The following is a 144,179-nucleotide window of genomic DNA, read 5'->3' as shown; positions in this document are numbered from 1 at the left end:
CCTTCTATTGATAAATTATGGTATTGGATTGGCCAGGGTTATTTTTTTAAAGCGCGGCCGAAGGCCTCCAGTGCGGAAAGAAGTTTGACGCGATTAAATTATGAACACCCCGGTGTTGGACCGACCAGGGTTATTTTTTTGAAGCGCGGCCGAAGGCCGCCAGTGCTGAAAGAAGTTTGACGCGATTGAATTATGAACACCCCGGTGTTGGACCGACCAGGGTTATTTTTTTGAAGCGCGGCCGAAGGCCGCCAGTGCAGAAAGGAGTTTGACGCGATTGAATTATCAACACCCCGGTGTTGGACCGACCAGGGTTATTTTTTTGAAGCGCGAAGGCCGCCAGTGCAAATAAAAAATCTTTACAAAAAAAACCAATGTTAAAGAGAATATATAACTCTCTATAAACTTCAATTTTTATTAAGGATAATTATAATAACAGTGAAGATTTTGAAAATTTGATATATGAATACATATGGCGTAAAAATAGAGTAAATCAGCATCATGATCCATTTGTGAAATTATCAGATGCAATAAAACATACGCCATAAAACCTTTTTCTTTTATTAAAATGGAAAATTAAGTTCATAAAATTTTGTAGAGGGTGATTGGGTTTTTTATTTATTTTCATTGCTTTCATCCGTTTGGATATGGCAACACTTATTATCTGACAACATGGAACCCATTTGTTATTGTTCATATTATGAAAATTGTGTAAAAATTAAATGCTTATTTAAAGCAAATACTTAAATATTTAATATAAAATAAATATGTAGAAACATTGTAGTGAAGTGTTACTGTGTAATAAGTGCATAATATAAAAGAAAAGATAACCATAAATCGAGAAATTGTAAAATGAAATTTGTGAATATTTCAACTTAAAATGCAAATATCTCGGAAACTTATAGCAATAATTATATATATTCGAGATCTGGAGAATCTCCTCTATCCAACCATACCCCTCTTAACCCTGAAATCGTGGGATGCTAAACTAAAGTTTTCCCTTCATAACATAAATATTTAAATATTTAGAAGTCTTGAAGTGAAAATAAAAGTTAAAAATATAAGTGTAAAATTCATCATAAATGAAAGAAACACGCTCTTTAAATAGTTGAATTTTTAAATTTTAAATACAAATACATAATAAGCGACAATTAAATGTATGTATTTTCTTAATCTGGAAAACCTTCTCTGATACCCATTTTAATGCCGAATTCGGGGGATAGTATTCTAAATCGCAGCCCATATTTTGATATGGACCAATATTAATCAAAATATTTTACTTGTAGGCAGGTATATCTGCTGCCCCCGCACGTGCAGTGAGTGCTGTTAAAAGCATGAACATTCCTCAACAAATAAAGGATATAAAACTTCCCGATTTACCCCAAGCGATTAAAGATTTAAAATTCTGACCGACTCAAACTTCAGCAACCTTAATATTGGACTCATTTACTACCAGCAATGGGCCGACTTCTTCTATTAGTTCAACAACATTCCCTACGTTGTCAACTACAGATATCGATTATTATACATTTTTGCGTCAAAATACGTACGAACTAATTGATGACGAATATGATGTCAACATATCCACTCCATACATTTTTTCCTCAACTAGTTGCAATTCCGATTGCTATCAAAGAGAAGCCGGTATAAGTTTTTTTTCATTGGATACAAAAAATAATCATAATGACGTTAAAATTGAACCTAAAAATGGAATGGAAAATAATATGAAAGATGATGAACAGTTGATCAATATATCTGGCCAAGAAACCCCTAAGCGAAAGAAAAAACAAGTATCGCTTATTTGCAATAATCGCTAAGTAATTATTTTAGCGTGCATTTGAATAAACCACGTTTATTTAAAATATACAAACATGAATTTATAAAATATGGATAAACAACGCGTGGTAACCGCTTGAAATATTAAAATTCTTAATTTTACTCATTCAAAACAATACAATTTACTACAACCCAATTTACTTGTGTTTCAAATTGCTTTATAGAATTCATTAAGGAAGTATTCTGTCTAGAGCTTTTCAGGTAATTTTTGAAGTGTCGTAAAAACAGGCAATATTTTTAATATCCATTTTTCTATTACTTATTTATTAACATGACAAGAATACAAGAAAAATTCAAAAAACAAAAAAACATGTGGCACTCGGGTACTGCCGCGGTAAAACTATTGCATAGCCTTTTTAATCCACTTATGCAATTATAATCTATTTTTATGCAGTATTTTTTTTCTTTGATATTAATTTAAGGTTTTTCTTTGATATTAATTCAAGTTACACTTTTTGGGCGTGGTGACCGATTAGAAAACATTTTTTTCTTTAACTGAATAAATGAGAAGTTAATATTGTTTAAAATGTTTTTATTATCTTACAATACATGTAGGTTATTCAGGAATTTTTATCATTGAAACTATAGGTTTATGGTAACTGAAATAAGAAACATAAGTTTGAGACTTGATATCTTCTAAATATTTGGAAAATACCGTGTCAATGGTGGTCCCATATTTTATTCTGCATTCTTGTGGATCATTATTAATTTTTAAATTTAATTTTTCCGAAAAGTTGTCAACAGCTCTGATTTTTTATCAGCGAAGTTGATGTTGAAATCGCCAGCCATGATAAGTGGAAATTGATCAATTGATAATCCCATCGAAATACAAAATTTCAATTATATTGCTCAATTCAAACGATATACTGTTCCAAAAGGTGGGGTAGCTATTTACCAAAATAATAGTAATGTTACTAATATTATAACTCCGAATACTGAACAATTTATTTTTATTAAATTCCATATTCTTATTTGCTATTAAAAAAATTTCATCTTAAAGATTATTAATTTTGAATCGCCCTGTTCTGTATCTTCAATTAATTTGTTCAGTTTGAGATATGCGAAAATACGCCTAAAAGTATGCAAACATTTTGCGCATACTTTGTGATCGTGTTAGGTTTATTTTCATTACGGAATTTCTTGATTCGGTCGCCGCGCTCAAAGCCCGAAGATTGTATACTCTCGCAACTTGCAAGGATCAAAGCAGGAGAAATTACCATTTTTGACACAAAAACATACTATTATCGAGAGTTTCATGTATTTATTTTATTATATGAATTTCAATATATATCTTACACCTTGACCGATATTTTCGGTAAAAAGTCAACTATATTCACTGGTCCACATATTCAGTACCTAGGGGCTTGAACATTTTTGGTTCGATTTAGACAATTTTTGGACACACGCTTGATTTGCATAGTGGAAAGTGAAAGGATCAGATAGAATTTAAAATGGTGTTGTATGGGAAATAGGCGTGGTTGTAATCCGATTACGCCCGTTTTCGCACTATAATATAGAAATATGAGAAGAATGGAATGTCATACCATTCCAGAGATAAAATTTGATGTCTCTGCCGTGTTTAGAGCTTGATTTATCGCGCTTTTAGTAGTTCTAAGTATCTAAGAGTACCATTATATGGGAAGTGGGCGGGGTTGCCACCCAATTTCACACTGTCGATAGAGGTGCTAAAACTATTGCTTTTAGTGAATTTTGTTATCATAGCTTTAGCGGTTTAGAAGATATGCACATTAAACATATTAGAGTGCAGGATCACGCCCACTTTTTAAACAAATTTTAAACTGCAGATGCTCCTCCCTTATGTGTATACCAAATAACAGTTGTATCTTATTGTGGAGCTTAGTTATGGCAATTTATTTGGTTTTGATTAATGACGTTTTGTCGTGGGTCCGATTAGGCCCATCTGCAATACCAACCGCCTTACTGTACCAAGAAATATGTGTACCAAGTTTCATAAAGATATCTCAATTTTTACTCAATTTACAGCTTGCACAGACGGACGGACGAACAGACAGTTACTCGGATTTCAACTCGTCTCTTCATCCTGATCATTTATATATACAGTGGGAGCACAAATGAGTACATGTTTGTGATTCGTATATTAATTACTGAATAATGATAGAAGTAGCAAAGAAAATTTTCAAAGTTTTTTCCCTTTAGTTGATGTTTAATTCTAAACAAAATAATTAATAATAGAAAAAAAAAATGCAATTCTAAAAAAAAAAACTAAAACAACAAGTTTTCAGAAAATAGCTAATTTTTAGTATTAATCCATAACCCTTTATTACACACAACACTTTGTACACGGTTTGGTATACTTTCCACCAAATTCTGTATAATTTCATTTGGAATGCTATGCCATTACCGCTGTATTCGTTGCCAAAACAAAAAAATTTATTTCGAGATATTTACGTTTAAAATTGAAAATTTGTGTCGGCTTTAGTTACGCATCCCACGATTTCAGGGTTAAGAGGGGTATGGTTGGAAACTAATAGTTTTCGAGATATTTGCATTTTAAATTGAAAATTTTTATTTTACAATTTCACGATTTATGGTTTACTTTTCTTTTATATTATGCACTTATTTTTTTCTTTTATATTATGCACTGTATAACTTTTCTTTTATATTATGCACTATTTATATTATAACACTTAACACTTCACTTCAATGTTTCTACATATTTATTTTATATAATATTAAATATTTAAGTATTTGCTTTAAATAAGCATTTAATTTTTACACAATTTTCGTTATATGAACAATAACAAATGGGTTCCATGTTGACAGCTAACAAGTGTTGCCATATCTATTACATATATTGTAACGGATTTCTCGATTAATCGTCTAACTATAACTCACTCTTGAGCTCGATCACTGGATTGTTAAATTAAAGTCCCAATTTAATGCTATACACTTATCTTTATTTCCAATTCCAACAACTTAACCCTTATTGCTCGCTATTCGAACTTACAACTTATTGCTTATAGCTTAATTACTTTTTACACGGCAACACTCTAATTAGAACTGTGTCTGCTGCACAATCCAGCAAAAAATTACCTTTACTGGAGTCTGCCCCGTTGTTTCATGTACAGCCATCAGGAACAAGGATATTTGGGTATCCCAATCTTTCTGATACTTGTCCACAACTTTCCTCAAATGTTCTTCCAAAGTTCGATTGAATCGTTTTACCATGCCATCGACCTGCGGATGTAGTGCAGTTGTACGGGTTTTCCGGATACCCAGCTTCTGGCATATCCCCTGTATTAGAGCTGATTCAAAATTTCTTCCTTGGTCAGAATGTAATTCTATTAGAACACCATATCTTGATACCCAATTGTTGATGAATACATCCGCTACTGTTCCTGCCTCTTGGTTAGGAATTGCGTATACCTCTGGCCATTTGCTGAAATAGTCCATGACTACCAAAACATATCTGTTTCCTAATTGACTGATAGGAAATGGCCCAGCTACATCCATGGCTATTCGCTCAACCGCGCACCTGAATTGTACTGCTTCATCTGACCACGACTTTTGGACCGCGGCCCTTTAGCAGAAATGCACTCGCCACAATTGGCGATCCACTCCGTAACTGATTGACGACAACCAACCCAATAAAATCTTTGTTTTACTTTCTCCAAGGTTTTATTTAAATAGTTGAATTTTTAAATTTTAAATGCAAATACACCATAAGCGATGTATGTATTTTCTTAATCTGAAAAACCTTCTCTGATACCCATTTTAATGCCGAATTCGGGGGATAGTGTTGTAGTAATTTAATAACTGTTGTAATAATCAAATCTGATGCTATACCAAAGCATCAACTTGTGCTGAATACCGAGTTGCCAGATTATGTGTTTGCTTATGTTAACATCTGTTACATTTTCAATACTTCTTCTTAAGCTACATATAATTAATACTAACAAAAATTCAAATCATGCCAAGAGACTTTACAAAGCCGTTGTGCTTATGCTTATTTAGACATTTTATCAATATATCGGCAATATTATCATTTGTTGTTACATACTCTAATACAATATCATTTGACTCTACTTTTTCTCTTATAAAATGATATTTTATATCAATGTGTTTTGTGCGCTTATGATGCACAGGATTCTGCGCTATGTTTTGCGCACTTATGTTGTCGCCAAATATGGTCATCGGTTCTGGTTGTTCAGACCACCCAATCTTATGTAGAAGTCTTCTCAAGTATATAGCTTCTTTGGCAGCCATGGATAGTGCGATGTACTCTGCTTCTGTGCTGCTTAACGTGACAACGCTTTGGTTCGTTGGTGACCAAGAGAACGCACTTCCAGCCATAAAAAATGCGTAGCCGCTGTAGGATTTTCTGTCTTTCTCGTTGGCCCAATCAGCGTCAACAAAGCCTTTTACCGATTCACCAGACTTGCGGTATATGATACTCAGATTCAGAGTACCGGCAAGATACCTCAGAATTCGTTTCGCTGCATTCTCGTGTTCTTCGTGTGGATCTGTGTTTCTTTGCGACAATTTGCTCACAGCGTGCAAAATGTCTGGCCGACTCAGGACTGCTAAATACATAAGCGAACCAATTAGTGACTGAAATCCTTTCATATTTACCTGTACACAGCTTTCATTATTGCATCCCACTTGGTACCCAGGGTCTAACGGTGTGCTTACTAGACGACAGTTTTTCATACCATGCGTATCCAATAGCCCTTGTATGTACGTTTTCTGGCACATCTTGATAGATCCTCTCTCACCGTCTCGTTTTATTTCCATGCCAAGAAAATAGTTGATCGGACCGCCGTCGTGCATCTTGAAGTTTGCAGCAATCTTCTTCTTAATCTCGGTTATGTCATTTTCGATCGGGCACAAAATGGTTAAGTCATCTACGTAGACTGCTATGTAGCTGAGTTGCCGTTGTTCTTGCTTAACGTATAAGCAAGCCTCGTTCTTGCATCGCTTGAAACCCATATTCTTTAAGACGTCATCAAGTGTGTTGTTCCACACTCTTCCTGATTGTTTAAGCCCGTAGATGGCCTTTTGTAGTTTTAAAACCTTGTTCGGATGATGCTTGTCAACGAAATTCGGCGGCTGCTTCATGTAAACAATGTTCAGGTATGCGTTCGCAATGACGACTTGGTGCACATACAATTGTTTTTCAGCGGCGATTGCAAACAGCATACGAATCGTCTCATACCTGATAACAGGTGAGAACGTTTCCCAATAATTTACGCCAAACTGTTGCCCACAGCCTTGAGCAACCAATCGTGATTTGAAGCTTTCAATATCACCGTCTTTGCTTCTCTTGATTCGATATACCCATTTCGAGCCGATAGCCTTGTGCCCTGGAGGTAGTTCACTTAACGTCCATGTATCGTTTGCTTGAAGAGCGTCGAATTCATTTTGCATTGACTTTTGCCAATCATGCGCATGTTGGCCCTGCAATGCATCTGCAACGGATTTCGGTGTCTCAATGTCATCCATATAGTTCAGACTATTGAGCACCTGGTATTGTTTCTTCGGCCGGCCTGGTTGCCCTGTACGTACTAGTCTGGGCCTACCTGGTCCTCGGATGGGTGAGGTATCGTCCTGCTGGGGCTTCCTTGTACCATCACCGTCATCACTGCCTTCATTATCGCTTGCGCTCACAAACTCCTCCTCCTCTTTGCCAGAGTCACTGCGCAGGTCTTTCACAGCTTCTTTATGCTCAATCTGCTCGTTTTCTGGAGTATAAGTGCATGGCTCAAGGCGAATGATGTTTGTCATAAAGTCGTTATTTTGTTCACAAGGTTCGCAGTTTTTGATAGTTTTTGTGCAAAACTCACCTTCAACAAATTGAACGTCTCGCCTTTCAATTATGGATCGCCTATCTCTATGATATAAGCGATATGCTTTTGCTTCAGAGGAATAGCCAACGAAGATATATTCCTTGCCCTTTGCCTTGAACTTGCCTTTTGTGCATTTATCAAGAGCAAACGCGCGAGATCCAAACACTCGCATGTGATTAACTGACGGCTTGTGGCCTTTCCAAGCCTCAAATGGTGTTCCTCCCTGTAGTGCTTTTGTGGGGCATCTGTTCTGTTCTGTTCTACTCCTGTTCTGTTCTACTCCACAATGGTACGATTGGCGCGTTCTGCTACACCCTTCTGCTGCGAGTGTAGGGAACCGTCAACTGCCGTTTAATCCCGCATTTTTCCAAATATGATGTGTACTCCTTGTTAACATATTCCGTTCCATTGTCGCTTCGTAGCGACTTGATTTTTAGTTTGCATGAAGTAAACATAGATTTTACGAGAGTAATCATCAATAAATGTTACAAAGTATCTATTTCCAGCGATTGACTTCACATTCATTGGCCCACAGACATCTGTATGTACCAACTCGAGCACTGCCTTTGTAACTCGATGCGCCTTTTGTGGGAACGGCAACGAACGAGCACAGTTTTGCCTGATTACAGGTGTCACAATTAATTTTCTCGTGCATGTTTTCGATGTGCATTCCATGTACTAATTTCTTTTCGCTAAGCAACTCTAGATCTTGGAAATTTAGATGGCCAAATCTATTGTGCCAATTTACTGCAGGTGCCAAAGTGTTTAATATAAATACAGCATTTTTTTCTGAGTATACGTACAAATTGTTTTCTTGTGCTGCCCTTAACACTACTTTGCCGTATTTGTTTTTTACCGGCGCTTCCTTCCCATTAAAAATAGTGGAAATTTCGTATTTTGCTGCTGCGCTTACCGAGTAAAAATTCATACGCAGCTCCGGAACAAATAAAACATTTTGCAACATTAATTGAGTGTTTTTGTACTGTAATTTTACAATACCAACGCCTTGAGACTCAACAAATTTGTCTGCTGCCAACATGACTGGAGTCTTCTTCTTCTCGTCAATTGTTACGAACAAGTTGCGATCGCAACACATGTGACATGTTGCACCACTATCTACACACCAAATGCCTTCGCACCCTTTGTCAACACAGTTATGCAATGCACAAGTTGCTTGATGCCCTTTAGCACTGTCCGTCGTGCTCTTTTTCTTATTACGACATTCGCTAGCTCGGTGCCCTGGCTTTTCGCAGATAAAACATTTCCCCTTAAATTTCTGCTTTTCGCTTGTTCTTGCGTTCCTCTTGGTGTTGCCATTTTCTCCTTTGTCCCTGTTGTCTTTTGCTTGCGTGTGTGTGTACACCGCTTGTGACGTCGCGTTGCCTTCGCGTTCTTCTCTTTCGTGCTTGCGAGCGCCTTCTTCCATCACTTTTACTTTGACGACTTCAAATGTGGGCAACTCATCGCGAGTTTCTATTGTGACCACGAAGTTTTCCCATGTATCAGGCAAACTGCTCAACAACATTATAACCTTCTACTCTTCGTTGATTTTAATGTCCAGTTCTGCCAACCTCTCAATTGTCTCCACAAATGAATTTACATGTGCTCCTACATTTTCGTCTTGCTGCATGTTGAAACGCAACAGCCTCTGATATAATTGTACTTTCCGTACAGGCCCAATTTGTGTGTGTAGTCGCTTTAGTTTTTTTTTTTCCAAGCTGCTTCTGCCGTTGTTCACGCCTTCATGTGCATCAACTGAGTTGGTTTTACGTTTAACACCATGTACGCCAGTGCCTTTTGATTTAGCGTATCCCATTTTTCTGCTTCTAATGCATTTTCGTCTTTTCTCACATATTTTCCACACACAACTTTCCATAAGTCTGCCGTTACGAGAAGACTTTTCATGGCCATGTGCCATATTTCATAGTTGTCGTCATCAAGTTTTTCGATTTGAAGCGACATATTCATTTTTGCTTATTTTACCATGTTAATTCGCGCACAACATTAACTACAAGTAATATCAAACCGTGAGTTAAGTAAAACGAATAGTTAATTTTTTTTCTTTTTTTTTTAGACCGACACGTTCTCTACTGGGCCCATAACCTATTGTAGTAATTTAATAACTGTTGTAATAATCAAATCTAATGCTATAGCAAAGCATCGACTTATGCTGAATACCGAGTTGCCAGATTATGTGTTTGCTTATGTTAACATCTGTTACATTTTCAATAGATAGTATTCTAAATCGCAGCCCATATCTTGATATGGACCAATATTAATCAAAATATTTTACTTGTAGGCAGGTATATCTGCTGCCCCCGCACGTGCAGTGAGTGCTGTTAAAAGCATGAACATTCCTCAACAAATAAAGGATATAAAACTTCCCGATTTACCCCAAGCGATTAAAGATTTAAAATTCTGACCGACTCAAACTTCAGCAACCTTAATATTGGACTCATTTACTACCAGCAATGGGTCGACTTCTTCTATTAGTTCAACAACATTCCCTACGTTGTCAACTACAGATATCGATTATTATACATTTTTGCGTCAAAATACGTACGAACTAATTGATGACGAATATGATGTCAACATATCCACTCCATACATTTTTTCCTCAACTAGTTGCAATTCCGATTGCTATCAAAGAGAAGCCGGTATAAGTTTTTTTTCATTGGAGACAAAAAATAATCATAATGACGTTAAAATTGAACCTAAAAATGGAATGGAAAATAATATGAAAGATGATGAACAGTTGATCAATATATCTGGCCAAGAAACCCCTAAGCGAAAGAAAAAACAAGTATCGCTTATTTGCAATAATCGCTAAGTAATTATTTTAGCGTGCATTTGAATAAACCACGTTTATTTAAAATATACAAACATGAATTTATAAAATATGGATAAACAACGCGTGGTAACCGCTTGAAATATTAAAATTCTTAATTTTACTCATTCAAAACAATACAATTTACTACAACCCAATTTACTTGTGTTTCAAATTGCTTTATAGAATTCATTAAGGGAGTATTCTGTCTAGAGCTTTTCAGGTAATTTTTGAAGTGTCGTAAAAACAGGCAATATTTTTAATATCCATTTTTCTATTACTTATTTATTAACATGACAAGAATACAAGAAAAATTCAAAAAACAAAAAAACATGTGGCACTCGGGTACTGCCGCGGTAAAACTATTGCATAGCCTTTTTAATCCACTTATGCAATTATAATCTATTTTTATGCAGTATTTTTTTTCTTTGATATTAATTTAAGGTTTTTCTTTGATATTAATTCAAGTTACACTTTTTGGGCGTGGTGACCGATTAGAAAACATTTTTTTCTTTAACTGAATAAATGAGAAGTTAATATTGTTTAAAATGTTTTTATTATCTTACAATACATGTAGGTTATTCAGGAATTTTTATCATTGAAACTATAGGTTTATGGTAACTGAAATAAGAAACATAAGTTTGAGACTTGGTATCTTCTAAATATTTGGAAAATACCGTGTCAATGGTGGTCCCATATTTTATTCTGCATTCTTGTGGATCATTATTAATTTTTAAATTTAATTTTTCCGAAAAGTTGTCAACAGCTCTGATTTTTTATCAGCGAAGTTGATGTTGAAATCGCCAGCCATGATAAGTGGAAATTGATCAATTGATAATCCCATCGAAATACAAAATTTCAATTATATTGCTCAATTCAAACGATATATTGTTCCAAAAGGTGGGGTAGCTATTTACCAAAATAATAGTAATGTTACTAATATTATGACTCCGAATACTGAACAATTTATTTTTATTAAATTCCATATTCTTATTTGCTATTAAAAAAATTTTATCTTAAAGATTATTAATTTTGAATCGCCCTGTTCTGTATCTTCAATTAATTTGTTCAGTTTGAGATATGCGAAAATACGCCTAAAAGTATGCAAACATTTTGCGCATACTTTGTGATCGTGTTAGGTTTATTTTCATTACGGAATTTCTTGATTCGGTCGCCGCGCTCAAAGCCCGAAGATTGTGTACTCTCGCAACTTGCAAGGATCAAAGCAGGAGAAATTACCATTTTTGACACAAAAACATACTATTATCGAGAGTTTCATTTATTTATTTTATTATATGAATTTCAATATATATCTTACACCTTGACCGATATTTTCGGTAAAAAGTCAACTATATTCACTGGTCCACAGGTACTGACTAGGGGCTTGAACATTTTTGGTTCGATTTAGACAATTTTTGGACACACGCTTGATTTGCATAGTGGAAAGTGAAAGGATCAGATAGAATTTAAAATGGTGTTGTATGGGAAATAGGCGTGGTTGTAATCCGATTACGCCCGTTTTCGCACTATAATATAGAAATATGAGAAGAATGGAATGTCATACCATTCCAGAGATAAAATTTGATGTCTCTGCCGTGTTTAGAGCTTGATTTATCGCGCTTTTAGTAGTTCTAAGTATCTAAGAGTACCATTATATGGGAAGTGGGCGGGGTTGCCACCCAATTTCACACTGTCGATAGAGGTGCTAAAACCATTGCTTTTAGTGAATTTTGTTATCATAGCTTTAGCGGTTTAGAAGATATGCACATTAAACATATTAGAGTGCAGGATCACGCCCACTTTTTAAACAAATTTTAAACTGCAGATGCTCCTCCCTTATGTGTATACCAAATAACAGTCTTGTATCTTATTGTGGAGCTTAGTTATGGCAATTTATTTGGTTTTGATTAATGACGTTTTGTCGTGGGTCCGATTAGGCCCATCTGCAATACCAACCGCCTTACTGTACCAAGAAACATGTGTACCAAGTTTCATAAAGATATCTCAATTTTTACTCAATTTACAGCTTGCACAGACGGACGGACGAACAGACAGTTACTCGGATTTCAACTCGTCTCTTCATCCTGATCATTTATATATACAGTGGGAGCACAAATGAGTACATGTTTGTGATTCGTATATTAATTACTGAATAATGATAGAAGTAGCAAAGAAAATTTTCAAAGTTTTTTCCCTTTAGTTGATGTTTAATTCTAAACAAAATAATTAATAATAGAAAAAAAAAATGCAATTCTAAAAAAAAAAACTAAAACAACAAGTTTTCAGAAAATAGCTAATTTTTAGTATTAATCCATAACCCTTTATTAGACACAACACTTTATACACGGTTTGGTATACTTTCCACCAAATTCTGTATAATTTCATTTGGAATGCTATGCCATTACCGCTGTATTCGTTGCCAAAACAAAAAAATTTATTTCGAGATATTTACGTTTAAAATTGAAAATTTGTGTCGGCTTTAGTTACGCATCCCACGATTTCAGGGTTAAGAGGGGTATGGTTGGAAACTAATAGTTTTCGAGATATTTGCATTTTAAATTGAAAATTTTTATTTTACAATTTCACAATTTATGGTTTACTTTTCTTTTATATTATGCACTTATTTTTTTCTTTTATATTATGCACTGTATAACTTTTCTTTTATATTATGCACTATTTATATTATAACACTTAACACTTCACTTCAATGTTTCTACATATTTATTTTATATAATATTAAATATTTAAGTATTTGCTTTAAATAAGCATTTAATTTTTACACAATTTTCGTTATATGAACAATAACAAATGGGTTCCATGTTGACAGCTAACAAGTGTTGCCATATCTATTATATATATTGTAACGGATTTCTCGATTAATCGTCTAACTATAACTCACTCTTGAGCTCGATCACTGGATTGTTAAATTAAAGTCCCAATTTAATGCTATACACTTATCTTTATTTCCAATTCCAACAACTTAACCCTTATTGCTCGCTATTCGAACTTACAACTTATTGCTTATAGCTTAATTACTTTTTACACGGCAACACTCTAATTAGAACTGTGTCTGCTGCACAATCCAGCAGCCCTTATATAGTATAACAAAAGTTCGCTACTAAAACATTCTGGCACCTACGAATTCGCTGTCTAGTTGCTTCTGGCAGTTTATCGTCAATTATGATTTGTTCTGGTACTCGTGTTCGCCACACTGCCCTCTACCTTAGTCTGATCGTCCCGATTAGACATATTTGCGGTACCAAACGCTGCAAGCCGTTCCAGATGAACCAGCTTCATTTTATCCCTTGGTCTTCCAATGTCTGTATGCGATACACTACATCATTGAGTCGTTTAATAACCTGGTATGGTCCTTCCCAATTACACTGTAATTTGGGAGACAGCCCTTTCTTTCGTTGTGGATTATATAACAATACCCAATCGCCTTCAATAAAACCCTCAAAGTTTATTGCCTTGTCGTATTTTGGTTTCATCTTATCGCTCACAACTTTGGTGCGCTGTCTCACCATAGCATGTATATCCCTCATCTCGTCTTCTAGGATGCTATTGAATTCCTTAGTATTCCTTCCTTCGTTGGCGTTAATTCCAAATTTTAAATCAATCGGTTGTCGAAGATCATTACCAAAAAATTACCTTTACTGGAGCCTGCCCCGTTGTTTCATGTACAGCAGACCGATAAGCCATCAGGAACAAGGATATATGGGTATCCCAATCTTTCTGATACTTGTCCACAACTTTCCTCAAATGTTCTTCCAAAGTTCGATTGAATCGTTTTACCATGCCATCGACCTGCGGATGTAGTGCAGTTGTACGGGTTTTCCGGATACCCAGCTTCTGGCATATCCCCTGTATTAGAGCTGATTCAAAATTTCTTCCTTGGTCAGAATGTAATTCTATTAGAACACCATATCTTGATACCCAATTGTTGATGAATACATCCGCTACTGTTCCTGCCTCTTGGTTAGGAATTGCGTATACCTCTGGCCATTTGCTGAAATAGTCCATGACTACCAAAACATATCTGTTTCCTAATTGACTGATAGGAAATGGACCATGGATGTAGGCTATTCGCTCAAACGGCGCACCTGAATTGTACTGCTTCATCTGACCACGACTTTTGGACCGCGGCCCTTTAGCAGAAATGCACTCGCCACAATTGGCGATCCACTCCGTAACTGATTGACGACAACCAACCCAATAAAATCTTTGTTTTACTTTCTCCAAGGTTTTATTTAAATAGTTGAATTTTTAAATTTTAAATGCAATTACACCATAAGCGATGTATGTATTTTCTTAATCTGAAAAACCTTCTCTGATACCCATTTTAATGCCGAATTCGGGATAGTGTTGTAGTAATTTAATAACTGTTGAAATAATCAAATCTGATGCTATAGCAAAGCATCGACTTATGCTGAATACCGAGTTGCCAGATTATGTGTTTGCTTATGTTAACATCTGTTACATTTTCAATAGATAGTATTCTAAATCGCAGCCCATATCTTGATATGGACCAATATTAATCAAAATATTTTACTTGTAGGCAGGTATATCTGCTGCCCCCGCACGTGCAGTGAGTGCTGTTAAAAGCATGAACATTCCTCAACAAATAAAGGATATAAAACTTCCCGATTTACCCCAAGCGATTAAAGATTTAAAATTCTGACCGACTCAAACTTCAGCAACCTTAATATTGGACTCATTTACTACCAGCAATGGGTCGACTTCTTCTATTAGTTCAACAACATTCCCTACGTTGTCAACTACAGATATCGATTATTATACATTTTTGCGTCAAAATACGTACGAACTAATTGATGACGAATATGATGTCAACATATCCACTCCATACATTTTTTCCTCAACTAGTTGCAATTCCGATTGCTATCAAAGAGAAGCCGGTATAAGTTTTTTTTCATTGGAGACAAAAAATAATCATAATGACGTTAAAATTGAACCTAAAAATGGAATGGAAAATAATATGAAAGATGATGAACAGTTGATCAATATATCTGGCCAAGAAACCCCTAAGCGAAAGAAAAAACAAGTATCGCTTATTTGCAATAATCGCTAAGTAATTATTTTAGCGTGCATTTGAATAAACCACGTTTATTTAAAATATACAAACATGAATTTATAAAATATGGATAAACAACGCGTGGTAACCGCTTGAAATATTAAAATTCTTAATTTTACTCATTCAAAACAATACAATTTACTACAACCCAATTTACTTGTGTTTCAAATTGCTTTATAGAATTCATTAAGGGAGTATTCTGTCTAGAGCTTTTCAGGTAATTTTTGAAGTGTCGTAAAAACAGGCAATATTTTTAATATCCATTTTGCTATTACTTATTTATTAACATGACAAGAATACAAGAAAAATTCAAAAAACAAAAAAACATGTGGCACTCGGGTACTGCCGCGGTAAAACTATTGCATAGCCTTTTTAATCCACTTATGCAATTATAATCTATTTATCTATGCAGTATTTTTTTTCTTTGATATTAATTTAAGGTTTTTCTTTGATATTAATTCAAGTTACACTTTTTGGGCGTGGTGACCGATAAGAAAACATTTTTTTCTTTAACTGAATAAATGAGAAGTTAATATTGTTTAAAATGTTTTTGTTATCTTACAATACATGTAGGTTATTCAGGAATTTTTATCATTGAAACTATAGGTTTATGGTAACTGAAATAAGAAACATAAGTTTGAGACTTGATATCTTCTAAATATTTGGAAAATACCGTGTCAATGGTGGTCCCATATTTTATTCTGCATTCTTTTGGATCATTATTAATTTTTAAATTTAATTTTTCCGAAAAGTTGTCAACAGCTCTGATTTTTTATCAGCGAAGTTGATGTTGAAATCGCCAGCCATGATAAGTGGAAATTGATCAATTGATAATCCCATCGAAATACAAAATTTCAATTATATTGCTCAATTCAAACGATATACTGTTCCAAAAGGTGGGGTAGCTATTTACCAAAATAATAGTAATGTTACTAATATTATGACTCCGAATACTGAACAATTTATTTTTATTAAATTCCATATTCTTATTTGCTATTAAAAAAATTTTATCTTAAAGATTATTAATTTTGTATCGCCCTGTTCTGTATCTTCAATTAATTTGTTCAGTTTGAGATATGCGAAAATACGCCTAAAAGTATGCAAACATTTTGCGCATACTTTGTGATCGTGTTAGGTTTATTTTCATTACGGAATTTCTTGATTCGGTCGCCGCGCTCAAAGCCCGAAGATTGTGTACTCTCGCAACTTGCAAGGATCAAAGCAGGAGAAATTACCATTTTTGACACAAAAACATACTATTATCGAGAGTTTCATTTATTTATTTTATTATATGAATTTCAATATATATCTTACACCTTGACCGATATTTTCGGTAAAAAGTCAACTATATTCACTGGTCCACATATTCAGTACCTAGGGGCTTGAACATTTTTGGTTCGATTTAGACAATTTTTGGACACACGCTTGATTTGCATAGTGGAAAGTGAAAGGATCAGATAGAATTTAAAATGGTGTTGTATGGGAAATAGGCGTGGTTGTAATCCGATTACGCCCGTTTTCGCACTATAATATAGAAATATGAGAAGAATGGAATGTCATACCATTCCAGAGATAAAATTTGATGTCTCTGCCGTGTTTAGAGCTTGATTTATCGCGCTTTTAGTAGTTCTAAGTATCTAAGAGTACCATTATATGGGAAGTGGGCGGGGTTGCCACCCAATTTCACACTGTCGATAGAGGTGCTAAAACCATTGCTTTTAGTGAATTTTGTTATCATAGCTTTAGCGGTTTAGAAGATATGCACATTAAACATATTAGAGTGCAGGATCACGCCCACTTTTTAAACAAATTTTAAACTGCAGATGCTCCTCCCTTATGTGTATACCAAATAACAGTTGTATCTTATTGTGGAGCTTAGTTATGGCAATTTATTTGGTTTTGATTAATGACGTTTTGTCGTGGGTCCGATTAGGCCCATCTGCAATACCAACCGCCTTACTGTACCAAGAAATATGTGTACCAAGTTTTATAAAGATATCTCAATTTTTACTCAATTTACAGCTTGCACAGACGGACGGACGAACAGACAGCTCGGATTTCAACTCGTCTCTTCATCCTGATCATTTATATATACAGTGGGAGCACAAATGAGTACATGTTTGTGATTCGTATATTAATCACTGAATAATGATAGAAGTAGCAAAGAAAATTTTCAAAGTTTTTTCCCTTTAGTTGATGTTTAATTCTAAACAAAATAATTAATAATAGAAAAAAAAAATGCAATTCTAAAAAAAAAAACTAAAACAACAAGTTTTCAGAAAATAGCTAATTTTTAGTATTAATCCATAACCCTTTATTACACACAACACTTTGTACACGGTTTGGTATACTTTCCACCAAATTCTGTATAATTTCATTTGGAATGCTATGCCATTACCGCTGTATTCGTTGCCAAAACAAAAAAATTTATTTCGAGATATTTACGTTTAAAATTGAAAATTTGGGTCGGCTTTAGTTACGCATCCCACGATTTCAGGGTTAAGAGGGGTATGGTTGGAAACTTATAGTTTTCGAGATATTTGCATTTTAAATTGAAAATTTTTATTTTACAATTTTACGATTTATGGTTTACTTTTCTTTTATATTATGCACTTATTTTTTTCTTTTATATTATGCACTGTATAACTTTTCTTTTATATTATGCACTATTTATATTATAACACTTAACACTTCACTTCAATGTTTCTACATATTTATTTTATATAATATTAAATATTTAAGTATTTGCTTTAAATAAGCATTTAATTTTTACACAATTTTCGTTATATGAACAATAACAAATGGGTTCCATGTTGACAGCTAACAAGTGTTGCCATATCTATTATATATATTGTAACGGATTTCTCGATTAATCGTCTAACTATAACTCACTCTTGAGCTCGATCACTGGATTGTTAAATTAAAGTCCCAATTTAATGCTATACACTTATCTTTATTTCCAATTCCAACAACTTAACCCTTATTGCTCGCTATTCGAACTTACAACTTATTGCTTATAGCTTAATTACTTTTTACACGGCAACACTCTAATTAGAACTGTGTCTGCTGCACAATCCAGCAAAAAATTACCTTTACTGGAGTCTGCCCCGTTGTTTCATGTACAGCAGACCGATAAGCCATCAGGAACAAGGATATATGGGTATCCCAATCTTTCTGATACTTGTCCACAACTTTCCTCAAATGTTCTTCCAAAGTTCGATTGAATCGTTTTACCATGCCATCGACCTGCGGATGTAGTGCAGTTGTACGGGTTTTCCGGATACCCAGCTTCTGGCATATCCCCTGTATTAGAGCTGATTCAAAATTTCTTCCTTGGTCAGAATGTAATTCTATTAGAACACCATATCTTGATACCCAATTGTTGATGAATACATCCGCTACTGTTCCTGCCTCTTGGTTAGGAATTGCGTATACCTCTGGCCATTTGCTGAAATAGTCCATGACTACCAAAACATATCTGTTTCCTAATTGACTGATAGGAAATGGCCCAGCTACATCCATGGCTATTCGCTCAAACGGCGCACCTGAATTGTACTGCTTCATCTGACCACGACTTTTGGACCGCGGCCCTTTAGCAGAAATGCACTCGCCACAATTGGCGATCCACTCCGTAACTGATTGACGACAACCAACCCAATAAAATCTTTGTTTTACTTTCTCCAAGGTTTTATTTAAATAGTTGAATTTTTAAATTTTAAATGCAAATACACCATAAGCGATGTATGTATTTTCTTAATCTGAAAAACCTTCTCTGATACCCATTTTAATGCCGAATTCGGGGGATAGTGTTGTAGTAATTTAATAACTGTTGTAATAATCAAATCTGATGCTATACCAAAGCATCAACTTGTGCTGAATACCGAGTTGCCAGATTATGTGTTTGCTTATGTTAACATCTGTTACATTTTCAATACTTCTTCTTAAGCTACATATAATTAATACTAACAAAAATTCAAATCATGCCAAGAGACTTTACAAAGCCATTGTGCTTATGCTTATTTAGACATTTTATCAATATATCGGCAATATTATCATTTGTTGTTACATACTCTAATACAATATCATTTGACTCTACTTTTTCTCTTATAAAATGATATTTTATATCAATGTGTTTTGTGCGCTTATGATGCACAGGATTCTGCGCTATGTTTTGCGCACTTATGTTGTCGCCAAATATGGTCATCGGTTCTGGTTGTTCAGACCACCCAATCTTATGTAGAAGTCTTCTCAAGTATATAGCTTCTTTGGCAGCCATGGATAGTGCGATGTACTCTGCTTCTGTGCTGCTTAACGTGACAACGCTTTGGTTCGTTGGTGACCAAGAGAACGCACTTCCAGCCATAAAAAATGCGTAGCCGCTGTAGGATTTTCTGTCTTTCTCGTTGGCCCAATCAGCGTCAACAAAGCCTTTTACCGATTCACCAGACTTGCGGTATATGATACTCAGATTCAGAGTACCGGCAAGATACCTTAGAATTCGTTTCGCTGCATTCTCGTGTTCTTCGTGTGGATCTGTGTTTCTTTGCGACAATTTGCTCACAGCGTGCAAAATGTCTGGCCGACTCAGGACTGCTAAATACATAAGCGAACCAATTAGTGACTGAAATCCTTTCATATTTACCTGTACACAGCTTTCATTATTGCATCCCACTTGGTACCTAGGGTCTAACGGTGTGCTTACTAGACGACAGTTTTTCATACCATGCGTATCCAATAGCCCTTGTATGTACGTTTTCTGGCACATCTTGATAGATCCTCTCTCACCGTCTCGTTTTATTTCCATGCCAAGAAAATAGTTGATCGGACCGCCGTCGTGCATCTTGAAGTTTGCAGCAATCTTCTTCTTAATCTCGGTTATGTCATTTTCGATCGGGCACAAAATGATTAAGTCATCGACGTAGACTGCTATGTAGCTGAGTTGCCGTTGTTCTTGCTTAACGTATAAGCAAGCCTCGTTCTTGCATCGCTTGAAACCCATATTCTTTAAGACGTCATCAAGTGTGTTGTTCCACACTCTTCCTGATTGTTTAAGCCCGTAGATGGCCTTTTGTAGTTTTAAAACCTTGTTCGGATGATGCTTGTCAACGAAATTCGGCGGCTGCTTCATGTAAACAATGTTCAGGTATGCGTTCGTAATGACGACTTGGTGCACATACAATTGTTTTTCAGCGGCGATTGCAAACAGCATACAAATCGTCTCATACCTGATAACAGGTGAGAACGTTTCCCAATAATTTACGCCAAACTGTTGCCCACAGCCTTGAGCAACCAATCGTGATTTGAAGCTTTCAATATCACCGTCTTTGCTTCTCTTGATTCGATATACCCATTTCGAGCCGATAGCCTTGTGCCCTGGAGGTAGTTCACTTAACGTCCATGTATCGTTTGCTTGAAGAGCGTCGAATTCATTTTGCATTGACTTTTGCCAATCATGCGCATGTTGGCCCTGCAATGCATCTGCAACGGATTTCGGTGTCTCAATGTCATCCATATAGTTCAGACTATTGAGCACCTGGTATTGTTTCTTCGGCCGGCCTGGTTGCCCTGTACGTACTAGTCTGGGCCTACCTGGTCCTCGGATTGGTGAGGTATCGTCCTGCTGGGGCTTCCTTGTACCATCACCGTCATCACTGCCTTCATTATCGCTTGCGCTCACAAACTCCTCCTCCTCTTTGCCAGAGTCACTGCGCAGGTCTTTCACAGCTTCTTTATGCTCAATCTGCTCGTTTTCTGGAGTATAAGTGCATGGCTCAAGGCGAATGATGTTTGTCATAAAGTCGTTATTTTGTTCACAAGGTTCGCAGTTTTTGATAGTTTTTGTGCAAAACTCACCTTCAACAAATCGAACGTCTCGCCTTTCAATTATGGATCGCCTATCTCTATGATATAAGCGATATGCTTTTGCTTCAGAGGAATAGCCAACGAAGATATATTCCTTGCCCTTTGAATTGAACTTGCCTTTTGTGCATTTATCAAGAGCAAACGCGCGAGATCCAAACACTCGCATGTGATTAACTGACGGCTTGTGGCCTTTCCAAGCCTCAAATGGTGTTCCTCCCTGCAGTGCTTTTGTGGGGCATCTGTTCTGTTCTACTCCTGTTCTGTTCTACTCCTCTAGCTCTGCGTGATTTAACAGACACCTCGCCATTTCTACAATGGTACGATTGGCGCGTTCTGCTACACCCTTCTGCTGCGGGTGTAGGGAACCGTCAACTGCCGTTTAATCCCGCATTTTTCCAAATATGATGTGAACTCCTTGTTAACATATTCCGTTCCATTGTCGCTTCGTAGCGACTTGATTTTTAGTTTGCATGAAGTAAACATAGATTTTACGCGAGTAATCATCAATAAATGTTACAAAGTATCTATTTCCAGCGATTGACTTCACATTCATTGGCCCACAGACATCTGTATGTACCAACTCGGGCACTGCCTTTGTAACTCGATGCGCCTTTTGTGGGAACGGCAACGAGCACAGTTTTGCCTGATTACAGGTGTCACAATTAATTTTCTCGTGCATGTTTTCGATGTGCATTCCATGTACTAATTTCTTTTCGCTAAGCAACTCTAGATCTTGGAAATTTAGATGGCCAAATCTATTGTGCCAATTTACTGCAGGTGCCAAAGTGTTTAATATAAATACAGCATTTTTTTCTGAGTATACGTACAAATTGTTTTCTTGTGCTGCCCTTAATACTACTTTGCCGTATTTGTTTTTTACCGGCGCTTCCTTCCCATTAAAAATAGTGGAAATTTCGTATTTTGCTGCTGCGCTTACCGAGTAAAAATTCATACGCAGCTCCGGAACAAATAAAACATTTTGCAACATTAATTGAGTGTTTTTGTACTGTAATTTTACAATACCAACGCCTTGAGACTCAACAAATTTGTCTGCTGCCAACATGACTGGAGTCTTCTTCTTCTCGTCAATTGTTACGAACAAGTTGCGATCGCAACACATGTGACATGTTGCACCACTATCTACACACCAAATGCCTTCGCACCCTTTGTCAACACAGTTATGCAATGCACAAGTTGCTTGATGCCCTTTAGCACTGTCCGTCGTGCTCTTTTTCTTATTACGACATTCGCTAGCTCGGTGCCCTGGCTTTTCGCAGATAAAACATTTCCCCTTAAATTTCTGCTTTTCACTTGTTCTTGCGTTCCTCTTGGTGTTGCCATTTTCTCCTTTGTCCCTGTTGTCTTTTGCTTGCGTGTGTGTGTACACCGCTTGTGACGTCGCGTTGCCTTCGCGTTCTTCTCTTTCGTGCTTGCGAGCGCCTTCTTCCATCACTTTTACTTTGACGACTTCAAATGTGGGCAACTCATCGCGAGTTTCTATTGTGACCACGAAGTTTTCCCATGTATCAGGCAAACTGCTCAACAACATTATAACCTTCTACTCTTCGTTGATTTTAATGTCCAGTTCTCTCCAGCCAACCTCTCAATTGTCTCCACAAATGAATTTACATGTGCTCCTACATTTTCGTCTTGCTGCATGTTGAAACGCAACAGCCTCTGATATAATTGTACTTTCCGTACAGGCCCAATTTGTGTGTGTAGTCGCTTTAGTTTTTTTTTTTCCAAGCTGCTTCTGCCGTTGTTCACGCCTTCATGTGCATCAACTGAGTTGGTTTTACGTTTAACACCATGTACGCCAGTGCCTTTTGATTTAGCGTATCCCATTTTTCTGCTTCTAATGCATTTTCGTCTTTTCTCACATATTTTCCACACACAACTTTCCATAAGTCTGCCGTTACGAGAGGACTTTTCATGGCCATGTGCCATATTTCATAGTTGTCGTCATCAAGTTTTTCGATTTGAAGCGACATATTCATTTTTGCTTATTTTACCATGTTAATTCGCGCACAACATTAACTACAAGTAATATCAAACCGTGAGTTACAGTAAAACGAATAGTTAATTTTTTTTCTTTTTTTTTTAGACCGACACGTTCTCTACTGGGCCCATAACCTATTGTAGTAATTTAATAACTGTTGTAATAATCAAATCTATTGCTATAGCAAAGCATCGACTTATGCTGAATACCGAGTTGCCAGATTATGTGTTTGCTTATGTTAACATCTGTTACATTTTCAATAGATAGTATTCTAAATCGCAGCCCATATCTTGATATGGACCAATATTAATCAAAATATTTTACTTGTAGGCAGGTATATCTGCTGCCCCCGCACGTGCAGTGAGTGCTGTTAAAAGCATGAACATTCCTCAACAAATAAAGGATATAAAACTTCCCGATTTACCCCAAGCGATTAAAGATTTAAAATTCTGACCGACTCAAACTTTAGCAACCTTAATATTGGACTCATTTACTACCAGCAATGGGTCGACTTCTTCTATTAGTTCAACAACATTCCCTACGTTGTCAACTACAGATATCGATTATTATACATTTTTGCGTCAAAATACGTACGAACTAATTGATGACGAATATGATGTCAACATATCCACTCCATACATTTTTTCCTCAACTAGTTGCAATTCCGATTGCTATCAAAGAGAAGCCGGTATAAGTTTTTTTTCATTGGAGACAAAAAATAATCATAATGACGTTAAAATTGAACCTAAAAATGGAATGGAAAATAATATGAAAGATGATGAACAGTTGATCAATATATCTGGCCAAGAAACCCCTAAGCGAAAGAAAAAACAAGTATCGCTTATTTGCAATAATCGCTAAGTAATTATTTTAGCGTGCATTTGAATAAACCACGTTTATTTAAAATATACAAACATGAATTTATAAAATATGGATAAACAACGCGTGGTAACCGCTTGAAATATTAAAATTCTTAATTTTACTCATTCAAAACAATACAATTTACTACAACCCAATTTACTTGTGTTTCAAATTGCTTTATAGAATTCATTAAGGGAGTATTCTGTCTAGAGCTTTTCAGGTAATTTTTGAAGTGTCGTAAAAACAGGCAATATTTTTAATATCCATTTTTCTATTACTTATTTATTAACATGACAAGAATACAAGAAAAATTCAAAAAACAAAAAAACATGTGGCACTCGGGTACTGCCGCGGTAAAACTATTGCATAGCCTTTTTAATCCACTTATGCAATTATAATCTATTTTTATGCAGTATTTTTTTTCTTTGATATTAATTTAAGGTTTTTCTTTGATATTAATTCAAGTTACACTTTTTGGGCGTGGTGACCGATTAGAAAACATTTTTTTCTTTAACTGAATAAATGAGAAGTTAATATTGTTTAAAATGTTTTTATTATCTTACAATACATGTAGGTTATTCAGGAATTTTTATCATTGAAACTATAGGTTTATGGTAACTGAAATAAGAAACATAAGTTTGAGACTTGATATCTTCTAAATATTTGGAAAATACCGTGTCAATGGTGGTCCCATATTTTATTCTGCATTCTTGTGGATCATTATTAATTTTTAAATTTAATTTTTCCGAAAAGTTGTCAACGGCTCTGATTTTTTATCAGCGAAGTTGATGTTGAAATCGCCAGCCATGATAAGTGGAAATTGATCAATTGATAATCCCATCGAAATACAAAATTTCAATTATATTGCTCAATTCAAACGATATACTGTTCCAAAAGGTGGGGTAGCTATTTACCAAAATAATAGTAATGTTACTAATATTATAACTCCGAATACTGAACAATTTATTTTTATTAAATTCCATATTCTTATTTGCTATTAAAAAAATTTCATCTTAAAGATTATTAATTTTGAATCGCCCTGTTCTGTATCTTCAGTTAATTTGTTCAGTTTGAGATATGCGAAAATACGCCTAAAAGTATGCAAACATTTTGCGCATACTTTGTGATCGTGTTAGGTTTATTTTCATTACGGAATTTCTTGATTCGGTCGCCGCGCTCAAAGCCCGAAGATTGTATACTCTCGCAACTTGCAAGGATCAAAGCAGGAGAAATTACCATTTTTGACATAAAAACATACTATTATCGAGAGTTTCATTTATTTATTTTATTATATGAATTTCAATATATATCTTACACCTTGACCGATATTTTCGGTAAAAAGTCAACTATATTCACTGGTCCACATATTCAGTACCTAGGGGCTTGAACATTTTTGGTTCGATTTAGACAATTTTTGGACACACGCTTGATTTGCATAGTGGAAAGTGAAAGGATCAGATAGAATTTAAAATGGTGTTGTATGGGAAATAGGCGTGGTTGTAATCCGATTACGCCCGTTTTCGCACTATAATATAGAAATATGAGAAGAATGGAATGTCATACCATTCCAGAGATAGAATTTGATGTCTCTGCCGTGTTTAGAGCTTGATTTATCGCGCTTTTAGTAGTTCTAAGTATCTAAGAGTACCATTATATGGGAAGTGGGCGGGGTTGCCACCCAATTTCACACTGTCGATAGAGGTGCTAAAACCATTGCTTTTAGTGAATTTTGTTATCATAGCTTTAGCGGTTTAGAAGATATGCACATTAAACATATTAGAGTGCAGGATCACGCCCACTTTTTAAACAAATTTTAAACTGCAGATGCTCCTCCCTTATGTGTATACCAAATAACAGTTGTATCTTATTGTGGAGCTTAGTTATGGCAATTTATTTGGTTTTGATTAATGACGTTTTGTCGTGGGTCCGATTAGGCCCATCTGCAATACCAACCGCCTTACTGTACCAAGAAATATGTGTACCAAGTTTCATAAAGATATCTCAATTTTTACTCAATTTACAGCTTGCACAGACGGACGGACGAACAGACAGTTACTCGGATTTCAACTCGTCTCTTCATCCTGATCATTTATATATACAGTGGGAGCACAAATGAGTACATGTTTGTGATTCGTATATTAATCACTGAATAATGATAGAAGTAGCAAAGAAAATTTTCAAAGTTTTTTCCCTTTAGTTGATGTTTAATTCTAAACAAAATAATTAATAATAGAAAAAAAAAATGCAATTCTAAAAAAAAAAACTAAAACAACAAGTTTTCAGAAAATAGCTAATTTTTAGTATTAATCCATAACCCTTTATTACACACAACACTTTGTACACGGTTTGGTATACTTTCCACCAAATTCTGTATAATTTCATTTGGAATGCTATGCCATTACCGCTGTATTCGTTGCCAAAACAAAAAAATTTATTTCGAGATATTTACGTTTAAAATTGAAAATTTGGGTCGGCTTTAGTTACGCATCCCACGATTTCAGGGTTAAGAGGGGTATGGTTGGAAACTTATAGTTTTCGAGATATTTGCATTTTAAATTGAAAATTTTTATTTTACAATTTTACGATTTATGGTTTACTTTTCTTTTATATTATGCACTTATTTTTTTCTTTTATATTATGCACTGTATAACTTTTCTTTTATATTATGCACTATTTATATTATAACACTTAACACTTCACTTCAATGTTTCTACATATTTATTTTATATAATATTAAATATTTAAGTATTTGCTTTAAATAAGCATTTAATTTTTACACAATTTTCGTTATATGAACAATAACAAATGGGTTCCATGTTGACAGCTAACAAGTGTTGCCATATCTATTACATATATTGTAACGGATTTCTCGATTAATCGTCTAACTATAACTCACTCTTGAGCTCGATCACTGGATTGTTAAATTAAAGTCCCAATTTAATGCTATACACTTATCTTTATTTCCAATTCCAACAACTTAACCCTTATTGCTCGCTATTCGAACTTACAACTTATTGCTTATAGCTTAATTACTTTTTACACGGCAACACTCTAATTAGAACTGTGTCTGCTGCACAATCCAGCAAAAAATTACCTTTACTGGAGTCTGCCCCGTTGTTTCATGTACAGCAGACCGATAAGCCATCAGGAACAAGGATATATGGGTATCCCAATCTTTCTGATACTTGTCCACAACTTTCCTCAAATGTTCTTCCAAAGTTCGATTGAATCGTTTTACCATGCCATCGACCTGCGGATGTAGTGCAGTTGTACGGGTTTTCCGGATACCCAGCTTCTGGCATATCCCCTGTATTAGAGCTGATTCAAAATTTCTTCCTTGGTCAGAATGTAATTCTATTAGAACACCATATCTTGATACCCAATTGTTGATGAATACATCCGCTACTGTTCCTGCCTCTTGGTTAGGAATTGCGTATACCTCTGGCCATTTGCTGAAATAGTCCATGACTACCAAAACATATCTGTTTCCTAATTGACTGATAGGAAATGGCCCAGCTACATCCATGGCTATTCGCTCAAACGGCGCACCTGAATTGTACTGCTTCATCTGACCACGACTTTTGGACCGCGGCCCTTTAGCAGAAATGCACTCGCCACAATTGGCGATCCACTCCGTAACTGATTGACGACAACCAACCCAATAAAATCTTTGTTTTACTTTCTCCAAGGTTTTATTTAAATAGTTGAATTTTTAAATTTTAAATGCAAATACACCATAAGCGATGTATGTATTTTCTTAATCTGAAAAACCTTCTCTGATACCCATTTTAATGCCGAATTCGGGAGATAGTGTTGTAGTAATTTAATAACTGTTGTAATAATCAAATCTGATGCTATACCAAAGCATCGACTTGTGCTGAATACCGAGTTGCCAGATTATGTGTTTGCTTATGTTAACATCTGTTACATTTTCAATACTTCTTCTTAAGCTACATATAATTAATACTAACAAAAATTCAAATCATGCCAAGAGACTTTACAAAGCCGTTGTGCTTATGCTTATTTAGACATTTTATCAATATATCGGCAATATTATCATTTGTTGTTACATACTCTAATACAATATCATTTGACTCTACTTTTTCTCTTATAAAATGATATTTTATATCAATGTGTTTTGTGCGCTTATGATGCACAGGATTCTGCGCTATGTTTTGCGCACTTATGTTGTCGCCAAATATGGTCATCGGTTCTGGTTGTTCAGACCACCCAATCTCATGTAGAAGTCTTCTCAAGTATATAGCTTCTTTGGCAGCCATGGATAGTGCGATGTACTCTGCTTCTGTGCTGCTTAACGTGACAACGCTTTGGTTCGTTGGTGACCAAGAGAACGCACTTCCAGCCATAAAAAATGCGTAGCCGCTGTAGGATTTTCTGTCTTTCTCGTTGGCCCAATCAGCGTCAACAAAGCCTTTTACCGATTCACCAGACTTGCGGTATATGATACTCAGATTCAGAGTACCGGCAAGATACCTCAGAATTCGTTTCGCTGCATTCTCGTGTTCTTCGTGTGGATCTGTGTTTCTTTGCGACAATTTGCTCACAGCGTGCAAAATGTCTGGCCGACTCAGGACTGCTAAATACATAAGCGAACCAATTAGTGACTGAAATCCTTTCTTATTTACCTGTACACAGCTTTCATTATTGCATCCCACTTAGTACCCAGGGTCTAACGGTGTGCTTACTAGACGACAGTTTTTCATACCATGCGTATCCAATAGCCCTTGTATGTACGTTTTCTGGCACATCTTGATAGATCCTCTCTCACCGTCTCGTTTTATTTCCATGCCAAGAAAATAGTTGATCGGACCGCCGTCGTGCATCTTGAAGTTTGCAGCAATCTTCTTCTTAATCTCGGTTATGTCATTTTCGATCGGGCACAAAATGGTTAAGTCATCGACGTAGACTGCTATGTAGCTGAGTTGCCGTTGTTCTTGCTTAACGTATAAGCAAGCCTCGTTCTTGCATCGCTTGAAACCCATATTCTTTAAGACGTCATCAAGTGTGTTGTTCCACACTCTTCCTGATTGTTTAAGCCCGTAGATGGCCTTTTGTAGTTTTAAAACCTTGTTCGGATGATGCTTGTCAATGAAATTCGGCGGCTGCTTCATGTAAACAATGTTCAGGTATGCGTTCGCAATGACGACTTGGTGCACATACAATTGTTTTTCAGCGGCGATTGCAAACAGCATACGAATCGTCTCATACCTGATAACAGGTGAGAACGTTTCCCAATAATTTACGCCAAACTGTTGCCCACAGCCTTGAGCAACCAATCGTGATTTGAAGCTTTCAATATCACCGTCTTTGCTTCTCTTGATTCGATATACCCATTTCGAGCCGATAGCCTTGTGCCCTGGAGGTAGTTCACTTAACGTCCATGTATCGTTTGCTTGAAGAGCGTCGAATTCATTTTGCATTGACTTTTGCCAATCATGCGCATGTTGGCCCTGCAATGCATCTGCAACGGATTTCGGTGTCTCAATGTCATCCATATAGTTCAGACTATTGAGCACCTGGTATTGTTTCTTCGGCCGGCCTGGTTGCCCTGTACGTACTAGTCTGGGCCTACCTGGTCCTCGGATGGGTGAGGTATCGTCCTGCTGGGGCTTCCTTGTACCATCACCGTCATCACTGCCTTCATTATCGCTTGCGCTCACAAACTCCTCCTCCTCTTTGCCAGAGTCACTGCGCAGGTCTTTCACAGCTTCTTTATGCTCAATCTGCTCGTTTTCTGGAGTATAAGTGCATGGCTCAAGGCGAATGATGTTTGTCATAAAGTCGTTATTTTGTTCACAAGGTTCGCAGTTTTTGATAGTTTTTGTGCAAAACTCACCTTCAACAAATCGAACGTCTCGCCTTTCAATTATCTATGATATAAGCGATATGCTTTTGCTTCAGAGGAATAGCCAACGAAGATATATTCCTTGCCCTTTGCCTTGAACTTGCCTTTTGTGCATTTATCAAGAGCAAACGCGCGAGATCCAAACACTCGCATGTGATTAACTGACGGCTTGTGGCCTTTCCAAGCCTCAAATGGTGTTCCTCCCTGCAGTGCTTTTGTGGGGCATCTGTTCTGTTCTACTCCTGTTCTGTTCTACTCCTCTAGCTCTGCGTGATTTAACAGACACTTCGCCATTTCCACAATGGTACGATTGGCGCGTTCTGCTACACCCTTCTGCTGCGAGTGTAGGGAACCGTCAACTGCCGTTTAATCCCGCATTTTTCCAAATATGATGTGTACTCCTTGTTAACATATTCCGTTCCATTGTCGCTTCGTAGCGACTTGATTTTTAGTTTGCATGAAGTAAACATAGATTTTACGCGAGTAATCATCAATAAATGTTACAAAGTATCTATTTCCAGCGATTGACTTCACATTCATTGGCCCACAGACATCTGTATGTACCAACTCGGGCACTGCCTTTGTAACTCGATGCGCCTTTTGTGGGAACGGCAACGAGCACAGTTTTGCCTGATTACAGGTGTCACAATTAATTTTCTCGTGCATGTTTTCGATGTGCATTCCATGTACTAATTTCTTTTCGCTAAGCAACTCTAGATCTTGGAAATTTAGATGGCCAAATCTATTGTGCCAATTTACTGCAGGTGCCAAAGTGTTTAATATAAATACAGCATTTTTTTCTGAGTATACGTACAAATTGTTTTCTTGTGCTGCCCTTAACACTACTTTGCCGTATTTGTTTTTTACCGGCGCTTCCTTCCCATTAAAAATAGTGGAAATTTCGTATTTTGCTGCTGCGCTTACCGAGTAAAAATTCATACGCAGCTCCGGAACAAATAAAACATTTTGCAACATTAATTGAGTGTTTTTGTACTGTAATTTTACAATACCAACGCCTTGAGACTCAACAAATTTGTCTGCTGCCAACATGACTGGAGTCTTCTTCTTCTCGTCAATTGTTACGAACAAGTTGCGATCGCAACACATGTGACATGTTGCACCACTATCTACACACCAAATGCCTTCGCACCCTTTGTCAACACAGTTATGCAATGCACAAGTTGCTTGATGCCCTTTAGCACTGTCCGTCGTGCTCTTTTTCTTATTACGACATTCGCTAGCTCGGTGCCCTGGCTTTTCGCAGATAAAACATTTCCCCTTAAATTTCTGCTTTTCGCTTGTTCTTGCGTTCCTCTTGGTGTTGCCATTTTCTCCTTTGTCCCTGTTGTCTTTTGCTTGCGTGTGTGTGTACACCGCTTGTGACGTCGCGTTGCCTTCGCGTTCTTCTCTTTCGTGCTTGCGAGCGCCTTCTTCCATCACTTTTACTTTGACGACTTCAAATGTGGGCAACTCATCGCGAGTTTCTATTGTGACCACGAAGTTTTCCCATGTATCAGGCAAACTGCTCAACAACATTATAACCTTCTACTCTTCGTTGATTTTAATGTCCAGTTCTCTCCAGCCAACCTCTCAATTGTCTCCACAAATGAATTTACATGTGCTCCTACATTTTCGTCTTGCTGCATGTTGAAACGCAACAGCCTCTGATATAATTGTACTTTCCGTACAGGCCCAATTTGTGTGTGTAGTCGCTTTAGTTTTTTTTTTTCCAAGCTGCTTCTGCCGTTGTGCACGCCTTCATGTGCATCAACTGAGTTGGTTTTACGTTTAACACCATGTACGCCAGTGCCTTTTGATCTAGCGTATCCCATTTTTCTGCTTCTAATGCATTTTCGTCTTTTCTCACATATTTTCCACACACAACTTTCCATAAGTCTGCCGTTACGAGAAGACTTTTCATGGCCATGTGCCATATTTCATAGTTGTCGTCATCAAGTTTTTCGATTTGAAGCGACATATTCATTTTTGCTTATTTTACCATGTTAATTCGCGCACAAAATTAACTACAAGTAATATCAAACCGTGAGTTACAGTAAAACGAATAGTTAATTTTTTTTCTTTTTTTTTTAGACCGACACGTTCTCTACTGGGCCCATAACCTATTGTAGTAATTTAATAACTGTTGTAATAATCAAATCTAATGCTATAGCAAAGCATCGACTTATGCTGAATACCGAGTTGCCAGATTATGTGTTTGCTTATGTTAACATCGTTACATTTTCAATAGATAGTATTCTAAATCGCAGCCCATATCTTGATATGGACCAATATTAATCAAAATATTTTACTTGTAGGCAGGTATATCTGCTGCCCCCGCACGTGCAGTGAGTGCTGTTAAAAGCATGAACATTCCTCAACAAATAAAGGATATAAAACTTCCCGATTTACCCCAAGCGATTAAAGATTTAAAATTCTGACCGACTCAAACTTCAGCAACCTTAATATTGGACTCATTTACTACCAGCAATGGGTCGACTTCTTCTATTAGTTCAACAACATTCCCTACGTTGTCAACTACAGATATCGATTATTATACATTTTTGCGTCAAAATACGTACGAACTAATTGATGACGAATATGATGTCAACATATCCACTCCATACATTTTTTCCTCAACTAGTTGCAATTCCGATTGCTATCAAAGAGAAGCCGGTATAAGTTTTTTTTCATTGGAGACAAAAAATAATCATAATGACGTTAAAATTGAACCTAAAAATGGAATGGAAAATAATATGAAAGATGATGAACAGTTGATCAATATATCTGGCCAAGAAACCCCTAAGCGAAAGAAAAAACAAGTATCGCTTATTTGCAATAATCGCTAAGTAATTATTTTAGCGTGCATTTGAATAAACCACGTTTATTTAAAATATACAAACATGAATTTATAAAATATGGATAAACAACGCGTGGTAACCGCTTGAAATATTAAAATTCTTAATTTTACTCATTCAAAACAATACAATTTACTACAACCCAATTTACTTGTGTTTCAAATTGCTTTATAGAATTCATTAAGGGAGTATTCTGTCTAGAGCTTTTCAGGTAATTTTTGAAGTGTCGTAAAAACAGGCAATATTTTTAATATCCATTTTTCTATTACTTATTTATTAACATGACAAGAATACAAGAAAAATTCAAAAAACAAAAAAACATGTGGCACTCGGGTACTGCCGCGGTAAAACTATTGCATAGCCTTTTTAATCCACTTATGCAATTATAATCTATTTTTATGCAGTATTTTTTTTCTTTGATATTAATTTAAGGTTTTTCTTTGATATTAATTCAAGTTACACTTTTTGGGCGTGGTGACCGATTAGAAAACATTTTTTTCTTTAACTGAATAAATGAGAAGTTAATATTGTTTAAAATGTTTTTATTATCTTACAATACATGTAGGTTATTCAGGAATTTTTATCATTGAAACTATAGGTTTATGGTAACTGAAATAAGAAACATAAGTTTGAGACTTGATATCTTCTAAATATTTGGAAAATACCGTGTCAATGGTGGTCCCATATTTTATTCTGCATTCTTGTGGATCATTATTAATTTTTAAATTTAATTTTTCCGAAAAGTTGTCAACAGCTCTGATTTTTTATCAGCGAAGTTGATGTTGAAATCGCCAGCCATGATAAGTGGAAATTGATCAATTGATAATCCCATCGAAATACAAAATTTCAATTATATTGCTCAATTCAAACGATATACTGTTCCAAAAGGTGGGGTAGCTATTTACCAAAATAATAGTAATGTTACTAATATTATGACTCCGAATACTGAACAATTTATTTTTATTAAATTCCATATTCTTATTTGCTATTAAAAAAATTTTATCTTAAAGATTATTAATTTTGAATCGCCCTGTTCTGTATCTTCAATTAATTTGTTCAGTTTGAGATATGCGAAAATACGCCTAAAAGTATGCAAACATTTTGCGCATACTTTGTGATCGTGTTAGGTTTATTTTCATTACGGAATTTCTTGATTCGGTCGCCGCGCTCAAAGCCCGAAGATTGTGTACTCTCGCAACTTGCAAGGATCAAAGCAGGAGAAATTACCATTTTTGACACAAAAACATACTATTATCGAGAGTTTCATTTATTTATTTTATTATATGAATTTCAATATATATCTTACACCTTGACCGATATTTTCGGTAAAAAGTCAACTATATTCACTGGTCCACAGGTACTGACTAGGGGCTTGAACATTTTTGGTTCGATTTAGACAATTTTTGGACACACGCTTGATTTGCATAGTGGAAAGTGAAAGGATCAGATAGAATTTAAAATGGTGTTGTATGGGAAATGGGCGTGGTTGTAATCCGATTAAGCCCGTTTTCGCACTATAATATAGAAATATGAGAAGAATGGAATGTCATACCATTCCAGAGATAAAATTTGATGTCTCTGCCGTGTTTAGAGCTTGATTTATCGCGCTTTTAGTAGTTCTAAGTATCTAAGAGTACCATTATATGGGAAGTGGGCGGGGTTGCCACCCAATTTCACACTGTCGATAGAGGTGCTAAAACCATTGCTTTTAGTGAATTTTGTTATCATAGCTTTAGCGGTTTAGAAGATATGCACATTAAACATATTAGAGTGCAGGATCACGCCCACTTTTTAAACAAATTTTAAACTGCAGATGCTCCTCCCTTATGTGTATACCAAATAACAGTCTTGTATCTTATTGTGGAGCTTAGTTATGGCAATTTATTTGGTTTTGATTAATGACGTTTTGTCGTGGGTCCGATTAGGCCCATCTGCAATACCAACCGCCTTACTGTACCAAGAAACATGTGTGCCAAGTTTCATAAAGATATCTCAATTTTTACTCAATTTACAGCTTGCACAGACGGACGGACGAACAGACAGTTACTCGGATTTCAACTCGTCTCTCATCGTGGGAGCACAAATGAGTACATGTTTGTGATTCGTATATTAATTACTGAATAATGATAGAAGTAGCAAAGAAAATTTTCAAAGTTTTTTCCCTTTAGTTGATGTTTAATTCTAAACAAAATAATTAATAATAGAAAAAAAAAATGCAATTCTAAAAAAAAAAAAAAAAAAAAAACAAGTTTTCAGAAAATAGCTAATTTTTAGTATTAATCCATAACCCTTTATTAGACACAACACTTTGTACACGGTTTGGTATACTTTCCACCAAATTCTGTATAATTTCATTTGGAATGCTATGCCATTACCGCTGTATTCGTTGCCAAAACAAAAAAATTTATTTCGAGATATTTACGTTTAAAATTGAAAATTTGTGTCGGCTTTAGTTACGCATCCCACGATTTCCGGGTTAAGAGGGGTATGGTTGGAAACTAATAGTTTTCGAGATATTTGCATTTTAAATTGAAAATTTTTATTTTACAATTTCACAATTTATGGTTTACTTTTCTTTTATATTATGCACTTATTTTTTTCTTTTATATTATGCACTGTATAACTTTTCTTTTATATTATGCACTATTTATATTATAACACTTAACACTTCACTTCAATGTTTCTACATATTTATTTTATATAATATTAAATATTTAAGTATTTGCTTTAAATAAGCATTTAATTTTTACACAATTTTCGTTATATGAACAATAACAAATGGGTTCCATGTTGACAGCTAACAAGTGTTGCCATATCTATTATATATATTGTAACGGATTTCTCGATTAATCGTCTAACTATAACTCACTCTTGAGCTCGATCACTGGATTGTTAAATTAAAGTCCCAATTTAATGCTATACACTTATCTTTATTTCCAATTCCAACAACTTAACCCTTATTGCTCGCTATTCGAACTTACAACTTATTGCTTATAGCTTAATTACTTTTTACACGGCAACACTCTAATTAGAACTGTGTCTGCTGCACAATCCAGCAGCCCTTATATAGTATAACAAAAGTTCGCTACTAAAACATTCTGGCACCTACGAATTCGCTGTCTAGTTGCTTCTGGCAGTTTATCGTCAATTATGATTTGTTCTGGTACTCGTGTTCGCCACACTGCCCTCTACCTTAGTCTGATCGTCCCGATTAGACATATTTGCGGTACCAAACGCTGCAAGCCGTTCCAGATGAACCAGCTTCATTTTATCCCTTGGTCTTCCAATGTCTGTATGCGATACACTACATCATTGAGTCGTTTAATAACCTGGTATGGTCCTTCCCAATTACACTGTAATTTGGGAGACAGCCCTTTCTTTCGTTGTGGATTATATAACAATACCCAATCGCCTTCAATAAAACCCTCAAAGTTTATTGCCTTGTCGTATTTTGGTTTCATCTTATCGCTCACAACTTTGGTGCGCTGTCTCACCATAGCATGTATATCCCTCATCTCGTCTTCTAGGATGCTATTGAATTCCTTAGTATTCCTTCCTTCGTTGGCGTTAATTCCAAATTTTAAATCAATCGGTTGTCGAAGATCATTACCAAAAAATTACCTTTACTGGAGCCTGCCCCGTTGTTTCATGTACAGCAGACCGATAAGCCATCAGGAACAAGGATATATGGGTATCCCAATCTTTCTGATACTTGTCCACAACTTTCCTCAAATGTTCTTCCAAAGTTCGATTGAATCGTTTTACCATGCCATCGACCTGCGGATGTAGTGCAGTTGTACGGGTTTTCCGGATACCCAGCTTCTGGCATATCCCCTGTATTAGAGCTGATTCAAAATTTCTTCCTTGGTCAGAATGTAATTCTATTAGAACACCATATCTTGATACCCAATTGTTGATGAATACATCCGCTACTGTTCCTGCCTCTTGGTTAGGAATTGCGTATACCTCTGGCCATTTGCTGAAATAGTCCATGACTACCAAAACATATCTGTTTCCTAATTGACTGATAGGAAATGGACCAGCTACATCCATGGCTATTCGCTCAAACGGCGCACCTGAATTGTACTGCTTCATCTGACCACGACTTTTGGACCGCGGCCCTTTAGCAGAAATGCACTCGCCACAATTGGCGATCCACTAAGTAACTGATTGACGACAACCAACCCAATAAAATCTTTGTTTTACTTTCTCCAAGGTTTTATTTAAATAGTTGAATTTTTAAATTTTAAATGCAAATACACCATAAGCGATGTATGTATTTTCTTAATCTGAAAAACCTTCTCTGATACCCATTTTAATGCCGAATTCGGGGGATAGTGTTGTAGTAATTTAATAACTGTTGTAATAATCAAATCTGATGCTATACCAAAGCATCAACTTGTGCTGAATACCGAGTTGCCAGATTATGTGTTTGCTTATGTTAACATCTGTTACATTTTCAATACTTCTTCTTAAGCTACATATAATTAATACTAACAAAAATTCAAATCATGCCAAGAGACTTTACAAAGCCATTGTGCTTATGCTTATTTAGACATTTTATCAATATATCGGCAATATTATCATTTGTTGTTACATACTCTAATACAATATCATTTGACTCTACTTTTTCTCTTATAAAATGATATTTTATATCAATGTGTTTTGTGCGCTTATGATGCACAGGATTCTGCGCTATGTTTTGCGCACTTATGTTGTCGCCAAATATGGTCATCGGTTCTGGTTGTTCAGACCACCCAATCTTATGTAGAAGTCTTCTCAAGTATATAGCTTCTTTGGCAGCCATGGATAGTGTGATGTACTCTGCTTCTGTGCTGCTTAACGTGACAACGCTTTGGCTCGTTGGTGACCAAGAGAACGCACTTCCAGCCATAAAAAATGCGTAGCCGCTGTAGGATTTTCTGTCTTTCTCGTTGGCCCAATCAGCGTCAACAAAGCCTTTTACCGATTCACCAGACTTGCGGTATATGATACTCAGATTCAGAGTACCGGCAAGATACCTCAGAATTCGTTTCGCTGCATTCTCGTGTTCTTCGTGTGGATCTGTGTTTCTTTGCGACAATTTGCTCACAGCGTGCAAAATGTCTGGCCGACTCAGGACTGCTAAATACATAAGCGAACCAATTAGTGACTGAAATCCTTTCATATTTACCTGTACACAGCTTTCATTATTGCATCCCACTTGGTACCCAGGGTCTAACGGTGTGCTTACTAGACGACAGTTTTTCATACCATGCGTATCCAATAGCCCTTGTATGTACGTTTTCTGGCACATCTTGATAGATCCTCTCTCACCGTCTCGTTTTATTTCCATGCCAAGAAAATAGTTGATCGGACCGCCGTCGTGCATCTTGAAGTTTGCAGCAATCTTCTTCTTAATCTCGGTTATGTCATTTTCGATCGGGCACAAAATGATTAAGTCATCGACGTAGACTGCTATGTAGCTGAGTTGCCGTTGTTCTTGCTTAACGTATAAGCAAGCCTCGTTCTTGCATCGCTTGAAACCCATATTCTTTAAGACGTCATCAAGAGTGTTGTTCCACACTCTTCCTGATTGTTTAAGCCCGTAGATGGCCTTTTGTAGTTTTAAAACCTTGTTCGGATGATGCTTGTCAACGAAATTCGGCGGCTGCTTCATGTAAACAATGTTCAGGTATGCGTTCGCAATGACGACTTGGTGCACATACAATTGTTTTTCAGCGGCGATTGCAAACAGCATACGAATCGTCTCATACCTGATAACAGGTGAGAACGTTTCCCAATAATTTACGCCAAACTGTTGCCCACAGCCTTGAGCAACCAATCGTGATTTGAAGCTTTCAATATCACCGTCTTTGCTTCTCTTGATTCGATATACCCATTTCGAGCCGATAGCCTTGTGCCCTGGAGGTAGTTCACTTAACGTCCATGTATCGTTTGCTTGAAGAGCGTCGAATTCATTTTGCATTGACTTTTGCCAATCATGCGCATGTTGGCCCTGCAATGCATCTGCAACGGATTTCGGTGTCTCAATGTCATCCATATAGTTCAGACTATTGAGCACCTGGTATTGTTTCTTCGGCCGGCCTGGTTGCCCTGTACGTACTAGTCTGGGCCTACCTGGTCCTCGGATGGGTGAGGTATCGTCCTGCTGGGGCTTCCTTGTACCATCACCGTCATCACTGCCTTCATTATCGCTTGCGCTCACAAACTCCTCCTCCTCTTTGCCAGAGTCACTGCGCAGGTCTTTCACAGCTTCTTTATGCTCAATCTGCTCGTTTTCTGGAGTATAAGTGCATGGCTCAAGGCGAATGATGTTTGTCATAAAGTCGTTATTTTGTTCACAAGGTTCGCAGTTTTTGATAGTTTTTGTGCAAAACTCACCTTCAACAAATCGAACGTCTCGCCTTTCAATTATGGATCGCCTATCTCTATGATATAAGCGATATGCTTTTGCTTCAGAGGAATAGCCAACGAAGATATATTCCTTGCCCTTTGCCTTGAACTTGCCTTTTGTGCATTTATCAAGAGCAAACGCGCGAGATCCAAACACTCGCATGTGATTAACTGACGGCTTGTGGCCTTTCCAAGCCTCAAATGGTGTTCCTCCCTGCAGTGCTTTTGTGGGGCATCTGTTCTGTTCTACTCCTGTTCTGTTCTACTCCTCTAGCTCTGCGTGATTTAACAGACACCTCGCCATTTCCACAATGGTACGATTGGCGCGTTCTGCTACACCCTTCTGCTGCGGGTGTAGGGAACCGTCAACTGCCGTTTAATCCCGCATTTTTCCAAATATGATGTGAACTCCTTGTTAACATATTCCGTTCCATTGTCGCTTCGTAGCGACTTGATTTTTAGTTTGCATGAAGTAAACATAGATTTTACGCGAGGAATCATCAATAAATGTTACAAAGTATCTATTTCCAGCGATTGACTTCACATTCATTGGCCCACAGACATCTGTATGTACCAACTCGGGCACTGCCTTTGTAACTCGATGCGCCTTTTGTGGGAACGGCAACGATCACAGTTTTGCCTGATTACAGGTGTCACAATAAATTTTCTCGTGCATGTTTTCGATGTGCATTCCATGTACTAATTTCTTTTCGCTAAGCAACTCTAGATCTTGGAAATTTAGATGGCCAAATCTATTGTGCCAATTTACTGCAGGTGCCAAAGTGTTTAATATAAATACAGCATTTTTTTCTGAGTATACGTACAAATTGTTTTCTTGTGCTGCCCTTAACACTACTTTGCCGTATTTGTTTTTTACCGGCGCTTCCTTCCCATTAAAAATAGTGGAAATTTCGTATTTTGCTGCTGCGCTTACCGAGTAAAAATTCATACGCAGCTTCGGAACAAATAAAACATTTTGCAACATTAATTGAGTGTTTTTGTACTGTAATTTTACAATACCAACGCCTTGAGACTCAACAAATTTGTCTGCTGCCAGCATGACTGGAGTCTTCTTCTTCTCGTCAATTGTTACGAACAAGTTGCGATCGCAACACATGTGACATGTTGTGACACTATCTACACACCAAATGCCTTCGCACCCTTTGTCAACACAGTTATGCAATGCACAAGTTGCTTGATGCCCTTTAGCACTGTCCGTCGTGCTCTTTTTCTTATTACGACATTCGCTAGCTCGGTGCCCTGGCTTTTCGCAGATAAAACATTTCCCCTTAAATTTCTGCTTTTCGCTTGTTCTTGCGTTCCTCTTGGTGTTGCCATTTTCTCCTTTGTCCCTGTTGTCTTTTGCTTGCGTGTGTGTGTACACCGCTTGTGACGTCGCGTTGCCTTCGCGTTCTTCTCTTTCGTGCTTGCGAGCGCCTTCTTCCATCACTTTTACTTTGACGACTTCAAATGTGGGCAACTCATCGCGAGTTTCTATTGTGACCACGAAGTTTTCCCATGTATCAGGCAAACTGCTCAACAACATTATAACCTTCTACTCTTCGTTGATTTTAATGTCCAGTTCTGCCAACCTCTCAATTGTCTCCACAAATGAATTTACATGTGCTCCTACATTTTCGTCTTGCTGCATGTTGAAACGCAACAGCCTCTGATATAATTGTACTTTCCGTACAGGCCCAATTTGTGTGTGTAGTCGCTTTAGTTTTTGTTTTTTCCAAGCTGCTTCTGCCGTTGTGCACGCCTTCATGTGCATCAACTGAGTTGGTTTTACGTTTAACACCATGTACGCCAGTGCCTTTTGATCTAACGTATCCCATTTTTCTGCTTCTAATGCATTTTCGTCTTTTCTCACATATTTTCCACACACAACTTTCCATAAGTCTGCCGTTACGAGAAGACTTTTCATGGCCATGTGCCATATTTCATAGTTGTCGTCATCAAGTTTTTCGATTTGAAGCGACATATTCATTTTTGCTTATTTTACCATGTTAATTCGCGCACAACATTAACTACAAGTAATATCAAGCCGTGAGTTACAGTAAAACGAATAGTTAATTTTTTTTCTTTTTTTTTTAGACCGACACGTTCTCTACTGGGCCCATAACCTATTGTAGTAATTTAATAACTGTTGTAATAATCAAATCTATTGCTATAGCAAAGCATCGACTTATGCTGAATACCGAGTTGCCAGATTATGTGTTTGCTTATGTTAACATCTGTTACATTTTCAATAGACAGTATTCTAAATCGCAGCCCATATCTTGATATGGACCAATATTAATCAAAATATTTTACTTGTAGGCAGGTATATCTGCTGCCCCCGCACGTGCAGTGAGTGCTGTTAAAAGCATGAACATTCCTCAACAAATAAAGGATATAAAACTTCCCGATTTACCCCAAGCGATTAAAGATTTAAAATTCTGACCGACTCAAACTTCAGCAACCTTAATATTGGACTCATTTACTACCAGCAATATGCTTGAAATATTAAAATTATTAATTTTACTCATTCAAAACAATACAATTTACTACAACCCAATTTACTTGTGTTTCAAATTGCTTTATAGAATTCATTAAGGGAGTATTCTGTCTAGAGCTTTTCAGGTAATTTTTGAAGTGTCGTAAAAACAGGCAATATTTTTAATATCCATTTTGCTATTACTTATTTATTAACATGACAAGAATACAAGAAAAATTCAAAAAACAAAAAAACATGTGGCACTCGGGTACTGCCGCGGTAAAACTATTGCATAGCCTTTTTAATCCACTTATGCAATTATAATCTATTTATCTATGCAGTATTTTTTTTCTTTGATATTAATTTAAGGTTTTTCTTTGATATTAATTCAAGTTACACTTTTTGGGCGTGGTGACCGATTAGAAAACATTTTTTTCTTTAACTGAATAAATGAGAAGTTAATATTGTTTAAAATGTTTTTATTATCTTACAATACATGTAGGTTATTCAGGAATTTTTATCATTGAAACTATAGGTTTATGGTAACTGAAATAAGAAACATAAGTTTGAGACTTGATATCTTCTAAATATTTGGAAAATACCGTGTCAATGGTGGTCCCATATTTTATTCTGCATTCTTGTGGATCATTATTAATTTTTAAATTTAATTTTTCCGAAAAGTTGTCAACAGCTTTGATTTTTTATCAGCGAAGTTGATGTTGAAATCGCCAGCCATGATAAGTGGAAATTGATCAATTGATAATCCCATCGAAATACAAAATTTCAATTATATTGCTCAATTCAAACGATATACTGTTCCAAAAGGTGGGGTAGCTATTTACCAAAATAATAGTAATGTTACTAATATTATGACTCCGAATACTGAAAAATTTATTTTTATTAAATTCCATATTCTTATTTGCTATTTAAAAAATTTTATCTTAAAGATTATTAATTTTGAATCGCCCTCTTCTGTATCTTCAATTAATTTGTTCAGTTTGAGATATGCGAAAATACGCCTAAAAGTATGCAAACATTTTGCGCATACTTTGTGATCGTGTTAGGTTTATTTTCATTACGGAATTTCTTGATTCGGTCGCCGCGCTCAAAGCCCGAAGATTGTGTACTCTCGCAACTAGCAAGGATCAAAGCAGGAGAAATTACCATTTTTGACACAAAAACATACTATTATCGAGAGTTTCATTTATTTATTTTATTATATGAATTTCAATATATATTTTACACCTTGACCGATATTTTCGGTAAAAAGTCAACTATATTCACTGGTCCACATATTCAGTACCCAGGGGCTTGAACATTTTTGGTTCGATTTAGACAATTTTTGGACACACGCTTGATTTGCATAGTGGAAAGTGAAAGGATCAGATAGAATTTAAAATGGTGTTGTATGGGAAATAGGCGTGGTTGTAATCCGATTACGCCCGTTTTCGCACTATAATATAGAAATATGAGAAGAATGGAATGTCATACCATTCCAGAGATAAAATTTGATGTCTCTGCCGTGTTTAGAGCTTGATTTATCGCGCTTTTAGTAGTTCTAAGTATCTAAGAGTACCATTATATGGGAAGTGGGCGGGGTTGCCACCCAATTTCACACTGTCGATAGAGGTGCTAAAACCATTGCTTTTAGTGAATTTTGTTATCATAGCTTTAGCGGTTTAGAAGATATGCACATTAAACATATTAGAGTGCAGGATCACGCCCACTTTTTAAACAAATTTTAAACTGCAGATGCTCCTCCCTTATGTGTATACCAAATAACAGTCTTGTATCTTATTGTGGAGCTTAGTTATGGCAATTTATTTGGTTTTGATTAATGACGTTTTGTCGTGGGTCCGATTAGGCCCATCTGCAATACCAACCGCCTTACTGTACCAAGAAATATGTGTACCAAGATTCATAAAGATATCTCAATTTTTACTCAATTTACAGCTTGCACAGACGGACGGACGAACAGACAGTTACTCGGATTTCAACTCGTCTCTTCATCCTGATCATTTATATATACAGTGGGAGCACAAATGAGTACATGTTTGTGAATCGTATATTAATTACTGAATAATGATAGAAGTAGCAAAGAAAATTTTAAAAGTTTTTTCCCTTTAGTTGATGTTTAATTCTAAACAAAATAATTAATAATAGAAAAAAAAATGCAATTCTAAAAAAAAAAAAACTAAAACAACAAGTTTTCAGAAAATAGCTAATTTTTAGTATTAATCCATAACCCTTTATTACACACAACACTTTGTACACGGTTTGGTATACTTTCCACCAAATTCTGTATAATTTCATTTGGAATGCTATGCCATTACCGCTGTATTCGTTGCCAAAACAAAAAAATTTATTTCGAGATATTTACGTTTAAAATTGAAAATTTGGGTCGGCTTTAGTTACGCATCCCACGATTTCAGGGTTAAGAGGGGTATGGTTGGAAACTAATAGTTTTCGAGATATTTGCATTTTAAATTGAAAATTTTTATTTTACAATTTCACAATTTATGGTTTACTTTTCTTTTATATTATGCACTTATTTTTTTCTTTTATATTATGCACTGTATAACTTTTCTTTTATATTATGCACTATTTATATTATAACACTTAACACTTCACTTCAATGTTTCTACATATTTATTTTATATAATATTAAATATTTAAGTATTTGCTTTAAATAAGCATTTAATTTTTACACAATTTTCGTTATATGAACAATAACAAATGGGTTCCATGTTGACAGCTAACAAGTGTTGCCATATCTATTATATATATTGTAACGGATTTCTCGATTAATCGTCTAACTATAACTCACTCTTGAGCTCGATCACTGGATTGTTAAATTAAAGTCCCAATTTAATGCTATACACTTATCTTTATATCCAATTCCAACAACTTAACCCTTATTGCTCGCTATTCGAACTTACAACTTATTGCTTATAGCTTAATTACTTTTTACACGGCAACACTCTAATTAGAACTGTGTCTGCTGCACAATCCAGCAGCCCTTATATAGTATAACAAAAGTTCGCTACTAAAACATTCTGGCACCTACGAATTCGCTGTCTAGTTGCTTCTGGCAGTTTATCGTCAATTATGATTTGTTCTGGTACTCGTGTTCGCCACACTGCCCTCTACCTTAGTCTGATCGTCCCGATTAGACATATTTGCGGTACCAAACGCTGCAAGCCGTTCCAGATGAACCAGCTTCATTTTATCCCTTGGTCTTCCAATGTCTGTATGCGATACACTACATCATTGAGTCGTTTAATAACCTGGTATGGTCCTTCCCAATTACACTGTAATTTGGGAGACAGCCCTTTCTTTCGTTGTGGATTATATAACAATACCCAATCGCCTTCAATAAAACCCTCAAAGTTTATTGCCTTGTCGTATTTTGGTTTCATCTTATCGCTCATAACTTTGGTGCGCTGTCTCACCATAGCATGTATATCCCTCATCTCGTCTTCTAGGATGCTATTGAATTCCTTAGTATTCCTTCCTTCGTTGGCGTTAATTCCAAATTTTAAATCAATCGGTTGTCGAAGATCATTACCAAAAAATTACCTTTACTGGAGTCTGCCCCGTTGTTTCATGTACAGCAGAGCGATAAGCCATCAGGAACAAGGATATATGGGTATCCCAATCTTTCTGATACTTGTCCACAACTTTCCTCAAATGTTCTTCCAAAGTTCGATTGAATCGTTTTACCATGCCATCGACCTGCGGATGTAGTGCAGTTGAACGGGTTTTCCGGATACCCAGCTTCTGGCATATCCCCTGTATTAGAGCTGATTCAAAATTTCTTCCTTGGTCAGAATGTAATTCTATTAGAACACCATATCTTGATACCCAATTGTTGATGAATACATCCGCTACTGTTCCTGCCTCTTGGTTAGGAATTGCGTATACCTCTGGCCATTTGCTGAAATAGTCCATGACTACCAAAACATATCTGTTTCCTAATTGACTGATAGGAAATGGACCAGCTACATCCATGGCTATTCGCTCAAACGGCGCACCTGAATTGTACTGCTTCATCTGACCACGACTTTTGGACCGCGGTCTTTAGCAGCAATGCACTCGCCACAATTGGCGATCCACTCCGTAACTGATTGACGACAACCAACCCAATAAAATCTTTGTTTTACTTTCTCCAAGGTTTTATTTAAATAGTTGAATTTTTAAATTTTAAATGCAAATACACCATAAGCGATGTATGTATTTTCTTAATCTGAAAAACCTTCTCTGATACCCATTTTAATGCCGAATTCGGGATAGTGTTGTAGTAATTTAATAACTGTTGAAATAATCAAATCTGATGCTATACCAAAGCATCGACTTGTGCTGAGTACCGAGTTGCCAGATTATGTGTTTGCTTATGTTAACATCTGTTACATTTTCAATACTTCTTCTTAAGCTACATATAATTAATACTAACAAAAATTCAAATCATGCCAAGAGACTTTACAAAGCCATTGTGCTTATGCTTATTTAGACATTTTATCAATATATCGGCAATATTATCATTTGTTGTTACATACTCTAATACAATATCATTTGACTCTACTTTTTCTCTTATAAAATGATATTTTATATCAATGTGTTTTGTGCGCTTATGATGCACAGGATTCTGCGCTATGTTTTGCGCACTTATGTTGTCGCCAAATATGGTCATCGGTTCTGGTTGTTCAGACCACCCAATCTTATGTAGAAGTCTTCTCAAGTATATAGCTTCTTTGGCAGCCATGGATAGTGCGATGTACTCTGCTTCTGTGCTGCTTAACGTGACAACGCTTTGGTTCGTTGGTGACCAAGAGAACGCACTTCCAGCCATAAAAAATGCGTAGCCGCTGTAGGATTTTCTGTCTTTCTCGTTGGCCCAATCAGCGTCAACAAAGCCTTTTACCGATTCACCAGACTTGCGGTATATGATACTCAGATTCAGAGTACCGGCAAGATACCTCAGAATTCGTTTCGCTGCATTCTCGTGTTCTTCGTGTGGATCTGTGTTTCTTTGCGACAATTTGCTCACAGCGTGCAAAATGTCTGGCCGACTCAGGACTGCTAAATACATAAGCGAACCAATTAGTGACTGAAATCCTTTCATATTTACCTGTACACAGCTTTCATTATTGCATCCCACTTGGTACCCAGGGTCTAACGGTGTGCTTACTAGACGACAGTTTTTCATACCATGCGTATCCAATAGCCCTTGTATGTACGTTTTCTGGCACATCTTGATAGATCCTCTCTCACCGTCTCGTTTTATTTCCATGCCAAGAAAATAGTTGATCGGACCGCCGTCGTGCATCTTGAAGTTTGCAGCAATCTTCTTCTTAATCTCGGTTATGTCATTTTCGATCGGGCACAAAATGGTTAAGTCATCGACGTAGACTGCTATGTAGCTGAGTTGCCGTTGTTCTTGCTTAACGTATAAGCAAGCCTCGTTCTTGCATCGCTTGAAACCCATATTCTTTAAGACGTCATCAAGTGTGTTGTTCCACACTCTTCCTGATTGTTTAAGCCCGTAGATGGCCTTTTGTAGTTTTAAAACCTTGTTCGGATGATGCTTGTCAATGAAATTCGGCGGCTGCTTCATGTAAACAATGTTCAGGTATGCGTTCGCAATGACGACTTGGTGCACATACAATTGTTTTTCAGCGGCGATTGCAAACAGCATACGAATCGTCTCATACCTGATAACAGGTGAGAACGTTTCCCAATAATTTACGCCAAACTGTTGCCCACAGCCTTGAGCAACCAATCGTGATTTGAAGCTTTCAATATCACCGTCTTTGCTTCTCTTGATTCGATATACCCCTTTCGAGCCGATAGCCTTGTGCCCTGGAGGTAGTTCACTTAACGTCCATGTATCGTTTGCTTGAAGAGCGTCGAATTCATTTTGCATTGACTTTTGCCAATCATGCGCATGTTGGCCCTGCAATGCATCTGCAACGGATTTCGGTGTCTCAATGTCATCCATATAGTTCAGACTATTGAGCACCTGGTATTGTTTCTTCGGCCGGCCTGGTTGCCCTGTACGTACTAGTCTGGGCCTACCTGGTCCTCGGATTGGTGAGGTATCGTCCTGCTGGGGCTTCCTTGTACCATCACCGTCATCACTGCCTTCATTATCGCTTGCGCTCACAAACTCCTCCTCCTCTTTGCCAGAGTCACTGCGCAGGTCTTTCACAGCTTCTTTATGCTCAATCTGCTCGTTTTCTGGAGTATAAGTGCATGGCTCAAGGCGAATGATGTTTGTCATAAAGTCGTTATTTTGTTCACAAGGTTCGCAGTTTTTGATAGTTTTTGTGCAAAACTCACCTTCAACAAATCGAACGTCTCGCCTTTCAATTATCTATGATATAAGCGATATGCTTTTGCTTCAGAGGAATAGCCAACGAAGATATATTCCTTGCCCTTTGCCTTGAACTTGCCTTTTGTGCATTTATCAAGAGCAAACGCGCGAGATCCAAACACTCGCATGTGATTAACTGACGGCTTGTGGCCTTTCCAAGCCTCAAATGGTGTTCCTCCCTGTAGTGCTTTTGTGGGGCATCTGTTCTGTTCTACTCCTGTTCTGTTCTACTGCTCTAGCTCTGCGTGATTTAACAGACACCTCGCCATTTCCACAATGGTACGATTGGCGCGTTCTGCTACACCCTTCTGCTGCGGGTGTAGGGAACCGTCAACTGCCGTTTAATCCCGCATTTTTCCAAATATGATGTGAACTCCTTGTTAACATATTCCGTTCCATTGTCGCTTCGTGGCGACTTGATTTTTAGTTTGCATGAAGTAAACATAGATTTTACGCGAGTAATCATCAATAAATGTTACAAAGTATCTATTTCCAGCGATTGACTTCACATTCATTGGCCCACAGACATCTGTATGTACCAACTCGGGCACTGCCTTTGTAACTCGATGCGCCTTTTGTGGGAACGGCAACGATCACAGTTTTGCCTGATTACAGGTGTCACAATTAATTTTCTCGTGCATGTTTTCGATGTGCATTCCATGTACTAATTTCTTTTCGCTAAGCAACTCTAGATCTTGGAAATTTAGATGGCCAAATCTATTGTGCCAATTTACTGCAGGTGCCAAAGTGTTTAATATAAATACAGCATTTTTTTCTGAGTATACGTACAAATTGTTTTCTTGTGCTGCCCTTAACACTACTTTGCCGTATTTGTTTTTTACCGGCGCTTCCTTCCCATTAAAAATAGTGGAAATTTCGTATTTTGCTGCTGCGCTTACCGAGTAAAAATTCATACGCAGCTTCGGAACAAATAAAACATTTTGCAACATTAATTGAGTGGTTTTGTACTGTAATTTTACAATACCAACGCCTTGAGACTCAACAAATTTGTCTGCTGCCAACATGACTGGAGTCTTCTTCTTCTGTTACGAACAAGTTGCGATCGCAACACATGTGACATGTTGCACCACTATCTACACACCAAATGCCTTCGCACCCTTTGTCAACACAGTTATGCAATGCACAAGTTGCTTGATGCCCTTTAGCACTGTCCGTCGTGCTCTTTTTCTTATTACGACATTCGCTAGCTCGGTGCCCTGGCTTTTCGCAGATAAAACATTTCCCCTTAAATTTCTGCTTTTCGCTTGTTCTTGCGTTCCTCTTGGTGTTGCCATTTTCTCCTTTGTCCCTGTTGTCTTTTGCTTGCGTGTGTGTGTACACCGCTTGTGACGTCGCGTTGCCTTCGCGTTCTTCTCTTTCGTGCTTGCGAGCGCCTTCTTCCATCACTTTTACTTTGACGACTTCAAATGTGGGCAACTCATCGCGAGTTTCTATTGTGACCACGAAGTTTTCCCATGTATCAGGCAAACTGCTCAACAACATTATAACCTTCTACTCTTCGTTGATTTTAATGTCCAGTTCTGCCAACCTCTCAATTGTCTCCACAAATGAATTTACATGTGCTCCTACATTTTCGTCTTGCTGCATGTTGAAACTGCCTCTGATATAATTGTACTTTCCGTACAGGCCCAATTTGTGTGTGTAGTTGCTTTAGTTTTTTTTTTTCCAAGCTGCTTCTGCCGTTGTGCACGCCTTCATGTGCATCAACTGAGTTGGTTTTACGTTTAACACCATGTACGCCAGTGCCTTTTGATCTAGCGTATCCCATTTTTCTGCTTCTAATGCATGTTCGTCTTTTCTCACATATTTTCCACACACAACTTTCCATAAGTCTGCCGTTACGAGAAGACTTTTCATGGCCATGTGCCATATTTCATAGTTGTCGTCATCAAGTTTTTCGATTTGAAGCGACATATTCATTTTTGCTTATTTTACCATGTTAATTCGCGCACAACATTAACTACAAGTAATATCAAACCGTGAGTTACAGTAAAACGAATAGTTAATTTTTTTTCTTTTTTTTTTTAGACCGACACGTTCTCTACTGGGCCCATAACCTATTGTAGTAATTTAATAACTGTTGTAATAATCAAATCTAATGCTATAGCAAAGCATCGACTTATGCTGAATACCGAGTTGCCAGATTATGTGTTTGCTTATGTTAACATCTGTTACATTTTCAATAGATGGTATTCTAAATCGCAGCCCATATCTTGATATGGACCAATATTAATCAAAATATTTTACTTGTAGGCAGGTATATCTGCTGCCCCCGCACGTGCAGTGAGTGCTGTTAAAAGCATGAACATTCCTCAACAAATAAAGGATATAAAACTTCCCGATTTACCCCAAGCGATTAAAGATTTAAAATTCTGACCGACTCAAACTTCAGCAACCTTAATATTGGACTCATTTACTACCAGCAATGGGTCGACTTCTTCTATTAGTTCAACAACATTCCCTACGTTGTCAACTACAGATATCGATTATTATACATTTTTGCGTCAAAATACGTACGAACTAATTGATGACGAATATGATGTCAACATATCCACTCCATACATTTTTTCCTCAACTAGTTGCAATTCCGATTGCTATCAAAGAGAAGCCGGTATAAGTTTTTTTTCATTGGAGACAAAAAATAATCATAATGACGTTAAAATTGAACCTAAAAATGGAATGGAAAATAATATGAAAGATGATGAACAGTTGATCAATATATCTGGCCAAGAAACCCCTAAGCGAAAGAAAAAACAAGTATCGCTTATTTGCAATAATCGCTAAGTAATTATTTTAGCGTGCATTTGAATAAACCACGTTTATTTAAAATATACAAACATGAATTTATAAAATGTGGATAAACAACGCGTGGTAACCGCTTGAAATATTAAAATTCTTAATTTTACTCATTCAAAACAATACAATTTACTTCAACCCAATTTACTTGTGTTTCAAATTGCTTTATAGAATTCATTAAGGGAGTATTCTGTCTAGAGCTTTTCAGGTAATTTTTGAAGTGTCGTAAAAACAGGCAATATTTTTAATATCCATTTTTCTATTACTTATTTATTAACATGACAAGAATACAAGAAAAATTCAAAAAACAAAAAAACATGTGGCACTCGGGTACTGCCGCGGTAAAACTATTGCATAGCCTTTTTAATCCACTTATGCAATTATAATCTATTTTTATGCAGTATTTTTTTTCTTTGATATTAATTTAAGGTTTTTCTTTGATATTAATTCAAGTTACACTTTTTGGGCGTGGTGACCGATTAGAAAACATTTTTTTCTTTAACTGAATAAATGAGAAGTTAATATTGTTTAAAATGTTTTTGTTATCTTACAATACATGTAGGTTATTCAGGAATTTTTATCATTGAAACTATAGGTTTATGGTAACTGAAATAAGAAACATAAGTTTGAGACTTGATATCTTCTAAATATTTGGAAAATACCGTGTCAATGGTGGTCCCATATTTTATTCTGCATTCTTTTGGATCATTATTAATTTTTAAATTTAATTTTTCCGAAAAGTTGTCAACAGCTCTGATTTTTTATCAGCGAAGTTGATGTTGAAATCGCCAGCCATGATAAGTGGAAATTGATCAATTGATAATCCCATCGAAATACAAAATTTCAATTATATTGCTCAATTCAAACGATATACTGTTCCAAAAGGTGGGGTAGCTATTTACCAAAATAATAGTAATGTTACTAATATTATGACTCCGAATACTGAACAATTTATTTTTATTAAATTCCATATTCTTATTTGCTATTAAAAAAATTTTATCTTAAAGATTATTAATTTTGTATCGCCCTGTTCTGTATCTTCAATTAATTTGTTCAGTTTGAGATATGCGAAAATACGCCTAAAAGTATGCAAACATTTTGCGCATACTTTGTGATCGTGTTAGGTTTATTTTCATTACGGAATTTCTTGATTCGGTCGCCGCGCTCAAAGCCCGAAGATTGTGTACTCTCGCAACTTGCAAGGATCAAAGCAGGAGAAATTACCATTTTTGACACAAAAACATACTATTATCGAGAGTTTCATTTATTTATTTTATTATATGAATTTCAATATATATCTTACACCTTGACCGATATTTTCGGTAAAAAGTCAACTATATTCACTGGTCCACAGGTACTGACTAGGGGCTTGAACATTTTTGGTTCGATTTAGACAATTTTTGGACACACGCTTGATTTGCATAGTGGAAAGTGAAAGGATCAGATAGAATTTAAAATGGTGTTGTATGGGAAATAGGCGTGGTTGTAATCCGATTACGCCCGTTTTCGCACTATAATATAGAAATATGAGAAGAATGGAATGTCATACCATTCCAGAGATAAAATTTGATGTCTCTGCCGTGTTTAGAGCTTGATTTATCGCGCTTTTAGTAGTTCTAAGTATCTAAGAGTACCATTATATGGGAAGTGGGCGGGGTTGCCACCCAATTTCACACTGTCGATAGAGGTGCTAAAACCATTGCTTTTAGTGAATTTTGTTATCATAGCTTTAGCGGTTTAGAAGATATGCACATTAAACATATTAGAGTGCAGAATCACGCCCACTTTTTAAACAAATTTTAAACTGCAGATGCTCCTCCCTTATGTGTATACCAAATAACAGTTGTATCTTATTGTGGAGCTTAGTTATGGCAATTTATTTGGTTTTGATTAATGACGTTTTGTCGTGGGTCCGATTAGGCCCATCTGCAATACCAACCGCCTTACTGTACCAAGAAATATGTGTACCAAGTTTCATAAAGATATCTCAATTTTTACTCAATTTACAGCTTGCACAGACGGACGGACGAACAGACAGCTCGGATTTCAACTCGTCTCTTCATCCTGATCATTTATATATACAGTGGGAGCACAAATGAGTACATGTTTGTGATTCGTATATTAATTACTGAATAATGATAGAAGTAGCAAAGAAAATTTTCAAAGTTTTTTCCCTTTAGTTGATGTTTAATTCTAAACAAAATAATTAATAATAGAAAAAAAATGCAATTCTAAAAAAAAAAACTAAAACAACAAGTTTTCAGAAAATAGCTAATTTTTAGTATTAATCCATAACCCTTTATTACACACAACACTTTGTACACGGTTTGGTATACTTTCCACCAAATTCTGTATAATTTCATTTGGAATGCTATGCCATTACCGCTGTATTCGTTGCCAAAACAAAAAAATTTATTTCGAGATATTTACGTTTAAAATTGAAAATTTGGGTCGGCTTTAGTTACGCATCCCACGATTTCAGGGTTAAGAGGGGTATGGTTGGAAACTTATAGTTTTCGAGATATTTGCATTTTAAATTGAAAATTGCACAAATTTTATTTTACAATTTCACGATTAATGGTTTACTTTTCTTTTATATTATGCACTTATTTTTTTCTTTTATATTATGCACTGTATAACTTTTCTTTTATATTATGCACTATTTATATTATTACACTTAACACTTCACTTCAATGTTTCTACATATTTATTTTATATAATATTAAATATTTAAGTATTTGCTTTAAATAAGCATTTAATTTTTACACAATTTTCGTTATATGAACAATAACAAATGGGTTCCATGTTGACAGCTAACAAGTGTTGCCATATCTATTATATATATTGTAACGGATTTCTCGATTAATCGTCTAACTATAACTCACTCTTGAGCTCGATCACTGGATTGTTAAATTAAAGTCCCAATTTAATGCTATACACTTATCTTTATTTCCAATTCCAACAACTTAACCCTTATTGCTCGCTATTCGAACTTACAACTTATTGCTTATAGCTTAATTACTTTTTACACGGCAACACTCTAATTAGAACTGTGTCTGCTGCACAATCCAGCAGCCCTTATATAGTATAACAAAAGTTCGCTACTAAAACATTCTGGCACCTACGAATTCGCTGTCTAGTTGCTTCTGGCAGTTTATCGTCAATTATGATTTGTTCTGGTACTCGTGTTCGCCACACTGCCCTCTACCTTAGTCTGATCGTCCCGATTAGACATATTTGCGGTACCAAACGCTGCAAGCCGTTCCAGATGAACCAGCTTCATTTTATCCCTTGGTCTTCCAATGTCTGTATGCGATACACTACATCATTGAGTCGTTTAATAACCTGGTATGGTCCTTCCCAATTACACTGTAATTTGGGAGACAGCCCTTTCTTTCGTTGTGGATTATATAACAATACCCAATCGCCTTCAATAAAACCCTCAAAGTTTATTGCCTTGTCGTATTTTGGTTTCATCTTATCGCTCACAACTTTGGTGCGCTGTCTCACCATAGCATGTATATCCCTCATCTCGTCTTCTAGGATGCTATTGAATTCCTTAGTATTCCTTCCTTCGTTGGCGTTAATTCCAAATTTTAAATCAATCGGTTGTCGAAGATCATTACCAAAAAATTACCTTTACTGGAGCCTGCCCCGTTGTTTCATGTACAGCAGACCGATAAGCCATCAGGAACAAGGATATATGGGTATCCCAATCTTTCTGATACTTGTCCACAACTTTCCTCAAATGTTCTTCCAAAGTTCGATTGAATCGTTTTACCATGCCATCGACCTGCGGATGTAGTGCAGTTGAACGGGTTTTCCGGATACCCAGCTTCTGGCATATCCCCTGTATTAGAGCTGATTCAAAATTTCTTCCTTGGTCAGAATGTAATTCTATTAGAACACCATATCTTGATACCCAATTGTTGATGAATACATCCGCTACTGTTCCTGCCTCTTGGTTAGGAATTGCGTATACCTCTGGCCATTTGCTGAAATAGTCCATGACTACCAAAACATATCTGTTTCCTAATTGACTGATAGGAAATGGACCAGCTACATCCATGGCTATTCGCTCAAACGGCGCACCTGAATTGTACTGCTTCATCTGACCACGACTTTTGGACCGCGGTCTTTAGCAGCAATGCACTCGCCACAATTGGCGATCCACTCCGTAACTGATTGACGACAACCAACCCAATAAAATCTTTGTTTTACTTTCTCCAAGGTTTTATTTAAATAGTTGAATTTTGAAATTTTAAATGCAATTACACCATAAGCGATGTATGTATTTTCTTAATCTGAAAAACCTTCTCTGATACCCATTTTAATGCCGAATTCGGGATAGTGTTGTAGTAATTTAATAACTGTTGAAATAATCAAATCTGATGCTATACTAATTAAAGCCTTTAAATCAGTTTGACGTAAACAAACTAATCTAATTAAAACCCCCCCAACTAATCTAATTCTTACTCATAAATAATTATACTTAATTCCTCTTACTTGTAAAAAAGAAAAAACTCGTAACAACCCATAGCCCCCCAATTTTAACATAATTCCAGCTAAAAGCATCGACTTGTGCTGAGTACCGAGTTGCCAGATTATGTGTTTGCTTATGTTAACATCTGTTACATTTTCAATACTTCTTCTTAAGCTACATATAATTAATACTAACAAAAATTCAAATCATGCCAAGAGACTTTACAAAGCCGTTGTGCTTATGCTTATTTAGACATTTTATCAATATATCGGCAATATTATCATTTGTTGTTACATACTCTAATACAATATCATTTGACTCTACTTTTTCTCTTATAAAATGATATTTTATATCAATGTGTTTTGTGCGCTTATGATGCACAGGATTCTGCGCTATGTTTTGCGCACTTATGTTGTCGCCAAATATGGTCATCGGTTCTGGTTGTTCAGACCACCCAATCTTATGTAGAAGTCTTCTCAAGTATATAGCTTCTTTGGCAGCCATGGATAGTGCGATGTACTCTGCTTCTGTGCTGCTTAACGTGACAACGCTTTGGTTCGTTGGTGACCAAGAGAACGCACTTCCAGCCATAAAAAATGCGTAGCCGCTGTAGGATTTTCTGTCTTTCTCGTTGGCCCAATCAGCGTCAACAAAGCCTTTTACCGATTCACCAGACTTGCGGTATATGATACTCAGATTCAGAGTACCGGCAAGATACCTCAGAATTCGTTTCGCTGCATTCTCGTGTTCTTCGTGTGGATCTGTGTTTCTTTGCGACAATTTGCTCACAGCGTGCAAAATGTCTGGCCGACTCAGGACTGCTAAATACATAAGCGAACCAATTAGTGACTGAAATCCTTTCATATTTACCTGTACACAGCTTTCATTATTGCATCCCACTTGGTACCCAGGGTCTAACGGTGTGCTTACTAGACGACAGTTTTTCATACCATGCGTATCCAATAGCCCTTGTATGTACGTTTTCTGGCACATCTTGATAGATCCTCTCTCACCGTCTCGTTTTATTTCCATGCCAAGAAAATAGTTGATCGGACCGCCGTCGTGCATCTTGAAGTTTGCAGCAATCTTCTTCTTAATCTCGGTTATGTCATTTTCGATCGGGCACAAAATGGTTAAGTCATCGACGTAGACTGCTATGTAGCTGAGTTGCCGTTGTTCTTGCTTAACGTATAAGCAAGCCTCGTTCTTGCATCGCTTGAAACCCATATTCTTTAAGACGTCATCAAGTGTGTTGTTCCACACTCTTCCTGATTGTTTAAGCCCGTAGATGGCCTTTTGCAGTTTTAAAACCTTGTTCGGATGATGCTTGTCAATGAAATTCGGCGGCTGCTTCATGTAAACAATGTTCAGGTATGCGTTCGCAATGACGACTTGGTGCACATACAATTGTTTTTCAGCGGCGATTGCAAACAGCATACGAATCGTCTCATACCTGATAACAGGTGAGAACGTTTCCCAATAATTTACGCCAAACTGTTGCCCACAGCCTTGAGCAACCAATCGTGATTTGAAGCTTTCAATATCACCGTCTTTGCTTCTCTTGATTCGATATACCCCTTTCGAGCCGATAGCCTTGTGCCCTGGAGGTAGTTCACTTAACGTCCATGTATCGTTTGCTTGAAGAGCGTCGAATTCATTTTGCATTGACTTTTGCCAATCATGCGCATGTTGGCCCTGCAATGCATCTGCAACGGATTTCGGTGTCTCAATGTCATCCATATAGTTCAGACTATTGAGCACCTGGTATTGTTTCTTCGGCCGGCCTGGTTGCCCTGTACGTACTAGTCTGGGCCTACCTGGTCCTCGGATTGGTGAGGTATCGTCCTGCTGGGGCTTCCTTGTACCATCACCGTCATCACTGCCTTCATTATCGCTTGCGCTCACAAACTCCTCCTCCTCTTTGCCAGAGTCACTGCGCAGGTCTTTCACAGCTTCTTTATGCTCAATCTGCTCGTTTTCTGGAGTATAAGTGCATGGCTCAAGGCGAATGATGTTTGTCATAAAGTCGTTATTTTGTTCACAAGGTTCGCAGTTTTTGATAGTTTTTGTGCAAAACTCACCTTCAACAAATCGAACGTCTCGCCTTTCAATTATGGATCGCCTATCTCTATGATATAAGCGATATGCTTTTGCTTCAGAGGAATAGCCAACGAAGATATATTCCTTGCCCTTTGCCTTGAACTTGCCTTTTGTGCATTTATCAAGAGCAAACGCGCGAGATCCAAACACTCGCATGTGATTAACTGACGGCTTGTGGCCTTTCCAAGCCTCAAATGGTGTTCCTCCCTGCAGTGCTTTTGTGGGGCATCTGTTCTGTTCTACTCCTGTTCTGTTCTACTCCTCTAGCTCTGCGTGATTTAACAGACACTTCGCCATTTCCACAATGGTACGATTGGCGCGTTCTGCTACACCCTTCTGCTGCGAGTGTAGGGAACCGTCAACTGCCGTTTAATCCCGCATTTTTCCAAATATGATGTGTACTCCTTGTTAACATATTCCGTTCCATTGTCGCTTCGTAGCGACTTGATTTTTAGTTTGCATGAAGTAAACATAGATTTTACGCGAGTAATCATCAATAAATGTTACAAAGTATCTATTTCCAGCGATTGACTTCACATTCATTGGCCCACAGACATCTGTATGTACCAACTCGAGCACTGCCTTTGTAACTCGATGCGCCTTTTGTGGGAACGGCAACGAACGAGCACAGTTTTGCCTGATTACAGGTGTCACAATTAATTTTCTCGTGCATGTTTTCGATGTGCATTCCATGTACTAATTTCTTTTCGCTAAGCAACTCTAGATCTTGGAAATTTAGATGGCCAAATCTATTGTGCCAATTTACTGCAGGTGCCAAAGTGTTTAATATAAATACAGCATTTTTTTCTGAGTATACGTACAAATTGTTTTCTTGTGCTGCCCTTAACACTACTTTGCCGTATTTGTTTTTTACCGGCGCTTCCTTCCCATTAAAAATAGTGGAAATTTCGTATTTTGCTGCTGCGCTTACCGAGTAAAAATTCATACGCAGCTTCGGAACAAATAAAACATTTTGCAACATTAATTGAGTGTTTTTGTACTGTAATTTTACAATACCAACGCCTTGAGACTCAACAAATTTGTCTGCTGCCAACATGACTGGAGTCTTCTTCTTCTCGTCAATTGTTACGAACAAGTTGCGATCGCAACACATGTGACATGTTGCACCACTATCTACACACCAAATGCCTTCGCACCCTTTGTCAACACAGTTATGCAATGCACAAGTTGCTTGATGCCCTTTAGCACTGTCCGTCGTGCTCTTTTTCTTATTACGACATTCGCTAGCTCGGTGCCCTGGCTTTTCGCAGATAAAACATTTCCCCTTAAATTTCTGCTTTTCGCTTGTTCTTGCGTTCCTCTTGGTGTTGCCATTTTCTCCTTTGTCCCTGTTGTCTTTTGCTTGCGTGTGTGTGTACACCGCTTGTGACGTCGCGTTGCCTTCGCGTTCTTCTCTTTCGTGCTTGCGAGCGCCTTCTTCCATCACTTTTACTTTGACGACTTCAAATGTGGGCAACTCATCGCGAGTTTCTATTGTGACCACGAAGTTTTCCCATGTATCAGGCAAACTGCTCAACAACATTATAACCTTCTACTCTTCGTTGATTTTAATGTCCAGTTCTGCCAACCTCTCAATTGTCTCCACAAATGAATTTACATGTGCTCCTACATTTTCGTCTTGCTGCATGTTGAAACTGCCTCTGATATAATTGTACTTTCCGTACAGGCCCAATTTGTGTGTGTAGTTGCTTTAGTTTTTTTTTTCCAAGCTGCTTCTGCCGTTGTGCACGCCTTCATGTGCATCAACTGAGTTGGTTTTACGTTTAACACCATGTACGCCAGTGCCTTTTGATCTAGCGTATCCCATTTTTCTGCTTCTAATGCATTTTCGTCTTTTCTCACATATTTTCCACACACAACTTTCCATAAGTCTGCCGTTACGAGAAGACTTTTCATGGCCATGTGCCATATTTCATAGTTGTCGTCATCAAGTTTTTCGATTTGAAGCGACATATTCATTTTTGCTTATTTTACCATGTTAATTCGCGCACAACATTAACTACAAGTAATATCAAACCGTGAGTTACAGTAAAACGAATAGTTAATTTTTTTTCTTTTTTTTTTAGACCGACACGTTCTCTACTGGGCCCATAACCTATTGTAGTAATTTAATAACTGTTGTAATAATCAAATCTAATGCTATAGCAAAGCATCGACTTATGCTGAATACCGAGTTGCCAGATTATGTGTTTGCTTATGTTAACATCTGTTACATTTTCAATAGATGGTATTCTAAATCGCAGCCCATATCTTGATATGGACCAATATTAATCAAAATATTTTACTTGTAGGCAGGTATATCTGCTGCCCCCGCACGTGCAGTGAGTGCTGTTAAAAGCATGAACATTCCTCAACAAATAAAGGATATAAAACTTCCCGATTTACCCCAAGCGATTAAAGATTTAAAATTCTGACCGACTCAAAGTTCAGCAACCTTAATATTGGACTCATTTACTACCAGCAATGGGTCGACTTCTTCTATTAGTTCAACAACATTCCCTACGTTGTCAACTACAGATATCGATTATTATACATTTTTGCGTCAAAATACGTACGAACTAATTGATGACGAATATGATGTCAACATATCCACTGCATACATTTTTTCCTCAACTAGTTGCAATTCCGATTGCTATCAAAGAGAAGCCGGTATAAGTTTTTTTTCATTGGAGACAAAAAATAATCATAATGACGTTAAAATTGAACCTAAAAATGGAATGGAAAATAATATGAAAGATGATGAACAGTTGATCAATATATCTGGCCAAGAAACCCCTAAGCGAAAGAAAAAACAAGTATCGCTTATTTGCAATAATCGCTAAGTAATTATTTTAGCGTGCATTTGAATAAACCACGTTTATTTAAAATATACAAACATGAATTTATAAAATGTGGATAAACAACGCGTGGTAACCGCTTGAAATATTAAAATTCTTAATTTTACTCATTCAAAACAATACAATTTACTTCAACCCAATTTACTTGTGTTTCAAATTGCTTTATAGAATTCATTAAGGGAGTATTCTGTCTACAGCTTTTCAGGTAATTTTTGAAGTGTCGTAAAAACAGGCAATATTTTTAATATCCATTTTTCTATTACTTATTTATTAACATGACAAGAATACAAGAAAAATTCAAAAAACAAAAAAACATGTGGCACTTGGGTACTGCCGCGGTAAAACTATTGCATAGCCTTTTTAATCCACTTATGCAATTATAATCTATTTTTATGCAGTATTTTTTTTCTTTGATATTAATTTAAGGTTTTTCTTTGATATTAATTCAAGTTACACTTTTTGGGCGTGGTGACCGATAAGAAAACATTTTTTTCTTTAACTGAATAAATGAGAAGTTAATATTGTTTAAAATGTTTTTGTTATCTTACAATACATGTAGGTTATTCAGGAATTTTTATCATTGAAACTATAGGTTTATGGTAACTGAAATAAGAAACATAAGTTTGAGACTTGATATCTTCTAAATATTTGGAAAATACCGTGTCAATGGTGGTCCCATATTTTATTCTGCATTCTTTTGGATCATTATTAATTTTTAAATTTAATTTTTCCGAAAAGTTGTCAACAGCTCTGATTTTTTATCAGCGAAGTTGATGTTGAAATCGCCAGCCATGATAAGTGGAAATTGATCAATTGATAATCCCATCGAAATACAAAATTTCAATTATATTGCTCAATTCAAACGATATACTGTTCCAAAAGGTGGGGTAGCTATTTACCAAAATAATAGTAATGTTACTAATATTATGACTCCGAATACTGAACAATTTATTTTTATTAAATTCCATATTCTTATTTGCTATTAAAAAAATTTTATCTTAAAGATTATTAATTTTGAATCGCCCTGTTCTGTATCTTCAATTAATTTGTTCAGTTTGAGATATGCGAAAATACGCCTAAAAGTATGCAAACATTTTGCGCGTACTTTGTGATCGTGTTAGGTTTATTTTCATTACGGAATTTCTTGATTCGGTCGCCGCGCTCAAAGCCCGAAGATTGTGTACTCTCGCAACTTGCAAGGATCAAAGCAGGAGAAATTACCATTTTTGACACAAAAACATACTATTATCGAGAGTTTCATTTATTTATTTTATTATATGAATTTCAATATATATCTTACACCTTGACCGATATTTTCGGTAAAAAGTCAACTATATTCACTGGTCCACATATTCAGTACCTAGGGGCTTGAACATTTTTGGTTCGATTTAGACAATTTTTGGACACACGCTTGATTTGCATAGTGGAAAGTGAAAGGATCAGATAGAATTTAAAATGGTGTTGTATGGGAAATAGGCGTGGTTGTAATCCGATTACGCCCGTTTTCGCACTATAATATAGAAATATGAGAAGAATGGAATGTCATACCATTCCAGAGATAAAATTTGATGTCTCTGCCGTGTTTAGAGCTTGATTTATCGCGCTTTTAGTAGTTCTAAGTATCTAAGAGTACCATTATATGGGAAGTGGGCGGGGTTGCCACCCAATTTCACACTGTCGATAGAGGTGCTAAAACCATTGCTTTTAGTGAATTTTGTTATCATAGCTTTAGCGGTTTAGAAGATATGCACATTAAACATATTAGAGTGCAGAATCACGCCCACTTTTTAAACAAATTTTAAACTGCAGATGCTCCTCCCTTATGTGTATACCAAATAACAGTTGTATCTTATTGTGGAGCTTAGTTATGGCAATTTATTTGGTTTTGATTAATGACGTTTTGTCGTGGGTCCGATTAGGCCCATCTGCAATACCAACCGCCTTACTGTACCAAGAAATATGTGTACCAAGTTTCATAAAGATATCTCAATTTTTACTCAATTTACAGCTTGCACAGACGGACGGACGAACAGACAGCTCGGATTTCAACTCGTCTCTTCATCCTGATCATTTATATATACAGTGGGAGCACAAATGAGTACATGTTTGTGATTCGTATATTAATTACTGAATAATGATAGAAGTAGCAAAGAAAATTTTCAAAGTTTTTTCCCTTTAGTTGATGTTTAATTCTAAACAAAATAATTAATAATAGAAAAAAAATGCAATTCTAAAAAAAAAAACTAAAACAACAAGTTTTCAGAAAATAGCTAATTTTTAGTATTAATCCATAACCCTTTATTACACACAACACTTTGTACACGGTTTGGTATACTTTCCACCAAATTCTGTATAATTTCATTTGGAATGCTATGCCATTACCGCTGTATTCGTTGCCAAAACAAAAAAATTTATTTCGAGATATTTACGTTTAAAATTGAAAATTTGGGTCGGCTTTAGTTACGCATCCCACGATTTCAGGGTTAAGAGGGGTATGGTTGGAAACTTATAGTTTTCGAGATATTTGCATTTTAAATTGAAAATTGCACAAATTTTATTTTACAATTTCACGATTAATGGTTTACTTTTCTTTTATATTATGCACTTATTTTTTTCTTTTATATTATGCACTGTATAACTTTTCTTTTATATTATGCACTATTTATATTATTACACTTAACACTTCACTTCAATGTTTCTACATATTTATTTTATATAATATTAAATATTTAAGTATTTGCTTTAAATAAGCATTTAATTTTTACACAATTTTCGTTATATGAACAATAACAAATGGGTTCCATGTTGACAGCTAACAAGTGTTGCCATATCTATTATATATATTGTAACGGATTTCTCGATTAATCGTCTAACTATAACTCACTCTTGAGCTCGATCACTGGATTGTTAAATTAAAGTCCCAATTTAATGCTATACACTTATCTTTATTTCCAATTCCAACAACTTAACCCTTATTGCTCGCTATTCGAACTTACAACTTATTGCTTATAGCTTAATTACTTTTTACACGGCAACACTCTAATTAGAACTGTGTCTGCTGCACAATCCAGCAGCCCTTATATAGTATAACAAAAGTTCGCTACTAAAACATTCTGGCACCTACGAATTCGCTGTCTAGTTGCTTCTGGCAGTTTATCGTCAATTATGATTTGTTCTGGTACTCGTGTTCGCCACACTGCCCTCTACCTTAGTCTGATCGTCCCGATTAGACATATTTGCGGTACCAAACGCTGCAAGCCATTCCAGATGAACCAGCTTCATTTTATCCCTTGGTCTTCCAATGTCTGTATGCGATACACTACATCATTGAGTCGTTTAATAACCTGGTATGGTCCTTCCCAATTACACTGTAATTTGGGAGACAGCCCTTTCTTTCGTTGTGGATTATATAACAATACCCAATCGCCTTCAATAAAACCCTCAAAGTTTATTGCCTTGTCGTATTTTGGTTTCATCTTATCGCTCATAACTTTGGTGCGCTGTCTCACCATAGCATGTATATCCCTCATCTCGTCTTCTAGGATGCTATTGAATTCCTTAGTATTCCTTCCTTCGTTGGCGTTAATTCCAAATTTTAAATCAATCGGTTGTCGAAGATCATTACCAAAAAATTACCTTTACTGGAGTCTGCCCCGTTGTTTCATGTACAGCAGAGCGATAAGCCATCAGGAACAAGGATATATGGGTATCCCAATCTTTCTGATACTTGTCCACAACTTTCCTCAAATGTTCTTCCAAAGTTCGATTGAATCGTTTTACCATGCCATCGACCTGCGGATGTAGTGCAGTTAAACGGGTTTTCCGGATACCCAGCTTCTGGCATATCCCCTGTATTAGAGCTGATTCAAAATTTCTTCCTTGGTCAGAATGTAATTCTATTAGAACACCATATCTTGATACCCAATTGTTGATGAATACATCCGCTACTGTTCCTGCCTCTTGGTTAGGAATTGCGTATACCTCTGGCCATTTGCTGAAATAGTCCATGACTACCAAAACATATCTGTTTCCTAATTGACTGATAGGAAATGGACCATGGATGTAGGCTATTCGCTCAAACGGCGCACCTGAATTGTACTGCTTCATCTGACCACGACTTTTGGACCGCGGTCTTTAGCAGCAATGCACTCGCCACAATTGGCGATCCACTCCGTAACTGATTGACGACAACCAACCCAATAAAATCTTTGTTTTACTTTCTCCAAGGTTTTATTTAAATAGTTGAATTTTTAAATTTTAAATGCAAATACACCATAAGCGATGTATGTATTTTCTTAATCTGAAAAACCTTCTCTGATACCCATTTTAATGCCGAATTCGGGATAGTGTTGTAGTAATTTAATAACTGTTGAAATAATCAAATCTGATGCTATACCAAAGCATCGACTTGTGCTGAGTACCGAGTTGCCAGATTATGTGTTTGCTTATGTTAACATCTGTTACATTTTCAATACTTCTTCTTAAGCTACATATAATTAATACTAACAAAAATTCAAATCCTGCCAAGAGACTTTACAAAGCCGTTGTGCTTATGCTTATTTAGACATTTTATCAATATATCGGCAATATTATCATTTGTTGTTACATACTCTAATACAATATCATTTGACTCTACTTTTTCTCTTATAAAATGATATTTTATATCAATGTGTTTTGTGCGCTTATGATGCACAGGATTCTGCGCTATGTTTTGCGCACTTATGTTGTCGCCAAATATGGTCATCGGTTCTGGTTGTTCAGACCACCCAATCTCATGTAGAAGTCTTCTCAAGTATATAGCTTCTTTGGCAGCCATGGATAGTGCGATGTACTCTGCTTCTGTGCTGCTTAACGTGACAACGCTTTGGTTCGTTGGTGACCAAGAGAACGCACTTCCAGCCATAAAAAATGCGTAGCCGCTGTAGGATTTTCTGTCTTTCTCTTTGGCCTAATCAGCGTCAACAAAGCCTTTTACCGATTCACCAGACTTGCGGTATATGATACTCAGATTCAGAGTACCGGCAAGATACCTCAGAATTCGTTTCGCTGCATTCTCGTGTTCTTCGTGTGGATCTGTGTTTCTTTGCGACAATTTGCTCACAGCGTGCAAAATGTCTGGCCGACTCAGGACTGCTAAATACATAAGCGAACCAATTAGTGACTGAAATCCTTTCATATTTACCTGTACACAGCTTTCATTATTGCATCCCACTTGGTACCCAGGGTCTAACGGTGTGCTTACTAGACGACAGTTTTTCATACCATGCGTATCCAATAGCCCTTGTATGTACGTTTTCTGGCACATCTTGATAGATCCTCTCTCACCGTCTCGTTTTATTTCCATGCCAAGAAAATAGTTGATCGGACCGCCGTCGTGCATCTTGAAGTTTGCAGCAATCTTCTTCTTAATCTCGGTTATGTCATTTTCGATCGCGCACAAAATGATTAAGTCATCGACGTAGACTGCTATGTAGCTGAGTTGCCGTTGTTCTTGCTTAACGTATAAGCAAGCCTCGTTCTTGCATCGCTTGAAACCCATATTCTTTAAGACGTCATCAAGTGTGTTGTTCCACACTCTTCCTGATTGTTATGCCAAACTGTTGCCCACAGCCTTGAGCAACCAATCGTGATTTGAAGCTTTCAATATCACCGTCTTTGCTTCTCTTGATTCGATATACCCATTTCGAGCCGATAGCCTTGTGCCCTGGAGGTAGTTTGCTTGAAGAGCGTCGAATTCATTTTGCATTGACTTTTGCAAATCATGCGCATGTTGGCCCTGCAATGCATCTGCAACGGATTTCGGTGTCTCAATGACATCCATATAGTTCAGACTATTGAGCACCTGGTATTGTTTCTTCGGTCGGCCTGGTTGCCCTGTACGTACTAGTCTGGGCCTACCTGGTCCTCGGATGGGTGAGGTATCGTCCTGGTGAGGCTTCCTTGTACCATCACCGTCATCACTGCCTTCATTATCGCTTGCGCTCACAAACTCCTCCTCCTCTTTGCCAGAGTCACTGCGCAGGTCTCTCACAGCTTCTTTATGCTCAATCTGCTCGTTTTCTGGAGTATAAGTGCATGGCTCAAGGCGAATGATGTTTGTCATAAAGTCGTTATTTTGTTCACAAGGTTCGCAGTTTTTGATAGTTTTTGTGCAAAACTCACCTTCAACAAATCGAACGTCTCGCCTTTCAATTATGGATCGCCTATCTCTATGATATAAGCGATATGCTTTTGCTTCAGAGGAATAGCCAACGAAGATATATTCCTTGCCCTTTGCCTTGAACTTGCCTTTTGTGCATTTATCAAGAGCAAACGCGCGAGATCCAAACACTCGCATGTGATTAACTGATGGCTTGTGGCCTTTCCAAGCCTCAAATGGTGTTCCTCCCTGTAGTGCTTTTGTGGGGCATCTGTTCTGTTCTGTTCTACTCCTCTAGCTCTGCGTGATTTAACAGACACTTCGCCATTTCCACAATGGTACGATTGGCGCGTTCTGCTACACCCTTCTGCTGCGGGTGTAGGGAACCGTCAACTGCCGTTTAATCCCGCATTTTTCCAAATATGATGTGAACTCCTTGTTAACATATTCCGTTCCATTGTCGCTTCGTAGCGACTTGATTTTTAGTTTGCATGAAGTAAACATAGATTTTACGCGAGTAATCATCAATAAATGTTACAAAGTATCTATTTCCAGCGATTGACTTCACATTCATTGGCCCACAGACATCTGTATGTACCAACTCGGGCACTGCCTTTGTAACTCGATGCGCCTTTTGTGGGAACGGCAACGAGCACAGTTTTGCCTGATTACAGGTGTCACAATTAATTTTCTCGTGCATGTTTTCGATGTGCATTCCATGTACTAATTTCTTTTCGCTAAGCAACTCTAGATCTTGGAAATTTAGATGGCCAAATCTATTGTGCCAATTTACTGCAGGTGCCAAAGTGTTTAATATAAATACAGCATTTTTTTCTGAGTATACGTACAAATTGTTTTCTTGTGCTGCCCTTAACACTACTTTGCCGTATTTGTTTTTTACCGGCGCTTCCTTCCCATTAAAAATAGTGGAAATTTCGTATTTTGCTGCTGCGCTTACCGAGTAAAAATTCATACGCAGCTCCGGAACAAATAAAACATTTTGCAACATTAATTGAGTGTTTTTGTACTGTAATTTTACAATACCAACGCCTTGAGACTCAACAAATTTGTCTGCTGCCAACATGACTGGAGTCTTCTTCTTCTCGTCAATTGTTACGAACAAGTTGCGATCGCAACACATGTGACATGTTGCACCACTATCTACACACCAAATGCCTTCGCACCCTTTGTCAACACAGTTATGCAATGCACAAGTTGCTTGATGCCCTTTAGCACTGTCCGTCGTGCTCTTTTTCTTATTACGACATTCGCTAGCTCGGTGCCCTGGCTTTTCGCAGATAAAACATTTCCCCTTAAATTTCTGCTTTTCGCTTGTTCTTGCGTTCCTCTTGGTGTTGCCATTTTCTCCTTTGTCCCTGTTGTCTTTTGCTTGCGTGTGTACACCGCTTGTGACGTCGCGTTGCCTTCGCGTTCTTCTCTTTCGTGCTTGCGAGCGCCTTCTTCCATCACTTTTACTTTGACGACTTCAAATGTGGGCAACTCATCGCGAGTTTCTATTGTGACCACGAAGTTTTCCCATGTATCAGGCAAACTGCTCAACAACATTATAACCTTCTACTCTTCGTTGATTTTAATGTCCAGTTCTGCCAACCTCTCAATTGTCTCCACAAATGAATTTACATGTGCTCCTACATTTTCGTCTTGCTGCATGTTGAAACGCAACAGCCTCTGATATAATTGTACTTTCCGTACAGGCCCAATTTGTGTGTGTAGTTGCTTTAGTTTTTTTTTTCCAAGCTGCTTCTGCCGTTGTGCACGCCTTCATGTGCATCAACTGAGTTGGTTTTACGTTTAACACCATGTACGCCAGTGCCTTTTGATCTAGCGTATCCCATTTTTCTGCTTCTAATGCATTTTCGTCTTTTCTCACATATTTTCCACACACAACTTTCCATAAGTCTGCCGTTACGAGAAGACTTTTCATGGCCATGTGCCATATTTCATAGTTGTCGTCATCAAGTTTTTCGATTTGAAGCGACATATTCATTTTTGCTTATTTTACCATGTTAATTCGCGCACAACATTAACTACAAGTAATATCAAACCGTGAGTTACAGTAAAATGAATAGTTATTTTTTTTTCTTTTTTTTTTAGACCGACACGTTCTCTACTGGGCCCATAACCTATTGTAGTAATTTAATAACTGTTGTAATAATCAAATCTAATGCTATAGCAAAGCATCGACTTATGCTGAATACCGAGTTGCCAGATTATGTGTTTGCTTATGTTAACATCTGTTACATTTTCAATAGATAGTATTCTAAATCGCAGCCCATATCTTGATATGGACCAATATTAATCAAAATATTTTACTTGTAGGCAGGTATATCTGCTGCCCCCGCACGTGCAGTAAGTGCTGTTAAAAGCATGAACATTCCTCAACAAATAAAGGATATAAAACTTCCCGATTTACCCCAAGCGATTAAAGATTTAAAATTCTGACCGACTCAAACTTCAGCAACCTTAATATTGGACTCATTTACTACCAGCAATGGGTCGACTTCTTCTATTAGTTCAACAACATTGCCTACGTTGTCAACTACAGATATCGATTATTATACATTTTTGATGACGAATATGATGTCAACATATCCACTCCATACATTTTTTCCTCAACTAGTTGCAATTCCGATTGCTATCAAAGAGAAGCCGGTATAAGTATTTTTTCATTAAAGAGAAAATAATCATATGACGTTAAAATTGAACCTAAAAATGGAATGGAAAATAATATGAAAGATGATGAACAGTTGATCAATATATCTGGCCAAGAAACCCCTAAGCGAAAGAAAAAACAAGTATCGCTTATTTGCAATAATCGCTAAGTAATTATTTTAGCGTGCATTTGAATAAACCACGTTTATTTAAAATATACAAACATGAATTTATAAAATATGGATAAACAACGCGTGATAACCGCTTGAAATATTAAAATTCTTAATTTTATTCATTCAAAACAATACAATTTACTACAACCCAATTTACTTCTGTTTCAAATTGATTTATAGAATTCATTAAGGGAGTATTCTGTCTAGAGCTTTTCAGGTAATTTTTGAAGTGTCGTAAAAACAGGCAATATTTTTAATATCAATTTTTCTATTACTTATTTATTAACATGACAAGAACACAGGAAAAATTCAAAAAACAAAAGAACATGTGGCACTCGGGGACTGCCGCGGTAAAACTATTGCATAGCCTTTTTAATCCACTTATGCAATTATAATGTATTTATTTTTACGCAGTATTTTTTTTTCTTTGATATTTATTTAAGGTTTTTCTGTGATATTAATTCAAGTTACACTTTTTGGGCGTTTGCGGCCCTTTAGCAGCAATGCACTCGCCACAATTGGCGATCCACTCCGTAACTGATTGACGACAACCAACCCAACAAAATCTTTGTTTTAATTTCTCCAAGGTTTTATTGATACCCATGTGTCCTCCACTTGGACCTTTGTGCAGCTCGTTGAGAACTTCAGGAATTCTTACTTTTGAAACAATCATCAGAGCTCGCGAACTTTGCCCATTTTCGCTTTCCCATACACAATGCAAGCAGCCAGACACTAACTTCAAACTATTCCATTGTGCCCAATATGCCTTTGCGACTGGGCTTTCTGCAGCTATTTTTTCTCTCGTTGGACGTTTATTCATCTCCAATCCATGTATTACACTTTTCAAATCTGGATCCTCTTGTTGACATTTCCGTAGCTTCTCCGGATCTCAGTCTGATGTTATAGTCATTAATCGGACATCTATAATGTCTTCTTTGGCCTCAGCTTTTGAGCAATGTCTGCATTCCAGATTACAGGGACGGCGGGACATGGCATTAGCATTTCCATGACTACTACATTTGCGATGTTCTATAGAGAAGTCGTAACTTTGGAGTCTCTCAATCCACCGTGCCAACTGTCCCACAGGATTCCTGAATTGTAGAAGCCATTTTAATGCTGCATGGTCTGTCCTCACCCGAAATCGCTGGCCATAAAGGTACTTATGAAAATGTTTGATGCACTTCACAGACGCCAGTAATTCCCTCCGAGAAACACAATAATTTCTCTCTGGCTTGCTTATGGTCTGCCTGTAATACGCAACCACTTTCTCTTGCCCACCAATGACTTGTGATAGAACGCCTTCTACGGCAAATCCACTAGCATCCGTATCCTAAATAAACGTTGATCCTGGGACCGGGTATGCCAACATTGGCGCAGTACTTAACCGTTTCTTCAGAGTTTGGAAAGCCACTTCCTGTTCTTTATTCCATTCAAAAACTCTGTTCTTTTTCATGAGTTCATGGAGGCTACAAGCTACGCTGGCAAAATTTGGAACGAATCGTCTATAATAAGTACATAGTCCAAAGAAACTCCGCAATTCATGTAAATTTTTAGGAGTGGGCCAATCTCATACTGCCTCGATCTTTTCATTAGCTGTGCAAATGCCTTCCGTTGTTACTTTGTGTCCTAAGTAGCTTACTTCCTTTTTGAAAAGGGAACACTTCTTTGGATTCAGCTTCAGACCAGCGCTAGCTATCCGTTGGAAAACCTCTTCCAAGTTCTTAAGGTGTTCATCGAAGCTTTTACCCAACACGATGATATCGTCGAGGTATACCAAACAGGTCTTCCAGTGTAATCCTTTTAATACCTGGTCCATAAGTCTCTCAAAAGTAGCAGGAGCGTTACATAATCCAAAGGGCCTTACGGCAAATTGCCATAGACCATCTCCAACGCTGAAAGCCGTCTTTTCTTTGTATTCTTCGTTTACCTCCACTTGCCAATAACCACATTTTAAATCAAGTGTTGAGAACCATTTTGTGCCTAATAACGAGTCAAGTGTGTCATCGATTCTAGGTAGTGGATAACTTTCTTTCTTCGTTACATCATTCAACCTTCTATAGTCCACACAAAATCTCATGTTGCCATCTTTCTTCTTCACAAGTACTACAGGTGAGCTCCACGGACTCTCTGATGGTTCGATTACTCCGCTTTCGCTCATTTCACGTATGGACTGGCTTACAACTTCACGTTTTGCTAAAGGAATGCTCCGAGGAGCCTGCCTCTAGTTCTTCGGTCCATGCGTTAATTTCGCTCGATATATCGTTTTCCTCCATGGAATCTTCCTCAAGACCTATTTCGCAATTTATCACGGCCTCAACCTCTTGACACTGCCCTAATACAGCTCCATTGGAGAGTTTGATTGATATCTTGCACTCATTAAGTACTCTTACTGGAACACGTTTATCTTGTCTTGTCATAGCCAGGTTTGGTATAGATTCTTTTGTGGCCTCAACAATCCACCACTTGTTTGACCCATACTCTCCATATATTTCTGCCCAAATAACTGCTTCTGATGTTGGTGGAGTCTGCTGGATCTCTGTTGTTATCACTCGTCTAACGTTGTACTTATTATCGTAACCGAACATAAGTGGCACTTCCATATTTCTATAGGACATAATCCTGTTTTTCATGTCAATTTTGATTCCTTGATTCGCTAGAAAGTCTACTCCAATTATGACTTCGTTAACGATATCTGCCACTATAAAATTGTGTAACACGGCTGCCTTTCCAATTACAATCTCGCATGTTATCTTTCCGGGAACTAAAGTATCTTCTCCAGTTGCTGTACGCAACTTTGCCCCAGCTAATGGGCTCACTTCTTTCTCAACCAGATCAGATCGAATTATGGAATGTGATGCGCCCGTATCCAGTCAGTATGCGCTTTTTACCGTCTACACATCCACTAACCGTAACGTTACTCGTATTCCTGCTTATTTGTGAAATGGAGATTACAGGGCATTTGCTTGCGGGAGCCAGCCCGTGCCCTTTTCGGCTGGCTCGCTTTAGTTTAACGATTGGTTTTATTTGACATTTGCTTGATCTTCCACAGCTTTGCGTATACGTCCAACTGGATTATTGGGCTGGTTACAGTTGCGTGCAATATGGCCACTTTTTCAGTTTAAATTTCATCCCGTCACCTGTGCTGATATATGTGCATCTTGCGCTGTGAACTGCTCTTCCAACCGCGTTTGTAACGAGGACGATTGGGATTGTTGTGTCAACATTTGTGATGACACCTCTGCTATTTATTGGCTTATACGTGCATCCTGCTCTTTAAATTGTGTCGACATTTGCGTTGACATTTGCGATATTGCAGCAAAAACCATGTTTATGTTCACAATCTTTGACAAGCATTGATCCTTTTCCATTTATCTTTGTTGTCTCTTTTTCTAATTCCATGTGAAAGACATATTCCTCAACATTAATGTTTTCCGCCTCCATGGCCTCCCTCAACTGTGATTGTAATTCAGTTTTTAATCCATTTGTCGCCAAACCCCGTTGCTCCAGCTCCTTTTTCAGTGGTGAATCTTTAGATCGTTAAACTTGGCCATTTTCAAATAATTATCTCCTTGGGAATTTATTTGACAATCCCACTTCTGACACCAATTGTAACGGATTTCTCGATTAATCGTCTAACTATAACTCACTCTTGAGCTCGATCACTGGATTGTTAAATTAAAGTCCCAATTTAATGCTATACACTTATCTTTATTTCCAATTCCAACAACTTAACACTTATTGCTCGCCATTCGAACTTACAACTTATTGCTTGTAGCTTAATTACTCTTTACACGGCAACACTCTAATTAGAACTGTGTCTGCTGCACAATCCGGCAGCCCTTATATAGTAAATTTTGAACAAAAGTTCGCTACTAGAACATTCTGGCAACTACGAATTCGCTGTCTAGTTGCTTCTGGCAGTTTATCGTCAATTCTGATTTGTTCTGGTACTCGTGTTCGCCACAATATATATATATATATATTTATATTTTGAAAGCGAATTAAAATGAACAATAAAAGAGAATTATACCCCAAATACATGAACTATAATTTTGTTCATTCCCTTCTATTGATAAATTATGGTAATGGATTGGCCAGGGTTATTTTTTTGAAGTGCGGCCGAAGGCCGCCAGTGCAAATAAGAAATCTAAACAAAAAACAAGTAATGTTAAAGATGGTATATAACTCTCTATAAACTTCAATTTTTATTAAGGATAATTATAATAACTGAAGAATTTGAAAATTTTATATATGAATACATATGGCGTAAAAATATAGCAAATCAGCATCATGATTCATTTGTGAAATTATCAGATGCAATAAAACATACGTTTAAGCCATAAAACCTTTTTCTTTTATTAAAATGGAAAATTTAGTTCATAATATTTTGTAGAGGGTAATTGGGTTTTTTATTTTTTTTTGATTGCTTTCATTCGTTTGGATATGGCAACACTTATTATCTGACAACTTGAAACCCATTTGTTATTGTTCATATAACGAAAATTGTGTAAAAATTAAATGCTTATTTAAAGCAAATATTTAATGTAAAATAAATACTAGTATGTAGAAACGTGTTAGTGTATAATAAGTGCAAGTGTAGTGAAGAGTTAGTGTATAATAAGTGCATAATATAAAAGAAAAGTTAACCATAAATCGAGAAGTTATAAAATAAAATTTGTGAAATTTTCAACTTAAAATGCAAATATCTCGAAAGCTATAAGTTTCCGGCGGCAATATTCGTTATCTGGAGAATCTCTTCTATCCAACCATACCCCTCTAAACCCTGAAATCGTGGGATGCTAAACTAAAGTTTTCCCGAAAATTTAAACTTTTTAAAGGACGTATTTTTTCGATTTCAAATGAATTTTATGCTTTTATTTTCCACTTTTATAAATATCTCGAAAACTTTAAGTTTTCAAGGCTATTTCTATATATATTCTTGATCTGGAGTATCTCCTCTATCCGCCCATACCCATTTTATCCCCGAAAGCCTTGGACGGTATACTAAAGCTGACCCCATTTATTTTAACGTATGCAAAATGATGATGATGCAAAAATAAAATTGCCATATTTATATATTTTGCAAACGAAGAAAAATAAAATAAAAAGAGAGGAATCATAATCGTTGATGGACACTAATAAATCTTTTAGTTTCCTTCACTTGATAAACCCCGGTGTTGGACCGACCAGGGTTATTTTTTTGAAGTGCGGCCGAAGGCCGCCAGAGCAAAAAGAAGCTCTGTGCGAAAAGTAACATTGTAATAAAGCATATAACATAATCCTTAACATCAATGCTCTCTAATATTTTTTCGGATTCCTGTATTTGTGGTATTATCTGTTTTCATGTCTTTCAGTTCATTTACAAAAGATGTTGATAAGGTAACACTGGTTATTTGACCTTTTGTCTTTGTCAGAATTAATTGAATTGAACAATGATTTAAATATTGAATTCAACTGGTTTTGCACTATATAATGTAAAATAAATATGTACGAACGAAATATAAGAGTATAACTCATTTTAAATCGAAAAAATACGTACTTTAAATAGTTGAAATTTTCAACTTTAAACGTAAATACTTCGAAAACTGTAAGTTTCCCGCGGTTATATCTATATATATAGTCTTGATCTGGAGGATCTCCTCTATCCGCCCATTTTTTTTTATACATATTTTATACGCCAACAGTTGATAAAAAATGCTTAGCCTTACCGCAGCAGTCCCCGAGTGCTACACGTATTTTCTTTATTTATTTCTAGACTAGAAGCGTTAACTTTAAAAAATGATTGAAGAAGTTTTAAATATTTAGAACAGCCGGTTACGCTTCATTATAAAGCAGAAAGGAAGAACTAAGTTTAGTCACAATTATTAAAAATTAGTAGTGTGCAAAATTATTCAAATAAGTAAGTAAGGGCTAAACTCGGGAGTAATCGAACATTTTATAGTCTCGCCATTTTTAGGTCCCAAAAAAGGGAATTTATTTTTAGATATTGGTAAAGAATAAAATCACGATTTTTTTTAGCGCCGTGATCTGATGGTATGGAGGGATAGAGGTCCTCAGGATTTAAAAATGTATAAACTTGTACCCGCCTCAGACTTATAGCTTTCGAGATATCTGTATTTTAAGTTCTAAAATTGTAAAGTAGTGTACGATATTTCACTATGTTTTAAACACTTTGCACACATTTTTTAATGAACAGAATATAAGCTACTTACCAATAGACATATTTTGTACTACGATAAGAGATAATATTGTGACTAACATGGATGATAACACAAAATCGAACTGACGATAATTGCCAGAAGCAACTGGACAGCAAATTCGTAGTTGCCAGAATGAACTATAATTGAGGATATACTATATAAGGGCTGCCAGACTGTGCAGCAAACACAGTTCTAGCAGAGAACGTATATCATAGAGAAGGTTCAATTGCGGACCAGCGTGTGAATTGTCAAAACCTAACAAGATTTTATTAGTGAATTTCACCAAATCTGGCTTGGAAGGAGAAATTTTAACAGTGGAGAGTGAACAGAGCTGAGAATTCAATGAAAATTATGCTCAGAGACTTGCTTTGATATTACAGCTGCATGTTAGACTTTTGGCTTATATTTTTATACGTTTATATGCAATCATATTTATTGATATGAATATCATTTTGCGCATTTTTATGAATGCATGCAAAACTGATAAGATCTATTAAATTATGAAATTTCGAAATAATATTTATAGTCAATTTGGGCATTTAATAATATTATATAGTTTTTACATAATATGCATTCTTATATAATTTTATATCTTTTATAATATTAATCTTATATAGTCATATGTACATTTATCTGAACATGCGCATTTGAATGTACGCATTCAGAAATTCAAATCATAATTTATCACTTATCAATACACTATATGCAGAGAATGTTAATAAATATATAAATATTCATATATTAACATTCTCTGCTATATGTGCGCACATTGATTTATATGTCAACATATATATGTATGTATGTACATATAACATTGCCAACAAATAATGCATACACAAACCAACCTACATACATATGAATATCCGTACACATGTATATATGTCACCTGCAAAAACTACAAACATTGTTCTACAAAAACAACAATCGTCACAAGGCAATATGTCAGCCAAATAGGCGAAGCCCAAATTTATAGTAAATTGCACAACAACAACATTTTCATTCATGAACGCAGGCGTACTTTTAAAAAGCAACCTCGCTTCATTCATAAAAACAGATACCCTCACATCCCCCCGAGCATGCTTTTGCCCAAGCGTCTTTTCACGACGATGGCAAAAGCTAAAAGTCATAAATTGAACAAATTTCTGATATTCCCTCTAGAAGGGAAAAGTGACAACCCCTCAAATATGAGTATTAAAATATTTTAGAATAAAAGTGACAACATAGTATATTTGTCGATTTACAATTCAAGAAACTTTTTAAAGAAAATATTCAATATTCCTCTGATTTATGTATACAGTAAGCCCCGGTTAAGTATCACTCCTCCAATCCCTCTTATCTGCCTGTGTCTTGCTGCATCTCACGTTTTTTTTTCTTAATTTTTTAAGGAAAACGGTAACTTTTTTTTAAATACATAGAAATTATTTTTTTGGTACCAGTCGCTTAAGTACCACAATCGCTTATGTACTACAAAGCACAAAAAATCTGCAACTTTGGTTTTGGCACTTAACCGGGTTTGACTGTATTGGTCAAAGAATGTGCGTATGTAAATATGCGAATTTTTTGTACACACATCTGTCCGTATATATGCACATGACTTGTTGACTTTGTTTCCATTTACGCATGCCACGTTGTATATGAAAAAGGGTTGATTTTGCAATTGCCATATGCGATGTATGTTTGTAAGAGTGTGTATGGTTCTGATATCCCATGAAACAATGAGTGTACATATTTACATACATATAGCTTACTTCCTTTTTGAAAAGGGAACACTTCTTTGGATTCAGCTTCAGACCAGCGCTAGCTATCCGTTGGAAAACCTCTTCCAAGTTTTTAAGGTGTTCATCGAAGCTTTTACCCAACACGATGATATCGTCGAGGTATACCAAACAGGTCTTCCAGTGTAATCCTTTTAATACCTGGTCCATAAGTCTCTCAAAAGTAGCAGGAGCGTTACATAATCCAAAGAGCCTTACGGCAAAATTCCATAGACCATCTCCAACGCTGAAAGCCGTCTTTTCTTTGTATTCTTCGTTGACCTCCACTTGCCAATAACCACATTTTAAATCAAGTGTTGAGAACCATTTTGTGCCTAATAACGAGTCAAGTGTGTCATCGATTCTAGGTAGTGGATAACTTTCTTTCTTCGTTACATCATTCAACCTTCTATAGTCCACACAAAATCTCATGTTGCCATCTTTCTTCTTCACAAGTACTACAGGTGAGCTCCACGGACTCTCTGATGGTTCGATTACTCCGCTTTCGCTCATTTCACGTATGGACTGGCTTACAACTTCACGTTTTGCTAAAGGAATGCTCCGAGGAGCCTGCCTCTAGTTCTTCGGTCCATGCGTTAATTTCGCTCGATATATCGTTTTCGTCCATGGAATCTTCCTCAAGACCTATTTCGCAATTTATCACGGCCTCAACCTCTTGACACTGCCCTAATACAGCTCCATTGGAGAGTTTGATTGATATCTTGCACTCATTAAGTACTCTTACTGGAACACGTTTATCTTGTCTTGTCATAGCCAGGTTTGGTATAGATTCTTTTGTAACCTCAACAATCCACCACTTGTTTGACCCATACTCTCCATATATTTCTGCCCAAATAACTGCTTCTGATGTTGGTGGAGTCTGCTGGATCTCTGTTGTTATCACTCGTCTAACGTTGTACTTATTATCGTAACCGAACATAAGTGGCACTTCCACATTTCTATAGGACATAATCCTGTTTTTCATGTCAATTTTGATTCCTTGATTCGCTAGAAAGTCTACTCCAATTATGACTTCGTTACCGATATCTGCCACTATAAAATTGTGTAACACGGCTGCCTTTCCAATTACAATCTCGCATGTTATCTTTCCGGGAACTATAGTATCTTTTCCAGTTGCTGTACGCAACTTTGCCCCAGCTAATGGGCTCACTTCTTTCTCAACCAGATCAGATCGAATTATGGAATGTGATGCGCCCGTATCCAGTCAGTATGCGCTTTTTACCGTCTACACATCCACTAACCGTAACGTTACTCGTATTCCTGCTTATTTGTGAAATGGAGATTACAGGGCATTTGCTTGCGGGAGCCAGCCCGTGCCCTTTTCGGCTGGCTCGCTTTAGTTTAACGATTGGTTTTATTTGACATTTGCTTGATCTTCCACAGCTTTGCGTATACGTCCAACTGGATTATTGGGCTGGTTACAGTTGCGTGCAATATGGCCACTTTTTCAGTTAAATTTCATCCCGTCACCTGTGCTGATATATGTGCATCTTGCGCTGTGAACTGCTCTTCCAACCGCGTTTGTAACGAGGACGATTGGGATTGTTGTGTCAACATTTGTGATGACACCTCTGCTATTTGTTGGCTTATACGTGCATCCTGCTCTTTAAATTGTGTCGACATTTGCGTTGACATTTGCGATATTGCAGCAAAAACCATGTTTATGTTCACAATCTTTGACAAGCATTGATCCTTTTCCTTTTATCTTTGTTGTCTCTTCTTCTAATTCCATGTGAAAGACATATTCCTCAACATTAATGTTTTCCGCCTCCATGGCCTCCCTCAACTGTGATTGTAATTCAGTTTTTAATCCATTTGTCGCCAAACCCCGTTGCTCCAGCTCCTTTTTCAGTGGTGAATCTTTAGATCGTTAAACTTGGCCATTTTCAAATAATTATCTCCTTGGGAATTTATTTGACAATCCCACTTCTGACACCAATTGTAACGGATTTCTCGATTAATCGTCTAACTATAACTCACTCTTGAGCTCGATCACTGGATTGTTAAATTAAAGTCCCAATTTAATGCTATACACTTATCTTTATTTCCAATTCCAACAACTTAACACTTATTGCTCGCCATTCGAACTTACAACTTATTGCTTGTAGCTTAATTACTCTTTACACGGCAACACTCTAATTAGAACTGTGTCTGCTGCACAATCCGGCAGCCCTTATATAGTAAATTTTGAACAAAAGTTCGCTACTAGAACATTCTGGCAACTACGAATTCGCTGTCTAGTTGCTTCTGGCAGTTTATCGTCAATTCTGATTTGTTCTGGTACTCGTGTTCGCCACAATATATATATATATATATTTATATTTTGAAAGCGAATTAAAATGAACAATAAAAGAGAATTATACCCCAAATACATGAACTATAATTTTGTTCATTCCCTTCTATTGATAAATTATGGTAATGGATTGGCCAGGGTTATTTTTTTGAAGTGCGGCCGAAGGCCGCCAGTGCAAATAAGAAATCTAAACAAAAAACAAGTAATGTTAAAGATGGTATATAACTCTCTATAAACTTCAATTTTTATTAAGGATAATTATAATAACAGTGAAGAATTTGAAAATTTTATATATGAATACATATGGCGTAAAAATATAGCAAATCAGCATCATGATTCATTTGTGAAATTATCAGATGCAATAAAACATACGTTTAAGCCATAAAACCTTTTTCTTTTATTAAAATGGAAAATTTAGTTCATAATATTTTGTAGAGGGTAATTGGGTTTTTTATTTTTTTTTTGATTGCTTTCATTCGTTTGGATATGGCAACACTTATTATCTGACAACTTGAAACCCATTTGTTATTGTTCATATAACGAAAATTGTGTAAAAATTAAATGCTTATTTAAAGCAAATATTTAATGTAAAATAAATACAAGTATGTAGAAACGTGTTAGTGTATAATAAGTGCAAGTGTAGTGAAGTGTTAGTGTATAATAAGTGCATAATATAAAAGAAAAGTTAACCATAAATCGAGAAGTTATAAAACTTTAAGTTTTCAAGGCTATTTCTATATATATTCTTGATCTGGAGTATCTCCTCTATCCGCCCATACCCATTTTATCCCCGAAAGCCTTGGACGGTATACTAAAGCTGACCCCATTTATTTTAACGTATGCAAAATGATGATGATGCAAAAATAAAATTGCCATATTTATATATTTTGCAAACGAAGAAAAATAAAATAAAAAGAGAGGAATCATAAATACAGGAATCATAATCGTTGATGGACACTAATAAATCTTTTAGTTTCCTTCACTTGATAAACCCTGGTGTTGGAGCGACCAGGGTTATTTTTTTGAAGTGCGGCCGAAGGCCGCCAGAGCAAAAAGAAGCTCTGTGCGAAAAAGTAACATTGTAATAAAGCATATAACATAATCCTTAACATCAATGCTCTCTAATATTTTTTCGGATTCCTGTATTTGTGGTATTATCTGTTTTCATGTCTTTCAGTTCATTTACAAAAGATGTTGATAAGGTAACACTGGTTATTTGACCTTTTGTCTTGAATTCAACTGGTTTTGCACTATATAATGTAAAATAAATATGTACGAACGAAATATAAGAGTATAACTCATTTTAAATCGAAAAAATACGTACTTTAAATAGTTGAAATTTTCAACTTTAAACGTAAATACTTCGAAAACTGTAAGTTTCCCGCGGTTATATCTATATATATAGTCTTGATCTGGAGGATCTCCTCTATCCGCCCATTTTGTTTATACATATTTTATCCGCCAACAGTTGATAAAAAATGCTTAGCCTTACCGCAGCAGTCCCCGAGTGCTACACGTATTTTCTTTATTTATTTCTAGACTAGAAGCGTTAACTTTGAAAAATGATTGAAGAAGTTTTAAATATTTAGAACAGCCGGTTACGCTTCATTATAAAGCAGAAAGGAAGAACTAAGTTTAGTCACAATTATTAAAAATTAGTAGTGTGCAAAATTATTCAAATAAGTAAGTAAGGGCTAACCTCGGGAGTAATCGAACATTTTATAGTCTCGTCATTTTTAGGTCCCAAAAAAGGGAATTTATTTTTAGATATTGGTAAAGAATAAAATCACGATTTTTTTTAGCGCCGTGATCTGATGGTATGGAGGGATAGAGGTCCTCAGGATTAAAAAATGTATAAACTTGTACCCGCCTCAGACTTATAGCTTTCGAGATATCTGTATTTTAAGTTCTAAAATTGTAAAGTAGTGTACGATATTTCACTATGTTTTAAACACTTTGCACACATTTTTTAATGAACAGAATATAAGCTACTTACCAATAGACATATTTTGTACTACGATAAGAGATAATATTGTGACTAACATGGATGATAACACAAAATCGAACTGACGATAATTGCCAGAAGCAACTGGACAGCAAATTCGTAGTTGCCAGAATGAACTATAATTGAGGATATACTATATAAGGGCTGCCAGACTGTGCAGCAAACACAGTTCTAGCAGAGAACGTATATCATAGAGAAGGTTCAATTGCGGACCAGCGTGTGAATTGTCAAAACCTAACAAGATTTTATTAGTGAATTTCACCAAATCTGGCTTGGAAGGAGAAATTTTAACAGTGGAGAGTGAACAGAGCTGAGAATTCAATGAAAATTATGCTCAGAGACTTGCTTTGATATTACAGCTGCATGTTAGACTTTTGGCTTATATTTTTATACGTTTATATGCAATCATATTTATTGATATGAATATCATTTTGCGCATTTTTATGAATGCATGCAAAACTGATAAGATCTATTAAATTATGAAATTTCGAAATAATATTTATAGTCAATTTGGGCATTTAATAATATTATATAGTTTTTACATAATATGCATTCTTATATAATTTTATATCTTTTATAATATTAATCTTTTATAGTCATATGTACATTTATCTGAACATGCGCATTTGAATGTACGCATTCAGAAATTCAAATCATAATTTATCACTTATCAATACACTATATGCAGAGAATGTTAATAAATATATAAATATTCATATATTAACATTCTCTGCTATATGTGCGCACATTGATTTATATGTCAACATATATATGTATGTATGTACATATAACATTGCCAACAAATAATGCATACACAAACCAACCTACATACATATGAATATCCGTACACATGTATATATGTCACCTGCAAAAACTACAAACATTGTTCTACAAAAACAACAATCGTCACAAGGCAATATGTCAGCCAAATAGGCGAAGCCCAAATTTATAGTAAATTGCACAACAACAACATTTTCATTCATGAACGCAGGCGTACTTTTAAAAAGCAACCTCGCTTCATTCATAAAAACAGATACCCTCACATCCCCCCGAGCATGCTTTTGCCCAAGCGTCTTTTCACGACGATGGCAAAAGCTAAAAGTCATAAATTGAACAAATTTCTGATATTCCCTCTAGAAGGGAAAAGTGACAACCCCTCAAATATGAGTATTAAAATATTTTAGAATAAAAGTGACAACATAGTATATTTGTCGATTTACAATTCAAGAAACTTTTTAAAGAAAATATTCAATATTCCTCTGATTTATGTATACAGTAAGCCCCGGTTAAGTATCACTCCTCCAATCCCTCTTATCTGCCTGTGTCTTGCTGCATCTCACGTTTTTTTTTCTTAATTTTTTAAGGAAAACGGTAACTTTTTTTTAAATACATAGAAATTATTTTTTTGGTACCAGTCGCTTAAGTACCACAATCGCTTATGTACTACAAAGCACAAAAAATCTGCAACTTTGGTTTTGGCACTTAACCGGGTTTGACTGTATTGGTCAAAGAATGTGCGTATGTAAATATGCGAATTTTTTGTACACACATCTGCCCGTATATATGCACATGACTTGTTGACTTTGTTTCCATTTACGCATGCCACGTTGTATATGAAAAAGGGTTGATTTTGCAATTGCCATATGCGATGTATGTTTGTAAGAGTGTGTATGGTTCTGATATCCCATGAAACAATGAGTGTACATATTTACATACATACGTTGCATATAGACAAATTAACAATTATAATGGGTACTTTCATATTTGTTTACATGCACACATAATTATACATATACTTACATATATATGTATAAGAATATTTGCGACCGCTTGGTCTTTTCTTATGGGCTTATGTCAAGCTGACTGTATGACTGAACTGAACTGAAGCAGTCCATGAAATAGATATTTGAGGCAATCCCGACGAACCCTCCAGCCCGCATTAATTTTCTAATTAGGTGTCGCATATGCGTGGCTGAGCATGGAGGAATAATTAATTGTATAAAATAAAATAAGATTTTATATACAATACAAAAAAAATTAATGTAATGCATTGATTAAAAAGAAACTTATTACGGTTTATTTTTGTAGCACGATTCGTGAGCCGCCCTGTATATGCAGAATATCTTAAGATTATATGTAAATTCGTTTGCGCATTGTAAATATACGAATCTGTAAGCGTACATTTCTTAACATTGAATTTAGCATTATTTTTCTCTCTTAACATTCAAAATGCTCAATTCTGCTATTTTGCGCTCCGCAGGGGTAAAATTCTGGTGAAATCAGCTTATAATTTGTTTGTGGTGAAATGCACTAATGTTGGCGAGTAACCCTTCGTCAAGAGGAACATTTTGACAATCGGCACACCATGAACCTTCTCTATGATATACGTTCTCTGGTTCTAGTTAGAATGTTGTCGTGTTAAGAGCAATTAGGCTATAAGCAAGAAGTTGCAAGCTCGGATAATTAGTAAAGCGTTAAGTTGTGGGAATTAGAAATAAAGATAAGTAACAATCCAGTGGTCGAACTCAAGAATGTGTTAAAAGGAAGACGAATTATCGAGAAATCCGTTACAATTGGTGTCAGAAGTGGGATTGTCAAATAAACTTCCAAAGAGAGAATTGTTTGAGAATGGTTAAGTTTAAGTCTGAACATCACAACTACAAAAAAGGAGCTAGAAAAACGTGGCTTGGCAACAAAGAAAGTAAAGTCCAAATTACAGTCGCGGTTACGAAGAGCCGTGTGATTAAATGGGTTAAGCCTCCCTATACATGTACACACCACTCTACCCAGGAAAATAATGGCGCACCTTAAGGCAACGTAAATTAAATAAGTGTCACTAAACTTGTTTTAACCAAAGAAAAAAACTTACATTTTTTTTTTAATTTTATGCAATTCGAAGTGAACTTTTTAGAAGTCCTAATATCTCGGTGGTGTTCCCCAATATATTGCATACAAATTGTTCATGGTCCTTCGAGCCATACCGAATGGCACCTTTGGTTTTTGCTATAAAAACTTACATACATACAGTGCTGTTTCACAAAAGTGCAGTCTGAGAAAAAATATACATATTTACAAAATTTGTCTTTTAACAGAGATATATACATATACACATAAATATTAAAAGTGCAGTGCAATGTAGTAACAAATAAAAATGAAAAGATACAATTAAATATAATATATGAAAAAGAAGAGAAATTCAAACATACATACAAATAAGTGCGGGCTAAACAAAATACACAAAGTAGAGAACATTTTAAACAAACAAAAAACTCACAAATCGGGCGCGAAACCTAAACACAATCTGCTAGAAAAACAAACGGGAACGAAATACTAAAGCACTTAAATACAACAACACAAATAAAAACAACTTAAACGGCCGCGAATTTAAAACAAACGATAATAAACAAAACAACACTCACTAAAACCAGGCACAACTGGAAGCGGAGAAAAAGGAATTGACAACAAAGGAATACACACATGTACGCACATATTATCCCCTCAAAAAACCCTTGAGGGAGCATAAAGTGAGTCGTATCGTTTCCTATTCTTTTATTTTATCATGCATATATTGTATGTATGTAAAAATTATAGTTTTATATATACCAAAAACACGGTTACCAAACTGTCACAGTTTCGAGTTTTTTTGCGGGAAAAACCGAACACAGTCTGGTATAACATATATTTCAAAATACATACTTATTAATTAAAAAACACAAAATTAATATTAACTTACTGCCTAACTACAAGCTTACCTTTGTGTATTCCAATGCACCTATTAACAAACATAAAAATCAAATTCAAGTATTTACTGGCACCTTTTTCCGGCAATACCCCTTATACTTTATCAAGTATAATTAGGATTGCGTAAAATAAGCAAAGGCACAAACATATAACAAAAATTAAAAGACGAAGAAAGATCCTTTTATATCTATACCATAGAATGTTAATGAATAGAGAAGGCGCAACTGTTAAATCAAATCTTTTTGTGTACTCAGTTGTAATTCCAGTTAGGAAACATCGAAAAAGAAAAATACACCACGCATTGTGCGAAATGGCATAAATAGACACAACGAATATTCCTAAATGAAAAATCGTTGCGCATACCTATTTAGATTTATGTTTTCAATTTCTATGATATGACAAAATACATATATATGAAAATCCTTCTGAATTAAAAAGCTGTATTACCGGTAAAAACCCCAGAGTTTATAATAAAATAAACATTTTATAGGCTATTTTTCCAACTTATGTATGTGTGTTGCGTGAGCAATTGCTTATTGAGCAAAGGATAACAATACAACGGTGGCTAAGCGATCGCGTTTCCACTTTTGTGGTGGCTTAGGTCGTTAGCGTGAAGGAGTTAAGCTCAATCCTAATACGAGCCTATACGTTCGAATCTTGTAAATCATAAATCTTAATTTTTATTTTGATTTTATTTTATTATTTGACATTTTAGCTGATCTCAATTCAATACTTGAATAGCACATTTTTCTTCCTGAGATAATTAAAATAGTTCAGGAAAATATGTTCATATGTTTATTGAATATTCCCTTATTATGCGTATTTACACAAATGTGATAATCACACATTCTTAAATACACGTACACTGATGTTTGCTTCTTCTTGCCCTGCACAAACAATGACTTTTGTCCACACTTTTTGCTTTTTGCAAGAAGCAAGTTGAACGATCGCATTTCATCAGTATTTTTCAATACAAATTAAGCAACATATTAATAATATATGAGTCCTCACTTGACACGCCTCTGTGCATGGTGGCAAGCCAACGAAATAACGGCGAGTTCCCGCGAGTTAATATCGTTTACACGATATGAGTCGAAAGAAATATACTTTTGAGCTGCACCGAAATGTGTGCTCTTTATTGATATTCTTAAGACTAACTAATTTACATAAATCTTGGTGCTATTAATACTATTAGCTGTATCGATAGTTATCTGTTTACTAAGACGGCTTTTACATTGGTACTCTTTTGACCCTCATATTTTTCAAATTCTCTTTTGGTGTCGCTCTGTACATTCACACGGGCAAAAAGAGTCTAGCAACTCGAGTCTAGTTTTTCTGCATTCCTTTTCACAAAACTTTCGTAAATATTTGTGCGGTTCGACGGCGCAACACTTAGAGCGTGTTGCATATTTCATTTATATGTTGAGATGATGGTCACACATTTTGCTTGCAATGAATTACCATGAATATGGTAGAACAATATGCATAATACCTTCCCGCTTAATAGGTTCAAAGAAATACTTAAGACGGGAATGGGAATTCCACCAGAATGTATTGAATATCCGCTACTAATATTTTCAAGGCCAAATTTATAACAAGAATTTCCTAATCTTTAAGTATTAACAATTCATAATTTTCTAACTCCATAATCTATATCTTAATTTTCTCCTTATTTACAATTTTTCAAAATATTTCTATTATTCTATGCATACATATTTGCATATTACATACAAAAAATAGATAACAGAATTCAAATTTGTGAACGAATTCATTTGAAACCGAGCGCTCTTGCAACCATTCAAAGAATTTGAAAGTGAAAAGGAATGCTGAAAAGGGTAGCAGTGAGCTGTTAGGAACAAGAACACAAAGCGTGCCACCCGAACACGAGTGGCACGGTCCCTTCGTCTTTCCTCGTCGTCCCCTCGCCCTCAATAAACCGGGGTTACAAAAGAATCTATGTGTAAAAGTAGAGTAACAGATAAAACTATTAGTTTCTATTGTTATATTTGGGTTGTTATTGATAGTGCATTTCTATTGTTATATGTTGTTTTCATACATTCTGTTCATTCAGAGATAAGGTTGTTTTGATGTTTGTTTGTTTAGAATATTGGTGATATAATGTGATAAGTAATACGTTCCTTAACTCTCCCCGGTGTTCAAAATGAAATGTCGGAATTTTTAAATCGATTGATATTTGATTGTACTATCGCATATTACTATTATCATTCATTGATTATTTTTATCAATGTGTAATTGTATTATTAACTATTGTACAATATTTTGTTTCATTAAATTTTGATGTTTATAAGTATATTTTTAATTATCGTGCTTTTATTTAATTAATATTTTTTTCGCTGATATTATCATTATTATTAATCTTTTTATATTATATATGGAATTATTATTGTGGGTTTCTTTTGATATGTTTGATTTCATTTTTATTAATGATTTTGTTTTTATAAAAAATGTTTTAAAATTAGTTGTGATATTTTTTTCAAAAGCGATTTCAGAAAAAATCTTTGCTTTTCCTAAGTTTTTAATAGTCGTATTGACCTCGGGAATCTCGTAGGATAATCGTATGAGCGTGAATTTTCTTGAAGTCAACAACCATTTTCCTTTTTAAGTTTCCCTTGTTTTCGGTACCTTTTTTTGGAACTATTGGTTGGATAATTCCGCCATTTAACAATTTTTCAATTTCTTTCTTGACAAATTCGTGATCAGGCATTAGATGTGGATAATGTGTTGTCCATATCGGATCTTCTTATTTGGTCCTAATTGATGCTTGTATTGTGGTCGTAAACGGTATTCATTCTAGTGCTATAATTTCTTCTCATAAGATCATCGTCTGAAATCATCAACGTCCATTGGGACTGGTGCTGATTGTCGTTGTTTATTGAAGAGGTTACTTTGTTGACATTTATTTCTCTGAATCCTTAAGTTTGGTATGTAGTTATGCTGGTGTCTGTCCTCTCGGTGGGAATATGGTATATTGGTTATGGGTGTCTCCATGTTGATATTGTTTGTGGAAATTTTGCGTTGTTCCACTGAGGATAATCTTTAGGTGAATTCCTCTAGTTGCTTTTTCAATGTTTCCTCAATGCAGCGATTTCTGCATGGAGTTTAACCATTTGGTGTTCCACTTTGATTTGTTATTACTGGCGAATTAACTGACAACTGTTATTTGTTGTCGTCAAAGGCTGCTTTCTTGCTGTTTAGTCGAGGTGTAAACATGAGATCTTCTTTCTTAGATTACTGCTGTTTCGTTGTTGTTGGATTCGGCGCTGTCCGCTTTTTCAGGATCTGCTTTGAATCGTATGCTACTTTTTCAAGCAGTTTGTATTGGAAGTCCTACTTCCCGTGGTATTTTAATTTTATCCTTCTTTAGAATCGCGGAGTTCCTGTCTTTTCAAGGATGTCTCCTGGCTTTTTTTGATAGCAAGTAAAAATTTGCCATCCCGGTTGAGCCCCCAGTTAATATCGTTTACACGATATGAGTCGAAAGAAATATACTTTTGAGCTGCATAGAAATGTGTACTCTTTATTGATCTTCTTAAGACTAACTAATTTACATAAATCTTAGTGCTACTTATACTATTGAGCTGTATCGATAGTTATCTGTTTACTAACAGATAAAACTATTAGTTTCTATTGTTATATTTGGGTTGTTATTAATAGTGCATTTCTATTGGTATTTGTTGTTTTCATACATTCTGTTCATTCAGAGATAAGGTTGTTTTGATGTTTGTTTGTTTAGGATATTGGTGATATAATGTGATAAGTAATACGTTCCTTAACTCGCGGACATTGTGTTGTTGAAAAAAACCAAACGACGACTTTGTCCACAAACATACATATGTATATACATAAATACATAGATATATGAGCTCGCATACATATTGACACCAAATTGTGTGAATCGTCGCGGAATTGACAAAATTTGTTTCAATGGACAATTTTACGACAATGACGGTCGGCTATGTTGTCTCGTTTGTCCTTTTTGCAGTGGTTTGGTATTGGTTTTGAAGTTGACTTATGCTCTTTTGAAATATTGCGATTACCGATTGGGCTGCATTTTCATAGCGTCGATTTTAAATAAAATGGGCTAAATCGACAAACTATGAAACAATGATAATAAGTAAACATATAAATGTACTATATGGAGTGTGCTTAGAATATATAATTTTATATAAATTTTATAATTTAATGCCACATATAGTGCATAATATGAAATAAATTAAAGTATTATTTTATTTCGCATGTTGCCAATTGCAAGGGAACATCAGACAAATTCTTCAATTTCAGATTTTTACCTTAAAAAGGTTTTATTTTTAAAAATAATAGCGAGGCGCAGAGTTATGAATGAACGCACTTTGCTTTAAAGCAGACGCACATTCCTTATGAATGAATTTGTTTTCGTTGTAATATGAAATACTTAGAAAATATGCCGCGAGTTTGCAGTTCGCAGTCTACGTTTTTTTGTCACTTGCGCGAATGTTTGATTTTTTGCGAAAGACATATTGAGGGACAACTTGTACAAGTTAACGCTGTTAACGCTCAAAAGATTGAACTATACGTTTCCAACGATACGGAAGCGCATCAACAACAACAATACTTATAAAATGCTGATGCCATGTCTGCCTGGCCGGATCAACGTAACAATAGCTGGTGCATGCGCATCCATTCCGACAAATCAGCAAGAAGACACCTGTGCCCGCAACGTGATGCAGAAGTTTAATGTTGAGAAGTTAATATTGTAAAAATCAGTCTAAGTTTCACTTTGATTCAATAAAGACGGCTTCGGCCTAAAAATTATATTTTTTTGCAAAACGTAACATAAAATATAATAACTGGCGCCCAACTGCCAGTCGCGATCGCCGTAATAAATAATAACTAATGTAGTGCTAATATCTGTACCGCGACTACCGCACCTACACAGCTCCTCAAGTAGCAGCAACAAAGGTGACAACAACAGCTCCTCAAGTAGCAGCAACAACGGTGGAACCAACAGCTCCTTAAGTAGCAACAACATCGGGGAAACCAACAGCTCCTCAAGTAGCAGCAACCTACAACATCAGTGCAATCTCCTGGGACAGCAGAACGCACTAACCGCAAAGAGTGCGAAAAAGAGTGGACCTCAGTAGTGGAAAACAAACAAAAATCCACTTCGCCGCGGGATGATCCTACTGTAAGCATAGACTAAGATATCATAGAAAAACAATAATAGAAAACATATTCAGTTATAGAAGTAAGCGAAAGAAAATAAGAAAATATCGTGAAAATAAAGTTTATAGAACCGAAAAACAAAATAGTAATGGAGATAAAAAAGTAAAAGTGGGCAAAAAAGAAAAAAAATGAAATATTCAAATTAAAATAATAAATAAAAACGGAAAATATCAAATTTAAAATAAAAAAACAGTAAAACATTTCAAAAGAAGATATATATATAAAATAAAAATATACACTTGTAGAAAAGTAGAGTTAAATATACCAATTAAAATTAACGAAAGAGAATAATATTCAATTTTGGGGAAAAAATTTTCATTAGAAACTATAAGAAAAAAGAAAAAAAAAAGAAAATAGGAAAACAAAAACAAAAAATTAATTATTAAAATAATATAAAATAATAATTAATTATTAAAGGATTATACAGTCAATAATTAAATAAAAGCAAGGCCGCGATTCACCACCTTTAAGGGGGACCCTCCGGCTTTATAACACACAACAACTGCGATTCACCACCAAAGGGACCTCCAGAGATTGATCACTTAAATTAATAATTGATTTGAAAAAGTAAAGAAAAAAAAAGAATAACTTAAATTAATTGATTTCATTTAAGTTAGAAAGCAACCATTAAATCAAAATTGCAAAATCAAAACATTATTAGACCACCCGTTTTAAATCCAAACGTTCCCCCTCCACAAAATCCCAATACAACTCCCGAACTAGAAGCTCTTATCAGTAGAATTGTTAAGGAAATTGTAGTTAGAGAGAACATAACGAATAACCCAAATAGCATACTGACTAACGCAATTGACCAGACTATTGACCCAGAATACCGTGGACGATCTTGACAAAATACCTGACATTATACGAAGCCTGCGAGAATTCTCTGGAAACCCCGGCGTATTTAACTCGTGGAGAAAAAGTATAGACCGCGTGCTTAAGATCTACGAAGGCATCAGAGGTACCCCAAAGTACTTCAGTATCTTAAGCGTCATTAGAAACAAAATTGTAGACAACGCCGACGTTGTCCTAGAATCGTATAATACTCCACTTGACTGGAAAGCTATCTTACATGCCTAACAACCTATTACGCGGACAAACGCGACGTTACCACCCTTGAATGCCAATTAGCCTTTTTAGTACAGGGACGGAAAACTATCTCAGAGTTTTACCAAGAAATTTACAATCACCTTTCTCAATAATTTATCGAGTCTTGAAATGGGACCCGAAGCCCTTCACCTTTTAACACAAACCTATAGGAACAAAGCTTTAGATACATTCATAAAAGGACTCAATGGAGATTTTCCTAGACTCCTAGGAATAAAGGAGTCAGTAGACCATACCAACCACAAATAACAACATATCACCAAACAACACCGTATTACCAAACAAAACCATATCACCAAATGTCACAAAATTACTTCAATAGACAACCTATCGGCCAAAACCAATACGGCAGACCACAATACCAACAGTATCAACAAAACTTTTAACCACCACGACCTAACGGACCAAAGCCACAGCCCAAGACAATTCCAATGGATATAGACCATTCGCAACAAACAACAGCAGTCAACTACATCAATAGACCCAACTTCAACGCAATTGCAGGCAAACGACCATCACCATCATCTAACCAATTAAGCAACAACTACCCGAACAAATTTCAACGAATCAACTATATTGCACAAGATACTAACGAAAATAATAAAAACTACGAAGAAGATACCACCCAATATGAGGAAATGCAACCATGGGAAGAATGCAACAACGAATATATGAGAAAAGAGCAGGACAACCCAGAAAATAATTTTAATGATTTCGTAGACGTTTATTTTTTAGACTAACCTCCTTATCGCTACCTTACTTCGAGTGTAGGACGAGCGATGGAAAAATATTAAAATTTCTAATAGATACCGGTTCAAATAAGAATTACATTCAAACTTTATTAGTAAAAAACCCCAAACCCAATGAAAACCTTTTTTTCGCAAAATCAGTAGGCGGCAATATCGAAATATCACGACACACCGAACTCAACCTTTTCGGACTCAAGGAAGAAAAACACAAGTTTTTTATCTTACCCACACTTAAATCCTTTCATACAATTCTTGGCAACGATAGCCTAAAACAGCTAAACGCAGTTATATACACATCAGACGACTATATGCTCGTAAAAAACAACATAAACATGCCATGAAAATCGTTACAATTTAAATAACAAAATTACTTATATGCATTTGTTTTTTTTATTTTCAGTGTTTTCTATTTTTCCATTTCAGATTTTTATTTAGATTAATATAATTAAGAAATACCTATAAGTATATTTTATTATTATTTTAATTAAATAATAAATTAATTAATAAAAAATAAATAAATAAAAATTAATTTATTTGCATTTAATTCGTTAAATATTTGAGGTTTTGATAATACATAGGTAAGTATACAATTTTTTGATTTGACCACCAGTTAGTGTTCACTTCGTTTACACAAAGCAGCTAAAAATAGAAATTCATACATAAATACGTGAATTGCCACGGTCTGTTTGTATGCACTATGACTTGTATACATACAACCAATTCAATATGCCATATACTTGTATTCATAATTACAAGAAGAAAAAATTCATTCATGTATCTGCATATCTACATACATGAAAACGTGAATATGTCACGGTCTGTTTGTATGTACACACGTCATATGCTCTTCAATATGCCATATATTCATACAAAAAGAACAAATTCATTCATACATATATCTACGCATTCAAATAACACTAACAACAAATTCATTCATACATATATCTACGCATTCAAATAACACCAACAACAAATTCATTCATAAGAACGCGCATATTCTACAAGTTGCCCAAAAGCTGCTTCTTCATGGTGATACTAAAAATCAGAAGTTGAAGAATTTTCTGATGTTCACTCCAGAAGAGAAAAATGGCAACTTGGGTCATTGCCGATTTAATATTTTTGTTTTTTAATTTTCATATATTATACTACATATGGTTTTAAATTATAAAATTTATGTAAAATTGCCATTTATATGAAATCCTTTATTACTTCTATATATTCTAGGTAAACTACATATAGTGCTTGTATATGCTTACTTATTATCATTCTTTTATAGTTTGTCGATTTAGTCCATTTTATCTAAAAACGACGCTATTAAAATGCAGCCCAATCGGTAATCGCAATATGTCAAAAGAGCATAAGTCAACTTTCAATAGCAAATCACTGCAAAAAGGACAAACGAGACAACATAGCCGATCGACATTGTCGCAAAATTGTCGATTGAAACAAATTTTGCCAACTCCGCGACAATTCACACAATTCGGTGTCAATATGTATGCGAGCTCGTATGTATGTATGTAAATATGTATGTTTGTCGACAAAGTCGTCTTTTCGTTTTTTTCAACAACATAATGTCCGCCCGAACTCGCCGTTATTTCCTTGGCTTGCCACCATGCACAGATACGTGTCAAGTGAGGGCTCATAATGTATTAATATGTTGCTTAATTTGTATTGAAAAATACTAATGCATTAATGACTTATTGACGTAATATAATTAATAGATACATAAAAATATAAATACAAATAAATTCATACCTATAATGGTTTTAAAATAAATTCGATTAATAAAGATATATCTGAAATAATTATGTGGCAGTGCGCCCCTGAGTCCTCCTTGCCAGCGATCGTTCAGCTTGCTTCTCGCAAAAAGCAAAAAGTGTGGACAAAAGTCATTGCTTGTGCAGGGCAAGAAGAAGCAAGCATCAGCGTATGTGTATTTAAGAATGCATGTGTGATTATCACATTTGTGTAAATACGCATAATAAGTAAATATTCAATAAACCTAAACATATGAACATATTTTCCTGATATATTTTAATTATATCAGGAAGTAAAATATGCTATTAAAGAAATTGAATTATGATATGCTTAGATTCCAATTGATAAAATAAAAAATTAAATAAAATTTCAGTTTCATGAGTTTTAGGATTCGAACGTATAGGTTCGTATTCGGATTGTGCTTAACCCTTTCCCGCTTACGACCTCAACCACCAAAGTGGAAACGCGGCCGCTTAGCCACCGTTTTATTGTTATCCTTTGTTTAATAAGCAATTGCTCACACAACGCACATATATAAGTTGGAAAAATAGCCTATTAAATGTTTATTTTATTATGAATTCTGGGGTTTTTACTGGTAATACAGATTTTTAATTCAGAAGGCTTTTCATAACTATAAATTTGTCATATCATAGAAATTGAAAACATTAATCTAAATAGGTATGCGCAACGATTTTTCATTTAGGAATATTCGTTGTATCTATTTATAGCATTTCGCACATTGCGTGGTGTATTTTTATTTTTCGAAGTTATATTTTTCGATGTTCCCTTATCTGGAACTACAAATTAGTACTCAAAAAGATTTCACTTAACATTTGCTCCTTCTCTATTCATTAACATTCTCTGGTAAAATGATAGGATGGGAAAATTAACATTTTAGCAGAGAATCTTTTTGAGTACTAATTTGTAGTTCCAGATGAGGGAACATCGAAAAATATAACTTCGGAAAAAGGAGTATATAAAAATATCTGATAGGATTTAAACTTAGGAAAAATATTTCACGTTGCAATAAGGAAGTGTGCTATACTATACTATAGCAGCACCGCAGCCGATTTTCGAACAACTTTGTCTAATCTGTGAACTCAAACAGCTATTGTTGTTTACTTGCTTCAAATGTTCATCTATTTGTATGTGAATATTCTTGAAATTGCCTTCCTTCATTCGCATGTCCAAATATATGTACATATGTACATATGTACAAGTATGTCCCTCAATATGTCTTTCGCAAAAAATCAAACATTCTCGCAAGTGACAAAAAATCGTAGACTGCGAACTGCAAAGTCGCGGCATATTTTCTAAGTATTTCATATTACAACGACAACAAATTCATTCATAAGGAATGTGCGTCTGCTTTAAAGCAAAGTGGTTCGTTTATAACTGCGCCGCGCTATTTTTTTTGTGCGCCTGGTAAACCACATTTGGTTTTCATATAGAATTCCTACGCAAATGCGATTTAATTAAGTTTATAAAATAAAATGAACGAATGAAATTGAATGGTTCAGTAAAACGAGAAAAACTCATTAATTTTACAATTCGACAGCCACCACTGAAAATCCTACCTATCCCCTCACGTATGTATGTTGCCCTCAAGCTGCTTCCTCATGACGATGGTAAAAATCTGAAATTGAACAATTTGTCTGATGTTCCCTTTAGAAAAGAGAATTGGCAACATGACCTATTAGCGAAATGAAATAATATTTTAATTTATTTCATATTATGCACTATATATGGCATTAAATTATAAAATTTATATAAAATTGCTATTCATATGAAATCTTTAACTACTTCTATATATTTTAAGCATACTGCAGTAAAAGTACTATTACCTATATGTTTATAATCATTGTTTCATAGTTTGTCGATTTAGCCCATTTTATCTAAAAACGACGCTATGAAAATGCAGCCCAATCGGTAATCGCAATATTTCAAGAGAGCATAAGTCAACTTTCAATACCAAACCACTGCAAAAAGGACAAACGAGACAACATAGCCGACACAGAGGCGTGTCAAGTGAGGACTCATATCATCAGCTAAAATAAAATCAAAATAAAAATTAAGATTTATGATTTACAGGATTCGAGCGTATAGGCTCGTAGTAGGATTCAGATTAACTCCTTCACGCTTACGACCTAAGCCACCACAAAAGTGGAAACGCGATCGCTTAGCCACCGTTGTATTGTTATCCTTTGCTCAATAAGCAATTGCTCACGCAACACACATACATAAGTTGGAAAAATAGCCTATAAAATGTTTATTTTATTATAAACTCTGGGGTTTTTACCGGTAATACAGCTTTTTAATTCAGAAGGAATTTCATTGACAGAGTACGAAGGGACTATGGAGCACAGGAAGAAATATTTTTTAGAGTGATCTATGACTTAAAAATTGGTGGTTCTGCAAAAAATTTTTTGCAAGCAAACCCACCTCAAGATTGGGCAACTTGTAAAGCTAAATTAAAACAGCACTTCAGGCCAACAAATGACCAGATGACTTTGACCAAACCATTGTCTAGCCACCGTTGTATTGTTATCCTTTGCTCAATAAGCAATTGCTCACGCAACACACATACATAAGTTGGAAAAATAGCCTATAAAATGTTTATTTTATTATAAACTCTGGGGTTTTTACCGGTAATACAGCTTTTTAATTCAGAAGGAATTTCATTGACAGAGTACGAAGGGACTATGGAGCACAGGAAGAAATATTTTTTAGAGTGATCTATGACTTAAAAATTGGTGGTTCTGCAAAAAATTTTTTGCAAGCAAACCCACCTCAAGATTGGGCAACTTGTAAAGCTAAATTAAAACAGCACTTCAGGCCAACAAATGACCAGATGACTTTGACCAAACCATTGTCTAGCCACCGTTGTATTGTTATCCTTTGCTCAATAAGCAATTGCTCACGCAACACACATACATAAGTTGGAAAAATAGCCTATAAAATGTTTATTTTATTATAAACTCTGGGGTTTTTACCGGTAATACAGCTTTTTAATTCAGAAGGAATTTCATTGACAGAGTACGAAGGGACTATGGAGCACAGGAAGAAATATTTTTTAGAGTGATCTATGACTTAAAAATTGGTGGTTCTGCAAAAAATTTTTTGCAAGCAAACCCACCTCAAGATTGGGCAACTTGTAAAGCTAAATTAAAACAGCACTTCAGGCCAACAAATGACCAGATGACTTTGACCAAACCATTGTCTAGCCACCGTTGTATTGTTATCCTTTGCTCAATAAGCAATTGCTCACGCAACACACATACATAAGTTGGAAAAATAGCCTATAAAATGTTTATTTTATTATAAACTCTGGGGTTTTTACCGGTAATACAGCTTTTTAATTCAGAAGGAATTTCATTGACAGAGTACGAAGGGACTATGGAGCACAGGAAGAAATATTTTTTAGAGTGATCTATGACTTAAAAATTGGTGGTTCTGCAAAAAATTTTTTGCAAGCAAACCCACCTCAAGATTGGGCAACTTGTAAAGCTAAATTAAAACAGCACTTCAGGCCAACAAATGACCAGATGACTTTGACCAAACCATTGTCTAGCCACCGTTGTATTGTTATCCTTTGCTCAATAAGCAATTGCTCACGCAACACACATACATAAGTTGGAAAAATAGCCTATAAAATGTTTATTTTATTATAAACTCTGGGGTTTTTACCGGTAATACAGCTTTTTAATTCAGAAGGAATTTCATTGACAGAGTACGAAGGGACTATGGAGCACAGGAAGAAATATTTTTTAGAGTGATCTATGACTTAAAAATTGGTGGTTCTGCAAAAAATTTTTTGCAAGCAAACCCACCTCAAGATTGGGCAACTTGTAAAGCTAAATTAAAACAGCACTTCAGGCCAACAAATGACCAGATGACTTTGACCAAACCATTGTCTACTAATGCACACCATTTCTTATTAAATAGAGTGAGTGAAATTAAAATTTTATTTTGATTTTCCGAGGCTAATTGGTAAAAAATTCCTCGTTGTTATTTGTTTCCTCTGTTCTGCTCATAGTGTCAACCTCCAGGCTCTACCATAAGCATAATGAAAAGAGTCAGTTTCGAAAAGTATAATTTACCAGTTTTAGAAAAAAATAAAAGAATAATTAGTACACTGAATGGCGAAATAAGGGCAATGAACGAAAGAGTTAAGACATCATGCCCACTAGAATTTAGATATTCTCAAAATGCAAGAATGCGATGGTTAAAAATGGATTTTAACAAGCCATACGACCATATACTGGTTTGATTGATTGAATGATTTTATATTTTAAAATGTGAAAGCAATAAACATTGAAAACAAAGAAATGGCATTGAGAAATGGTGTCAAGCTTCTATTCCATACGAAAATTATGCATGAGCAAGTTTATTCGTTGGAAGAAAGAGAAGTTAGTAAAATCAATCTCGACCATTTAAACCTAGAAAAAAAGATGAAAATAAGTAAACTATTAAAAAAAGTACGAAAAGCTAATTTATAAAGAAGGAGATAATCTGACAAACACCAATACCGTTGTTCATGAAATTAGAACAACAACGGATCAGCAAATTAATTCCCGAATTTACAGATTGCCCCCCAAACATGCGGATGAGGCGGAAAGGCAAATTAAAGAAATGGAAAAGCAAGGAATAATACGAAAAAGTCGAAGCAAGTACAGCTCACCAATAATAATTGTGCCAAAGAAATCAGATAGTTCCGGTATAAACAAATTTCGATTAGTGGTTGATTACAGGAGGTTAAACCAAATTACTGTTGACGATAAATATCCCCTGCCAAATATTGATCGAATTTTAGATAAATTGGGCAAAGCACAGTACTTTAGCACCATAGATCTAGCTAAAGGTTACCATCAGATCCTAATGGCAGAAAAGGATATAGAGAAAACAGCTTTTGTGACTCCAGCAGGCCTGTATGAATACGTCAGGATGCCTTTTGGGCTTAAAAATGCTCCAGCCACTTTTCAGAGATTAATGAACGACATCCTAAGGGAACAAATTAATAAAATATGTGTAGTCTATCTAGATGACACATTAATATTTTCTACATCACTAGAAGAACACATACATTCACTAGGAACTATTTTTTCAAAGCTTCAGGAAAATAACTTAAAAATCCAGGCAAATAAGTGTAGTTTTTTAAAAAGAGAAACCGAACTTTAAGGCCGCGTTTTGACAAAAGACGGCATAAAGCCCAACCCGGAAAAAATTTTAGAAATACAAAATTACCAATACCAACAACAGAAAGGCAATTAAAAGAGTTTCTAGGGACCACAGGCTATTATAGAAAGTTTATTAAAGATTACTCTAGAATATCTTACCCAATGATAAAATATTTAAAGAAAGATAACAAAATAAATCCGAGAGATCCTCAATATATAGCCAGCTTTAAAAATTTAAAAATCCTTATCTCATCACAAAAATTTCCTGAATATGACAAGAAATTTACAATTACTACGGATGCAAGCGATTACGCCATTTGAGCTGTTCTTTCATAGCAAGGCCAACCAATATGCTTTATCTCAAGAACATTAAACAATCATGGTCAAGGCGTTTAAACTAGCTACTAATGCCGAAAATAAGGTCTGTTGGGTTTCCTCCAACTCTTCTTCCTGGTCGCGCTGCTCACTCTGTTTTCACAGGTTGTACATGGTTTCGGCTGTATGTATAGTTACACGATACTCAAAGGTTCACAGCAATATAAGCTGTTTATAAATTTCTGAAATATCCGACTTGTTTTACAGAAACGAAATAGTTTTGGTCTTAAATCATTATCCACCGATCGACCTTTATGTTTTACCGAAATGAAATATTCACTTTGGTTTTAAAGCGCGACCTTTACGTTTTAGAGAAACGAAATATTCAGTAAAGTTTTAAAATTGAAACTGTACTACACGCCGTCATGTAATTGTTAATTGGCACTGCAACCCAAACGCTATTTTACAACTGTACCGCTATTTTACACTGTGCCCTAAACACACCACTGTAACTGTATTACTAACACGCAATCTTTCTGGAACTGTATGTTATGCTGCAACCCACCTTTCTAAACCTTAGCACAGTTCCCCAAGCGCTATCTTACAACGTTCGTTAAGTGTAATATCTTGGAAATATTCTTTGAAAATATCAAGTTGATCCGATAATTACTTTTTGAGTTATTCGTTAGTGTGAAACTTCAAATTCATTTTTTCAAAACTATGTTTTTTGAAATGGTGACAACTGTTGCTCGAAAACCGCTCAGTAGATTTTAATGAAATTTATACAGCTTTTATAATACATTATGAAATCGGGCCTGATCGAACATTTCTTTTAACTGTTGATTTTTTTTCAAAAATCTACAAAAATCCTCTTATGCCGCCATTTTGTTAATTTTTGAAAAAAAAAAGCTTCGATCAGGTTTAGGATTCCCGATTTATAAAACTAATTTTTTTTATCCGATTGATTTAAGACGAATCTCCAAGGACTTATGATTGTCACCGCAAAGACCTTTTTTTTGGAACTGACAGCTATAACTTTGGAAATAAAATTTTTTTTTTGAAAATTTCGTGCCATATTACTACTTTTATCGTGCCTCTGACTACCCCTAACCCCTTATGCTGAACTGTGCCCTGAGCTCACCGCTGTAACTGTCTCACGCAAACAAAGTCTTTTCTGGAACTGTACGTTATACAGAACTGTGCCCTGATCACGCCACTCCAACTGTATCACGAACACGAAATCTTTCTGAAACTGCACTTTATGCTGCAACTGTGCTCTGAATGCACCGCTGTAATTATATTGCAAACACGAAATGTTTCTGGAACTGCTTAGATTTGCTTATCTAATATTAATTAGATTTTTGGATGGCATTAACGAGATCCTTTCCTTTTTCACTTTCACTTTCTACATTCTTGATTAAAAGTCGATTTCTTTCTTGGCGCCAGACAGAAAACATCAAACTAAATATTTAGTGTGGTATTAAACAAATAAAATTTCAAACTGAGGATATAAACCACTGTTTGAAAACTGTACAGTGTATAGTGCAACATTTTTTTAAAGAAACGAATTCGTCAAAAACTGCACTAAATCAATCAGAAAAATGAATGCCAGGCGAAATAAACAAAGTTTTTCAAATCTGTTTTTAGTAAATTGAAAATTATTTTCTAAATTACCATACTTGAAAAGTGTCAGCTCTTCTTTTAAACAAATTATACTCAATAAAATCGGTACAATTGGTACGAAATGTCTCCGCGATTTGCACATAAAATGATTCCTCTTATTTCTGAATTAATTTCCAGCGCAAATCACACATTATATCAAACATATCAATTACAATTAAATTATTTTCTTCTAATTTCTTAATAGTACAACTCTGCGTGGTTCCAATGTTATGTAAAACCCTCGGTATTATGAATTATATGGCACAAACAACCAATACCAATTATTGTTATCATTTTCTTTTTTCAAATCAACAAACACACTTTTCTTTACTCCGAAATTTACGTTTGCGTTATCAACACAAAAGCTAGTTATATTTTTAAAATTTAGGTCAATCACGTAACTTTAATTTAATAAAATGTGCCATATTTCCTGATAGCTCAGAATCTGATTCATAAAAGCTTAAAGGTTTAATGTTCAAGTCTTTTTGTTTTTTAAAATACCGTACTAATAAAGGAAAGGTTTTAATATTGCCATTATTAGAAGCATCTTTTGTGATCGAAAAAGGACGGTTATTTTGAAGGTCATTGATAACCATATCTGTTGCAAACTTAGACAGAACGTTAGTACATATCTTTGTTGACTTCGTTCTTCTGCATGTAAAATCAGGTGCGATATGTGAGTCATTAAATATAAAATATTTAAACAGCTTGTTGTGCAATCTGCAGATAAATGACTATGCACTACAGAGTGGTATGTGAACGTAGGCTCCGCTAATGCAGTATTCAACTTTCCATCTTTGTTTATCAATAAGTTGGATACTGAAGGCTTCTTTTGAGTGTTTAAGATGCGTGTGCTTTTAAATGCTTACGCGCGTCAGTCAAATCACCATTTGCTATCGAAAACTCACCCACGCAAGCAATTCATCTCACCATGGTATTCTTGCAGCCTCGCTGCTCCCAATTAAATTCGGTTTTTCAACTTTCTTAGAATTTGCATGTGCGACGAGTTGCACGTTTAGATTTTGTTTTACTACCGTCTGATAACTCCATGGATGACAACGACTCCCTAACAAGCGATTGTATCAATGCGGCTATTCTAAGTAAAAAAATTGTAGCGTGTTTCATTAATTTTGCAACAAAATATTTAAATAACCCGACTTCCCACGCAGCAAGAGTTAATTACCACTGTCAAGGATGACATGATGCGAGACTCTCTCATTTTCGCTGATTTTTCTGTTATTCTCTTTCCCTGATTATTAAAATCAGGGAATTTCGAACAGCTGATGTCAAAAAAGGCGGGATGCCAGAAATAAACCCGCTAAAAATAGCTAACAAAAGCAGTGCGAAAAGAACGACACAAATACTTTTGAATAACGTGCAACTAAATTTTATTTGTTAATTTAATTTAAAACGTTCATTATAAAACCATGATATTTTATTATGACTTGTATTGTTTCTTTGTTATAATTTTTTTTATTTATATGCTAATTTTTTATGTTATATGCATTTTTAAAAATTTTATAATATAAATACAAGTATATAGGGATGTATATGCGTTATATAGGCCTACTTGGGGACGGAGCACCTAAAAATAATATCGAAATGCAAAATACCCCCAAGTTTTTTTTATAATACCCAATCCATTTTCGTTCGACAGTGGCATGATTGGCAAATGTTATAAAAAATGTGGGTTTTGACAGCTCTCTCTCGATTCAAAGAGTCTCGCATCATTTCATCCTTGCCACTGTATTTAAATAGCAAGTACTTTTATGAAATTTGAAGAGACAGGAATAAAAATCTTGCAAAACAAAACAGGGTGCCTCAGTTACATGAAAAAATACCAATGATGCCTTAACTTCAGTGAAATAATAATAAACTTATTGTTTCGAATTACGATATTCAAAAGTAAGTACAATCCTGATTTGTTGAATTTTAATGGAAATTCAGGACATTAGCATCCTGATTTAGGAATTTTGAAAAATCAGGACAGGAGGTGAAAAATCCGGACTGTCCTGATCAAATCAGGACATCTGAAACCCTACCTGAGTGCACCGCTGTAACTACAGTGCGAACACGCAATCTTTCTGGAACTGTACATTATGACTTACCAGCGGCCGACAGTTATTTGCATATCTGAAAAAAAAAATTCGAAAATTGTATTGTAAAAGGTTTAATTGACAAATTTTTGTAGCGGTCGTGTGATGTGTCAGTTCCCCGTATGCGTTGTGTTTCGAAATTGTATGTTGCCGGCGCCATGGATAACATGATACGAAACTCTTTGAATCGAGAGAGCGCTGTCAAAGTTGATATTTTTTATAACATTTGACAGGGGTGCCACTAAGTAAAGAAATAAGTTTTGAGATTTTTTAATGTATTTCTTGGATATTTTTCGGTTTCCATATTACTGAAAAATATACACATTTAAATTAGTTTGAGAAGCTAGATATCCTATATGAGGCCTAAATATATGTATTTTAATAAAATATATTAAAACACTTACATGTTTTAAATTACCTAAACAGGTACCTTACTTCTTTTTATATACTCAATAAACAATTATCTTTTGAAAATTTATTCGGAAGCTTAAGTTTAAATAACGTTTGCGGGAAATTCTAACCAAAATATGTATATACGTTAACAATTGCTACTGCTAAGCAAAACAATACTCTGCGACAAAATAATTCTTAGCAAGTAAGGAAGCGCTAAGTTCGGATGTAACCGAACATTTTATACTCTCGCAAAGTCAAATGGTATACTCGTTTGAGATTTCTTTGTGGATTGGCTGATATTTTCGGTAGAAGGTCAACTATAGGTACTGGGGTCTAAATATTTAGTACTTAGGGGCTTGAACAGTTTTGGTTCGATTTAGACAATTTTTGGTCACAAGGTGGCATACTTTAAACGTATTATTCACGCAAAGTTTTACCCCGATATAATCATTGTTGCTTGATATGCATAGTGGAAAGTGAAAGAATCAGATGGAATTGAAAATGGTGTTATATGGGAAATAGGCGTGGTTGTAGTCCCATTTCGCACTATGACATAGAAACATGAAAAGAACGTTATGCACCGAATTTGGTTGAAATCGGTTAAGCAGATCTCAAGATATGGGTTTTCACCTAAAAGTGATCAATAGAAGTGCTAAAAACATTTACTTCCAATGAATTTTGTTATTATAGCATTAGCGGTTTAAGAGATATGCACATTAAACCTATTAGAGGCGGGGACACGTCCACGTTTTAAAACAAATTTTAACTGCAAATGCCCCTCCCTAATGTGATCCTGTGTACCAAATAACAGTCTTGTATCTTATTGCGGAGCTTAGTTATGGCAATTTATTTGTTTTTGATTACTGGCGTTTTGTGGGCGTGGCACGGTACCAAGAAACATGTCTACCAAGTTTCATAAAGATATCTCAATTTTTACTCAAGTTACAGCTTGCACGGACGGACATACGGACGGACGGACGGACGGACAGACAGTCACCCGGATTTCAACTCGTCTCTTCATCCTGATCATTTATATATATATAACCCTATATCTAACTCGATTAGTTTTAGGTGATACAAACAACCGTTAGGTGAACAAAACTATTATACTCTGTAGCAACAGGTTGCGAGAGTATAAAAACAAAACTATATTAAATTTCTTTAAATAAAGATTTGTACTATACGTAAAAGTCACTAAAAAATGTGATCCCACATATAACCCACTGCATTCGCACTTTATTTTTGCGGAATTCTTGGTGCTAGTTCGTTGTTTCGCTTGTCATCTATTCAGCAGATCATGAATTTTGAGTGCTGCCAAAGTAAACCACGAGATCATGAGCTTTCTCAAAAAGCAAAGAGAGGTCTGTCCCTTTTATTCATTTTTTGTACCTTTGAACACTAACATTATTTGATTTGTAAATTTAAATATAATCAGATGGAATTTCAATATACATACATATATAAATTTAGTTGATATCGCTTTAGAAGTTGGTGAGATATATACCTATTCTGATTAATATATATATTACACTTACGTAAATTTATAAGTTTTCGTTATCAAATTTGCTCATTTGATTTATTTATTAATGGTGAGCGTGGCTGCACCTTGAGAGATACTTTACAGACCTGAAAACTTAAATCTAAGTCAGCATAAAACTAATCCTAAAGTGAAGCCGTTCGCTGCTGCTTACGTGACTTCGCTGTGGTTGTTCGATTTCTTTTCGTTGCATGACATTGACATTGGTATCGAGGCCGAGATCTGGACGTCCTTCTAAGCTGACAAAAAGATAAGTGAAGGGTGTTGTGTACTTTGTGAAGGCAAACGTCTTGATCACTGCGACTCAGGTGACCTTTGATGCTCAGCAAGAGTTCCAAAAGCCTATAAGCGCTTCCATCGCCAGAAGAGTTCTGCAGAAAACAGGGTATCAAGAACGATTTGCTAGTAAGAAACTACATAACTCCTTGGGTAACGTGTCGCGTTCGAAAATAAATATTTAAATATGCCACTAGAGTGGCATAGTCCACCTTGGAAGAAGGTTTTTTCCCTGGTGTATCTTTAATGTCAAAGGACAGAAAATCGTGTGGAATCAGTTACAGTGCTCAAAAGAGAAAATTTGCTACCTTCTGTCAAATATCGTGGAGTAGGTATGATGATATGGGGAAGTATGATAGCTGGTGGGGTAGGAAACTTTCAATGTATTGTATCCACTATGGGCAAATAAGGAAATTTTGAACACTTAAAGAACAATTTAAGGCAAAATGCCGAAAAATTTTGGCTAGGTAACGGGTTTTATTTTCAGCCCCCATTTCTACCAAAACTGCAAAATTTTTAAAAATTTTTAAATTAAGGCTTATTTTGATTGCTTTTTCTATAAAAAAGAATTTTTATTTAAATTCGTCGGATGTATGATACAATAATTAGAACTGAAACGAGATAAGCGTACACTAGTGCGGCATAAATATTCTTCCTATGTATTTATTAGTGCTATCTGCCAATCGGTAACATTTCTCTCTGTGTAGAATTGGGATGAAAAATTGTACTAAGGTGTTAACAAATTTTACATATTTTTGTGCCAAATAGAAAGTAAAATTTTGTCACTTTAAATTCAAACAAACACAATAGCGAGGTTGCAGTTTTTGTTTTGTTATTTCAACTATTATATAATTTGTAGAGTAACTAAAGCTTAACTATGTCTGCTGTATGCTGTAGAAAATAGGACTCACTTCCAAGACCAAATTCTACCGCTATTTGCTTCAAATTTATTTTTAAGGTAATAAGGTATGCATATTTAACCATGGTGGACTCTATAAATTCCTTTTGGTTCACATAGTTACTAGCTATGAAATCCCATATCATTGCTTCTGCACCACATTTCCTTATGAACCGCCGTGCCCGTTTTTCCAAAGACACCAAACATTCTCTCGGAAAAAAAAACTTTCTGCCAAAACTCTCTTTAAGAAAGCCAACTCATAAGACTGAAATCCTGCGACAGAGGAGGCTTTATTAAGGGAACAGCACAGCTTTTTAGATCACATAGATGCAACAGGCTTCGAAGGCGACCTCGAAGAAAGGCAATACTCAATGCCTAGGATCTCAAATGGGTTTAGAAATCAGGTGCCTCCTCCATCCCAGATCCTGCAGCTACCCCCACAATTCAATATTTATTGGACCGAATACAGTCAGTTGAACAACAGTTGCGACGGAACTTGATGCTCTATCCAGAGACTGCTCTGCCGCAAACAGCACATACAACGTTTCCGACAGGGGAACACGCTAACAGCTTGTCCTTTTTGCTGCAGCTTATCGCCGATTGACTCGAATTGCCCAAATATGATGCCACTTATATTCAAACTACGGAGGTTTGCGGATTCTCCGACGAAGAGAATCTGTTAAAACTGCGACAGGCATTGGAACTTTCAGCGCTAAGGGCTGTTAAACATTTTCTATTGCACTCCTCAAGTGTCAACCAAATTATGGCCACACTTCATATGAGATTTGGTAGACCAAAAGGGTGTTCTGAACCGATGTCAGTATCAGGCCTGACTAGTCATTTGAACAGCGGTTGGTTTCAAAATTACTTGGGCTTCTACCAGCATATTGGGGAATACATAAGCGGAGCTTGACAGTATGTAATTTACAAAACTTCAGTCTTTGGCTTTTTCAGTTGGCTCAAGGAGCCAACTGCGTTCTCGTTCCAAAGGAACCAATACGAGAGCGCAAACGAGAGACAATTAATCATCATTTTAGTCCGGTAAGATGTTTCGTTTGCGATGAAAGTTGTAGTGAAGTTTCTAATTGTACCTCTTGCAAAGTAATGCCATGAAGTGAAAGGTATAATTCGACCATGTGTACTGAGTAGCAATGTAGCTGAGCCAACATTAATACACATATTGTAACCGGGGCAAGCACACTGTTTCGAATACTACCAGTAGTTTTACACTTTGGTCATAGTAGTGTATTAACATGTGCTTTCATAGATAATGGTTCGTCTCTTACACTCATTGACGAAGATCTCTTTAAACAGCTTAATGTAAGAGGAACACCGCAACCACTCTGCCTACGTTGGACTGGTGATACACATCGGTATGAGAACGAGTCTGTTGTAGCCGACCTAACCATATCGGCTATAAACGAGCATAGGCAATTTACTCTTAAGGATGTTCGCTCCGTCAAAAAGCTTCGGTTGCATACGCAATCACTTGATGCTGACAAACTGCGACTACATTTGAAACATTTGAAATCGTTGTCATTGCAGTTCTATTCAAACGCCACTCTACAACTGCTGATAGGCTTAAATAACACGTCATTTGGATCTCCAATAAAATTCCAATATGGAGGTTCTCAGAGAAGTCTAAATTGTGATGAACATTGAAAGGGTTGATGCCTAAGCCGGTACCGATCCTATACACCACGTTTACCACATCTGTGATTGCTCTGCCCAAGTGTCAACCAAACTTTCGAGACCAGTTTATTGTGGAAGCATCCGGACATTGAGATACCCGATAGCCTTATTTCGGGAGAAATGTCTAAGGAAAAAGATGCGATACCTGGCTAAAACTCTTCACTAAAAAAGAATAGATTATATGGAAAAGGAGTATTTCAGACGTTTAAGACCCCTTGATTCTGCCGTCAAAAAATATTGGTATTTGCCAATTTTTGCAGTAACCAATCTCAATAAACCAGGAAAGGTTAGATTAGTCTAGGACGCAACAGCTAAGGTAAATGGAGTGTCCCTAAACAGCATGGTGCTGAAAGGTCCAAATCTTACAACTCCTCTACACCCAGTGCTCTTTAAGTTTCGACAAAAGCGAATTGCTATAACAGCCAAAACAGCTAAAAATGTTTCACCAATTTCGAGTACGACAAGAAGACCAAAACGCTTTCTTTGGTATGAACCAAACGCCAATAAGCCCACTACATGCGGAATGACAGTAATGACGTTTGGGGCCACATGTTCACCAAGCTGCGCACAGTACGTAAAGAATAAGAAGCAAAAGAGAGAATTCTTTGAAGAGAAATTTCCTTGTGGAGGAATTTTCCGAAGAGGAAGCTATTAAATTAGCTCAAGACGTGCGTCATGTTCATGCACTTGGAGGCTTTCATTTAAAAATTTTTTTGTCCAACTCGAGTCGGGTATTAGTCGTCCTAAATGGGGATCCGCTTGATGAGCTATCTCTTGATCTTGAACGTGAGACCGCCTACTGGGAAGTTTTTAGGCATGTGGTGGATAACGTCCACTGACCATTTCACATTTCGTGTGTCCGCTAAGTATAGAAATTCAACAGCGGCCTACTAAGCGCGTGGTTTTGAGTTTGGTTATGACTATTTACGAACCTCTTGGACTCATCTGTTTTTACGTGATATACGCTAAGGTTATTCTGCAAAAGATATAGAGAGCTGGATACGACTGGGATGTTCTAATCTCAGATGACCAATTTACTTAGATAGTTTAAACTAATTCCGAAAATAGAGAGCCTAAGAATTCCAAGATGCTATATGCGAACTATGTTTGCCGGAGTTCCACAAATAGCATTACATACATTTGTTGATGCAAGTGAAAGCAGTTACGCAGCAGTGTGTTAACTGTACAACAACATATTCGCGAACGGTTTTAGCGTGGCTACGATCCGATCACCGCCGCTACAAACAGTTCGTGGCCTTCCGAGTTAGTGAAATTCTAGAGATGACCGACGTTAAGGAACGGCACTGGGTTCCAACTGAGGAAAACGTTGCCGATGAAGCTACGAAGTGGAATGGTGATCCAGACTTTTCTAACGACAGTCGATGGTTAAGAGGACCTTCATATATTATATATTGTGTTCGGAACTGGCTAAGCGTTATTCGAGATAATCAACTTGCTGGTAATGGCCCAACTACTGAAGATTTTCGTAAAGTGGAACGTTATCTGTGGCAAAAGGCCCAACACGAAAACTTCGGAGACTCAATAGCATGTTTAGAATCCGGAAATCCAGCTGACAAATCCAGCAATATTTTCAAGCTATCACCTTATCTAGATGACTACGGCGTTTTGGGAATTAATGGTCGCGTTAAGATAACAGGGCGAGCAGATCAAGTTATTGCCCTTAAATCACCGTGTTACGTACCTAATCATGAACCACTTCCATGCAAAATATCATCATGGCAATTTGGAAACAGTGGTCAACGAAATAAGGCAATACTATTAGAATATAAAACTAAGCACAGTGACTAAAAAGATTCGACGCATTTGTCAGCATTGTAAAAACAGAACATACAAACCGCGACCACCTTTGACTGTTAGAAGGTAATCATATAACAAGAACTTTTACTTCTGCTGCTACCAACTGGCGTTTTATACCGCTTCACCGCATAAAGGTGGAGAGTCGGAGCGGTTAGTTCGGTCAGTAAAGCAAGTGCTTAGACAAATCTTGACAACTAGCCGTTCCGACGAACTCCTTCGTGCAGTTTTAATGGAAGCGGAAATGACGGTTAACTCTCGGCCCTTAACTTATATCCCCATCCCCAAGAGGAAGAGGCACTCACTCCTAACCACTTCTTGTTAGGTAGCTCTGAACATTTTATTGCGTCGTAACTGGCAAACATCGTAATAACTAGCAAATGCATTCTGGAGACGCTGGATATTGGAGTACCTGCCCACCATAACCAAGCGAAGCAAATGGTTTACAGATGTGAAGGCCATCGAAGTCAGTGATATCGCGTACATAGTTGATCCTAGTAACCCACGAAACTGCTGGCCTAAAGGCAAAGTGATCCAAGTACGAAAAAGTAATGATGAAAAAGTCCGTATCACTACTCTGAAGACATCGTCTGGCATCTTTGAGAGACCTGCCGCCAAAATAGCCGTTCTAGATGTGATTAATTCGGTACACCCTGATTAGAAGGATATACCGGGGAGAGTGTTACGAACGATATGGCAGCATGATTGGCGTAATCCTCGGAAGTCCTACCTGCTTGCGTATGAACTGACGTGGCGCGTTCTGATTGGTCCAATAAGCGAAACGGGAGCAATTAGTAAAAAAAAGGGAGCCGATCATACATTCGGATGACAACTTTCAGAGGGTAGAGTTCAGAGTAAATATTTTAATTAATAGTATCGCTTTAATCGCCTTTAAATATAATTCAATTAATTGCAAAAAATTCTCGCCTATGCTCGCGATGACAGCCGAGACCGGTGCCGCGTAGTGCAGGTTCACCTGAGGAACTTTGCCTCACCATCACCATTTTCATCATTGCCATCCACTAAGTCCGTAAGTCCCTCCAGAAGATTCTGCGTGGATTTTAGCACCCCCCTTGTGCATCTGACTTCTCGACCTTTACGTAGTCTTAGCAGTCGCAGCCTACATTGACATGCTTGCGCCGGAGTGCTTCCTCATCTCCTTCTCCGCTCTCGGTGGTCGTCTTAGGCTTATATGACCTCATGACCACCGAGCTGAACCTGTAGTTCAGGCGAAAACTCTCCTTCCAGACGAATTTACAGAGTTATGTCTCCTTAGGTGGTCAAAGGCGCTGCCTTTTCGCAATCCTTGCGGTCTGCGTTGCGTTTACCGTGCGTTGACTCCAATTTCCGCTGCTCCGTTTTGTATCGGACGCGGTATTACCGCATTCCACCTCTCAGAGGCAAGGGAGGCACTGTTGCGTGCGAGCTTTTCGGCTATCTCAAGAGTTCTTCCCTCCTGGAGGTGCCTCAGGTAACTCTCATGCCCTTTCTTCTTCCCTCCGGTAGAGGCCCGTTGCAGCTCACCCAAATCCGAGCAGCTAATCCTGCTCGAGGGAGTCTCACCTGCTGGGCACCGCGCCATGAGGGCATGTCATCGACTGTGGCATGCTCCTCAACAGCGCTCGCTTCTCTGGCGAAAGAGCGTCCAGGAAGATAAACTTGCGTTTAGCCCCTGAACTTCCCTTAACTGCACCGGTGCTAGCGTCGACCGTTGTCGATTGCCCAAGCGATCCAATGGACACGGGAGTCGCATAACACCTTGGATTAGGAGGTAGCAGCTTTTAGTTACCGCACGCATGCGGCTTCTGACACCCCTTTTGAGAAGTGCTGGACAGCACTCCCCGCCGCAGTTGGGTGATGCCGAGAATACCTTGCGACTTAGGCCCCTGCACCACGACAAGGTGTCTGCCTACTTCTTCAGCTGTCCCCTTTTCACCGGTCCCTTAGCATTACGAGATATGTTAATAAGTTTCCAAACATTCTCATTGTAAAGCAGTTCTAAAGCGAATCGTTCTCTTCTATTGAGATTTGTAAAATATCAAATCCTTAGTCATTGAAAATGCTATACATTAAGATCTGCTAACCAACTCCAAGGGTGTAATTTTACTTTCACTTACTTGAGTTTAGTTAGGTTATTTATTAATCTAATTCCTAAACTCTTATTCTACTTACAGTAGCTTCTGGGCGTGATTTTTTTTAAACAGAATAAATAATATGAAGAAATTAGTTGGGTCCGCTTTAGTATACCATCCCACGATTTTAAGGATTTGGTTGGATAGATGAGATTTTCTGTATCAAGAATATATAATTATAGCCGCCGGAAACTTATAGTTTTCGAAATATTTGCATTTTAAGTTGAAATTTTGACAAATTTCACTTGCAGTTTCTCGATTTTTAGTTAACTTTTCTGTTATATTATACACTAACACTTCACTACATTGTTTCTACATATTTATTTTATATAAATTATTTTTATATGTGCTTTAAATAAGAATTGTGTTTTTTACACAATTTTCGTTATATGCACCATAAATGGGTTCCATGTTGACATATAATAAGTGTTGCCATATCCAAACGAATGAAAGCAATCAGAATAAATAAAAAATAATAAAAATACCTTCTACAAAATATTATGAACTAAATTTTCCATTTTAATAAAAGAAAACGGTTTTAGGGCCTATGAGTAAGTGGACTCTGTTAGTTGCGTATGGTTTTGCAGTGGCCTTCAGGCCGCGCTTCAAAAAAATAACCTTGGACGATACAACACTGGGGTGATCCTTATTCCTTTCGCGTCCTACTGCTTTCGCCATTGGCGGCCTTTGACCCCGCTTCAAAAAAATAACCCTGGCCAATCCAATACCGCAATTCATCAAGAGAAGTTAACGAAAAGAATTATGGTTCATGTATCTGGGGTATAATCCTCTATTATTATTTGTAAAAATTAAATTCTTATTTAAAGCACATATGAAAATAATTTATATAAAATAAATATGTAGAAACATTGTAGTGAAGTTTTATATAAAAGAAAAGTTAACTATAAATAGAGAAATTGCAAGATAAAATTTGTCAACTTAAAAAATGCAAATATCTCGAAAACTATAAGTTTCCGGCGGCTATAATTCGTGATCTGGAGAATCTCCTCTTTCCAACTATACCCCTTTTAACCTTGAAATCGTGGGATGGTATACTAAAGTTTCCCCAATTAGTTTTCGTAATTATATTAGTGCATGTTTCGTATGAAAATGTTTAAATTTCACCTTCAGAATTTTAATTTTTCTACCGTTTGGCACACAACTTTAAATAAATTATCTTTTTCAGTAGTTAGATGCTCTATTTGTCGTCAAAGCATCGTTTTATCTGCAGCTTAGCTCTATCTGAATACTGTCATAGTATTTAAAAACTGTTTATGGGCAGTACTTTTAATATGTCATCATAAAATCCGGAAGTTGTGTTCGACTCCATTTTGAAAATGGCCGTCCCTTCTTTCTTTCGAAACGTGGGAAACGTCAACATTGGTTGGTTTTCTCTTGTTGCAAAATTTATTCTATTTAATTTTGCGATAATAGTGCAAAGTAAGTGTTGTAAATACAACTTATTTTTAAGTAATAGTTCTTATATTATGATTTTTTTTTATATTTGTGACAGATGCCACGCGAAATAAAAGAGGTGAAAGATTTCCTAAACAAGGCACGCCGTGCTGATGCCCGTGCTGTGAAAATCAAGAAGAATCCGTCTAACACCAAGTTTAAGATTCGTTGCTCGCGGTTCTTATACACATTGGTGGTTCAGGACAAAGAGAAAGCCGAGAAAATCAAGCAGTCCTTGCCGCCAGGCTTGCAAGTTAAGGAAGTCAAATGAATGTGTTACATTTAAAAGCGTGTGATAACTAAAGAGTATGGAAAACATTTCCATGTGTTCTGTGAGCACTTATGAAAAAATCATAGTTGTTTTTCAAGTAGTGAAATACAAATTGCAAATATGTTTCAAGAAAATATAATTTTTATTGGGTTGGATTAATTCAACTGGGATAACAGAATTTATTTGGTCAATGTTAAGAGTGATTGAATATGATCTTACTTTTTAAATTAAAGGCCGACCGTACTTTAAAGAACGAAGAAGGTATATCCAATATAAACCCCACAAACAATATATGAAATAGTAAGTAAAAAATATCACATTATAGTTCCTCTTTGGAAAAATAAACATTCAAATGAAATGTTTTTTACGAAAGTATACGTATTTAAAAACTGTTTAACATAAACAAGATTAAATTGATTTAATAATATTTGGTGGTTGTAGTACATACAAATAATGTCAACAATTATATGTGGCGATTTAGTTCAATAACTAATAACTTGTGAGGTCTCCTTAAACTTTTATAACTGCTTTAATACGGTCAGGCATAGGGTTAATTATATTATATAAAATATCCGAAAAAAAGCTGTTGCAAACTCTTTCAACTTAAAACTTCATCTATAACTTTTGGTGTTTCTTTTTGAGCAATTAATCGTCCATAAGTTTACGATGCGGTTCATATCGGAGGACTGAGCTGGCCACTTCATCGCCCGAATTCCGTTATTTTCCAACCAAGATTTTGTAACGCGGACGGTATGTTTAGGATCATTGTCTTGCAAATCCCAGGGTGCGTATCCAAAAATCTTGAAGCTAGGAATTGGGGAATCGTCTAGAATGCTAATATAGGCGGTAACCTTAATTATTCCGTTGATTCGACGTAGTTTTCCCTATTTAAATGTGCACAGCACACAAGCATCGCTTGTAATATAATGTCTAAATACGTTCATCTGAATTAATACTATTAATTTTCGTTTCGTCAGACTATTGACTAGTAATTGTATATTAAGTTTGCCACGAAGTTTGTAACACCCAGAAGGAAACGTCGGAGACTTATTAAATATATACATAAATGATTAGCATGATGAGCTTAGTTGATTTAGCCTAGTCCGTCTGTCTATATATACGAACTAGTCCCTCAGTTTTTAATCTATCTTCTGAAATTTTGCACCTGTCTTTCCCTCACTAAGATGCTGTCAATTTGCGGAACGGCAGATATCGGACCATTAAAACATATAGCTGCCGTACAAACTGAACAATCGGAATCAAGTGCTTATATGGGAAACTTGTTTATTTGACGTAATATCATCACGAAATTTGGCATGAATTATTTGCTAAGGCAACAATGTAATCTTCGAAATAATTGTTTAGATCAGATCATCGTGTACATAGCGCTGCCATACAAACTAAACAATCGGAATCAAGTGCTTGTACGGAAAACTTTCATTTGACGAGGTATCTTCACGAAATTTGCCGTATTTCGTTTTTAATTTTAAATATTGCAAGTCAACAACATTACGTAAAAAAAAATATAATAAAAAAGATCGTTTAGAAGTACTTCACAATATATAATAAAAGTTATATTTACAACATCGATAAATTTAATAGTTACATCCTGAAGTAGAATCATCTTCTTCTCCTATTTCCAGCATAGCTTGCATAATTTTTCGTTTCAGTTTTTTTTTTGAACTAACTGAATTGAGATTACGAAACTCTGTTGCAATCAATTCACCGAAAGCGTCCCATTCATCTCTTGACCTGATAAACATACTTTTATCTTTGATTTGTTTAGATCCTATACCTAAAATATTTTTGTGATACTGCATTCCAGCATTGAAATTGTGGCAGCAAAAATTTGTTTGACCAGTCTGTGGTTCTTCTATGGGATCCTCTTGGCTTTGAGGTTTCAATTGTAAATCAGACTTTTTGTCCAGAATTTTAGAAGTTTTATTTATGTCTGCATGATTTACATTTTGCAGACGTTGATTTAATTTTGGAGAATTGAAAAAATGGTTTGATTCACTTTCAGCACCCAAAGTTGAAATTATGTTTTCACTGCCATGTTCATTAAAATTCATTGATCGATCTGTGGATGTATGCTCCGAAATTACCGCCGAATTGTCAACAATGGTCGCATCATCAAATTGATACTCTGTGATTTGTTCAATTACTACATCATTTTTACGTGCTTTTGAAGCTTTGTAATTAGGTTCCTTTGTCTCCTCTTCACTGCTGTTGTCATATTTCAAATTAGAGCTTATTTTAATTTTTTTAGCCTGGTAACCTCCTGGACGTGGTTCAATTACATCTTGAAGAAATCTAAGTGATTGAAAATGTTTCCACCGGCATCCTTCTGCAGTTGACTCCGTGTCGTCCCCAGTTTCCTCAACTCTCCTTTCAAGTTTTTTCATCTCAGAATTGAATTGATTTCGCAAGTTGTGAATTTTTTTTCCAAACTCTAATTTGGTTATGTGTAAGCTATTACAAATATCGTCGATGGCTTTTGTTCGTTTTTCCTTATTTTTATATGCCTCAGTATAGTGGTTCCACAAGCAGTCATGCTGACGGTAAAGTTCAATCAATTGTGCAATTTTTTCACGGGTCCATACTGTACTTTTCCGGCGGGAACTCAAAACTATAGAATCATCAGAGTTTTTCATCTTTTTTTTTAATAACCTTATGTTATTTTTTAAGTTAACGAAATGTTTTAAAAATATTTGTTTATATTGTTTTAGAGGTTGGTGTAAAGTACTATCGATATAAATTTTTGTCACATCTATCAACGTCATTGATTATTCACGGTCATTCCTTTCGATTTTATTTAGGGGATTAATGGCCGATTCACACACATCTTTCCCCGCTTTACTTTACAATTCACAATATGCTACAACAAAAGAATCAACTGCATCATCGCAATCACAGTCCTCTTTAACACATTAGCTGTCAAGCGGTTTAGACGAAATCCTTCACCGGATGCCAAGAATGTTTTTCCTTAAAACCATTTATTCTCACGAAAACGTTGAAAGACGAACAACGAATAGATACAAGTAATTATATAAAAATTACTCACATATTTGTCCGTAAATTATTCAATTACTTCCATTAATTTTTTTTTTCACCGAAAACTAGTAAATTAAGTTTATTTTACGAATAAATAGAAGTCTTTACGTTTTTGTTTACAATTTATATGCTATTTGAGCTTTTCCATGCTTCCTTTTTCCTTTCAATTAGAATGACGTCACATGAATTTTTATAGTAAAATTAGATTTTGTATCATTTGTCACAGTCTACGCCAAAAAAAATAACTGTTAATACTTGGCATTCTATATTCATACTTTAACAACGTAGCGAAGAAAGCAAGGTATATGTCGCAATGATTGCTGGCTTTCTATGCTTATCTCTAATAAAACTGGCGACTGTTGCTTGGTAAAGCATAAGTAAATTAAAGTTTAAACGAACTTTTCTGCAAAACAACTGTCTGACGAAAAGCGAAGCAAAAGTTATATCAGAGAATGTTGATGAATAGAGAAGGAGCAAATGTTAAATGAAATCTTTTTGAGTACTAATTTGTAGTTCCAGATGAGGGAACATCGAAAAATATAACTTCGAAAAAGAAAAATACACCACACAATATGCGAAATGCTATAAATAGACACAACGAATATTCCTATATGAAAAATCGTTGCGCATACCTATTTAGATTTATGTTTTCAATTTCTATGATATGACAAATTTATAATTATGAAAAGCCTTCTGAATTAAAAATCTGTATTAGCGGTAAAAACCCCAGATTTCATAATAAAATAAACATTTAATAGGCTATTTTTCCAACTTATGTATGCGCGTTATGTGAGCAATTGCTTATTAAACAAAGGATAACAATAAAACGGTGGCTAAGCGGCCACATTTCCACTTTTGTGGTGGCTGAGGTCGTAAGTGGGAAGGGGTTAAGCACAATCCGAATACGAACCTATACGTTCGAATCCTAAAACTCGTGAAACTGAAATTTTATTTAATTTTTATTTTATTAATTGGAATCTAAGCATATCATAATTCAATTACTTTAATAGCATATTTAACTTCCTGAGATAATTAAAATATTTCAGGAAAATATGTTCATATGTTTGGGTTTATTGCATATTCCTTTATTTATGCGTATTTACACAAATGTGATAATCACACATACATTCATGAGTACACGTACGCTGATGCTTGCTTCTTCTTGCCCCGCACAAGCAATGACTTTTGTCCACACTTTTTGCTTTTTGCGCACTGCCACATAATTATTTTAGATATATATTTTATTTATCGAATTTAGTTTAAAAACGATTATAGGTATGAATATATGTGTATTTATATATATATATATAATATATATTATATTACGAAAATAATTCATAAATGCATCAGTATTTTTCAATACAAAATAAGCAACATAATAATATACTTAGAGTCTTCAGTTAGAACGCCTCTGTGTATAGTGGCAAGCCAACGAAATAACGGCGAGTTCGCGCAGACATTGTGTTGTTGAAAGTAACCAAATGACGATTTTGTCGACAAGCATACATATATACATATGAGCTCGCATACATATTGACGCCGAATTTTGCGCATCGTGGCGGAGTTGACAAAATTTGTTTCAATCAACAATTTTACGACAATGTCGATCGGCTATGTTGTCTCGTTTGTCCTTTTTGCAGGGCTTTGCTGTTGAAAATTGACTTATGCTCTTTTGAAATATTGCGATTACCGATTGGGCTGCATTTTCATAGCGTCGTATTTGGATAAAATGGGCTAAATCGACAAACTATGAAATAATGATAATAAGTAAACATATAAAAGTACTATATGGACTGTGCTTAGAATATATAGAAGTAGTTAATGATTTCATATGAATGGCCATTTTATATAAATTTTGTAATTTAATGCCATAAATAGTGCATAATATAAAAAAAAATTAAAATAATAATTCAAATTCCTAAGAGGTCATGTTGCCAATTCTCCTTTCTGAAGTGAACATCAGACAAATTCTTCAATTTCTGATTTTTAGCAAATGTTGTGAGGAAGCAGCTTGTGGGCAACATACAAACGCGAGGGGGATGGTAGGATTTTCAGTGATACAAATTGTAAAATTGAAATTTTGCTGATTCTTCAATTTTACTGAAGACATTCAAATTCAATTTCATTCATTTTTATTTTCCGCATTTGCGGTAGGAATTCTATATGAAAACCAAATGTGGCGCGGCGCAGAGTTATGAACGAACGTACTTTGCTTTGAAGCAGACGCACGTTCCTTATGAATGAATTTGTTGTCGTTGTAATATGAAATACTTAGAAAATAAGCCGCGAGTTCGCTTGAATATTATTGGCCGATGATGGTGCGTCTACGTTTTTTTTGTCACTTGCGCGAGTGTTTGATTTTTTGCGAAAGACATATTGAGGGACATACATATGTACATTTGTGTACATATATGCAAATATATTTGGACATGCGAATGAAGGAAGGCAATTTCAAGAATATTCAGATATAGACATATGAACATTGAAGCAAGTAAACAACAATAGCTGTTTCAGTTTACAGATTAGACAAAATTACTCGAATATCGTCTGTGGTGCTGCTTGTATAGCACACTTCTTTATGGCAATGTAAAATATTTTGCCTAAGTTCATATCCTATCACATATTTTTATATACTCTTTTTTATTTTTATAACTCTTTTTTATTAAATGATATTTTAGTTCTATTTTCATATTATTTCCCTCATTACTTATATTTTCTTTTCATAAGTCAATTATTTTCCTTTTTATTATTTTAAGTTTTGTTTATGCGCATATCAAAGAACATCTGTGCATATGTATGTGTATACATTTTGCTTATAGAGTGGTGTAGTTCGTTTCGTACCCTGATAGTTGTGGTAAAATTTTATTTTCCAATTTGCGCGTTTTCGATGTTCCTCCATCGTAATTAACATTTTAGTACTGCTAACATTTGCTCCTTCTCTATTCATTTACGTTCTCTGTTTATATGCGAATCAGCCATAATTCTTTGCTGTTCTATATACTAAAGTATGTTCCTATTGTGACATAAAATACTTAATTTATATAAATTAATTTATGTGTTCGTGCCTGCATTTCTTAATTTAGTGTGACCGCTTTTTAACTACTTACGAACAATTTTGTTTACTTTTTATCTTTGGAATATTTTAAGTTTTAGTTGAGTGCTTAATAAAGCAAACTTTTTATAAATTTTTTTTTTTCATAAATAATTTCATCAAGAAAACTACCTTGCAAGTCACCGGTTAAATCACTGTTTAATTACCCAATAACACGATTTAAGCCATACAAAAATTATTGTGTAATCTAATTTCCCAACTATCCTATTTCCCAACATATACAAATGAGAGTCAAATTATAGCGGACTGAGTTTACATGTGTTTTCAACCAGTTTTAGTAAGGGTGGAATTTACTCATGCGTGGCCTCACGTGAACACAGTTTCTCTTTAGAAAATAAGTGACAAAAATAAAGGCAAAATAAAAATAACTAAATTCATTTTAAATATAAATGAGAATGAAATTCGATTACATAACCCGCTTGGTTCTCTCTAAGGGTTTCATACCGATCTAACACACAAGTGTGCCGTGTATAGCTACTTTAAGCAAGTCCCCCGAGCTCATTCAATTCGGCTTACAAAAAGTGTAAACACTGCGAAATATAACATTTTCAAGCGTGAACTAGTATCAAAGATATATTATCTTTGCTAGTATAAAAAATTGACCATTTTGTGCTAATAGAATTTGGGTCTTAGAAATAATATCAACTGATTCGCTTTTATATTGTGGTAAAAATATGCCAGAAGAAACAGAACTAAGTTGGGAAGGTTTAAAACGCCGCAATTTACCCTGGATAGAGAAATACCGGCCTACGAAATTCGAAGAGATTGTGGGAAATGAAGACACAATTGCACGTCTTTCTGTGTTTGCAAGCCAAGGAAATGCTCCAAATATAATTATAGCGGTATACTTTTTAATTATTAATTAAAAAACTACTTACTTATAATTATTTTGAAGGGTCCACCTGGTGTAGGAAAGACGACCACCATTCAATGTCTAGCTCGTATATTGCTTGGGGACAACTACAAAGAAGCTGTCCTTGAATTAAATGCATCAAACGAACGTGGAATCGACGTAGTTCGTAACAAAATAAAAATGTTCGCACAAAAAAAAGTTACTTTACCAAAAGGTAGGCATAAAATAGTTATATTGGACGAAGCGGACAGTATGACAGAAGGAGCTCAGCAAGCCCTCCGCCGAACCATGGAGATTTATAGTAATACAACAAGATTTGCGCTAGCATGCAACACTAGTGAAAAAATAATTGAACCAATCCAATCCCGTTGTGCCATGCTTCGTTTCACAAAGCTTTCAGATGGTCAAGTACTTGCCAAGTTGATTGAATTATGTCAACGTGAACAGGTCTCATATGAGGAAGAAGGATTAGAAGCAATCGTTTTTACTGCTCAAGGAGATATGAGGCAAGCGTTAAATAATTTGCAATCGACTGCTCAAGGATTCGGTACGATTACGGGTGCTAACGTATTTAAGGTTTGTGACGAACCTCATCCTATGCTTATACAAGACATGTTGCAGCATTGTACTCAAAATGATATACACAAAGCCTACAAAATTCTAACCAAGTTGTGGCGTCTTGGCTATGCCTCAGAAGATATAATAGGAAATATATTTAGGGTATGCAAGCGTCTTAACGTGGATGAAAATATTAAACTTAATTTTATCAAAGAAATTGGCGTGACTCATATGAAAGTTGTTGACGGTTTAAACTCTTTCCTCCAGCTCACGAGCCTTTTGGCTAAATTGTGCGACACTGCTGAAAATTAATACAATAAATAACAAAAACTGGTTGTAATTACATTATCTAATAGTACATTTTAAAATATACACTTGATTGCTCTAGATATTCAAGCATAAATATAAGTCTATTTTTGAATACTTTATCTCAAAAACTAAAATGATGTTTGTTGTTGTACCGGTTATCCAGACTCTGTTTAGGGGAAGGGACCAAGTCAACTGTCATCGAAGTCACTTAACATATTTGATCTGTTGTTGAAACTTTAAACGCGTCAACGTAAATAATTCAAGCAGAATAACAAGCCATGAAAACATAATTTTATGGGACCTAACTTTTGGCTGCGTAATCTTATCCCATATGGAATTGTTAACCCAGTGGTCTATTTTATTGATACCTACGTCCGACTAGTTAAAAACAAATAAACGACGTGATATTTGTGTTTCTGTAAGTTGTGGTAAGATGTTTATTTCTAATTTGACGTCGCTGATTTCAAGGGCAAAAAAATACTAAGTTTCATAAATAAACCGCTATGTCTACATTCAGAAGAACTTGTTTAAATGATCCGAATAGTTTTTGTACTGTTTGTGGTATGGGAATATCCCACAGTAGCATTGGTTATGGAAAAATAAAACACATAGAACATTATTAGCTGATATGCGTCGATCTTAAAATGGTAGAGCCAAGATAGAACACTGGCCAAAAAAAGTTTGGCCTTTGAGAGTGAATTTAGTACCGGGTAGTATGAATGTGATGAACGCTCCTCTAGTATAAAGTTAGGTTAGGTGATGAAACAGTTCTATGAACAAGGGGGAATGTTTTAAATATATCAGTCAAGTATTTCCAAAATTGAACACAGAAAAAATTAAAGTTGGTATTTTTGACGGTCCTCAAATCAGGGAACTAATAAGGAACCAACATTTTAATGATTGTATGACAAATAAGGAGAAATCTGCACGGATTGAATTTATTAGGGTTGTGCAAAATTTCTTAGGAAATAATAAATCTCCAGACTACATTCAACACATTGAGCAGCTCATATTGTACTTCTAAAGGCTAGGATGTAACATGAGCATCAAGATGCACTTCCTCTTCAGCCATTTTTACCGCTTCCTTCTACTATCGACACAACCTTATATAATTGAATTATGCTCCCATTTAAATTTTAAAATTTATTTTATAAAAAATCATATCTGGTAAAAAAAAATTTTTTTCACAATACATAAAAAATATAATTCTTTTTAATAAAAAGTATTCTATGCCGCGGACCAAACGGGCGGCTTTAGTATATAAATTGATATGAACGGCTATAGTTTTGATGAAAATGTACCCATATCGTTTACTAAATAGTGCATTTAAAATGATAAGAGTAAAAATAAGGAGAAAGCCCTCATGATAGAATGTGTTAAAAAATATAGGTGAGCCTATTACTGTTTCCAACTCAATTTCTTGCTCTGTAGCAGTTGTAGTTCAACATTAATTAGCAGTTAATTTTTAATCAATTATTTTATACAAATACAAAGAAAAGACAAGGTTTTTGGTAAAGTTAAATTTTTAAAGCGTTGTACTTCTGTAATCCGCTGCACATAAATACGGTGTTCCACAATTAAAACAACTTAGTCGTCGTAAGTTTTGCCAGCTCAACGTTCAAATCATTTCCACCTCATTGTTGATACCTATCGCCAACAAGAAAACGGAGAGGAGGTATGGCCCTTATGTACACGTTAGTGGAAATGCGGAAAATTTTTCAAAAAAAAAAAAAAACAAATGAGAATATGCAACAAACATAATTAATGCCATTTAACTGTCTATAAAACTTAGGCTATCTTAGTGTTAGAAAGTCCTGAAGGAACCTTGTAATATAAATCAAAACTAATGCCCACGTCAATATTTATTCACCATTCACCCCTTTGACTGATTGAATTGTTTAAATTTTTCGTTTAAAATTTCAGCTGCTTATTTATCTGTTAAATCTTCACTGAAAATAATTGTATTTCGTAATACAAAAAAAAAATGGTTAATCTGAATCTTGAATTGCTTTAACTTCAATTCAACTGACGGGAGATGCAAACTGTAAGCATTTCTAAAAATATGCACGAAAACCGTATCGATCATAGTACTGTATAACAAAAACATTTATTGAGCATCCTGTATTTGGAGATCTATACTGTTATTCGGGTATTTTGACTTTGCTTCGGGAGAAGATTCATTTACGTCGCCCTCACATGCATCTTCATTGCCTCTACATGTGATATCAAGTTCCATTTTCCTCAATTATAACTTCCTTTGCTATGGTATTTAGACATTTCCCAACCATCTCGGAAATAATTAAATCGACCACTTCATTTTCTTCCCGATGAAAGTTACACCATTTATCATCTTCTTCATACATTTCTTGGATTATAATTTTTCCAATGTGATCCCGATTTGCTCTTTGACCATACACTGAATATATTGGTGTGCGTCGTTTCAATGTTTTGTCCATATTCAGACATCGGCGGACTTCTTTGTATATGGACTCTTGGATACAGTGTAACCGATTTGGAGGATTAAAAAATGCCAGTTGGGTATGAAAATTATCAGGATCTCCTTGTGTTAAAACCTCACTATGCTCGTCAAGATATTCACGACAAATATCTAGTATAATGCGCTCGTAAATATTTGTTATTTTTTCATCCATCACAGTGGGCAATTTTTTACCAGCTTCCGTAATATAATCTAAAGAAAGATAATAACATTTTCGCATAAATGTTACGATACTAAGACGACGCTTAAACAAATACTCACCAGTCTTAAGGAGTTCACAGTACAATTCATGTGTTCGTCGGTAACTTATTTCTTTAATTCTTTCCTCCGATGGAAATATAGTTGTCATTGGACTTCCGTGAGCAGGAGGTACATAAGGCGGTGGTGGCTTATTGGGAATTTCCCGGACATACATGTACGGTAAAACAGTTGAAGCATTATCAAATTGCTTTACTTTCTGCGGAATTTATTAGATTTTAATTAGTTTTAGAAGTATGCATTAATAAAATATCAAATTATATACCTCGGGTTCTATTAGTAGTTGTTGACAACGGCGTATTTCAAGTTCATTTATAATGTCAGGCATAAGTTGTATTGAGCTTGATGCTGGAGACCCGTTGGCGTCCTGTGCTGGTAATCGTACATTATCTGCGGACGTTTGGGGCGGTGGGATCACTGTTATAATTTCTGAATTAGACTGATTGAATTGCGAATTTCTGGGTTTTTCCGAAAGGCTAGATAAAATCCGTATGTCTTTTTCCATATTATCTTTTTCACCATAATTTAGATCCACGTTTTCACTGCCCGTCAACTGCACATCAACAATACTTTCAACGTGGGGCATTGATAAATCATCTATTTGTGTTAATTCGCCACTGCTTTCAAAATCATCATCATATGGCTTGGAAATACAATTTGCATTCGTAGCTTCATCAGATTCAAATATTTTTGGCTGACTTATGAATATTTTCGAATTAAACGAATCTTCTTCGCTTAAAGGTTGACTTTTAATTGAGTCTAAATTTACAAATATGCTGCAGCTATTATTGTTATCATTTTGAGTTGAATCTAAATTTGTACATATACTATTGCTATTATTGTTATCATTTGAAACTTGATACTCCGTCGTTGTTGTTTCAGGGCTAACACATACCAAATCTTGCTGAAAGCAGCTAAGGACTTCATTCTTCGAAGAAACCTTTAAATCGTCATTAGCTGCTTTGTTGTCACTAATATTGAAGATATTTTTCTGAGCTCCCATTTTTTCTTCCATATAAACACTTTTATAATTCAGTGCTGTTGGTGAAAATATATGCTTCATAGCAGAGATACTATTTCCATGTGTTTGATTGCTGGCATTTGCTGATATAGGTAATGATATATTGCTTTCTAAAACTTGTTTTGAAGTGCTTTCAGTTAGAGCCGATGAACATTTTTGATTTAACGCTGTACATTGTTCTTTACATATATTTACTGCTTCTTGTTTGCCGTCTTGCGGTAAACGATCTTTAGAGTACAATACACTGTCTGACAGGCTTCGAACCAAGCCAATACTAGAAATTGTGGTTTTCATGCTTGACGTTATTTTTGGTAATAATATATTCACTTCAGACGACGATTGCGTAACAATAGAGCTAAGGGTTTCAGAGCCCGAATTGCGCGCATAGATGTGTTGAAATTTTTCTGCAGCAGTGCTGGGACTGTAATTATCGCGTTGTAAAGAATTGACGGATGTATCTTCCCACGATTCTCCTTCTTTATCAGAAGATTCGGAGCTGGTACACAATTTCAGTGACGGCACCAAAACTGACTCCAGTTGGTTTTGCTGTTGTGACAATTGCTGTGATGGTAATATATTTGGTTCGCAAGAAAAAATGCTCTTTTCTAGAAGATCAGCTGCAAAGTGACCCTCATTATTTGAAAAGTCTTTAAGAACTGCGACCTTTGCCGCCTCGTATAAATTTTCCAAATCTGCTTTTGAAAGTTCATAGTGTTTGTCAGGCTCATATTTTTCAAATTGCTGTGCGGTTAGTCGACGCCACAATTTGTTTAACTTCGTACCAGTTGTACGGACGCAATCAATCGCATCGACTACAATTTCTTCTCCACTTCTTTCATTACTTCCTGCCGTAGTATGCGTTCTTGAAATGCTATTTAATTCCTTTAAACTGTTTTTGATTTCCTTTAAACGTCGCTGAACTCTTACGTGTGTATTATATTTATTAACAGGAACTGTGACAGCTTGATCTTGAGGCAGTTCTTTTGTTTTTGTAGCGGGAAGATGTTTCGATTCACTTTTGCGAGTGTTATAGCTAAGTAGTTTTTTCTCCATTTGTAGAACCTCAGCTTCTTCTTGATCGAGTCGGCGATGCCACTGCATCAATCGCTCAACATGCTCTCGACGACGTTGTAAATCTAATTCGCGTTTCTGCAAAAGTTCCTCAAGAGAACGGGAGGTTTCAAGGGTGTAATTAGCCCGAACTACAGGTTCCGGACGATCCACTTTTACTTTAATATTCTGCTGCGATAAACCTGGTGCTTTGTTGTAAATGCTGCTCACTGAAGTAGACTGTGAAGTGGGCGACTTTTTCTCTCGATCGGATTTCGTAATTCTTTGGTAAATCTTTGTGTTGGTTTTTTGTGGAACCACACTCTTATCGGGCTTTCTTGACGAGGGAACGAACGCTTTTGTTTCAAGGTTCGACGTTAACTCTGTTGAACTTGTTGAGGTAGTAGATTGTAGTAGCCTAAAGCAAAATATTATGTGAAATATCTTATAATACAGGTGATAAATTACTATACATATATCTACGCCCAAGCATCTTTAGGGGTGTTCTAATTTTAACTTCCATTATTATACATCAATATTAGCATTTAATTTTGCCACTTTGAATTCGAATATACTTATTGAAAAATCAATCTGAATTGATTGGAATTGCAAATACCTATACATATATTCGGACGAAATAAACAAATATGTGCTGAAGAACAAAAGTACAATATCCAGATTAATTGAGAAAAATAGCACATCCCTACTATTTGTATAAACATATGTGCTACCCATGACATATTTTGGAATGGAATTTTATCTTCATATTAAAGGGAAGCGCAGCGAAATGAGGGCCTGATAAGAAAATATTTTAGATTGGCTACAATCAAGTACACACGTTCTTACTAGAACGTTTTTATAATGTTAATATACACATACATTTTGACTTTGACATCGCAAAGATTTAAATATTGTGAATGTGAATGTCTTTAATTAAATTAAACATAGCAAAATTTTAACTGCGCTTAAATTTTAAATTGAAGATACAGTTGCGTGCAACTAATTAACAACGACATAAGATCAAGTAATAGTATGTTGATTTTTTTATCTACGTTTTCAATTTTGAAAGTTTACCTTATAGGTATGGGTATATTTAAAACAAAACAAAAAAAAAAGCATATTTGCGCATCTTGAAAAACAGTTCTGTAAAAACTATTTAATAATGAAAAGTCTAAGTGGGTAGTGCAGCTAATTAACAACGCTTTGTGTATTTTTATGTAAGGTAATTATCAAGACAGTTCAATATTTTTAAATAAAACCATTGTTGTCGATTACCGGTTGACATCTGCATGGCATTGACTCAACAAATTTTTGTTAGAAGTCCTGTGGAATCGCTTCTTACTTTGTAAAGCCGTACCTTTATTCAGTATGACGTCGTTCATACTTTTCCAATTTAAACACGCTCAGTTTATCTTTGTTTCGCCAGGAAAGAGTACTTTGACAGCTGTCGAGAGACATACTTGGATGTGAAAGAAACTAATAAAAACATATCTTTTATTTCCTCAGTATTTTACAAATTGGTGCAAAATATTTACAAGGGCATGCCAATTGCACTATGGAATTGTGATATTGCATTAAAAGATAAATAGCGTAATATACATAAATTCTAACCGTTGTGGGTAGAAGCCGTCGGAAGAGTTTGGTACAAAACTAGTGTAATATGATTTTATTACTATCGAACTAGCTCTAGAGGGAGCTGAAAAACTGAGCCAGGCAGATGCAGTCTTGTATCAAACCTTTTGAAAAGCGAAAAGAAGGGGTTTAGTGGTATAAGAGTTTGTATAATAAATTCGCAGTTATAACTGTGGAGTTTCATATAATTTCTTCTAGTTAGAAATTATTAACAATGCAATTGATGAATAAAGAGAAAACTGCATCAATATTAGGAGAGTATACTTTTACATTTTAAAAGGTGCGCACCTAACACCAAGTAAGTCAAAGTTTTATTGACAATTAAATAATATAATATTGACAATAAACGAGTTTTAAATTTTTTTAACTTTGGCGAAAGCAACCTACAAAACCGGCTTTTAACTATTATGATCACCATATTTGTGCGTGTGTGGATAAAGCATCAATCACTGAAGAGGAGCAAAACGCTTTAAAAACTAAATTTTACTCAAAAAGTACATTGCTAGATGTAGTCGATTGTATCGACTATTTACATATGTTTGAAACACTTCCCACGGTCTCATAATTTTATTTTAATGTTTCCAAATTGTAGCTTGTCTCATCCAGTTTCGGAATTTTACTACATGAGCTCAACTAATTTTTCACCTTTAATTGGATTTGTACATAATAACTGATTAAAATATTATGAAATTATGAATAAAATAGTTCTTTTTACCAATTTTCTATTGTATTTTTCCTAGATATTTTCATCAATGTTTAACTACAATTGCTTGTTAGCAGTTGAAATTTTTGGATACTCTAGCCAACCCCACTGGCACTGAGTTGAAAACCGTAATACCAAAAAAGTTGAAGTTTGAAAACAAACCGACATTTTTTTGACGGGTTGATTTGAAAACCATAATACCAAATTTCAAAACTTCAACCAATAGGGCCTTATTTAAATTTTGTACAATGATGAAAATTGTATTCAGAATACATGTATGTATATACATGTATATTTTATTTAGTTATCAACGTTCAATATAAAATATCACTAAAACATCTATAGTATATCCATATAATTTTGTCTTTGTTTATTTTATACAAAAGGCGGTTGGGAGATTGGAGCAGTTACTTCAAAACATGCGCGATATTCATGACAACAATCGGCTGTATACTTTTATGATAGTAGCACGCCGTATCAATGATAATTTAAATTTCAATATCGTCACTTGTTCACATACATACATACATACATGCATACATACATACATATTATAGTGAATGAGGAACACATCTGTAGTGTTTACGCCAAAACCAAAACATCTAGGGCAAACGAACTAAACATTCCATTCATTTCCAACTATACGTTGCTTTGACTGTGGAATTTATGAATATTAAATAGATTTATTGAAATAAAAGCACATACACGTACATACATATGTATATATAAATATAGCTAGTCTTAAAACTAGTTGAATTTATATAGAATTAAAGCTATTGCGAGAAGAAATGTTACTAAGTTTTTTCGGAAGGTAACTTAACTTTAACTTTAACTCTCACAGTAAAAATTTTACTACGCGTTTTGAAGAATGTACATACATATATGTATACAACTTTTCGTTTCGGTAGATTTTCGAAGTTATTTTCAAATTCAGGCATACACTAAGAGATCCGCATTATTTGAGCGTGTAAAGGCATTTTAGAAGACCAAAAAAAAGTCAACGAGACAGCCCTTAACAGTGCTACTACACACGTTTTGTTATTTTATTTGTTTGTTCCAGCGGCTGAAAAGCAAGCACAATACTAAACGGCTTCGAGTCCCTCGCGCAACTCACAACAGCACTTTCCATGTTCAGCGTCTTTGCGCGAGCAATACAAACGATTTGGATAATCAGAAACGAAAGGTCGGCCGAACACATCCGAATACAAATATATTAAGAGAATTCGTTCATAAAAACAGATGTAAATATGAATTCCCGGTTACAATTTATGAATGGATCTGGAGGATTTTTTATAGTGGTAGTGAATGCGCATCACCGTGTGAGTATAAAAATAGATACATGCATGCATCATATGCTTATATGTATGTATGTATAAATATCCAAACTTTAAACAAAAATACATTTGAACTATAGGTACAGGAAAAAAATATATATGTACATAAATATATAATATTAGCGAGCAATAATAATAATAATAAGTGTTATGGAGTGTGTGTGTGTTGAATATGCAAATCTTGTATGGAAAGTGCGCAGCTCGCATTTCCGCAATTTAAAAAAGGTTAAACGGGTTCCACAATAAAAATGTCGAACATATTGTTGTATAATAATTTTTTTGTTTGCCATGTTTTTCAGGACGATTTCTTCATAAATAATGTGAGTTGGGCCTTTCGTACTCAACTATACATAAATAAGGATTGTAAACACAAAATAAATATTATCCAACACAAAATGCAAAAAATAAAATAAATATATATAAGAGATGAAGGATTTATACATGCAATAGTATAATCACTTTTTAAATACATAAGTATACTGCGTTCACACACGCACTCTTTTGTCAGGAAATTACCACGATTATTACGAAAATAAACCAAGTCTATCATATTCTTATTAAACATACTTAAATATTTATAAATCTCTACTTCTCAAAGATATAACCCCATTTTCATTACCATCCTTTTTAATAGATAACTTTTTTCAAATGAATTAAAACCAGATATTTGATTCCACAGTATGTCACTCTAAGCTAAAGTTTGCAATCGTGGGTGATGCAACGATCTGATTTTCATATGAAATACAATTCTACCTTTGGAGACAAGGGGCACTTATATCAAGTTTTATGGAATCTCAGTTTTTACTCAAGTTAACGGGAAGGCCGGACTGACTGACTGGTTAATAGGGTCACTCACATATTTTTTAAGAGTTAGTGTTCGACAAATCGCTTATCTCGGGGGAAATTTTAAGAAAAATCGTTTACGAGAATATACTACACAATAGTAAATTGCTCCCGCGACAAAAACGCTAAGAGGCGGTGCTTATTGTAACAGACTCATATTTTGTTTTTGCTGACATGTACAATTTATTAAATGTTCACTTTTACCTCTTGATTTCTTCACGCTCCTTTTCCATTTTCAGCAAAATTCCACGTTGCTTCTTTTTAATGGCTGCAATTTGCAAAAGTAAACCCTTTGATTTGCAACGCTCTTTTTGGACTTCCAACCAAGCAATTTGTCCTTTTGTTCGATCGAATAAAGCCTTTTCCCTAATTTTTAATAAAGCGGCCAAATGTTCTGATTTGTTTGTTTCATTTCTTATTAACTTCTCATACTAAAAAAAAATTTAAATAGAGGCCATCATTACAGTGGTGTACAAATGCTTACCATGCCGACATTTGAGTAGCTACAATTAGAGTCTGATAAACTGCTGCTGTTTGCAGATCCCAAAGAAATTTCCAGATTGGAATGATCGAACATTTCTAAAATTTTATGACTTGCAGTAATATTTTGAGACAATACATTTTGTTGATACGGTCTGTCTTCATGTTTCATGGTAGTAAAAGGGTTCTTTCTTTCTAATAAAAATTTTGACTTTTTGAGGGTCTTGACATTTTGTTTATTTTCGTTTTCAGTCTTGCTCCTAGTATTTGCCTGTATATTAGATGTGTGCTCGCATTCACTTTCTTCAGAAATTCTCGTTGAAATTAGAGTTTCAGTTAAATGTTCTGCGTGTTCAGAGTTTTCTATTTCTAACATGTTATGTTTTACGTGTAATGAACATATTTCCGTCGACTCATGGCAGACTTTACTCAATCCATATTTTTGCGAGCTTATGCATTTCCTTTTTGATTTTTTGATTTTGTCTAATTGGTCATCCAATTGTAGCTGGGGTTCTTCGGAGGCTTTTATGATTTTTTTCGGTTGCTTCGAGGTTTGCTTACCTCCATATTTAAGTTCCCAGTTTTGTTTTTCAGAATAATATTCGATGTGAGCATGACGCAAATCGTTTTCATTGTGAACGCCTGAAGAATTATTATGTGTGCGATGACTAGAAAGTTTATCAAAATCTGTGGTATAGTCATCAGGTCCTCTTATATTCCTATTTTCGGTATGTGTCGTCCCACACATTTCATGAGATTTATTAATAGTTGTTTTAAGGCGATCATTCACTTCAATAACCTGTGATAAACTACGATTGAAGTCGCTTAGAAGCTGATTGAAATCAATTTCACTTGGTGTGCTCTTCTTGTGGGAAAAATTTTGCTCCATTATAGATGACGTTTGTGAATCTCCCCTATTAGGGTTTACATGCTTCGCTGCAATAGCTGTTTTCAATTTATTGCTTGACATTATGGTCAAGTTTTCCACACGTTCTAGGGACAGGGGACTAATGGCCCCATGCAGTTCTTCCCATTTGCTTTTGCTAGTGTCGTTTTTTTGGCGAATAATTCGTTCTGGGCTATTAAATATTGAACTTGAAACTGTAGTGTCATCTTCCGAAGCCAGAGCAAAGGCTTTGGATTTCGCATAAGTCAGTGGAATACTATTTGTTTTATTTGACGATGTTCTCGATACATTATTTGAAGATTGAAGCAATTGAATTGATGTTGAGCTAAGGTTTGAGTTTATTTCCGATTGAGATTGCGTAGGATGTATATTAGAATTGCTGCAATTTGTATATTTCTGCCCTGTGTCTGTTTTAAAAATTTTCAATGATTCCCCTGAATAATATTTACTTTCTGCTGCGTGTGGTTGTTGTTTAAGTGATTGATTAAAGCAGTCAACTCTAGATAAAGATATTTTATCCGCAATATGAGTATTAACAGTTTTTTGAGATTTAATATCGATTTGGTTAATAGCTTGCCTTACATCTGCAAGGGCTTCGAGTTTGCGTCTTACGGCCATTATGAAATTGTATGGATAAATCTGCACCGCACTTGGCTTTAGCCAATACGGAAGATTATTTACAGTAATATTATCAGTATTAACTTCGCATTTTGAATGTATTTCGTCGCAACTTTTAATGATTGAGTCAACTTCATTTTCTTTCGATATTTCGCAGTTTTTAAGTTCGTCCGCCTGCGAATATTGTAATAAAACACAGGTGGGCTTTCGATATGTAACTTCCAATGGTATGTCTTCTCGATATTTTGCATTATCTTTGTCATTACTTAATGTTATTGGCACTGATTGAATACATTTTGGGGCCAACATTTCTAACGCAATATTTTCCTTATCAAAATTAAATTCTCTAATGGCACTAAATGAGTAATTCTCAGTTTCTGGCTTGCGCAATAATCCAATCCGCTTTTCTGGGAATTTCAGTTTCACTGTTTCTTTAATTGGGTCGAGAATTATCGATTTACGGTTACTATTACATTTACTTTTATCTTCAGTCTGTAAAAAATATATATTTTTCATCAGACATCTTACATAAAATATATATTGTATGTATGTATATGAATACATCTGATCACATCAGTTTCTAATATACAAATTGATTTTGTTTATTATTGCATTTTAATATACATATATCATTTCGGTAAATGTATAGTTTAGGTCCCCCAACTAAAGAGGCCTCAAAAATTAAAAATGTTTTTTTTAAATCGACTTATTTTTACGCGTAGATTACAAATCCGTGAGCGGAAAGAGAATTTTTTCAATAATTTATGTATATTTTTCAAAATTTATTTAACACACTTTGCACATATCACATATTCAAGTCACTTAGTTGTTGTTGTTGTAGCGGCAAAATTCTGTAGAATTCAGATCACAGTTCAGCGTGTTAAACATTTTCTTATAAAAAAAAGTATACTGAAGAAATGTAACAGTCACAATTTCTTTTGCGCCGCGATCTGATGGTATGGACGAATATCGGTTATGTTGTTGTTGTTATAACGATTATCTAATCCCCGTTTGGGTGATAAATTCTAGATTCGTTGTCGTCGAGGTCATCTAACGGAAGGCCCAGGAAACGAGCTGTTTCGACGGGGTCGGACCATAGGGAAAGGGGTGTTAGATGAGTGGGGTTTGTAGGGCATGCAAAGAGGTGGTTAGTGTCATGCGGAGACTCATTGCATGCAGGACATGTGTTTAGTATGTCGGGGTCTATTCTGGATAGGTAGGAGTTTAACCTGCTACAGTATCCAGAACGAAGTTGCGCGAGGGTCACTCTAGATTCGCGAGGCAACTCGAGCTCTGTGTCTGCAATGGGTGGTGGTTTGACTCGTATTACGCCATTCACTGAAAGGGAGTCGGTGAAGGTGTTAATGGCTCCACTGTGAATGGCGGTCAGTGCTTGTCTGAAGTTAGTTGCGTCCGAAGTCTGGTCGACGTGCTGTCTGATGTCGTCGACGTAGTCAAGGAAGGACCTCTTGATGTTCCTAGGAGGCTGCTCCGCTGCAAGCAGGCGTCTGCAGGGGTGGTTTCTGCGAAAACATCCCAGCAGAAACTGCTTGGAGAGGAGCTCATTATGTTCCTTAACCGGAAGCATACGGGCCTCACTGTGTAGGTGTTCGATTGGGGACATCAAGAGGCACCCCGTGATAGTCCGGAGTGCAGTGTTCTGACAAGTCTGGAGCTTCTTATTCTGCGTGTCACTACATCCAGGCGACCATATTGCGGCTGCATAATTGAGGACCGGCCGGCCGATTGCCTTGTATGTTGCCAACAACGTTTCTTTGTCCTTTCCCCATGAGCTGCCGGCAAGCGACTTGAGGATTTTGTTGCGGCTCTGTACTTTGGCAGTTATCGCGGTCGTGTGAGGAGTGAAAGAGCACAGACTGTCCAAAGTGACGCCTAAAATTTTAGGGTTATTTACTGTCGGAATTTTTGTGCCATCGACTGAAATGTTCAGGTCCAGTCTGTACTCCTTCGTCCAATTGGTGAAGATGGTCGCTGTGGATTTAGTGGGGGAGAGTGTTAAGTTCCTTGCAGAAAAGAAGCGAGAAAGATCGGAGAGGTAGCCGTTTACTTTTGAACACATGCCATCGATTCCATTGCCCGACGTCAATATCGTACAGTCATCTGCGTACGAGGTCATTGAAATTCCCGCTGGTGGCTGGGGGAGTTTCGAAATGTAGAAATTAAACAGTAGCGGGGAGAGGACACCGCCCTGCGGAACCCCCTGTTTAATTTTCCTGAGTTTGGAGTTTTGACCTCGAAATAGTACGGATGAGTGTCGACCGCTCAGGTAGTTCATGGTCCACCGCTTCAACCCTGGAGGGAGCGTTGATTGTTCCAGGTCCTCAAGTAGCGTTACGTGATTGACTGTGTCAAAAGCTTTTGACAAGTCCAACGCTACGAGGTTCGTCCTCTCGCAGGGTGGCTTCTGGTTCAGGCCATGAACTATCTGGGCGTTTATGACGCTAAGTGCTGTGGTGGTACTGTGCACTTTACGGAAACCATGCTGATGGTCTGCTAGGCTCAGGTGGTGGGTGAATGACGGGAGTAACAAGGCCTCAAGTGTCTTCACTACTGGGGAAAGGAGAGTTATCGGGCGATAAGACTCCCCTTTGTTGGCGGGTTTCCCAGGTTTCAGTAGTGGGACCACTCTTCCGACTTTCCACACATCGGGTATTTGAAGAGTGGATATCGACAGGTTGAGGACCTTGGTGAGGTAGTTTACTCCCGTTGGGCCTAGATGTTTTAACATCAGCATGTTTATTCCGTCAGGGCCGATGGATTTGGACGATTTCGCCTTTTTGATGACATTCTGAACCTCCTCATCGGTGAAAGTAAGTGGTGCGCAGTCTTTTGGTATTTTGCGCAACCGTCGGGTAACACATCGTTTGGCCTTGTCGGTCAAAGGGTGCAGTATAAACTGCCGGCTAAAGTAGCTCGCGCACTTCTTCGGGTCCGAGGAGGCATGGCCATCGAATTGGATTTCAACCCGATCGTCATGTTTCCTCGGATTTGACAGGGCCTTGACAGTAGTCCAAAGCTTACTCACACCGGTGGAGAGGTTGCAGGACTTCAGGTGCTCTATCCATTTTGTCCGCTTATGATGGTTTACCATTTGCCGAATCTCCAAATTGAGATCCCTTATTCGGGGATCACAGGGATCGGCATGGCGTAAGGTGTCGCGCTCATTTGCTAATACAGCTGCTTCGGCTGGGAAATTAGGGCGGAGTTCCGCTATTCTTCCAGCCGGTATGAAGCGAGCTGTAGCAGCAGCGATCACCTTGCGGAATTGACGCTCGCCAACGATGACGTCCGTAGGAATGGATAGTGCGTTGAAGGTGCTCTCAGTAAATTCTGTGAAGCCGACCCAGTTAGCTTTGTTAAAGTTAACATAGGTGCGGTTATCCACAGAAATAAAGTCAGGAGGTTTCTCGATCGAGATAATTATGGGCAGATGGTCTGATGCAAGAGTTAGCATAGGTCGCCAGGTTATACTATTTATCAGACCACCGCTAGCGATGGTAATATCTGGCGAGCTATTACAGGTGCCCATAATTCTGGTGGGGGCTTCGTCATTCATTGTGCAGAATGTCGAATCGTCTATCTGTTCCGCCAGCTCCATCCCCCTACGATCGTTTGACAGGCAGGAATGCCAAAGATCGTGATGCGCGTTAAAGTCGCCTAGCACCAGACGGTTTTCACCACGAAGTAGCGCATCTATATTCGGGTGATATCCTGTTGGGCAACATGTAACTGGGGGGATGTATATATTAAATATTTCGAGCTCGACATCAAATCGACATCGACATCGCCTGACCGGACAGCTATTCCCTGACATTCTAGGGTAGTGTCCCTGCGGTCGATGTCAACATCGATTAGACGATATTGCACGGTGTTGTGCAATATGAAGGCTAGGCCTCCACCATTATCTCGCTCGCGATCCTTACGTAAAACGTTGAAACCTGCACAACTCAGAAGATCTGAGCGGCTGTTTAACTTGGTTTCTTGGACCGCAGCTATCGTTACGCGCTCCCGGCTCATAAATGCAACTATCTCCTCGATCTTGCTCTGGAGTCCGTTGCAGTTGAATTGTAAGAGTCGCGTTTGTCGCGGGTGTCCAGTCGTGATCCTAGGGGTGAGTGGGGTGCGTGTAGGTGGTGGTTGTTGCAGCTGTGCTATCCGCATGGGCGGTTGTCGCACTATGGTGTTGGTTGGCGACGCCACTGTTTGTGATTGCGGGGGCAGACTCCCCCAGCATGGGGCAACATACGACGCACTCCACTCTCGTGTGGTGCGCAGGCCAGAACACGACAGAAAGTGACACCAGCCAGTACAAGAATTGCACTTGACTGATGTGACATTCCGGCGTATTATGGTCTGACACACGGAACAGACTGTGCGAGGAACCAGGAGTTGCTGTGTGGTTCTCGCACGGGGATTGGAGCTGGATGAAGGTGGGGGGGAGGTTGGTCAGATTGGGAGTTGTGCTGTCTTTGTGAGCTCCTTAGGACCGTGGAGGTCCTATTTTGGCCACTCGACTGGAGTGGCAGCGCAGTGCGCGAACATGGTGCAGGTTGCACGGCCGTTGAGGCAGATGTCGCATTATTGCGTTGACAGCATGGGGCCACGTAACTCGTGGTCCACTCCCTGTGTGTCTTAAGGCCCGAGCAGGTCTTAAGATGGCTCCATCCATTGCATGTATTGCACCTAACCGAGGTGGAATTTAGATGGAGCCTTTTTGCGCATACGCAGCAGTAGAATACCTCGGGGCCCGGGTTGGACTCGATGCCAGCACGGGTCAGGAGGATACGGAGCAACCCTGCTGCTAGGCGTTGCTCCAGTGACGACAAACTTAATCTAAAACTTACCGATCCAAACAGGGTTAGATCGTCGAAATAACAGCCCTTGGCCGGATAAAATCCGGGTCAATTCCGGTATCGCAGAACCGGCTGTTGTGGGAATTGAGGTTATCGTTCCGCACTGCCGGCCTTCGGCCGCGCTTCAAAAAAATTACCCTGGTCGGTCCAAAACCGGGGTGTTCATAATTCAATCGCGTCAAACTCCTTTTCGCTGCTCTCAACCTCAATGATAATTTTCATCACATCAGAGTATGTGTAATTATTAATATCACAATAAAAGTGCACTAACATTGATATTTTAATATAAATTTTCAAAAACGTTCATGAAGGAGAGGAGTAAATACACCCAAAAACTTGAACAATATGTGATTTTTTCAAAGAAAAAAATTAAACACTTAATTTAAATTTATCACAATTTTTTATTTTTAATGTATATTTATAAAAAAAAAAACGATTTAAAAAAAAATTAAAAAAAAAAAAAAAAATAGAAATATTGAAAAAATTCACTTTCCGCTCACGGATTTGTAATCTACGCGTAAAAATAAGACGATTTAAAAAAAAAAATTTATTTTTGGGGCCTCCTTAGTTGGGGGACCTAAACTATACATTTACCATCATTTCTTCAATATTTATTCTTTTTGACACTGCATTTTATTAATAAATAATTATACTCACCTCCACATTTTTTACTACATTATCATTAGTAGTCGAAGGACAAAACTCCGCTGTTACAGCTTCACTTTTTTTAATTACGGGATCTATCTTTATATCTTTGATTGCTTCTCCACAATTATTTTCTTTTACATAGATTTGCTTAAGTAAGTCAAGATCAACTTTAATTTCTTTCCTTTCTCTGTCATCTAGTGCAATGAGGGACTTTTTTTTCTTATTAACATTTTTAGTAATTATTGTTCGAGAATTTCTACGAAGTTCTTCAAGCCTTTTTTTTATTTGTTCCTTTTCTATAACATTTTTTTCACCTTTTACTTTTAAGGCTGAGGTAGCTTGTTGAATGCGTCTCCTTCGCTTTTGATCTTTTAAAAACTTTCGAGCTTCTTCAACGTTGTAAGATTTCCTTTTAACGTCTTGTGCAGCTGAAGGCAAAAGTTCATGCGATTTAGTGTCCGGTGGATGACTGGACTTTGATCTTATAATAGATCCTACTCTCGTTTTTAAACGACGTTCGGATTGTAACACAGGTCTAAAATCAACTTCTGTCGTACATCTACGAAATAATTTGTTGCGTTTTTTGGCAATATTTTCCGCTTCACATTCTACTTTATCGTTTTCAGTTAATTTTGATTTATCTGCAGAATTATTAATAATTTCTGATAAATATGTGTTAAGATTTTTAATTTCTTGATCACACTGCTCTTTCATTTTAACAAACTCAATGCTTGTATTATCATTTGTACATATTTTTCGTGTTTCAAGTTCTATTGGTTTAATTATTTTTTTTGAATCAGATGTAGAATCATCCTCTTTTAGAGGATACACCTTTGGTTTGTTCTTATTTATTGGAGTTTTTATGGTGCTCGTATAAGAAATCTTAGCAATTTGTGTTTTTATTTGTTTTGGGCTTGCTGCGATACGATGTTTCCCATTATCTATTAATAAAAGATATTTTCAGCAGTACGACAATAAAAAATATACATACAAGTATGTAACAATAAGTTAATTGTATATCAGAATAATTGAAGTATTTAACTGCACCTTCAGCTCTTTTCCAAACCGGTTGATGCTCGCTCATTTTATATTTTCTTTCTTTTGAATATATACTTCGTCTTAGCATCCGAAATAATAAAGATTTCGGTATTTATTAAGTGTAAATAAACAGATTACACCTATAAAATTAGTTCATCTGTTACAAAAATACTACAAAAAAAAAATACTAATAACAACGACCAATAAAATATAAGCGCAACAAACCGAAATCTCTAACAAAAAGTGCTGCCAAATCGCAATGAAAAATGCTTAACACAGTATACACATAGTACATTTTATCTATCTATTTTTTATATGATTTTTATTGACATATAAAGAATAGATAAAAAAATATCAAAAAAAAAATCGTCGAATTACTGGCCGGTAGAGTGGTTGTTGCAAAAAAAATAAACGGTGGTTCCTGGTTGACGTGATCCCAACCCTTCTAGTGATCTAAAATAAACAAATTGGAAAAATTCTTTATTAGTATATATGTCGGGGATTGACCTTTGCTAAAGAACACAAAAATCACAAAATCGTGTCGACTTGATCTTCTCGATTTTTTTAAAAATAATTAAAATTAAAATTTTTCAAATTCCGAGGTAGGTGCGATAGAGAGATTTTTATCAAATTTTAAAGAAATCGGTTAAGAGAACTTGAGATATCATGTCGACCCCCTCAAAATAAGTAGTTTCGGGACAAACGCGTTTGAAGATAAAGTTGCCACGACGACAAACGGAAATAATTCGAATTTTTAAAAATCCTCTTAGGGAGATATTTCTGAAGGTTTAAACTTTGAAAACATACAAAAAAATCGATTTTTTCAAATTTCTGAACCAGAATACCCCCTCAAGCAAACCCAGTCGAATTTTACGGAAAAGATGAAATTCGAACAATCTTGGAAACTGAAAAAATGTGTTAGAACTATTTGATTTGATGGAACATAATGAGCTGATGAAGTTTTACGAAATCCTAGAAAGATTTTTATTTATGTTATTATTGGCATGGGAATCGAAATATTGTCGCCTACCTCCATTAGCACATCTTATACTGATGCCGATACATGTGATAAGCTAAACCAAAGGGACAAATGCTTCAAACAGTCACCGACATTCCTCCCTTCCTTTCTTACCGCACGTATCAAACCAAATTTGTCAAAAGTTATGGCACAAACAGTCACCGACGCAAAACCGTAGACCGAATAAGCTGATACGACCTCTCTTATGAGAGCGCAATGTAAATGAACACTCACCACTATTTCCAAGGATGAAATCATACTCATGAACTTTCAGTGCTGCCAAGAAAGCCACGAGTTCATGAGCTACTGAACATATGACAACCAAAACAATGAACTACCACTAAAACTCCCGCAGAAATAATATGCGAAATCAGTGGGTAATTTGTGAGATCAGATTTTTTGGTGACTTTTACGTATCTTCTAATCTTTATTGAAAGAGATTTAATATAATTTCGTGGTTAAGAACGAGCGGTATTTTGTCGCAGAGTATTGTTTTGCTTAGCAGTACCAATTGCCAACGTATATACTTATTTTGGTTAGAATTCCCAGCAAATGTTATGTAAACTTTGACTTCCGAATAAATTATCAAAAGATATTTGTTTATTGAGCATATAAAAAAGAAATAAGGATCATGTTTAGGTTATTTAAAACTTGTGTGTTTTGAAATATTAAAATATTTTGTTAAATTTAGTTTTAACGTTAATTTTGAAAATCTTTTGTGATTAAAAAATACATGTACTTATATTTAGAAGTCATATAGGATATCTAGCTTGTTAAACTAATTTTAATTATGTACATTTTTCTGTAAATTGGAAACCGAAAAATACCCAATAAATACATTTAAAAATCTCAAAACTTATTTCTTTCCTTAATGGCACCACTTACAAATGTTATAAAAAATGTGGACTTTGACAGCGCTCTCTCAAATCAAAGAGTTCGAATCAGAGCTGTCAAAATTCAATGATTCGAGAGAGAGCTGTCAAAATCCACATTTTTTATAACATTTGACAATCATGCCACGTCGAAAGAAAATGGATTAGGTATTATAAAAAAAACTTTTGGGTATTTTGCATTTCGATATTATTTTTAGGTGCTCCGTTTCCGAGTAAGCCTATATAACGCATATACATCCCTAAATACCTGTATTAATATTATAAAATTTTTAAAACATCATCTAACATAAAAAACAGCATATAAATTAAAAAAATGATAACAAAGAAACAATACAAGTCATAATAAAATATCATGGTTTTATGTTATATAAATAAAATTTAGCTGCACGTTATTCAAAAGTATTTGTGTCGTTCCTTGAAATTTCGTTTCGCACTGCTTTTGTTAGCTATTTTTAGCAGGTTTATTTCTGGGTTCCCACCTTTTTTGACATCCGCTGTTCGAAATATCGGTAAGATATCCGCAAAAATTGGATTTTTTCCGTAGAAACGAGTGAACTGAGAGTGAGAGAGCAATCTCTTGCAACGCAGGGGTGCCAGTCTCAAGATTTTGTAGTAATTAAAAAATGAACTTGAATATATTTGAAATATTCTTAAAATAACTCAAAATCACAGTCGAATACACTTATTTATAAATAGGTAAACTATTTTTAATAGTTGGATTTTAGTTTTGAGCTTTTACATTATGAAAAATTATAACTAAAAAACTAAATGTGTGAAAAATCGTGTATACGAACAATGGCAACATTGGTGAAATGAAAACAAAAGAGAACAACTGATTTCTGCGTTGAAAGCCTCATACCGTGGTTACAACTACGGGCTACTGAGATATATGAAGAAAAAGTCAACCAGAGGGAAGGAAATCATTATTTTAGGGGTATGGAGTCTAGGCTAGGCTTTGGTCTGATTTCATTCGTATTTAAAACTAAACCAAATTATTATTAACAAAGCATGTCCATTTAGTTTGATTAAATATGGGACGCTTGTTGACAAATATTAACGGTAGAAAGTAAACTGGAAAGTAGAAAATCTCTATTTTCCACCACCAGTTAACAAAAAGGCTGGCCCCAGCAGCTTCTTCACTTCATTCGGAACGACAGCTCCTGCGCCCAACTATTTCGACTCGACACCACTCCGCACGCATCTTATACATTCGTTTTTGCCTACGGGCCTGGGCGCCAGATCAACTTTTCGACAACAACGATCCTGCGCGTTACTCCTGCTGATTATAATCGATCGGCATCTTCCCAAAATAGTACTTTACAGATATGTATTAACAACAATAATAATAACTGGCTTTTGTATGTAATATAATATATTACACGAGAAAAATAATTTTTTAAGCATTGCATAGCTTTTATCGCGGGCTTTGAGGGCGGTGACCGAATCAAAAAATTCCGTAACGAAAATAAACCTACTTCTGCATACTTTTAGACGCATTTTCGCATATCTCAAGCCGAACAAATTAATTGAAGATACGGAGCAGGGCGATTGAAAATTAATAATCTTTAAGATACAGTTTTTTTAATAGCAAATAAAAATATGGATTTTAAAAAAATTTAATTGATAAACAAGTAAGGATGGGCTAAGTGCGGATGTAACCTAACATTTTATACTCTCGCAAAATCAAATAATATATAGTCAAAATATTTTAATAATTAGAAGTAGGAACTGTTGCCTCAGTTATTTACATTCAGAGTGAAATTAATTAGAGCAATTTGTAAATCGTTCTTGTGATTTGTTGTATACGCTTATAATTGATTTTATATAGAATGAATTACAACTGTATTGAGAAATATGAAAAGAAATCGTTTTTTGACAATGGATGACATTTTTTATTTATTATATCGATATTACTATACAGCTAAACATTAAAAATAATAAATATTAACAACTTTAAAAATTATATTATTATATTAATTTGTATATAATGTTTACAATATTAAACATAAATTTCATAGAGATCTTATACATATATCCAAATTATATTTCTTTTCTCCTTATACTATTTAATTTCTATCATATATTTATACAATAATGTCTTATATAATTACAAATTATACATATTTAAATTTGCTTAATTAGATTGTTTACATACTTTTCTTAAAATTGTCTTAAAAACTACTGCCAAAGATGCTATATTATTCTAATTTTATTTTATTTAAAAAAAAAAAATATAAGAACTATTGGACTAAGTCTGAAAACTTTAGTTTGAAATAGAGACACAAATACTGTCATGATAGCTGTCTATTCTCTCAAAAGAAATTGCATTAGCATGAGAAGGATCCATGTTTGAAAATGCCCAATCAATTTGTATACCGGCAGGTGTAGTTGA

At 35.9% G+C, this 144,179-nt stretch overlaps 5 protein-coding genes and 3 long non-coding RNA genes across 8 annotated transcripts in view; 3 read left to right on the top strand and 5 right to left on the bottom strand.

Annotated features, from left to right (window-relative positions):
* Nucleotides 1–1,972, top strand: part of or (AP-3 complex subunit sigma-2 or) — a 3,497-nt gene extending 1,525 nt beyond the window's left edge. Inside the window, exon 4 of the mRNA XM_036362271.2 lies at nucleotides 1,287–1,972. Coding sequence (XP_036218164.2) covers nucleotides 1,287–1,409 — 123 coding nt within the window. The 3' untranslated portion in view covers nucleotides 1,410–1,972. The remainder of the gene's footprint in view (nucleotides 1–1,286) is intronic.
* A 381-nt stretch (nucleotides 1,973–2,353) lies between these two features.
* Nucleotides 2,354–3,521, bottom strand: LOC138857160 (uncharacterized). The gene is made up of 2 exons (XR_011396176.1): nucleotides 2,492–3,521; nucleotides 2,354–2,435 (listed from the first exon to the last, which is right to left on the bottom strand). It is a non-coding gene; the product is annotated as an uncharacterized lncRNA (long non-coding RNA).
* Nucleotides 3,522–42,365: 38,844 nt separating this feature from the next.
* Nucleotides 42,366–42,734, bottom strand: LOC138857205 (uncharacterized). The gene is made up of 2 exons (XR_011396238.1): nucleotides 42,504–42,734; nucleotides 42,366–42,447 (listed from the first exon to the last, which is right to left on the bottom strand). It is a non-coding gene; the product is annotated as an uncharacterized lncRNA (long non-coding RNA).
* Nucleotides 42,735–88,852: 46,118 nt separating this feature from the next.
* Nucleotides 88,853–102,711, bottom strand: LOC118683396 (uncharacterized). The gene is made up of 2 exons (XR_004979226.2): nucleotides 102,431–102,711; nucleotides 88,853–90,727 (listed from the first exon to the last, which is right to left on the bottom strand). It is a non-coding gene; the product is annotated as an uncharacterized lncRNA (long non-coding RNA).
* Nucleotides 102,712–113,709: 10,998 nt separating this feature from the next.
* LOC106621352 (uncharacterized) lies at nucleotides 113,710–117,121 on the bottom strand. Its single transcript, XM_014240177.3, has one exon. It carries the CDS (start codon nucleotides 116,868–116,870, stop codon nucleotides 115,683–115,685), a length of 1,188 nt encoding a protein of 395 aa, XP_014095652.1. The 5' UTR covers nucleotides 116,871–117,121; the 3' UTR covers nucleotides 113,710–115,682.
* Nucleotides 113,875–114,226, top strand: RpL38 (ribosomal protein L38). The gene has a single exon (XM_014240176.3). It carries the CDS (start codon nucleotides 113,875–113,877, stop codon nucleotides 114,085–114,087), a length of 213 nt encoding a protein of 70 aa, XP_014095651.1. The 3' UTR covers nucleotides 114,088–114,226.
* A 3,252-nt stretch (nucleotides 117,122–120,373) lies between the features above and the next one.
* On the top strand, nucleotides 120,374–122,072 carry RfC4 (replication factor C subunit RfC4). The gene is made up of 2 exons (XM_014240175.3): nucleotides 120,374–121,095; nucleotides 121,149–122,072. Exons 1-2 carry the CDS (start codon nucleotides 120,928–120,930, stop codon nucleotides 121,974–121,976), a joined length of 996 nt encoding a protein of 331 aa, XP_014095650.1. The 5' UTR covers nucleotides 120,374–120,927; the 3' UTR covers nucleotides 121,977–122,072.
* Nucleotides 122,073–123,718: 1,646 nt separating this feature from the next.
* On the bottom strand, nucleotides 123,719–140,079 carry LOC106621354 (uncharacterized). Its single transcript, XM_014240180.3, has 7 exons — nucleotides 139,886–140,079; nucleotides 138,848–139,779; nucleotides 131,796–133,808; nucleotides 131,516–131,742; nucleotides 124,994–127,217; nucleotides 124,732–124,927; nucleotides 123,719–124,662 (listed from the first exon to the last, which is right to left on the bottom strand). Exons 1-7 carry the CDS (start codon nucleotides 139,962–139,964, stop codon nucleotides 124,199–124,201), a joined length of 6,135 nt encoding a protein of 2,044 aa, XP_014095655.2. The 5' UTR covers nucleotides 139,965–140,079; the 3' UTR covers nucleotides 123,719–124,198.
* Nucleotides 140,080–144,179: the final 4,100 nt, after the last annotated feature.

Source organism: Bactrocera oleae, chromosome 4 (assembly GCF_042242935.1).
Source record: "Bactrocera oleae isolate idBacOlea1 chromosome 4, idBacOlea1, whole genome shotgun sequence".
Taxonomy (NCBI): Eukaryota; Metazoa; Arthropoda; class Insecta; order Diptera; family Tephritidae; genus Bactrocera; species Bactrocera oleae.
The sequence above is the reverse complement of the archived record's forward strand: the minus strand, read 5'-3'. Positions and strand labels throughout refer to the sequence as shown.

Coding starts and splice junctions, on each gene's coding strand:
- RpL38 (XM_014240176.3), top strand. CDS start 113,875: ATGCCACGCGAAATAAAAGAGGTGAAAGATTTCCTAAACAAGGCACGC.
- LOC106621352 (XM_014240177.3), bottom strand. CDS start 116,870: ATGACGTTGATAGATGTGACAAAAATTTATATCGATAGTACTTTACAC.
- RfC4 (XM_014240175.3), top strand. CDS start 120,928: ATGCCAGAAGAAACAGAACTAAGTTGGGAAGGTTTAAAACGCCGCAAT. Junction 121,096..121,148: donor CTCCAAATATAATTATAGCG/GTATACTTTTTA, acceptor ATTATTTTGAAG/GGTCCACCTGGTGTAGGAAA.
- LOC106621354 (XM_014240180.3), bottom strand. CDS start 139,964: ATGCTAAGACGAAGTATATATTCAAAAGAAAGAAAATATAAAATGAGC. Junction 124,928..124,993: donor AACTACTAATAGAACCCGAG/GTATATAATTTG, acceptor TAAATTCCGCAG/AAAGTAAAGCAATTTGATAA. Junction 124,663..124,731: donor CTGTGAACTCCTTAAGACTG/GTGAGTATTTGT, acceptor ATCTTTCTTTAG/ATTATATTACGGAAGCTGGT.